The following is a 121,617-nucleotide window of genomic DNA, read 5'->3' as shown; positions in this document are numbered from 1 at the left end:
CCGATTCTTATCTTGTTTAGACAAGGTCATAGTCAAAGTGGAGGTTCTCTCCTCCCTTCAGAGAAAGGTACCTCCTTCTTTGAAGACCTGTTCTTTCCACTGGGATCTCACTCACAGAGATCTTTTTGCCAGAGTGTCTTGGCTTTCCATGCCTGAAATACTCTCATGGGCTTTTCGGCCAGATCAGAATGCCTTTAGGGCTGATTCTGAGGCCAGAGTGCTATTTAGGACATCTGCCATTCTATGAGTCTGCTGAGTATCTCGCTTCCCATGTTGGATCACTCTCCCCTTTATTTATTCTATCGGTTAGTGTTAGCAGGTACTAGACTTGTTTATGTGCTCCCTTTGACTCTTAGTCCTTTCATTATGATCAGTTGTGAACTGAAATTGATCACTTGGACTAGTGAGATGGCATTGGTACATGCCACCTTGATGGGATTGAATTGGAATCCCCTGGTATGTTTCTAACTCTACCATTTGGGGCAAGTCAGCTTGAGCATGTCCCAAATTGTAAATCTCTTCTCTCTCTTATTCCCACTCTTATGTTTAACAGGGATCACATTTCAGTTAATTTTCAACACTTAAGAATAACTGTGTGATAATTACAGAATTAAACCAGTCATATTAAGTAGAACAGACAAAAAAACTACTAAGAGGGATAATGTATTAAGTTGTTCATTAACAGTCAGGGCTATGCTGATCAAGTCACCATTTCTCATAGTGTCCATTTCACTTCATGAGGTTTCCTTTTTGGTGTTCAGTTCTCCTAGCTCTTTTATTCGAAGTATGAATTGGACTGATTGTTAAAAAATTTATAGAAAATGCATGCTATGAAAAATATACACATGGATTATAAAAATTTTTAAAGACTTATTTATTGCTTTGAAAATCAAAATTATAGAGAAAGCAGGAGAGACAGAGAGAGATCTTCCTTCTGCCAGTTCACTTACTAACTGTCTATAATGGCCATGTTTGGCCCACTCTGAAGCCAGGAGCCAGGAGCCTTCTCAGGGTCTCCAAATGGGTGGAGGGACCCTCATACTTGGGCCTTTTCTGATGCTTCCCCAGGCCATTAGCAGGGAGCAGCATTGGAATCAAACTGGCCCCCATGTGGGATGCTGATGTCCCAGGGGGAAGTCTTTCCCAGGACAACACAATCCCAGACCCTCAAACTTTCATGAACCAAAACAAATTTATCTCTTAATTGCATTCTTTTCCCATGATTTTGAAGCACTCTTGTATTGCAGGTGATAGCAATGGCCACATCAGCACAGAGGCCATAAAGATCTGCTGTGACCAGGCTGGGAAAGACTTGCAGATGCCCTGTGCTGTGCAGGTGGTGTGCTTATCAGTCAGCTGGAAGGAGATCTCCCGACCAAGGGCAAGGAGCCAACTCTGCTCACCCCAGGGCTTGTCTCTCGGGATGAGGTCAGTGCACGATGTCACCATGGAGTCACCAATTCCTCTGGAAACTACAGCAGGTGTCCTTCATCAGTCTGGGAAGGAAGTAAAACTAATCAGCAGGATCGTAACAGTTATATAGGAAAACTTGTTCAAGTTTTGGATGGTTTAAGTTCTGAGTCTAAGATTAATTAGTCATTGAATTCTTCAGATGATTGAGTTAATATATTTGAGAATTTTAACTGACACTTGAGAATTGTACTTATATTGGGTAAGCTGAGTAGTTTGACATAGATATAATATGCAGTTGTAAAACCAGGGTATTAGCAAAAGCAACACTTCAAAAATATTTTCTTTTTGGGGGAGCATTCAAATCCTCTCTTCCAATATTTAGAAATAGACAATAAATTATTGTCCACAGCAGTCCCCCCACTGTGCTGCAGGGCATTAGAGCTGAGCCCTCAAGTGTGCTGCCATTTTGTGCTCACTCCTCACCTCTTTCCCACCCCTTCCTCTCTCTGTCTTCTCAGTCCCTGGGGACCACTGTTACTCTCCACTTCTCTTTCAGATCAACTTTTTCAGCTTCCACTGTTAGGGGAGAAAGTGTGGTATTAATCTTTCTGTGTCTGTCTTGTTTCTCTTAATATACTGTCCTTTAATTCCACCCACATTCCACCAATGACAGTTTCTCATTATTTATGTTTGTCCTGGTCATGCTTCCCTGTATGTCTTGTCTATGTCCCTGTGAACACATCAGATTTCCTCTCCCCGTTCATCCACTGCAGGACACCTGGTCTATGCTGACCAGCAAGTGCTGCACTCACAACTCTTCCCCAGCTCACGTTCTGTCCTGTGCACACACACCCAGGGGTGGGGTTGCTGGATCTGGGGTAGATCTGTCTTCAGGGTCTGAACAGCCCTCACACTGCTCTCCATAGTGGCCATGCTAGTTTACATTTCCACCAGCAGTGTGTGAAGTCCTCCTTCCACTGCGACCCTGCCACAGCTGTGACTCTGTGTCTTTGTGATAATCATTATTCTGACTGGGGTGGGATGAGAACTGACTGGGGCTTTGACTCACATTTCCCTTATGATGGTGATGGTGAGCTATTCCTTATATACTTGGAGGTCATGTCCATGCCTTCTTTTGAGAAATGTGCCACACATCGGTCAGATGATTGCTTCAGAGAGAACCTGAAAGACGTTTTAGTCCCTGTGAAGGTAAAGAGGGGGGCCTGCTTCCCAGCAAAGCTGAGCCCTGTTGGCTGGAGTCAGATCCTCCGTTCCTCCCAGTGTCACACCCAGAGACCAGCATGAACTGTCAATGTCAGTGCTGGGCTCTGCCAGGTCCTCAACCTGCTGGGTCCACCCTGTGCCCTCTTCCTGTTCCTCAGTGGAATTCCTGTGCCTTTGTCATTTTCACTGTCAGCATTGTTTTCTCAAAAATTTCTAATCAGTGCTCCCAAAGGACCCCAGAGCTGAGAAAGGGCAGTTGTGGGAGAATGTGCAGGGCTTAGGAGTAGAAGGAGGAGTGCTAGTAGGGATTTTAAAGCCATTCAATTAGCAACATGTGTGTTGAATACATGTGACGTTCATTTCAGGTAACAGTGGATAATGTTCCACACAGCACTTTACCTAAAGGACCTGGCTGCCTGGGAAGGAGAAGGGACATGGCCTGGGGGCAGTGTGAGCTCAGCTCCTCAGGTATGTGAGCTGTAACCCCTGTGGGCTTGGGCTCCTGTACAAATAGCAGACCCTGCCCTGCACCACCCCTGAGACAGCTGCAACCTGCAACTCGCCTGGCTTCGGGGATTGCGCTGGATCTGCAGACGCAGGACTGGTAAGAGCCTCGCTCTCTCTCTCTCTCCAGAGCTTCATTTCCTGCACCACTTCCCAGGCTCTGAGGGGCCCCAGTGTGGTAGGAGGAGGCCGTGGGACATGAGTGAGCCATCAGCTGGTGTATTAGTTTTTCTGTCCCACCCTCCGTGGCTCTGGTCCACTCCCAATCCCTGGAGTTGCTGCAACACCTAGGTGGGATTGTGGACAGGGCCATTTTCATGGCCTGCCCCATTTTCAAACAAACTACTTTCTTTCTGGGTAAGTTCACAGCCATTGTGAATCATCTTATCCTCAGTGCTAATTCCAACCTGCTTCGATGTTGTTATCTTTTTGCCAGTATTTTCTGGTGGTGCAGAACAGGGGTGATCTAGAAGAGGTGGCAGAAAGAGACAAGGCACTGGGGTCTTTCCCAGCAGGGCTCTGTTCCTCCACACAACAGGACCAGCACACTTACTTACCTGGCGGGGCGTCACGATCGGGCTCTTCTTTGGGGCTGTTCCTGTAATCAGTCTGGTTGTAGGGTTCTTGTGTGGTTTACACAAGGTGAGACTGGAACGCTGGACCAGTGCTCAGCGTGTAGTCAGTGTTCCATAGAATTGGACTTTTCTTCTGCCCAGTGTGGCTTGATAGTTCACCTGGTGAACTTGGTGCATTAACTGCTGTGCCCGTATGGAGTCAGGCCCCCTGCTCCACACTGTACAGTGACTAGGGCAGAGAGGAGACTGAGCAGTGAGATAAGGTGTTTACACAGTGGGCCGGGGGAAGCAGGTGCCTTGGTCCAGAATGAAATGTACCCCCTGTGCAAGCCTGCAGGATGATTTTTAAGGGAGAAAGGGCAGTTGTGGGAGGACGGGGGGACAATGGGTCCTGAAGTTCTTAGGAGAACAGTTAAAGTCCAGGACTAGTAAGGGAGGAGGCACCAGCCTGGTAGTTGGTTCTGGTTAGTTACGATGTGAAGAGGGAAGGGAAATGCATTTGCACATCGTTTCTGTTGGCACTGACAGCCTTGATATTCATTCAGTAATTTTTGTCAAGGGTCAGTAACAACATTTGTATGCTCAGCACTCAGGTCCAGAACTCAATCAGGTCCATTTCTAGTCACCTGCACTCTAAACACTGTCTGAAAATCGCCGCTCCCCTTCCTGTTTCTCTTCCCCACTGTGGTTAGAAGATCTCCCCCCTTCATGCCTTTCCTGAGCTCTCACTCCTCCCAAACAGCTCTAACGTGACCCCCACCCCACCCAGCCCCTGAGTCAGGCTCCAAGGAGTTCAATGTCTGGGACACCTCCTGGCACCTTCAGGACTGTCCCTGCCCTCTTTCCATCTTGGGTCCTGGGTGTCTGTGAAACAATCAGATACAGACCATGCACAGGGCAGCAGGAGGAGTTGGTGATGAATTCATGCACACCTTGAGTGCCAGGTGCAGGAACTGGGGCACAGAGGAGGAAATGACATTTCCTAGAAGAGATTAGGACACAGATGGGATAGAATCCCTGGTCAGTGCTATTTACAGTTCCCAGGGATCAGTCTCATATTCTTAAAGACCCAAGGCTCTCTCATTCACCTCAGTGTGTGGAAATCCTCACTAGTGCATGGCATGCAGTAGGTGCTCAGTAGGTGCTTGCTGAGTGAGTGCTGCAGGAATGAGTGGGTGGGAGGAGCAGGATTGGGTGAGTGAGGGGACAAGGGACTGAGAGCTAACAAGGCTCAGTGAGTGCAGAGGGCAGGTGAGGACTGGCAGCCTTGGTCACTGCAGTCTCTGGTCAGGTGCACGTGGGAGAGGTTGGGCTGCTTTCCCTGGCATCCCAGAGCCAGAGGATGTTTGGTCTCCTCCTAAATCAGGCAAGACTAAGGCAGGGAGGAGGGAGGCCACCCTGTATCTCTTCACTTCCACTTGTTATTTCCCTGCTTAATGGAAACCTGCATCTTTGACCCTGCACCACACAACCTACACCCTGACCCTGCACTACTGACCCAGTACTATTGACCCTGGAACCTGACCCTATACCTCGACATTGTACCATTGACCCTTCACCCTGAACCTGCACACTGACCCTGCAAACTTAACCTGCACCCTGACCACTGCACCACTGACCCTGCACACTGACCCTTCACCCTGACCCTGCACACTTAACCTGCACCCTGACCCCTGCACAGCTGACCCTTCACCCTGACCCTGCACACTTAACCTGCAACCTGACCCCTGCACAACTGACCCTGCCTTTTGTCCATAGGTCCCCGCCCAGCTGAGCCATGTGGACCCGCACTCTCACCCTGCTCTCCGTCCTCTTGCTGGCTGCTCAGGGACTCCTGACAGAGGCCCAAAGTGGAGAACAGGATGAAGTGAATTTGGAGGCGGAGCAGGATGGGTGGGTTCCTCTGGAGAAGCCCGTGATAGTGTCCACAAGCCCGCCAACCCAGGTCATTGTCACTGGCAGCTTTGTCAGCAGAGACCAGGCCAAATGCAATGTGACCGTGACCAGGCAGGAGGAAGGAGTCCATCTGCAGGTCCATTGTGTTCGACTGCACCACGAGTTCTCCTGTGTCTTTGCGGGCAACCCCACGGCGTGCCTGCACTGCTTGAACAACGACAAGGTCTACTGGAGACAAATTGGCTGGCGCCTGCGCCATTTGAACCGCATCTGTGAGGACTCCAAGGCCATCTTGAATACCAGGGTGTGTGGTACCAAGTATCCAGAATCCAGTCTCACACTGGTGAGCTCCACTCTGGCTTCCAAGACGTCTGTGCAGGGACTTAAGCCCACCCCCACGGTGTCAGTCAAGGGGAAGCAGCCATCCCAGACAGAGCCATCCAAAGACACACATTAAGAGTTCTCCAAGGAGGCAATGCAGAGCAAAAGGCCCACCCCCACCACAAGTCAAAACAAGATGAGCCACGCCCACCAATCCAAGACTGCATCCCAGAAGACAAGTCAGCACGAGGGCCAGCAGGAACAGCAGCACCAGACACAGCCAGCCCAGCAGGAGGACGAGCACAGGTTCCAGCAGAAGTTCCAGTAGATGACCCGGGAGTGACGGGGCTTCCCGCAGCTTGTTCTGCAGCGTCGCCCTCGGCCCCAGTCTTCCTCCTGGGTGAGAAGAGCAGGTGCTTCAGGCAGGTGGTGTCTTAGGCTCCTCTGTGTGTGTGCAGCTCCCAGGTTCCCATCAGGCAGGGACGTCTGTGCTAGGAGAGTGCAGGGCGGTGTTGGGACAGAGTCTGTGTCCTGCCCTTTGCTAATGCTCACTTCCTGAGGTGTGGTTGGCAGAGGCTGTGACCTGGGCGCCTGCCCCTGGGCCCCCAGTGCTGTCTCTGAGCTGAAGGAGTCAGCCTGGTGATTTCAGGGAGACACCTGCACTTCCTGCTGAATTCACAAGCATAATAAACTCAGGTGCTGTTTCAAAATACATTCAACCAGTGTTTGTGTGTCTGTGTCTGGTCCCACATGATCTCATCAACCTAAACCAGAATATCAGTGGGTGGAACAGCCAGGGTGGGACCTCCCCACCCATCCTCAGTGGTCCCCTGATGTGACCTGGTCTTGTGCCCCTGTCTTCATAGAGTCGTCCACTGGACTGTGGTGTTTGAATGGTATGCAGTGTGGTGATTTCAGGAGGGGAACCCAGTGTACTGTGGGGTTTGGATATGGTCAAGGTTGCATCGTTTGTATGGGAGAAATAAGACTGACCCAGGAGATCTGGCAGTCGAGACCACAAGCTAGAGGAACCCGCTGTCCTCACTCAAGTTAGAGCAGCCACCCCCTACCATGAGCAGGTCCCCCGACTTGCAGAGCTCCTTCCTGGGAAGTGGGAAGAGGCCTGGGTACACACAGCAGCCTGAGAGGAGGCTGTAATGGAAGGAGGAGGGAGCTGCAGGCATTTGTCCTAGAGGCCAAGATGCCCAGGGCTCAGTCACAGTGCCTGGGTCCAACACTGGCAGTGCTCCTTCTCAGTTCCTGCCTACACAAGCCCTGGTGTGCAGTGGTGGTGACTAAAGTAACTGGGTTCCCCCAACCCACGTGGGAGAACTTGGTTGAGTTTCAGCTCCATGTTTGAACCCCATTTGAGGCACGGCAGGTATTTGGAGTTAACCTGCTGAAACAGGCTCAATCTCTCTCTCCCAATCAATAATTAAAAAAAATACCTCAGCAAACACATGGGCAGTGCAGGCAGAAAGTGCTGGGAAATTAGGGCTGAGATGAACAGAAACAGACTGGAGCCGCCCTCCTGAGCATCTCAGGAATGGAATGGGGTAACGGGAACCAAGCTGGCACAGGGCAGCCAAGGGATGTGAGAGTGGCAGAAGCTGGGCGAGGTCAAGAGGGAGGGGTGCAGGGGAGACTGTAGTCATTCACACACTAGTATAATAGATCTGACGTGTTTTAACTGAAGAGTTGGGAGGAGCAGAAGAACTGTTGTCAGACCCTTGTCACCACACCACCAAGAAGGAAACGTGAGGAAGCAGGGTAGCAACACTGTTGATTTTGGTGCCTCTGATAGGAGCCAGGAGGATGGGCAGGTGGGGGACAGGACAACACTGTGCACACACCAGCCCACCCTGAGGTTTATAGGGATCAGTGAGCAGGGTGACAACCTCACAGGGACATTTGGGTATCACACCAACTCCACTGAAACCAACATCTGTCTCTCACTTGCTGTGTACCAGGTACTGTGCTGAGTTCTTCCCAGGGACCAGGCATTCACTCCCTCTCTCCCTCCCTCTAAGGAAATAGAATTCAAACTCTCATTGAGAGACAACCGCAAAACCATTTAATGGAACCTCTGCAGAAACACTGTGTTGTTGAGACTGTGGACACTTTGATTAATTCACCATGAACTACAAATTTGTGTTGGGATTCTGCTAGTGATGTACACCCCACAAGACAGAGGGCACAGTCCCTACTAGGTATTAGCACTTCACACGCCCAGCAGTGTGTTCTCAGGAGCTGTAACTCAGAGAAGCACCCTGGTGTGCACTGGTGGTGAAAGGACAGGTAACACATGGTACAGAAATTCTAGAGTATTATTCAGGTCTTCTGAAAAGGAGATTCTGACATCCATGGCACAGATGACAACTATGAGGATGTTACACACAGTGAAAGAAGCCATCACAGAGAGTAATATTGTACCATGCCACCTATGTGAGACCTAGAGGAAACTGTTAGAGACAGGAAGTTGAGTGCTGGTTGCCAGGGATTTGGGTGAAGTGAAATTTAACATTAGCATTTATACAGTTATATGTTATCATTGTATGAGATTAGAAATTATGCAGGATGATGGGAGTGATATTTATACAATAATATGCAAAAAGTTGATAGGACTAATCTATCTAAAAAGGCTATGATGATAAAAATTACGTGCCTTTTACTACTATTTCAAAGAAAGTTTAAAAAATCTTTTCCTCAAATGATGGCAGCATAACTGAATATCCAAAAGAAAACAAGACAACCAACCATTACTTCATTCTGTACAAAAAGTAACCTGAAATTGGACTATATATCTAAACACAACTCTGTAGGTTTTGGGAATCTGACTTTCCTTGCATGGTAACCTAGCCTGTTTGTTCAAATGCCCTATCACTGAACCTCCCTTTGCCACTCAACTACCCACCCACAGCCAAACCTCCCTTATAGAGAGGTCAGTATTCATGGACAGATGTAATGGGAGAACTTGCCAAGTTCAATGCTGTCCCCTCTTACTTCCTAGTGGAACCGCTGTGGGAGTCCACAAGACTTGAAGATTCTATCAAATCATCATGATCTCATGCTCTGAAACCTTTCATATCCAATAACCAAAACCAGGTACTGGTAGAAGAAACCCATTTGAGTCTATGTCTCCTTGGATCACCCAGTATGTCCCTTCATATGTTACCAATAGGATCAAGAAACACAACAGAACACAACAGAACAGAGCAATGGTTGAGGGATTCTGGGCTGAGAGGGATACAGAGAGCAGGTCTTTCTGAAGTGCAACCTTTTCTGTTCCAGTTTCAACAATGGGAGTCCTCTCTCAGAGTCCAGCTGCATTAATGCTCATGAGCTCTGACTGAGACCCAAGCCACAGTGCTAACAACACCGTAGGTCAGCTTATTTTTCAGTCAATCTTTTCTTTAGTAATCCAGAGGTCTTTTTTAATCTTCCAGATATCACACCATGAATCTCAGGGAACAGGTCTCGGCAGCTTGGGTCCTTTCCACTGCTCCTGACAAAGTGGCTTCTCTGACTGGAGCAGGCTGGGGATCATAGAACCCAGCGACACCTAGTCATTCACAGGAGAAGGTGAAAGGGCAGCCTGTCCCTCAGGAGAGTGACCTGAGGCAGGAGCACTGGCTGGCTGTCTGGCTCATGGACTGCAAGCTTTTACTCAGTCTCTTCACACAGACTTCTCATGGGCTAGATGACTGCTGCCACCTAGTGGAAGCATCAGTATTATTGAGCTGAGTTTTCAGTCAACCAAGCCCAGGCATCCTCAGGGAGGAGTGTTCTAAGGCCTTGGGAAGGGGAAATCTGCTTGATGTCCAAGTCTGTCCTTAGGTCTGAGGGGTCCCAGGCAGATGGGGACACCTGGGTGCAGTGGGGGTCTGGCACTCCTTTCTAAGACCCCAAGTCTCCATTAAGTGCCCGTACCTTCGTCCCTAACAGAGTGTAGCAGGAGCCCTGTTCCAATGGGGGCTCGGGGCCCACATGCCACACTTCATCACACACACCACTCTACATGCTTTCGGCAGAACAGGTCATTGGGTTTACAGACCCTGGAGGTACAGCTGCCAAAACACCTGTTTGACAGCCTCTGATGCACCTGTTGTGAAGTTGTCCAGACCTGCACATTTTGCACAGAATCTGTCTCAGCTCTATCCAGGCACTGAGCCAATAGTTATCATATTAACTAGTGGCATCGACCCACAGAATCCCTGCTACATATTCCTGTTTTTACATGCAGAGTTCAAATTTCATTTGATTACTGAGCCAAAAGGATATTGGGCAAATGACTGAACAATAAAAAAATCACGATACTTACTGCAAGAAATACTTGAAAAATTCTAGGGAGATGCATACAGTGTAAGTATAATTTATTAGGTTTTAGGAGATCTATGATATCCTTTGGGTAGCATGAAATATATATATTGTTAGAGGATCAGCAACTGGAGTGCCCAGCCTCCTACAGGTTGGCAATAGACTTGAGTTAGAGAAAAATGTGTCCTTCAAAGGGGTCTTTGATGCTGAATTGCTGCCATTGTTCTGGCGTCCCCAGATATGCAATGTAGCAAAGGGACACTCAGCAAGGGATGTTCCAGGCTCACCTATCTCCTAACTCTTTTATTCAAAGGATGAATTTGACTGTAAAAAATTCATAGAAAATGCATGCTGTGAAAAAATTTACACATGGATTCACAACTTTTTAATGACTTATTTATTGATTTGAAAGTCAGAATTATAGAGAGAGCAGGAGAGACACAGAGAGATCTTCCTTCTGCCAGTTCACTAACTAAATATCCACAATGGCCATGTCTGTCCCAGGCTGAAGCCAGGATCCAAGAGACTTCTCAGGGTCTCCAAATGGTGGAGGGACCCTCGTACTTGGGCCATTTTTGCTGCTTTCCCAGGCCATTAGCAGGGAGCAGCATTGGAAGTGGAACAGCTGGGACTCAAACTGACCCCCATGTGGGATGCTGAGATCCCAGGGAATGTCTTTACAAGAATGTTACAACGCCTGACTCTCAAACTTTCGAGAACCAAAATATATTGATCTCTTAATTGCATTCTTTTCCCATGACTTCTGAAGCACTCTTGCATTGCAGGGGATAGCAATGGCCACACCAGCACAGAGGCCATAAAGATCTGCTGTGACCAGGCTGGGAAAGACTTGCAGATGCCCTGTGCTGTGCAGGTGGTGTGCTTATCAGTCAGCTGGAAGGAGATCTTCCGACCAAGGGCAAGGAGCCAACTCTGCTCACCCCAGGGCTTGTCTCTGGGGATGAGGTCAGTGCACGATGTCACCATGGAGTCACCAATTCCTCTGGAAACTACAGCAGGTGTCCTTCATCAGTCTGGGAAGGAAGTAAAACTAATCAGCAGGATCATAACAGTTATATAGGAAAACTTGTTCAAATTTTGGATGGTTTAAGTTCTGATTCTAAGATTAATTATCTCATTGAATTCTGTCAGATGATTGAGTTAATACATTTTAAAAATTTAGCTCACCATTGAGAATTGTACTCATATAGGGATAAAATGAGTAGTTTAGCACATAAATATGCAGTTGCAAAACCAGGGTATTAGCCAATGCATCACTTCAAAAATATTTTTTGGAGCATTCAAATCCTCTCTTCCAATATTTAGAAATAGACAATAAATCATTGCCCACAGCAGTCCCCCCACTGTGCTATACAGCGTTAGAGCTGAGCCCTCAAGTGCGCTGTCATTTTGTGCTCCCTCCTCACCCCTTCCCCACCCCTTCCTCTCTCTATCTTCTCAGTCCCTGGGGACCACTGTTTACTCTCCACTTCTCTTTCAGATAAAAATTTTCAACTTCCACTGTTAGTGGAGAATGTGTAGTATTTGTCTTTCTCTGTCTGTCTTGTTTCTCTTAATATACTGTCCTTTAATTCCACCCACATTCCACCAATGACAGTTTCTCATTATTTATTTTTGCCCTGATCATGCTTCACTCTATGTCTATGTCTATGTCTATGTCTATGTCTATGTCTATGTCTATGTCCCTGTGAACACATGAGATTTCCTCTCCCCATTTATCCACTGCAGGACACCTGGTCTATGCTGAGCAGTGAGTGCTGCACCACATCTCTTCCCCAGTTCATGTCCTGTCCTGTGCACACACACCCAGGGGTGGGGTTGCTGGATCTGGGGTAGATCAGTCTTCAGGGTCTGAACAGCCCTCACACTGCTCTCCATAGTGGCCATGCTAGTTTATACTTCCACCAGCAGAGTGTGAACTCCTCCTTCCACTGCAACCCTGCCACAGCTGTGACTCTGTGTCTTTGTGATAATCATTATTCTGACTGGGTGGGATGAGAACTGACTGTGGCTTTGATTACTCTTCCCTGGAGGTGGTGATGGTAAGCATTTTCCAATGTGCTTGGTGGCCATGTCTATGCCTTCTTTTGAGAAATCAGACAAATGATTTCTTCAGAGAGAAACTGAAAGAGGTTTTAGTCCCTATGAAGGTGAAAGAAGGGGGCCTGCTTCCCAGCAAAGCTGAGCCCTGTTGGCTGGAGTCAGATCCTCCGTTCCTCCCAGAGTCACACCCAGAGACCTGCGTGAACTGTCAATGTCAGTGCTGGGCTCTGCCATGTCCTCAAACTTGGGTCCTACCTGTGCCCACTTCCCGTCCCTCAATGGAATTCCTGTGCCTTTGTCATTTACAGTGGCAGTGTTGTTATCTCAAAATTTTCTAATCAGTATCCACCAAGGACCCCAGAGCTGAGAAAGTGCAACGGTGGGAAAATGTGCAGAGTTTAGAGGTAGAAGGAGGCATGCATGTAGGGATTCAACCCGTGTTTGTGTCTCTTTGTGTCTGGTTCAACAGGATCTCATCAACCTAAACCAGAATATCAGTGGGTAGAACCACCAGGGTGGGACTTCCCCACCCATCCTCAGTGGTCCCCTGTTGTGATCCAATCCAGGGTCCTTGCTTCATAAAGTCGTGCACTGGACTGTGGTGTTTGATTGGTATGCAGTGTGGTGATTTCAGGAGGGGAACCCAGTGTACTGTGTATTTGGTCACGGTCAGGGTTGCATAGCTTGTAAGGGAGAAGCAAGACTGGAACCCAGGAGTTCTGGCAGCTGAGACACAAGCTAGAGGAACCCCCTCTCCTCACGCAAGTCAGAGCTGCTCAGCCCCTACCATGTGCAGGTCCCCCGACTTGCAGAGCTCCTTCCTGGGCAGTGGGAGAGAGGCCTGGGTACACACAGCAGCCTGCGAGGAGGCTGTAAGGGGAGCAGCAAGAAGCTGCAGGCATTTGTCCTAGAGGCCAAGATGCCCAGGGCTCAGTCACAGTGCCTGGGTCCAACACTGGCTCTGCTCCTTCTCAGTTCCTGCCCATCCAGGCCCTGGTGTGCAATGGTGGTGAGTAAAGTAACTGGGTTCCCCCCACCCACGTGGGAGAACTTGGTTGAGTTTCCAGCTCCATAATAGACTCCAGTTTGAGGCATGGCCAGATTAGGAGTTAACCTGTTGAAACAGAGCTCAATCTCTTTCTCTTTCCCAGTGAAAAAATTTAAGAAATAAACAAATAAACTGAGCAAACACATGGGCAGTGCAGGCAGAAAGTGCTGGGAGACTTGGGGCTGAGATGAACAGAAACAAACTGGAGCCGCCCTCCTGAGCATCTCAGGAATGGAATGGGGTAACGGGAACCAAGCTGGCACAGGGCAGCCAAGGGATGTGAGAGTGGCAGAAGCTGGGCGAGGTCAAGAGGGAGGGGTGAAGGGGTGACTGTAGTCATTCACACACTAGTATAATAGATCTGACGTGTTTTAACTGAAGAGTTGGGAGGAGCAGAAGAACTGTTGTCAGTCCCTTGTCACCACACCACCAAGAAGGAAATGTGAGGAAGCAGGGTAGTAACTGCTACTTTTGGTGCCTCTTACAGGAGTCGGGAGGATGGGCAGGTGGGGACAGGACAGCATTGTGCACTCACCAGAACACCAGGACACACTGAGGTTTGAGGGGTCAATGCACATGGTGACAGCCTCACAGGGACATTTGGGTATCACACCACCTCCACTGAAACAAACATCTGTCTCTCACTTGCTGTGTACCAGGTACTGTGCTGAGTTCTTCCCAGGGACCATGCATTCACTCCCTCTCTCCTCCCTCTGAGGAAATAGAATTCAAAATCTCCTTGAGAGACAACCTCAAAACCATTTGTATGGAAGCTCTGAAAAAACACAGTGTTGTTGAGGCTGTGGGAAATTTGAGCAATTCAAAATGAACTAGGATTTGGTGTGGGGATTCTGCTGGTGGTGTACACCCCACAAGACAGAAGGCACAGTCTCTACTAGGTATTAGCACTTCACATGCACAGCAGTGTGTTCTCAGGAGCTGTAACTCAGAGAAGCACCCTCGTGTGCACTGGTGGTGAAAGGACAGGTAACACATGGTACAGAAATTCTAGAGTATTATTCAGGTCTTTAGAGAATGTAGATTCTGACATTCATGGCACACATAGCTGTATGACGATGTTACACACAGTGAAAGAAGCCATCACATAGATTAATGTTGTACCATTCCACCTACATGAGAGACCTAGAGGAAACTGTTAGAGACAGCAAGGTGAATGCTGGTGCCAGGGACTTGGGTGAGGTGAAATTGAACGTTAGCATTTATACATTTATACGTTCATCATTGTGTGAGGTTAGAAGTTATGCAGGTTGAGTGTAGTGATATTTATTCAACTATATGCAAAATTTTGATAGGTCTAATCTATCTACAAATGGCTATGGTGATAAAAATTATATGTCTTTTACTGTAATCTCAAAGACAGTTTAAAAAATCTTTTCCTCAAATGAGACCAGCATAACTAATCTCTATAAGAAAACAAGACAACCAACCATTACTTCCTTCTGTATTGAGAGGAACCTGAAAGTTGACTATATATCTAAACACAGCAGGTGTTTACTCTGTAGGTTTTGGGAATCTGACTTTCCTTGCATGGTAACCTAGCCTCTTTGTTCAAATCCAGTAGTCACTGAATCTCCCTTTGCCACTCAACTATTCACCCACAGCAACACATCACTTACAGAATTTCAGTATCATGGATGTATGTAATGGGAGAACTTGCCAAGTTCAATGCTGTCCCCTCTTGCTTCCAGGTGGAACGCTGTGGGAGTCCACCAGAGTTGACAGATAAAATCAACTCATCTTGATTCTCATGCTCTGGAATCTTCCATATCCAATAAACATAACCAAGTACTGGTAGAAGAAACCCATTTGAGTCTACGACTCCTTGGGGTCACCGAGGATGTCCCCTCATATGTCACCAATAAGATCAAGAAACACAACACAACAAAACAGAACAGAGCAATGGTTGAGGGATTCTGGGCTGAGAGGGATACAGAGAGCAGGTCTTTCTGAAGTGCAACCTTTTCTGCTCCAGTTTCAACAATGGGAGTCCTCTCTCAGAGTCCAGCTGCAGTAATGCTCATGAGCTCTGACTGAGACCCAAGCCACAGTGCTAACAACACCGTAGGTCAGCTTATTTTTCAGTCAAGCTTTTCTTTAGTAATCCAGAGGTCTTTTTTAATCTTACAGATATCACACCATGAATCTCAGGGAACAGGTCTCGGCAGCTTGGGTCCTTTCCACTGCTCCTGACAAAGTGGCTTCTCTGAATGGAGCAGGCTGGGGCTCATAGAACCCAGCGACACCTAGTCATTCACAGGAGAAGGTGAAAGGGCAGCCTGTCCCTCAGGAGAGTGACCCGAGGCAGGAGCACTGGCTGGCTGTCTAGCTCATGGACTGCAAGCTTTTACTCAGTCTCTTCACACAGACTTCTCATGGGCTAGGTCACTTCTGCCGCCTAGCGGATGCATCAGTATTTATTGGGCTGAGTTTTCAGTCAACCAAGCCCAGGCATCCTCAGGGAGGAGTGTTCTAAGGCCTTGGGAAGGGGAAATCTGCTTGATGTCCAAGTCTGTCCTTAGGTCTGAGGGGTCCCAGGCAGGATGGGGAGTCCTGGGTGCAGTGAGGTCTGGCACTCCTTCCTAAGACCCAGGTCTGCACAAGTGCCAGGAGCTTCCTCCCTAACAGTGTAGCAGGGAGCCCTGCTGCAATGGGGATTTGGGGCCCCCCTATCATACTTCATCACACACTCCACTCAACATGCTTTTCAGCAGAACATGTCCTGGGGTTTATAGATCCTAGAGTTACAGCTGCTGAAATGCCTGGTTGACAGCCTCTGATGCACCTGTTGTGAAGTTGTCCAGACCTGCACAGTTTGCACAGAACCTGTCTCAGCTCTACCCAGGCACTGAGTCAATAGTTATCATATTAACTAGTGGCATTGACCCACAAGATCTCTGGTACATATTCCTGTCTTCACATGCAATATTCAAATGTCATTGGATCACTGAGTCAAGAGGATATTTGGTCAATTATTGAACATTTAACAATCAAATTACTTTCTGCAGAAAGGATATGGCAAAGTCTAGAGAGAAGTATAGACTGCAAGCATAATTTATTAGGTTTCAGTTGGTTTATAACATGAAAGATACATTGAAATAAGATCAGCAACAGGAGTGCCCAGCCTCCTGCTGGATGGCAGTAGACTTGAGTTAGAGAAAAATGTGTCCTTCAAAGGGGTCTTTAATGCTGATAACTGCAACTGTTCTGGGGCAACCAGATCTGCAATATTAGCAAAGGGACACTCAGCAAGGGGTGTGTCAGGCTCATCTCTCTCTCAGGAATTTTATTCAAAGTAGGAATTCGGCTGATTATCAAAAAATTCATGGAAAATGCATGCTGTGAAAAATCTACACATGGACTATAAAAATTTTTTTAGAGATTAATTTATTGCATTGAAAAATCAGAATTACAGGGAGAGCAGAGACAGGGAAAGAGATCTTCCACCTGCCAGTTCACTATCTAAATATCTACAATGGCCATGTCTGGCCCAGGCTAAAGCCAGGAGCCAGTAGCCTAATAAAGGGTCTCCAAATGGGAGGAGGGACCCTCGTACTTGGGCCATTACTGCTGCTTTCCCAGGCCATTAGCAGGGAGCAACATTGGAAGTGGAACAGCTGGGACTCAAACTGGCCCCCACGTGGGATGCTGAGGTCCTACTGGGAAGTCTTTCCCAGGACAACACAATCCCAGACTCTCAAACATTGTTGAACCAAAATCAATTGATCTCTTAATTGCATTCTTTTCCCATGACTTCTGAAGCACTCTTGCATTGCAGGTGATAGCAATGGCCACACCAGCACAGAGGCCATAAAGATCTGCTGTGACCAGGCTGGGAAAGACTTGCAGATGCCCTGTGCTGTGCAGGTGGTGTGCTTATCAGTCAGCTGGAAGGAGATCTCCCGACCAAGGGCAAGGAGCCAACTCTGCTCACCCCAGGGCTTGTCTCTGGGGATGAGGTCAGTGCACGATGTCACCATGGAGTCACCAATTCCTCTGGAAACTACAGCAGGTGTCCTTCATCAGTCTGGGAAGGAAGTAAAACCAACTGAGCTGGATCCTAACTGCTGGATAGTAAAACTCGTTCAGACTTGGGTTGTTTAAGTTCTGAGTCTAAGATTAATTAGTCATTGAATTCTTCAGATGATTGAGTTAATATATTTGAGAATTTTAACTGACACTTGAGAATTTTACTTACATTGGGTAAGATGAGTAGTTTGACACATAGATACAATATGCAGTTGTAAACCAGAGTATTATCAAATGGGTCACTTCAAAAATATTTTCTTTTTTTTTTTTGAGAGCATTCAAACCCTCTCTTCCAATATTTAGATATAAACAATAAATTATTGTCCACAGCAGTCCCCCCACTGTGCTGCAGGGCGTTAGAGCTGAGCCCTCAAGTGTGCTGCTGTCATTTTGTGCTCACTCCTCACCCCTTCCACACCCCTTCCTCTCTCTATCTTCTCAGTCCCTGCGGACCACTGTTTACTCTCCACTTCTCTTTCAGGTCAAAAATTTCAGCTTCCACTGTTAGAGGAGAACATGTGATATCTTTCTTTCTGTGTCTGTCTTGTTTCTCTTAATATACTGTCCTTTAATTCTACCCACATTCCATCAATGACAGTTTCTCATTATTTATTTTTGCCCTGATCATGCTTCACTCTATGTCTAGGTCTATGGCCCTGTGAACACATAGATTTGCTCTCCCCGTTCGTCCACTGGAGGACACCTGGTCTATGGTGAGCACTGAGTGCTGCACTCACATCTCTTCCCCAGCTCACGTCCTGTGCTGTGCACACACACCCAGGGGTGGGGTTGCTGGATCTGGGGTAGATCAGTCTTCAGGGTCTGAACAGCCCTCACACTGCTCTCCATAGTGGCCATGCTAGTTTACATTTCCACCAGCAGTGTGTGAAGTCCTCCTTCCACTGCGACCCTGCCACAGCTGTGACTCTGTGTCTTTGTGATAATCATTATTCTGACTGGGGTGGGATGAGAACTGACTGTGGCTTTCATTGCTCTTCCCTGGAGATGGTGATGGTGAGCATTTTCCAATGTGCCTGGAGGCCATGTCTATGCCTTCTTTTGAGAAATCGGACAAATGATTTCTTAGAGAGAACCTGAAAGAGGTTTCTTTCCCTGTGAAGGTAAAGAGGGGGGTCTGCTTCCCAGCAAAGCTGAGCCCTGTTGGCTGGAGTCAGATCCTCCGTTCCTCCCAGTGTCACACCCAGAGACCCACGTGAACTGTCATTGTCAGTGCTGGGCTCTGCCATGTCCTCAACCTTGGGTCCTACCTGTGCCCACTTCCCGTCCCTCAGTGGAATTACTGTGCCTTTGTCATTTACAGTGGCAGTGTTGTTATCTCAAGATTTTCTAATCAGGGCCCCCAAAGGACCTCAGATCTGAGAAATGGCAGTGGTGGGAGAATGTGCAGGGCATAGGAGCAGAAGCAGATGTGCTCTTTGGGATACAAAAAGCCATTCAATTAGCAACATGTGTGTTAGATCAATGTGAAGCTCATTTCAGGTAACACTGGATAGTATGCCCCTAAGCACTTTCCTGCAGGACCTGCCTGGTTCCTAAGGAGAAAGGACATGGCCCGGGGGCAGTGTGAGCTCAGCTCCTCAGGTATGTGAGCTGTAACCCCTGTGGGCTTGGGCTCCTGTACAAATAGCAGACCCTGCCCTGCACCACCCCTGAGACAGCTGCAACCTGCACCTCGCCTGGCATCGGGGATTGCACTGGATCTGCAGACGCAGGACTGGTAGGAGCCTCGCTCTCTCTCTCTCTCTCTCTCTCTCTCTCTCCAGAGCTTCATTTCCTGCCCCACTTCCCAGGCTCTGAGGGCCCCAGTGTGGTAGGAGGAGGCTGTGGGACATGAGTGAGCCGTCAGCTGTCCTATTAGTCTTTCTGTCCCACCCACCGTGGCTCTGGCACACTCCCAATCCCTGGACGCGGCCCAAACTAAGGAGCAAATGTGGACAATGCCATTTTCTTGGCCTGCCCCCTTTATAAACAAATTTCCATCTTTTTTTAAGATTTTATTTATTTATCTGACAGGTAGAGTTACAGATAGTGAGAGGCAGAGACAGAGAGAAAAGTCTTCCTTCCGTTGGTTCGCTCCCCCAATGGTTCAAGTGCTAGAACTGCGCTGATCTGAAGCCAGGAGCCAGGTTCTCCTTCCTGTTCTCACACCTGGGTACAGGGGCGCAAGTACTTGGGCCATCTTAAACTGCTTTCCCAGGCCACAGCAGAGAGCTGGATTGGAAAAGGAGCAGCCGGGACTAGAATCGGTGCCATATGGGATGCTGGCGCCACAAGAGGAGGATTAACCCATTGCGCAACTGCACGAGCCCCACAATTCTTTCATTTTGGGAAAAGATCTCAGCTTACGTGAATCAACTTATCAGTGCTAACTCCTGCTTGGTTCACAGTTGTCTTCCTTTTGCCAGCATTGTCTCAAAGTTAGGTGAGCAGTGCAGAGCAGGGGTGACTACAAGAGGTGGCAGGAAGGGGTGGGGAGATGGGTTCGCTCCCTGTGGGGCTCTGTTCCTGCACACACGGGACAAGCACAGTAACTTACCTGGCCGGGCCTCACTGACGGACTCTTTCTTGGGGCTGTTCCTGTAATCAGCCTGGTTGCGGGGTTTTCTGTGGATTAAACAAGGTGACACTGGAACGCTGGACCAGTGCTCAGCGTGCAGTAGGTGTCTGATAGAATTGGACTTCTCTTCTTCCTCCCAGTGTGGATTGAATCTAGTAATCTCTGCAGTAACTGATGTTCCTGGGAAGGAAGTAGACCACTTGCTCCACACTGGGCAGAGAAGAGATGGGCAAGGAGACGAGGTGTTTACAGAGTGGCCCGGGATGAAGCAGGTGCCTTAGTCCAGATAAGCTGTTCCCCTGTGCAAGCCTGCAGGATGATTGTAAGGGAGACAGGGCAGCTGTGGAGGACAGGGGGGACAGTGGGTCCTTAAGTCTTGGAGAACAGTTTAAGTCCAGGAGTAGTAAGGGAGGAGTCACCAGCCTGGTAGTTGGTTCTTGTTAGTTACGATGTGAAGTAGGGAAGGGACATGCATTTACGCATGGTTTCTATTTAGATGAGAGCCTTGCTATGAATTCAGCAATTTTTTCAAGGATTGGATAAGGGCGTTTCTATGCTCAGCACTCAGGTCACAGAACCCAATCAGGTAGGATTCTTGCTTTCCACCTGCACTCCAAACGCTGTCTGAAACTCGCTGCTCCCCTCCCTTTTCTCTTTCCCTGCTGGGATCAGATGAGCTCACACATCCATGCACTTCCTGAGCTCTTACTTCCCCCCAGACAGCTTCCCCACCCACAGCCCCTGAGTCAGGCTCCATGGGGTTCAGCCTCTGGGTCACCTCCTGGCACCTTCAGCACTCTCCCTGCCCCCTTTGCATCTTGGGTCCTGGATGTCTGTGGAACAATGAGATAGAGACCAAGTGTGGGGCAGCAGGAAGAGTTGGTGATGAATTCATGCAGACCTTGAGTGCCAGGTGCAGGAACTGAGGCACAGAAGAGGAAATGACATTTCCAAGAAGAGATTAGGACACAGATGGGACAGAATCCCTGGTCAGTGCTATTTACAGTTCCCAGGGATCAGCCTCCTATTCTTAAAGACCCAAGGCGTTCTCATTCACCTCAGTGTGTAGACAACCTAACTAGTGCATGGCATGCAGTAGGTGCTCAGTAAGTGCTTGCTGAGTGAATGCTGCAGTACAGAGTGGGTGAGAGGAGCAGGAGTGGGTGAGTGAGGGGACGAGGGACTGAGCACTCACAAGGCTCAGTGAGTGCAGAGGGCAGGTGAGGACTGGCAGCCTCGGTCACTGCAGTCTCAGGGCAGGTGCACGTGGGAGAGGTTGGGCTGCTTGCCCAGGCATCCCAGAGCCAGAGGATGCTTGTCTCCTCCTTAAGTAGGCAGGACTGTGGTACCGAGGAGGGAGTGCACACTGAAACTCTTCACTACCATTTGTTCTGACCCTACATAACGGAATCCAGCACCCCTGACCCTGAACCATGGACCCTGCACACTGACCTGCACCACTGACCCTGCTATACTGAACTTACACCACTGACCCCTGCACCACTGACCCCTGCACCCCTGACCCTGCCCCACTTACCCTGCCTTTTGTCCAACAGGTGCCCGCCCAGCTGAGCCATGTGGACCCGCACTCTCACCCTGCTCTCCGTCCTCCTGCTGGCTGCTCAGGGACTCCTGACAGAGGCCCAAAGTGGAGAACAGGATGACGTGAATTTGGAGGCGGAGCAGGATGGGTGGGTTCCTCTGGAGAAGCCTGTGATAGTGTCCACAAGCCAGCCAACCCAGGTCATTGTCACTGGCAGCTTTGTCAGCAGAGACCAGGCCAAATGCAATGTGACCGTGACCAGGCAGGAGGAAGGAGTCCATCTGCAGGCCCATTGTGTTCGACTGCACCACGAGTTCTCCTGTGTCTTTGCAGGCAACCCCACAGCGTGCCTGTACTGCCTGAACAACGACAAGGTCTACTGGAGACAAATTGGCTGGCGCCTGCGCCATTTGAACCACATCTGTGAGGACTCCAAGGCCATCTTGAATACCAGGGTGTGTGGTACCAAGTATCCAGAGTCCAGTCTCACGCTGCTGAGCTCCACTCTGGCTTCCAAGACGTCTGTGCAGGGACTTAAGCCCACCCCCACGGTGTCAGTCAAGGAGAAGAAGCCATCCCAGACAGAGCCATCCAAAGACACACATTAAGAGTTCTCCATGGAGGCAATGCAGAGCAAAAGGCCCGCCCCCACCACAAGTCAAAACAAGATGAGCCACGCCCACCAATCCAAGTAAGCATCCCAGAAGACAAGTCAGCACGAAGGCCAGCAGGAACAGCAGCACCAGACACAGCCACCCCAACAGGAGGATGAGCACTGGTTCCAGCAGAAGTTCCAGTAGATGACCCGGGAGTGACGGGCCTCCCGCAGCTTGTGCTGCAGCGTCACCCTCGGCCCCAGTCTTCCTCCTGGGGGAGAAGAGCAGGTGCTTCTGGCAGGTGGTGTCTTAGGCTCCTCTGTGTGTGTGCAGCTCCCAGGTTCCCATCAGGCAGGGACGTCAGTGCTAGGAGAGTGCAGGGCAGTGTTGGGACAGAGTCTGTGTCCTGCCCTTTGCTGATGCTCACTTCCTGAGGTGTGGTTGGCAGAGGCTGTGACCTGGGCCCTGGTCCCTGGGCCCCCCGTGCAGTCTCTGAGCTGAAGGAGTCAGCCTGGTGATTTCAGGGAGACACCTGCACTTCCTGCTGAATTCACAAGCATAATAAACTCAGGTGCTGTTTCAAAATACGTTCACCCAGTGTTTGTGTCTCTGTGTCTGGTCCCACATGATCTCATCAACCTAAACCAGAATATCAGTGGGTGGAACAGCCAGGGTGGGACCTCCCCACCCATCCTCAGTGGTCCCCTGATATGACCGGTTTGTGCCCCTGTCTTCATAGATTGGTCCACTGGACTGTGGTGTTTGAATGGTATGCAGTGTGGTGATTCCAGGAGGAGAACCTAGTGTACTGCGGGGTTTGGATATGGTTAAGGTTGCATCGTTTGTATGGGAGAAGCAAGAGTGACCCAGGAAATCTGGCAGCCGAGACCACCAGCTAGAGGACCCCCTGTCCTCACTCAAGTTAGTCCAGCCAAGCCCTGCCATAGGCAGGGCCCCCGACTTGCAGAGCTCCTTCCTGGGCAGTAGGAGAGATGCCTGGGTACACACAGCAGCCTGAGAGGAGGCTGTAATGGAAGGAGGAGGGAGCTGCAGGCATTTGTCCTAGAGGCCAAGATGCCCAGGGCTCAGTCACAGTGCCTGGGTCCAACACTGGCTCTGTTCCTTCTCAGTTCCTGCCCATCCAGGCCCTGGTGTGCAGTGGTGGTGACTAAAGGAACTGGGTTCCCCACCCCCATGTGGGAGAAGTTGGTTGAGTTTCCAGCTCCATGTTTGACCCCCATTTGCTGTACGGCAGGTATTTGGAGTTAACCTGTGGAAGCAGAGCTCAATCTATTTCTCTCTCCCAATCAATAATTAAAAAAAAAAAAACCCGAGCAAACACATGGGCAGTGCAGGCAGAAAGTGCTGGGAGACTTGGGGCTGAGATGAACAGAAACAGACTGGAGCCGCCCTCCTGAGCATCTCAGGAATGGAATGGGGTAACGGGAACCAAGCTGGCACAGGGCAGCCAAGGGATGTGAGAGTGGCAGAAGCTGGGCGAGGTCAAGAGGGAGGGGTGCAGGGGAGACTGTAGTCATTCACACACTAGTATAAAATACCTGATGTGTTTTAACTTGGGAGTTGGGAGGAGCAGAAGAACTGTTGTCAGTCCCTTGTCACCACACCACCAAGAAGGAAACGTGAGGAAGCAGGGTAGTAACTGCTGCTTTTGGTGCCTCTGATAGGAGCCAGGAGGATGGGCAGGTGGGGGACAGGACAACACTGTGCACTCACCAGCCCACCCTGAGGTTTGCTGAGGTCAATGCACAGGGTGACAACCTCACAGGGACATTTGGAATTTAACACCAACTCCACTAACACCAACATCTGTCTCTCACTTGCTATGTACCAGGTACTGTGCTGAGTTCTTCCCAGGGACCAGGCATTCACTCCCTCTCTCCTTCCCTCTAGAGAAATAGAATTCAAAATCTCATTGAGAGACAACCTCAAAACCATTTGTATGGAACCTCTGCAAAAACACTGTATTGTTGAGACACTGGGTACTTGATTAATTCAACATGCACTACAATTTTGTGTTGGGATTCTGCTAGTGATGTACACCCCACAAGACAGAAGACACAGTCCCTACTAGGTATTAGCACTTCACACGCACAGCAGTGTGTTATCAGGTGCTGTAACTCAGAGAAGCACCCTGGTGTGCACTGGTGGTGAAAGGACAGGTAACACATGGTACAGAAATTCTAGAGTAGTATTCAGGTCTTTAGAGAATGTAGATTCTGACATCCATGGCACAGAGAGCAACTAAGAGGATGTTACACACAGTGAAAGAGGCCTTCACAGAGAGTAATATTGTACCATGCCATCTACATGTGAGACCTAGAGGAAACTGTTTGAGACAGGAAGTTGAATGCTGGTTGCCAGGGACTTGGGTGAAGTGAAATTTAACATTAGCATTTATACAGTTATACGTTCATCATTGTATGAGATTAGAAGTTATGCAGGATGATGGGAGTGATATTTATACTATAATATGCAAAAGTTGATAGGACTAATCTATCTAAAAAAGGCGATGATGATAAAAATTACATGCCTTTTACTACAATTTCAAAGAAAGTTTAAAAAATCTTTTCCTCAAATGATGGCAGCATAACTGAATATCCAAAAGAAAACAAGACAACCAACCATTACTTCATTCTGTTCCAAAAGTAACCTGAAATTGGACTATATATCTAAACACAACTCTGTAGGTTTTGGGAATCTGACTTTCCTTGCATGGTAACCTAACCTGTTCGTTCAAATGCCCTATCACTGAACCTCCCTTTGCCACTCAACTACCCACCCACAGCCAAACCTCCCTTATAGAGAGGTCAGTATTCATGGACAGATGTAATGGGAGAACGTGCCAAGTTCAATGTTGTCCCCTCTAACTTCCTAGTGGAACCGCTGTGGGAGTCCCCCAGAGTTGACAGATTCTATCAACTCATCTTGATCTCATGCTCTGAAATCTTTCATATCCAATAACCAAAACCAGGTACTGGTAGAAGAAACCCATTTGAGTCTATGTCTCCTTGGAGTCACCCAGTATGTCCCTTCATATGTTACCAATAGGATCAAGAAACACAACAAAACAGAACAGAGCAATGGTTGAGGGATTCTGGGCTGAGAGGGATACAGAGAGCAGGTCTTTCTGAAGTGCAACCTTTTCTGTTCCAGTTTCAACAATGGGAGTCCTCTCTCAGAGTCCAGCTGCAGTAATGCTCATGAGCTCTGACTGAGACCCAAGCCACAGTGCTAACAACACCGTAGGTCAGCTTATTTTTCCGTCAAGTTTTTCTTTAATAGTTCAGAGGTCATTTTTAATCTTCCAGATATCACACCATGAATCTCAGGGAACAGGTCTCGGCAGCTTGGGTCCTTTCCACTGCTCCTGACAAAGTGGCTTCTCTGAGTGGAGCAGGCTGGGGCTTATAGAAGCTGGTACCTTGCTCTCTGCCTCCTTCTCTTTCTGATCGTTTTCCTTCAACATTTCAGGAAGCTAGCTCAGTTCTTGGAGTGCTCAATATGCCCAAAAGCCACATTAATTCTCTTGTTCAGAATCTTGTCCTTGACTGTTTCTTTACAATATGCCTGCTGCAAGCTGGGAATCACTGTAGACTCTTCAGGTTCACCACTGCATTCACCATGGGAACATGTACATGGCATTGCAGTGCACAGGGTTCCTGCTCCCCAGGTATCTGGAATATCACGTTCCTTGTAGATCATGTGTATGTGGCCTGGGACACAGCACCATATTCTCTAAAAGGCCGGGAGAACGTGGATCTGGTGTCCCTCCTGCTTCCCTTGGTGTTGGTCATCTTGGTGAATTACTGTGAGATGGCAGTCACAGCCAATAGGGCAGTCAAGTCATTAAAAGTCCACTCCATGGCCTGGGGATGCCACCTACCTGGGAATGACAAGGGGCTTGAAGTGGCCCCTGAGTGTCCTGGCTGTGAGCCACTATAGGGGCCCTTTTTAAGTGCACAGTATACCATCATCTAACTCTGAGTGAACCAGGTAGTCAAAACAATGGTGGAGCAGTACTCAATGCACCTGTAATATGGCCAGATTCTGCCACATCACAGAGAGCAATTCCATCATGAACTGTGTCAAGTACCCTACAGGACTCAGTGCCACCAGATGGCAACCCAAGAACAACATGTATTTGGCAGGGAGGGTGAGGCCTACCCCTTCAGCCAACCACAGACCTATCAGCTGAAAAGAGGGGCACAGTCATGTTAGGCCGTTACAATCGCCACAACACACAGCTGGATGCCCTATTAGGCATCCATATGTTATTGGCAGAAATTCTCTCACCCAGTCCCACAATGGACTGAAGGAAAAATGATAATCTCCAGGACTATGCAGGCCCAATCATCTTCATTGTCCCATTCAATCTTATGGTGGTATCACTATTCCCATGGGCATCCACATAAGGTACAAAGAAAGGCTTGACAGGCTGCAGTAGTGATGGACAGCCATGGCTTGCAGCCCCACTGTAGAGTGTCCCCAACACAGCAGTCATCTCCCAGTGACACCTAGTCATTCACAAGAGAAGGTGAAAGGGGCAGCCTATCCCTCAGGAGTGTGACCCAAGGCAGGAGCACTGGCTGTCTGTCTAGCTCATGGACTGTAAGCTGTAAGATTTTTTTTTTTTTTTGACAGGCAGAGTGGGCAGTGAGAGAGAGAGAGAGAGAGAGGTTTTCCTTTGCCGTTGGTTCATTCTCCAATGGCCGTCTTGGCCAGCGTGCTGTGGCCTGCGCACCGCACTGATCCGAAGGTAGGAGCCAAGTACTTATCCTGGTCTCCCATGGGGTGCAGGGCACAAGCACTTGGACCATCCTCCACTGCACTCCCTGGCCACAGCAGAGAGCTGGCCTGGAAGAGGGGCAACCTGGACAGAATCTGGCGCCCCGACTGGGACTAGAACCCGCTGTGCCGGCGCCTCAAGGCAGAGGATTAGCCTAGTGAGCCGCAGTGCCGGCCAACTGTAAGCTTTTATTCAGTCACTTCACACAAATTTCTCATGGGCTAGGTCACTGCTGCCACCTAGTGGATGCATCAGTATTTATTGGGCTGAGTTTTCAGTCAGCCAAGCCCAAGCACCCTCAGGGAGGAGTGTTCTAAGGCCATGGCAATGGGAAATCTGCTTGATGTCCAAGTCTGTCCTTAGGTCTGAGGGGTCCTAGCCAGAATGGGGAGTCCTGGGTGCAGTGGGGTCTGGCACTCCTTTCTAAGACCCAGGTCTGCACAATTGCCAGGAGCTTCATCCCTGACAGAGTGTAGCAGGGAGCCCTATTCCAATGGGGGCTGCCATACTGCACCACACACTCCACTCGACATGCTTTTCGGCAGCACATGTCCTTGGGTTTACAGACCCTAGAGGAACGGCTGCCAAAACACCTGTTTGACAGCCTCTGATGCACCTGTTGTGAAGTTGTCCAGACCTGCACACTTTGCACAGACCCTGTCTCAGCTCTCCCCAGGCACTGAGTCAATAGTTATCATATTAGCTAGTGTCATTGACCCACATGATCCCTGCAACACATTTCTTTTCTTTTATGGAGAGTTCAAATTTCATTTGATTACTGAGCCAGAAGTACATAAGGCCAATGACTGAACATTTAACAATCATGATACTTACTGCAAGAAATACTGGACAAATTCTAGGGAGATGCATACATTGTAAGTATAATTTATTAGGTTTTAGAGATACATGATAAGCTTTGGGTAGCATGAAATATATATATTGTTAGAGGATCAGCAACAGGAGTGCCCAGCCTCCTGCAGGATCACAATAGACTTGAGTTAGAGAAAATGCGTCCTTCAAAGGGGTCTTTGATGCCTAATAACTGCCATCCTTTTGGGGCACCCAGATCTGCAATATTAGCAAAGGGACACTCAGCAAGGGATGTTCCAGGCTCACCTATCTCCTAGCTCTTTTTTTTTTTTTTTTTACAAGGCCAGGTGGTGTCAAGTTTTTATTGGTTACATCAAAAAAAGATATTGCACAATTTCAAACCTTTACTTGGATTGAACATTGGAGAAACTCATTTTATAATGTTTCAAAGAATTGAAGAATCTTAGATTTTTTTTAACTTTTATTTAATGAATATAAATTTCCAAAGTAGGGCTTATGGATTACAGTGGCTTCCCCCCCCCATAACGTCCCTCCCACCCACCACCCTCCCCTTTCCCACTCCCTCTCCCCTTCCATTCACATCAAGATTCATTTTCGATTATCTTAATATACAGAAGATCAGCTTAGTATACATTAAGTAAGGATTTCAACAGTTTGCTCCCACACAGAAACATAAAGTGAAAAATAATAGATGATTTTTTAAATGATGATGAAATCAGATCAGACCTATTGTCATGTTTAATCCCAATGAGAGTCAAGCTGGGAATTGATAATTTCTTTTTTTTTTTTTACAGAAGATCAGTTTAGTATGCATTAAGTAAAGATTTCAACAGTTTGCACCCCCATAGAAACACAAAGTGAAATATACTGTTTGAGTACTCGTTATAGCATTAAATCTCAATACACAGCACATTAAGGACAGAGATCCTACATGAGGAGTAAGTGCACAGTGACTCCTATTGTTGACTTTACAAATTGACACTCCTGTCTATGGCATCAGTAATCTCCCTATGCTCCAGTCATGACTTTCCAAGGCTATGGAAGCCCTCTGAGTTCTCCGATTCTTATCTTGTTTAGACAAGCTCATAGTCAAAGTGGAGGTTCTCTCCTCCCTTCAGAGAAAGGTACCTCCTTCTTTGAAGACCTGTTCTTTCCACTGGGATCTCACTCACAGAGATCTTTTTGCCAGAGTGTCTTGGCTTTCCATGCCTGAAATACTCTCATGGGCTTTTCAGCCAGATTGGAATGCCTTTAGGGCTGATTCTGAGGCCAGAGTGCTGTTTAGGACATCTGCCATTCTATGAGTCTGCTGAGTATCTCGCTTCCCATGTTGGATCACTCTCCCCTTTATTTATTCTATCGGTTAGTGTTAGCAGGTACTAGACTTGTTTATGTGCTCCCTTTGACTCTTAGTCCTTTCATTATGATCAATTGTGAACTGAAATTGATCACTTGGACTAGTGAGATGGCATTGGTACATGCCACCTTGATGGGATTGAATTGGAATCCCCTGGTATGTTTCTAACTCTACCATTTGGGGCAAGTCAGCTTGAGCATGTCCCAAATTATACATCTCTTCCCTCTCTTATTCCCACTCTTATGTTTAACAGGGATCACATTTCAGTTAATTTTCAACACTTAAGAATAACTGTGTGATAATTACAGAATTAAACCAGTCATATTACGTAGAACAGACAAAAAAACTACTAAGAGGGATAATGTATTAAGTTGTTCATTAACAGTCAGGGCTATGCTGATCAAGTCACCATTTCTCATAGTGTCCATTTCACTTCAGGAGGTTTCCTTTTTGGTGTTCAGTTCTCCTAGCTCTTTTATTCGAAGTATGAATTGGACTGATTGTTAAAAAATTCATAGAAAATGCATGCTATGAAAAATATACACATGGATTATAAAAATTTTTAAAGACTTATTTATTGCTTTGAAAATCAAAATTATAGAGAGAGCAGGAGAGACAGAGAGAGATCTTCCTTCTGCCAGTTCACTTACTAACTGTCTATAATGGCCATGTTTGGCCCACTCTGAAGCCAGGAGCCAGGAGCCTTCTCAGGGTCTCCAAATGGGTGGAGGGACCCTCATACTTGGGCCTTTTCTGATGCTTCCCCAGGCCATTAGGAGGGAGCAGCATTGGAATCAAACTGGCCCCCATGTGGGATACTGATGTCCCAGGGGGAAGTCTTTCCCAGGACAACACAATCCCAGACCCTTAAACTTTCATGAACCAAAACAAATTTATCTCTTAATTGCGTTCTTTTCCCATGATTTTGAAGCACTCTTGTATTGCAGGTGATAGCAATGGCCACATCAGCACAGAGGCCATAAAGATCTGCTGTGACCAGGCTGGGAAAGACTTGCAGATGCCCTGTGCTGTGCAGGTGGTGTGCTTATCAGTCAGCTGGAAGGAGATCTCCCGACCAAGGGCAAGGAGCCAACTCTGCTCACCCCAGGGCTTGTCTCTGGGGATGAGGTCAGTGCACGATGTCACCATGGAGTCACCAATTCCTCTGGAAACTACAGCAGGTGTCCTTCATCAGTCTGGGAAGGAAGTGAAACCAACTCATCTGGCTCCTAACTGCTGGATAGGAACACTTGTTCAAGTTTAGGATGGTTTAAGTTCTGAGTCTAAGATTAATTATTCATTGAATTCTTCAGATGATTGAGTTAATATATTTGAGAATTTTAACTGACACTTGAGAATTGTACTTATATTGGGTAAGCTGAGTAGTTTGACATAGATATAATATTCAGTTGTAAAACCAGGGTATTAGCAAATGCAACACTTCAAAAATATTTTCTTTTTGGGGGAGCATTCAAATCCTCTCTTCCAATATTTAGAAATAGACAATAAATTATTGTCCACAGCAGTCCCCCCACTGTGCTGCAGGGCATTAGAGCTGAGCCCTCAAGTGTGCTGCCATTTTGTGCTCACTCCTCACCTCTTTCCCACCCCTTCCTCTCTCTGTCTTCTCAGTCCCTGGGGACCACTGTTACTCTCCACTTCTCTTTCAGATCAACTTTTTCAGCTTCCACTGTTAGGGGAGAATGTGTGGTATTAATCTTTCTGTGTCTGTCTTGTTTCTCTTAATATACTGTCCTTTAATTTCACCCACATTCCACCAATGATAGTTTCTCATTATTTATGTTTGTCCTGGTCATGCTTCCCTGTATGTCTTGTCTATGTCCCTGTGAACACATCAGATTTCCTCTCCCCGTTCATCCACTGCAGGACACCTGGTCTGTGCTGACCAGCAAGTGCTGCACTCACAACTCTTCCCCAGCTCACGTCCTGTCCTGTGCACACACACCCAGGGGTGGGGTTGCTGGATCTGGGGTAGATCTGTCTTCAGGGTCTGAACAGCCCCCATGCTGCTCTCCATAGTGGCCATGCTAGTTTACATTTCCACCAGCAGTGTGTGAAGTCCTCCTTCCACTGCGACCCTGCCACAGCTGTGGCTCTGGGTCTTTCTGATAATCATTATTCTGACTGGGGTGGGATGAGAACTGACTGGGGCTTTGACTCACATTTCCCTTATGATGGTGATGGTGAGCTATTCCTTATATACTTGGAGGTCATGTCCATGCCTTCTTTTGAGAAATGTGCCAGACATCGGTCAGATGATTGCTTCAGAGAGAACCTGAAAGACGTTTTAGTCCCTGTGAAGGTAAAGAGGGGGGCCTGCTTCCCAGCAAAGCTGAACCCTGTTGGCTGGAGTCAGATCCTCCGTTCCTCCCAGTGTCACACCCAGAGACCCGCGTGAACTGTCAATGTCAGTGCTGGGCTCTGCCAGGTCCTCAACCTGCTGGGTCCACCCTGTGCCCTCTTCCAGTCCCTCAGTGGAATTCCTGTGCCTTTGTCATTTTCACTGTCAGCATTGTTTTCTCAAAATTTTCTAATCAGTGCTCCCAAAGGACCCCAGAGCTGAGAAAGGGCAGTTGTGGGAGAATGTGCAGGGCTTAGGAGCAGAAGGAGGAGTGCTAGTAGGGATTTTAAAGCCATTCAATTAGCAACATGTGTGTTGAATCCATGTGACGTTCATTTCAGGTAACAGTGGATAATGTTCCACACAGCACTTTACCTAAAGGACCTGGCTGCCTGGGAAGGGGAAGGGACATGGCCTGGGGGCAGTGTGAGCTCAGCTCCTCAGGTATGTGAGCTGTAACCCCTGTGGGCTTGGGCTCCTGTACAAATAGCAGACCATGCCCTGCACCACCCCTGAGACAGCTGCAACCTGCACCTCGCCTGGCTTCGGGGATTGCGCTCGATCTGCAGACGCAGAACTGGTAAGAGCCTCTCTCTCTCTCTCTCTCTCCAGAGCTTCATTTCCTGCCCCACTTCCCAGCCTCTGAGGGGCCCAGGTGTGGTAGGAGGAGGCTGTGGGACATGAGTGAGCCATCAGCTGGTGTATTAGTTTTTCTGTCCCACCCTCCGTGGCTCTGGTCCACTCCCAATCCCTGGAGTTGCTGCAACACCTAGGTGGGATTGTGGACAGGGCCATTTTCATGGCCTGCCCCATTTTCAAACAAACTACTTTCTTTCTGGGTAAGTTCACAGCCATTGTGAATCATCTTATCCTCAGTGCTAATTCCAACCTGCTTCGATGTTGTTATCTTTTTGCCAGTATTTTCTGGTGGTGCAGAGCAGGGGTGATCTAGAAGAGGTGGCAGAAAGAGACAAGGCACTGGGGTCTTTCCCAGCAGGGCTCTGTTCCTCCATACAACAGGACCAGCACATTTACTTACCTGGCGGGGCGTCACGATCGGGCTCTTCTTTGGGGCTGTTCCTGTAATCAGCCTGGTTGTAGGGTTCTTGTGTGGTTTACACAAGGTGAGACTGGAACGCTGGACCAGTGCTCAGCGTGTAGTCAGTGTTCCATAGAATTGGACTTTTCTTCTGCCCAGTGTGGCTTGATAGTTCACCTGGTGAACTTGGTGCATTAACTGCTGTGCCCGTATGGAGTCAGGCCCCCTGCTCCACACTGTACAGTGACTAGGGCAGAGAGGAGACTGAGCAGTGAGATAAGGTGTTTACACAGTGGGCCGGGGGAAGCAGGTGCCTTGGTCCAGAATGAAATGTACCCCCTGTGCAAGCCTGCAGGATGATTTTTAAGGGAGAAAGGGCAGTTGTGGGAGGACGGGGGGACAATGGGTCCTGAAGTTCTTAGGAGAACAGTTGAAGTCCAGGACTAGTAAGGGAGGAGGCACCAGCCTGGTAGTTGGTTCTGGTTAGTTACGATGTGAAGAGGGAAGGGAAATGCATTTGCACATCGTTTCTGTTGGCACTGACAGCCTTGATATTCATTCAGTAATTTTTGTCAAGGGTCAGTAACAACATTTGTATGCTCAGCACTCAGGTCCAGAACTCAATCAGGTCCGTTTCTAGTCACCTGCACTCTAAACACTGTCTGAAAATCGCCGCTCCCCTTCCTGTTTCTCTTCCCCACTGTGGTTAGAAGATCTCCCCCCTTCATGCCTTTCCTGAGCTCTCACTCCTCCCAAACAGCTCTAACGTGACCCCCACCCCACCCAGCCCCTGAGTCAGGCTCCAAGGAGTTCAATGTCTGGGACACCTCCTGGCACCTTCAGGACACTTCCCTGCCCGCTTTGCATCTTGGGTCCTGGGTGTCTGTGAAACAATCAGATACAGACCATGCACAGGGCAGGGGGAGGAGTTGGTGATGAATTCATGCAGACCTTGAGTGCCAGGTGCAGGAACTGGGGCACAGAGGAGGAAATGACATTTCCTAGAAGAGATTAGGACACAGATGGGACAGAAACCCTGGTCAGTGCTATTTACAGTTCCCAGGGGACAGCCTCAAATTCTTAAAGACCCGAGGCTCTCTCATTCACCTCAGTGTGTGGACAACCTAACTAGTGCATGGCATGCAGTAGGTGCTCAGTAAGTGCTTGCTGTGTGAGTCCTGCAGGACCGAGTGGTGGGAGGAATAGGAGTGGGTGAGTGAGGGGACAAGGGACTGAGAGCTAACAAGGCTCAGTGAGTGCAGAGGGCAGGTGAGGCCTGGCAGCCTGGGTCACTGCAGTCTCAGGTCAGGTGCACGTGGGAGAGGTTGGGCTGCTTGCCCTGGCATCCCAGAGCCAGAGGATGCTTGTCTCCTCCTAAATCAGGCAAGACTAAGACAGGGAGGAGGGAGGCCACCCTGTATCTCTTCACTTCCACTTGTTATTTCCCTGCTTAATGGAAACCTGCATCTTTGACCCTGCACCACACAACCTACACCCTGACCCTGCACTACTGACCCAGTACTATTGACCCTGGAACCTGACCCTATACCTCGACATTGTACCATTGACCCTTCACCCTGAGCCTGCACACTGACCCTGCAAACTTAACCTGCACCCTGACCACTGCACCACTGACCCTGCACACTGACCCTTCACCCTGACCCTGCACACTTAACCTGCACCCTCTCCCCTGCACAGCTGACCCTGCACACTGACCCTTCACCCTGACCCTGCACACTTAACCTGCACCCTGACCCCTGCACAACTGAGCCTGCCTTTTGTCCAACAGGTGCCCGCCCAGCTGAGCCATGTGGACCCGCACTCTCACCCTGCTCTCCGTCCTCTTGCTGGCTGCTCAGGGGCTCCTGACAGAGGCCCAAAGTGGAGAACAGGATGACGTGAATTTGGAGGCGGAGCAGGATGGGTGGGTTCCTCTGGAGAAGCCCGTGATAGTGTCCACAAGCCCGCCAACCCAGGTCATTGTCACTGGCAGCTTTGTGAGCAGAGACCAGGCCAAATGCAATGTGACCGTGACCAGGCAGGAGGAAGGAGTCCATCTGCAGGTCCATTGTGTTCGACTGCACCACGAGTTCTCCTGTGTCTTTGCGGGCAACCCCACGGCGTGCCTGCACTGCTTGAACAACGACAAGGTCTACTGGAGACAAATTGGCTGGCGCCTGCGCCATTTGAACCGCATCTGTGAGGACTCCAAGGCCATCTTGAATACCAGGGTGTGTGGTACCAAGTATCCAGAATCCAGTCTCACACTGGTGAGCTCCACTCTGGCTTCCAAGACGTCTGTGCAGGGACTGAAGCCCACCCCCACGGTGTCAGTCAAGGGGAAGCAGCCATCCCAGACAGAGCCATCCAAAGACACACATTAAGAGTTCTCCATGGAGGCAATGCAGAGCAAAAGGCCTGCCCCCACCACAAGTCAAAACAACATAAGCCACGCCCACCAATCCAAGAATGCATCCCAGAAGACAGGTCAGCATGAGGGCCAGCAGGAACAGCAGCAGCAGACACAGCCACCCCAGCAGGAGGACGAGCACTGGTTCCAGCAGAAGTTCCAGTAGATGACCCGGGAGTGACGGGGCCTCCCGCAGCTTGTTCTGCAGCGTCGCCCTCGGCCCCAGTCTTCCTCCTGGGGGAGAAGAGCAGGTGCTTCAGGCAGGTGGTGTCTTAGGCTCCTCTGTGTGTGTGCAGCTCCCAGGTTCCCATCAGGCAGGGACGTCTGACCTAGGAGAGAGCAGGGTGGTGTTGGGACAGAGTCTGTGTCCTGCACTTTGCTAATGCTCACTTCCTGAGGTGTGGTTGGCAGAGGCTGTGTCCTGGGCGCCTGCCCCTGGGCCCCCAGTGCTGTCTCTGAGCTGAAGGAGTCAGCCTGGTGATTTCAGGGAGACACCTGCACTTCCTGCTGAATTCACAAGCATAATAAACTCAGGTGCTGTTTCAAAATGCGTTCACTCTGTGTGTGTCTGTGTCTGGTCCCACACGATCTCATCAACCTAAACCAGAATATCAGTGGGTGGAACAGCCAGGGTGGGACCTCCCCACCCATCCTCAGTGGTCCCCTGATATGACCCGGTCTTGTGCCCCTGTCTTCATAGAGTCGTCCACTGGACTGTGGTGTTTGAATGGTATGCAGTGTGGTGATTTCAGGAGGGGAACCCAGTGTACTGTGGGGTTTGGATATGGTCAGGGTTGCATAGTTTGTATGGCAGAAATAAGACTTACCCAGGAGATCTGGCAGTCGAGACCACAAGCTAGAGGATCCCGCTGTCCTCACTCAAGTTAGAGCAGCCACCCCCTACCATGTGCAGGTCCCCCGACTTGCAGAGCTCCTTCCTGGGAAGTGGGAAGAGGCCTGGGTACACACAGCAGCCTGAGAGGAGGCTGTAAGGGGAGCAGGAAAAGCTGCAGGCATTTGCCCTAGAGGCCAAGATGCCCAGGGCTCAGTCACAGTGCCTGGGTCCAACACTGGCTCTGCTCCTTCTCAGTTCCTGCCCACACAAGCCCTGGTGTGCAGTGGTGGTGACTAAAGTAACTGGGTTCCCCCAACCCACGTGGGAGAACTTGGTTGAGTTTCAGCTCCATGTTTGAACCCCATTTGAGGCACGGCAGGTATTTGGAGTTAACCTGCTGAAACAGGCTCAATCTCTCTCTCCCAATCAATAATTAAAAAAAATACCTCAGCAAACACATGGGCAATGCAGGCAGAAAGTGCTGGGAGACTGGGGCTGAGATGAACAGAAACAGACTGGAGCCGCCCTCCTGAGCATCTCAGGAATGGAATGGGGTAACGGGAACCAAGCTGGCACAGGGCAGCCAAGGGATGTGAGAGTGGCAGAAGCTGGGCGAGGTCAAGAGGGTGGATGGGGGAATGACTGTAGTCATTCACGCACTAGTATAAAATACCTGATGTGTTTTAACTGAAGAGTTGGGAGGAGCAGAAGAACTGTTGTCAGTCCCTTGTCACCACACCACCAAGAAGGAAACGTGAGGAAGCAGGGTAGTAACACTGTTGATTTTGGTGCCTCTGATAGGAGCCAGGAGGATGGGCAGGTGGGGGACAGGACAACACTGTGCACTCACCAGCCCACCCTGAGGTTTATAGGGATCAGTGAGCAGGGTGACAGCCTCACAGGGACATTTGGGTATCACACCAACTCCACTGACACCAACATCTGTCTCTCACTTGCTATGTACCAGGTACTGTGCTGAGTTCTTCCCAGGGACCAGGCATTCACTCCCTCTCTCCCTCCCTCTAAAGAAATAGAATTCAAACTCTCATTGAGAGACAACCTCAAAACCATTTAATGGAACCTCTGCAGAAACACAGTGTTGTTGAGACTGTGGACACTTTGATTAATTCACCATGAACTACAATTTTGTGTTGGGATTCTGCTAGTGATGTGCACCCCACATGACAGAGGGCACAGTCCCTACTAGGTATTAGCACTTCACACGCACAGCAGTGTTTTCTCAGGAGCTGTAACTCAGAGAAGCACACTCGTGTGCACTGGTGGTGAAAGGACAGGTGACACATGGTACAGAAATTCTAGAGTATTATTCAGGTCTTCAGAGAATGTGGATTCTGACATCCATGGCACAGAGAACAGCTATGAGGATGTTACATACAGTGAAAGAAGCCATCACAGAGAGTAATATTGTACCATGCCACCTACCTGAGAGACCTAGAGGAAAATGTTTGAGACAGGAAGTTGAGTGCTGGTTACCAGGGATTTGGGTGAAGTGAAATTTAACATTAGCATTTATACAGTTATACGTTCATCATTGTATGAGATTAGAAGTTATGCAGGATGATGGGAGTGATATTTATACAATAATATGCAAAAAGTTGATAGGACTAATCTATCTAAAAAGGCTATGATGATAAAAATTACATGCCTTTTACTACAATTTCAAAGAAAGTTTAAAAAATCTTTTCCTCAAATGATGGCAGCATAACTGAATACCCAAAAGAAAACAAGACAACCAACCATTACTTCATTCTGTACAAAAAGTAACCTGAAATTGGACTATATATCTAAACACAACTCTGTAGGTTTTGGGAATCTGACTTTCCTTGCATGGTAACCTAACCTGTTCGTTCAAATGCCCTATCACTGAACCTCCCTTTGCCACTCAACTACCCACCCACAGCCAAACCTCCCTTATAGAGAGGTCAGTATTCATGGACAGATGTAATGGGAGAACGTGCCAAGTTCAATGTTGTCCCCTCTTACTTCCTAGTGGAACCGCTGTGGGAGTCCACAAGACTTGACAGATTCTATCAAATCATCATGATCTCATGCTCTGAAATCTTTCATATCCAATAACCAAAACCAGGTACTGGTAGAAGAAACCCATTTGAGTCTATGTCTCCTTGGATCACCCAGTATGTCCCTTCATATGTTACCAATAGGATCAAGAAACACAACAAAACAGAACAGAGCAATGGTTGAGGGATTCTGGGCTGAGAGGGATACAGAGAGCAGGTCTTTCTGAAGTGCAACCTTTTCTGTTCCAGTTTCAACAATGGGAGTCCTCTCTCAGAGTCCAGCTGCATTAATGCTCATGCACTCTGACTGAGACCCAAGCCACAGTGCTAATAACACCGTAGGTCAGCTTATTTTTCAGTCAAGCTTTTCTTTAGTAATCCAGAGGTCATTTTTAATCTTCCAGATATCACACCATGAATCTCAGGGAACAGGTCTCGGCAGCTTGGGTCCTTTCCACTGCTCCTGACAAAGTGGCTTCTCTGAGTGGAGCAGGCTGGGGCTCATAGAACCCAGAGACACCTAGTCATTCACAGGAGAAGGTGAAAGGGCAGCCTGTGCCTCAGGAGAGTGACCCGAGGCAGGAGCACTGGCTGGCTGTCTGGCTCATGGATTGCAAGCTTTTACTCAGTCTCTTCTCACAGACTTCTCATGGGCTAGATGACTGCTGCCACCTAGTGGAAGCATCAGTATTATTGAGCTCAGTTTTCAGGCAAACAAGCCCAGGCATCCTCAGGGAGGAGTGTTCTAAGGCCTTGGGAAGGGGAAATCTGCTTGATGTCCAAGTCTGTCCTTAGGTCTGAGGGGTCCCAGGCAGATGGGGACACCTGGGTGCAGTGGGGGTCTGGCACTCCTTTCTAAGTCCCCAAGTCTCCATTAAGTGCCCGTACCTTCGTCCCTAACAGAGTGTAGCAGGAGCCCTGTTCCAATGGGGGCTCGGGGCCCACCTGCCACACTTCATCACACACACCACTCTACATGCTTTCGGCAGAACATGTCATTGGGTTTACAGACCCTGGAGGTACAGCTGCCAAAACACCTGTTTGACAGCCTCTGATGCACCTGTTGTGAAGTTGTCCAGACGTGCACAGTTTGCACAGAATCTGTCTCAGCTCTATCCAGGCACTGAGCCAATAGTTATCATATTAACTAGTGGCATCGACCCACAGAATCCCTGCTACATATTCCTGTTTTTACACGCAGAGTTCAAATTTCATTTGATTACTGAGCCAAAAGGATATTGGGCAAATGACTGAACATTAAAAAAATCACGATACTTACTGCAAGAAATACTTGACAAATTCTAGGGAGATGCATACAGTGTAAGTATAATTTATTAGGTTTTAGGAGATATATGATATCCTTTGGGTAGCATGAAATATATATATTGTTAGAGGATCAGCAACTGGAGTGCCCAGCCTCCTACAGGTTGGCAATAGACTTGAGTTAGAGAAAAATGTGTCCTTCAAAGGGGTCTTTGATGCTGAATTGCTGCCATTGTTCTGGGGTCCCCAGATATGCAATGTAGCAAAGGGACACTCAGCAAGGGATGTTCCAGGCTCACCTATCTACTACATCTTTTATTCAAAGATGTATTTGACTGTAAAAAAAATTCACAGAAAATGCATGCTGTGAAAAAATTTACACATGGATTCACAACTTTTTAATGACTTATTTATTGATTTGAAAGTCAGAATTATAGAGAGCACAGGAGATACAGAGAGAGATCTTCCTTCTGCCAGTTCACTAACTAAATATCCACAATGGCCATGTCTGTCCCAGGCTGAAGCCAGGATCCAAGAGACTTCTCAGGGTCTCCATATGGTGGATGGACCCTCGTACTTGGGCCGTTACTGCTGCTTTCCCAGGCCATTAGCATGAAGCAGCATTGGAAGTGGAACAGCTGGGACTCAAACTGACCCCCATGTGGGATGCTGAGATCCCAGGGAATGTCTTTACAAGAATGTTGCAACACCTGACTCTCAAACTTTGGAGAACCAAAATATATTTATCTCTTAATTGCATTCTTTTCCCATGATTTTGAAGCACTCTTGCATTGCAGGTGATAGCAATGGCCACACCAGCACAGAGGCCATAAAGATCTGCTGTGACCAGGCTGGGAAAGACTTGCAGATGCCCTGTGCTGTGCAGGTGGTGTGCTTATCAGTCAGCTGGAAGGAGATCTCTTGACCAAGGGCAAGGAGCCAACTCTGCTCACCCCAGGGCTTGTCTCTGGGGATGAGGTCAGTGCACGATGTCACCATGGAGTCACCAATTCCTCTGGAAACTACAGCAGGTGTCCTTCATCAGTCTGGGAAGGAAGTAAAACTAATCAGCAGGATCGTAACAGTTATATAGGAAAACTTGCTCAAATTTTGGATGGTTTAAGTTCTGATTCTAAGATTAATTATCTCATTGAATTCTGTCAGATGATTGAGTTAATATATTTTAAAAATTTAGCTGCCCCTTGTGAATTGTACTCATATAGGGATAAAATGAGTAGTTTAGCACATAAATATGCAGTTGTAAAACCAGGGTATTAGCCAATGCATCACTTCAAAAATATTTTTTGGAGCATTCAAATCCTCTCTTCCAATATTTAGAAATAGACAATAAATCATTGCCCGCAGCAGTTCCCCCACTGTGCTATACAGCGTTAGAGCTGAGCCCTCAAGTGCGCTGTCATTTTGTGCTCCCTCCTCACCCCTTCCCCACCCCTTCCTCTCTCTATCTTCTCAGTCCCTGGGGACCACTCTTTACTCTCCACTTCTCTTTCAGATAAAAATTTTCAACTTCCACTGTTAGTGGAGAACGTGTAGTATTTGTCTTTCTCTGTCTGTCTTGTTTTTCTTAATATACTGTCCTTTAATTCCACCCACATTCCACCAATGACAGTTTCTCATTATTTATTTTTGCCCTGATCATGCTTCACTCTATGTCTATGTCTATGTCCCTGTGAACACATCAGATTTCCTCTCCCCATTTATCCACTGCAGGACACCTGGTCTATGCTGAGCAGTGAGTGCTGCACTCACATCTCTTCCCCAGCTCACGTCCTGTCCTGTGCACACACACCCAGGGGTGGGGTTGCTAGATCTGGGGTAGATCAGTCTTCAGGGTCTGAACAGCCCTCACACTGCTCTCCATAGTGGCCATGCTAGTTTACACTTCCACCAGCAGTGTGTGAAGTCCTCCTTCCACTGCGACCCTGCCACAGCTGTGACTCTGTGTCTTTGTGATAATCATTATTCTGACTGGGTGGGATGAGAACTGACTGTGGCTTTGATTGCTCTTCCCTGGAGATGGTGATGGTAAGCATTTTCCAATGTGCCTGGTGGCCATGTCTATGCCTTCTTTTGAGAAATCAGACAAATGATTGCTTCAGAGAGAAACTGAAAGAGGTTTTAGTCCCTCTGAAGGTGAAAGAGCGGGGCCTGCTTCCCAGCAAAGCTGAGCCCTGTTGGCTGGAGTCAGATCCTCCGTTCCTCCCAGAGTCACACCCAGAGACCCGCGTGAACTGTCATTGTCAGTGCTGGGCTCTGCCATGTCCTCAACCTTGGGTCCTACCTGTGCCCACTTCCAGGCCCTCAGTGGAATTCTTGTGCCTTTGTCATTTACAGTGGCAGTGTTGTTATCTCAAAATTTTCTAATCAGTGTCCACCAAGGACCCCAGAGCTGAGAAAGTGCAACGGTGGGAGAATGTGCAGAGTTTAGAGGTAGAAGGAGGCATGCTCATAGGGATTCAGCCCGTGTTTGTGTCTCTTTGTTTCTGGTTCAACAGGATCTCATCAACCTAAACCAGAATATCAGTGGGTAGAACAGCCAGGGTGGGACTTCCCCACCCATCGTCAGTGGTCCCCTGTTATGATCCAATCCAGGGTCCTTGCTTCATAAAGTTGTGCACTGGACTGTGGTGTTTGATTGGTATGCACGGTGGTGATTTCAGGAGGGGAACCCAGTATACTGTGTTTTTGGTCACGGTCAGGGTTGCATAGCTTGTATGGGAGAAACAAGACTGGAACCCAGGAGTTCTGGCAGCTGAGACACAAGCTAGAGGAACCCCCTCTCCTCACGCAAGTCAGAGCTGCTCAGCCCCTACCATGTGCAGGTCCCCCGACTTGCAGAGCTCCTTCCTGGGCAGTAGGAGAGAGGCCTGGGTACGCACAGAAGCCTGCGAGGAGGCTGTAAGGGGAGCAGGAAGAAGCTGCAGGCATTTGTCCTAGAGGCCAAGATGCCCAGGGCTCAGTCACAGCGCCTGGGTCCAACACTGGCTCTGCTCCTTCTCAGTTCCTGCCCATACAGGCGCTGGTGTGCAGTGGTGGTGGGTTCCCCCCACCCACGTGGGAGAACTTGGTTGAGTTTCCAGCTCCATAATAGACTCCAGTTTGAGGCATGGCCAGATTAGGAGTTAACCTGTTGAAACAGAGCTCAATCTCTTTCTCTCTCACAGTAAAAAATTTAAGAAATAAACAAATAAACTGAGCAAACACATGGGCAGTGCAGGCAGAAAGTGCTGGGAAACTAGGGCTGAGATGAACAGAAACAGACTGGAGCCGCCCTCCTGAGCATCTCAGGAATGGAATGGGGTAACGGGAACCAAGCTGGCACAGGGCAGCCAAGGGATGTGAGAGTGGCAGAAGCTGGGCGAGGTCAAGAGGGAGGGGTGCAGGGGTGACTGTAGTCATTCACACACTAGTATAATAGATCTGACATGTTTTAACTGAAGAGTTGGGAGGAGCAGAAGAACTGTTGTCAGTCCCTTGTCACCACACCACCAAGAAGGAAACGTGAGGAAGCAGGGTAGTAACTGCTACTTTTGGTGCCTCTTACAGGAGTCGGGAGGATGGGCAGGTGGGGACAGGACAGCACTGTGCACTCACCAGAACACCAGGACACACTGAGGTTTGAGGGGTCAATGCACATGGTGACAGCCTCACAGAGACATTTGGGTATCACACCACCTCCACTGAAACCAACATCTGTCTCTCACTTGCTGTGTACCAGGTACTGTGCTGAGTTCTTCTGTAGGGACCATGCATTCACTCCCTCTCTCCTCCCTCTGAGGAAATAGAATTCAAAGTCTCCTTGAGAGACAACTCAAAACCAGTTGTATGGAAGCTCTGAAAAAACACAGTGTTGTTGAGGCTGTGGGAACTTTGAGCAATTCAAAATGAACTAGGATTTGGTGTGGGGATTCTGCTGGTGGTGTACACCCCACAAGACAGAAGGCACAGTCTCTACTAGGTATTAGCACTTCACATGCACAGCAGTGTGTTCTCAGGAGCTGTAACTCAGAGAAGCACCCTCGTGTGCACTGGTGGTGAAAGGACAGGTAACACATGGTACAGAAATTCTAGAGTATTATTCAGGTCTTTAGAGAATGTAGATTCTGACATCCATGGCACAGAGAACAGCTATGAGGATGTTACACACAGTGAAAGAAGCCATCACATAGATTACTGTTGTACCATGCCACCTACATGAGAGACCTAGAGGGAACTGTTAGAGACAGCAAGGTGAATGCTGGTGCCAGGGACTTGGGTGAGGTGAAATTGAACATTAGCATTTATACATTTATACATTCCTCATTGTGTGCGGTTAGAAGTTATGCAGGTTGAGTGTAGTGATATTTTTCAACTATATGCAAAATATTGATAGGTCTAATCTATCTACAAATGGCTATGGTGATAAAAATTATATGTCTTTTACTGTAATCTCAAAGACAGTTTAAAAAATCTTTTCCTCAAATGAGACCAGCATAACTAATCTCCATAAGAAAACAAGACAACCAACCATTACTTCCTTCTGTACTGAGAGGAACCTGAAAGTTGACTATATATCTAAACACAGCAGGTGTTTACTCTGTAGGTTTTGGGAATCTGACTTTCCTTGCATGGTAACCTAGCCTCTTTGTTCAAATCCAGTAGTCACTGAATCTCCCTTTGCCACTCAACTATTCACCCACAGCAACACCTCACTTATAGAATTTCAGTATCATGGATGTATGTAATGGGAGAACTTGCCAAGTTCAATGCTGTCCCCTCTTGCTTCCAGGTGGAACGCTGTGGGAGTCCACCAGAGTTGACAGATAATATCAACTCATCTTGATTCTCATGCTCTGGAATCTTCCATATCCAATAAACATAACCAAGTACTGGTAGAAGAAACCCATTTGAGTCTACGACTCCTTGGGGTCACCGAGGATGTCCCCTCATATGTCACCAATAAGATCAAGAAACACAACACAACAAAACAAAACAGAGCAATGGTTGAGGGATTCTGGGCTGAGAGGGATACAGAGAGCAGGTCTTTCTGAAATGCAACCTTTTCTGCTCCAGTTTCAACAATGGGAGTCCTCTCTCAGAGTCCAGCTGCATTAATGCTCATGCACTCTGACTGAGACCCAAGCCACAGTGCTAACAACACCGTAGGTCAGCTTATTTTTCAGTCAAGCTTTTCTTTAGTAATCCAGAGGTCTTTTTTAATCTTCCAGATATCACACCATGAATCTCAGGGAACAGGTCTCGGCAGCTTGGGTCCTTTCCACTGCTCCTGACAAAGTGGCTTCTCTGAGTGGAGCAGGCTGGGGCTCATAGAACCCAGCGACACCTAGTCATTCACAGGAGAAGGTGAAAGGGCAGCCTGTCCCTCAGGAGAGTGACCCGAGGCAGGAGCACTGGCTGGCTCTCTAGCTCATGGACTGCAAGCTTTTTTACTCACTTCACACAGACTTCTCATGGGCTAGGTCACTTCTGCCGCCTAGTGGATGTATCAGTATTATTGAGCTGAGTTTTCAGTCAACCAAGCCAAAGCATCCTCAGGGAGGAGTGTTCTAAGGCCTTGGCAATGGGAAATCTGCTTGATGTCCAAGTCTGTCCTTAGGTCTGAGGGGTCCCAGGCAGGATGGGGAGTCCTGGGTGCAGTGGGGTCTGGCACTCCTTTCTAAGACCCCAGGTCTCCACAATTGCCAGGAGCTTCCTCCCTAACAGTGTAGCAGGGAGCCCTGCTGCAATGGGGATTTGGGGCCCACCTATCACACTTCATCACACACTCCACTCAACATGCTTTTCAGCAGAACATGTCCTGGGGTTAATAGATCCTAGAGTTACGGCTGCTGAAATGCCTGTTTGACCACCTCTGATGCACCTGTTGTGAAGTTGTCCAGACCTGCACAGTTTGCACAGAACCTGTCTCAGCTCTCCCCAGGCACTGAGTCAATAGTTATCATATTAACTAGTGGCATTGACCCACAAGATCTCTGGTACATATGCCTGTCTTCACATGCAATATTCAAATGTCATTGGATCACTGAGTCAAGAGGATATTTGGTCAATTATTGACCATTTAACAATCAAATTACTTTCTGCAGAAAGGATATGGCAAAGTCTAGAGAGAAGTATAGACTGCAAGCATAATTTATTAGGTTTCAGTTGGTATATAACATAAAAGATACATTGAAATAAGATCAGCAACAAGAGTGCCCAGCCTCCTGCTGGATGGCAGTAGACTTGAGTTAGAGAAAAATGTGTCCTTCAAAGGGGTCTTTAATGCTGATAACTGCAACTGTTCTGGGGCAACCAGATCCGCAATATCAGCAAAGGGACAATCAGCAAGGGATGTTTCAGGCTCATCTTTCTCTTAGGAATTTTATTCAAAGTAGGAATTCGGCTGATTATCAAAAAATTAATGGAAAATGCATGCTGTGAAAAATCTACACATGGACTATAAAAATTTTTTTAGAGATTAATTTATTGCATTGAAAAATCAGAATTACAGGGAGAGCAGAGACAGGGAAAGAGATCTTCCACCTGCCAGTTCACTATCTAAATATCTACAATGGCCATGTCTGGCCCAGGCTAAAGCCAGGAGCCAGTAGCCTAATAAAGGGTCTCCAAATGGGAGGAGGGACCCTCGTACTTGGGCCATTACTGCTGGTTTCCAAGGCCATTAGCAGGGAGCAGCATTGGAAGTGGAACAGCTGGGACTCAGACTGGCCCCCATGTGGGATGCTGAGGTCCCAGGGGAAAGTCTTTCCCAGGACAACACAATCCCAGACTCTCAAACATTGTTGAACCAAAATCAATTTATCTCTTAATTGCATTCTTTTCCCATGACTTCTGAAGCACTCTTGCATTGCAAGGGATAGCAATGGCCACACCAGCACAGAGGCCATAAAGATCTGCTGTGACCAGGCTGGGAAAGACTTGCAGACGCCCTGTGCTGTGCAGGTGGTGTGCTTATCAGTCAGCTGGAAGGAGATCTCCCGACCAAGGGCAAGGAGCCAACTCTGCTCACCCCAGGGCTTGTCTCTGGGGATGAGGTCAGTGCACGATGTCACCATGGAGTCAGCAATTCCTCTGGAAACTTCAGCAGGTGTCCTTCATCAGTCTGGGAAGGAAGTAAAACTAATCAGCAGGATTGTAACAGTTATATAGGAAAACTTGTTCAAGTTTTGGATGGTTTAAGTTCTGAGTCTAAGATTAATTAGTCATTGAATTCTTCAGATGATTGAGTTAATATATTTGAGAATTTTAACTGACACTTGAGAATTGTACTAATATTGGGTAAGATGAGTAGTTTGACACATAGATATAATATGCAGTTGTAAAACCAGGGTATTGTCAAATGGGTCACATCAAAAATACTTTCTTTTTTTGGGAGCATTCAAATCCTCTCTTCCAATATTTAGATATAAACAATAAATTATTGTCCCCAGCAGTCCCCCCACTGTGCTGCAGGGCGTTAGAGCTGAGCCCTCAAGTACACTGCCATTTTGTGTTCGCTCCTCACCCCTTCCCCACCCCTTCCTCTCTCTATCTTCTCAGTCCCTGGGGACCACTATTTGTTCTCCACTTCTCTTTCTGATAAAAATTTTCAGCTTCCGCTGTTAGGGGAGAACATGTGGTATCTTTCTTTCTGTGTCTGTCTTTTTTCTCTTAATATACTGTCCTTTAATTCCACCCACATTCCACCAATGACAGTTTCTCATTATTTATTTTGTCCTGATCATGCTTCACTCTATGTCTATGTCTAGGTCTATGTCCCTGTGAACACATCAGATTTCCTCTCCCCGTTCATCCACTGCAGGACAACTGGTCTATGCTGAGCAGTGAGTGCTGCACTCACATCTCTTCCCCAGCTCACGTCCTGTCCTATGCACACACACCCAGGGGTGGGGTTGCTGGATCTGGGGTAGATCTGTCTTCAGGGTCTGAACAGCCCCCATGCTGCTCTCCATAGTGGCCATGCTAGTTTACATTTCCACCAGCAGTGTGTGAAGTCCTCCTTCCACTGCGACCCTGCCACAGCTGTGACTCTGGTCTTTCTGATAATCGTTATTCTGACTGGGGTGGGAAGAGAACTGAATGTGGCTTTGACTGATCTTTCCCTGTGAATGGTGATGGTGAGCATTTCCCTATGTACCTGGAGGCCATGTCCATGCCTTCTTTTGAGAAATGTGCCAGACATCGGTCAGATGATTGCTTCAGAGAGAACCTGAAAGACGTTTTATTCCCTGTGAAGGTAAAGAGGGGGGCCTGCTTCCCAGGAAAGCTGAGCCCTGTTGGCTGGAGTCAGATTCTCCGTTCCTCCCAGTGTCACACCCAGAGACCCACGTGAACTGTTAATGTGAGTGCTGGGCTCTGCCAGGTCCTCAACCGGCTGTGTCTACCCTGTACCGTCTTCTGGTCCCTCAGTGGAATTCCTGTGCCTTTGTCATTTACAGTGGCAGTGTTGTTATCTCAAGATTTTCTAATCAGTGGCCCCAAAGGACCCCAGAGCTGACAAAGGCAGTGGTGGGACACTGTGCAGGGCATAGGAGTAGAAGGAGATGTGCTCTTAGGGATACAAAAGACATTCAATTAGCAACATGTGTGTTAAATCAATGTGAAGCTCATTTCAGGTAACAGTGGATAGTATGCCCCCAGCACTAACCCTACAGATCCTGCCTGGTTCCTAAGGAGAAGGGACATGGCCGGGGGTAGTGTGAGCTCAGCTCCTCAGGTATGTGAGCTGTAACCCCTGTGGGCTTGGGCTCCTGTACAAATAGCAGACCCTGCCCTGCACCTCCCCTGAGACAGCTGCAACTGCACCTCGCCTGGCTTCGGGGATTGCGCTGGATCTGCAGACGCAGGACTGGTAAGAGCCTCGCTCTCTATCTCTCTCTCTCTCTCCAGAGCTTCATTTCCTGCCCCACTTCCCAGGCTCTGAGGGGCCCCAGTGTGATAGGAGGAGGCCGTGGGACATGAGTGAGCCATCAGCTGGAGTATTAGTCTTTCTGTCCCACCCACCGTGGCTCTGGCACACTCCCAATCCCTGGACGGGGCCCAAACCAAGGAGGAAATGTGGACAGTGCCATTTTCTGTGCCTGCCCCCTTTATAAACAAATTTCCTTCTTTTTTTTTAAAGATTTTATTTATTTATTTGACAGGTAGAGTTACAGATAGTGAGAGGCAGAGACAGAGAGAAAAGTCTTCCTTCCGTTGGTTTGCTCCCCCAATGATTCAAGAGCTAGAACTGCGCTGATCCGAAGCCAGGAGCAGGTTCTCCTTCCTGGTCTCCCATGTGGGTACAGGGGCGCAAGAACTTGGGCCATCTTCTACTGCTTTCCCAGGCCACAGCAGAGAGCTGGATTGGAAAAGGAGCAGCCGGGACTAGAACCGGTGCCATATGGGATGCTGGTGCCACAAGAGGAGGATTAACCCATTGCGCCACTGCACGAGCCCCACAATTCTTTCATTTTGGGAAAAGATCTCAGCTTACGTGAATCAACTTATCAGTGCTAACTCCTGCTTGGTTCACAGTTGTCTTCCTTTTGCCAGCATTGTCTCAAAGTTAGGTGAGCGGTGCAGAGCAGGGGTGACTACAAGAGGTGGCAGGAAGGGGTGGGGAGATGGGTTTGCTCCCTGGGGGGCTCTGTTCCTGCACACACGCGACAAGCACAGTTACTTACCTGGCCGGACCTCACTGCCAGGACTCCTTCTTGGGGCTGTTCCTGTAATCAGCCTGGTTGCAGGGTTTTCTGTGGATTAAACAGGTGAGGCTGGAACGCTGGACCAGTGCTCAGCGTGCAGTAGGTGTCTGATAGAATTGGACTTCTCTTCTTCCTCCCAGTGTGGATTGATTCAAGTAATCTGTGCAGTAACTGATGTTCCTGGGAAGGAAGTAGACCACTTGCTCCACACTGGGCAGAGAGGAGATGGGTAAGGAGACGAGGTGTTTACAGAGTGGCCCGGGATGAAGCAGGTACCTTAGTCCAGAACAAGCTGTTCCCCTGTGCAAGCCTGCAGGATGATTGTAAGGGAGACAGGGCAGCTGTGGAGGACAGGGGGGACAGTGGGTCCTGAAGTCTTGGAGAACAGTTGAAGTCCAGGACTAGTAAGGGAGGAGTCACCAGCCTGGTAGTTGGTTCTGGTTAGTTACAATGTGAAGTAGGGAAGGGAAATACATTTACGCATGGTTTCTATTGAGCTGAAAGCCTTGCTATGAATTCTGCAATTTTTTCAAGGATTGGTTAAGGGCGTTTATACGCTCAGCACTCAGGTCGCAAACCTAACCAGGTAGGATTCTTGTTTTGCACCTGCACTCCAAACGCTGTCTGAAACTGGCTGCTCCCCTCCCTTTTCTCTTTCCCTGCTGGGATCAGATGAGCTCACACATTCATGCACTTCCTGAGCTCTTACTTCCCCCCAGGCACCTTCCCCACCCACAGCCCCTGTGTGAGCCTCCATGGGGTTCAGCCTCTGGGTTACCTCCTGGCACCTTCAGGACTCTCCCTGCCCCCTTTCCATCTTGGGTCCTGGGTGTCTGTGGAACAATGAGATAGAGACCAAGAATGGGCAGCAGGAGGAGTTGGTGATGAATTCATGCAGACCTTGAGTGCCAGGTGCAGGAACTGAGGCACAGAGAAGGAAATGACATTTCCAAGAAGAGATTAGGACACAGATGGGACAGAATCCCTGGTCAGTGCTATTTACATATCCCAGGGAACAGCCTCAAATTCTTAAAACCCGAGGCTCTCTCATTCACCTCAGCGTGTAGACAACCTAACTAGTGCATGGCATGCAGTAGGTGCTCAGTAAGTGCTTGCTGAGTGAGTGCTGCAGGACGGAGTTGGTGAGAGGAGCAGGAGTGGGTGAGTGAGGGGACAAGGGACTGAGAGCTAACAAGGCTCAGTGAGTGCCGAGGGCAGGTGAGGACTGGCAGCCTGGGTCACTGCAGTCTCAGGTCAGGTGCACGTGGGAGAGGTTGGGCTGCTTGCCCTGGCATCCCAGAGCCAGAGGATGCTTGTCTCATCCTTAAGTAGGCAGGACTGTGGTACCGAGGAGGGAGTGCACACTGACTCTTCACCACCATTTGTTCTGACCCTAAATAACGGAATCCAGCAACACTGACCCTGAACCATGGACCCTGCACCCTGACCTGCACTACTGACCCTGAACCATGGACCGTGCACCCTGACCTGAATCACTGACCCTGCAATACTGAACGTGCACCCTGACCCTGCATGCTGACTCTGCACCACTGACCCTGCCTTTTGTCCACAGGTGCCCGCCCAGCTGAACCATGTGGACCCGCACTCTCACCCTGCTCTCCGTCCTCCTGCTGGCTGCTCAGGGGCTCCTGACAGAGGCCCAAAGTGGAGAACAGGATGAAGTGAATTTGGAGGCGGAGCAGGATGGGTGGGTTCCTCTGGAGAAGCCCGTGATAGTGTCCACAAGCCCGCCAACCCAGGTCATTGTCACTGGCAGCTTTGTCAGCAGAGACCAGGCCAAATGCAATGTGACCGTGACCAGGCAGGAGGAAGGAGTCCATCTGCAGGTCCATTGTGTTCGACTGCACCACGAGTTCTCCTGTGTCTTTGCGGGCAACCCCACGGCGTGCCTGCACTGCCTGAACAATGACAAGGTCTACTGGAGACAAATTGGCTGGCGCCTGCGCCGCTTAAACCGCATCTGTGAGGACTCCAAGGCCATCTTGAATACCAGGGTGTGTGGTACCAAGTATCCAGAATCCAGTCTCATGCTGGTGAGCTCCACTCTGGCTTCCAAGACGTCTGTGCAGGGACTGAAGCCCACCCCCACGGTGTGAGTCAAGGGGAAGCAGCCATCCCAGACAGAGCCATCCAAAGACATACATTTAGAGTTCTCCAAGGAGGCAATGCAGAGCAAAAGGCCCACCCCCATCACAAGTCAAAACAAGATGAGCCACGCCCACCAATCCAAGACTGCATCCCAGAAGACAAGTCAGCATGAGGGCCAGCAGGAACAGCAGCAGCAGACACAGCCACCCCAGCAGGAGGACGAGCACTGGTCCCAGCAAAAGTTCCAGTAGATGACCCGGGAGTGACGGGCCTCCCGCAGCTTGTGCTGCAGCGTCGCCCTCGGCCCAGTCTTCCTCCTGGGGGAGAAGAGCAGGTGCTTCAGGCAGGTGGTGTCTTAGGCTCCTCTGTGTGTGTGCAGCTCCCAGGTTCCCATCAGGCAGGGACGTCTGTGCTAGGAGAGTGTAGGGCAGTGTTGGGACAGAGTCTGTGTCCTGCCCTCTGCTGATGCTCACTTCCTGAGGTGTGGTTGGCAGAGGCTGTGACCTGGGCGCCTGCCCCTGGGCCCCCAGTGCTGTCTCTGAGCTGAAGGAGTCAGCCTGGTGATTTCTTCAAGATACTTACATTTCCTATTGAATTAAAAGCAAATTAAACTCAGGTGCTGTTTCAAAATATGTTCTCTCGGTGTTTGTGTCTCTGTATCTGGTCCCACATGATCTCATCAACCTAAACCAGAGTGTCAGTGGATGGAACAGCCAGGTGGGCCTTCCCCAGCCATCCTCAGTGGTCCCCTGATGGGACCCATTCCATTTTCCCTGTCTTCATAGAGTCGTCCACTAGACTGTGGTGTTTGACCTGTATAGAGTGTGGTGATTTCAGGAAGGGAACCCAGAATACTGTGGGGTTTGGTCATGGTCAGGGTTGCATAGCTCGTAAGGGAGAAGCACGACTGGACCCCAGGAGTTCTGGTAGCTGTGTCTACAAACTAGAGGAACTCCCTGTCCTCACTCAAGTCAGAGCAGCCCACCCCTGCCATAGGCATGTCTCCCACTTTGCAGAGCTCCTTCCTGGGCAGTGGGAGAGAGGCCTGGGTACACACAGCGGCCTGAGAGGAGGCTGTTAGCGAAGGAGGAGGAAGCTGCAGGCATTTTCCTAGGGGCCAAGATGCCCAGGGCTCAGTCACAGCACCTGGGTTCAATACCTGGCTCTTCTCCTTAGTCAGCTTCCTGCCCATGCAAGCCCTGGTGTGCAGTGGTCGTGAGTAAAGAAATTGGATTTCCACCACCCATGTGGGAGACCTTGGTTCAGTTTCCAGCTTCATGATTGACTCTCGTTTGAGGCATGGCAGGTATTGTAGTTAAGCAGTAAAATGAGCTCAATCTTTTTCTCTCCCAATGAATAATTCAAAAAAATTAAACACATGGGCAGTGCAGGCAAAAAGTGCTGGGAGACTTGGGGCTGAGATGAACAGAAACAAACTGGAGCCGCCCTCCTGAGCATCTCAGGAATGGAATGGGGTAACGGGAACCAAGCTGGCACAGGGCAGCCAAGGGATGTGAGAGTGGCAGAAGCTGGGCGAGGTCAAGAGGGAGGGGTGCAGGGGAGACTGTAGTCATTCACACACTATTATAAAATACCTGATGTGTTTTAACTGAAGAATTGGGAGGAGCAGAAGAACTGTTGTCAGGCCCTTGTCACCACACCACCAAGAAGGAAACGTGAGGAAGCAGGGTAGCAACACTGCTGCTTTTGGTGCCTCTGACAGGAGCCAGGAGGATGGGCAGGTGGGGGACAGGACAGCACTGTGCACTCACCAAAACACCAGGACACACTGAGGTTTGTAGGGGTCAATGCACATGGTGACAGCCTCACAGGGACATTTGGGTATCACACCAACTCCACAGAAACCAGCATCTGTCTCTCACATGCTGTGTACCAGGTACTGTGCTGAGTTCTTCCCAGGACCAGGCATTCACTCCCTCTCTCCTCCCTCTGAGGAATTAGAATTCAAAGTCTCCTTGAGAGACAACCTCAAAACCATTTGTATGGAAGCTCTGAAAAAACACAGTGTTGTTGAGGCTGTGGGAACTTTGAGCAATTCAAAATGAACTAGATTTGGTGTGGGGATTCTGCTGGTGGTGTACACCCCACAAGACAGAAGGCACAGTCCCTACTAGGTATTAGCACTTCACACGCACAGCAGTGTGTTCTCAGGAGCTGTAACTCAGAGAAGCACCCTCGTGTGCACTGGTGGGGAAAGGACAGGTAGCACATGGTACAGAAATTCTAGAGTAGGATTCAGGTCTTCTGAAAAGGAGATTCTGACATTCATGGCACAGAGAACAGCTATGAGGATGTTACACACAGTGAAAGAAGCCATCACATAGATTACTGTTGTACCATTCCACCTACATGAGAGACCTAGAGGGAACTGTTAGAGACAGCAAGGTGAATGCTGGTGCCAGGGACTTGGGTGAGGTGAAATTGAACGTTAGCATTTATACATTTATATGTTCATCATTGTGTGAGACTATGAGTTATGAGGTGGATGGTAGTAATATTTATGAAACTATATGGAAAATTTTGATAGGACTAATCTATCTAAAAATGGCTATGATGATATGTGTTTTACTGTAATTTCAATGAAAGTTATAAATCTTTTCCTCAAATGAGACTAGCATAACTGAATATCCAAAAGAAAACATGAGAACAAAGCATTACTTCATTCTGTACAAAAAGTAAACTGAAAGTGGATTATATATCTAAACACACAGGGGTTTATTCTGTAGGTTTTGGGGGTGTGACTTCCCTCCCATGGTGGTCCAGACTGTTTGTTCAAATCCAGTAGTCACTGAATCTCCTTTTGCCACTCAACCACCCACCCACAGGCAGACCTCACTTATAGAGAGGCCAGTATTCATGGATGGATGTAATGGAGAACTTCCCAAGTTCAATGTTGTCCCCTCTGTTCCCAGTAGAACTGCAGTGAAAGTCCTCCAGAGTGTGGAAATTCTAATAACTCATCCTGAGTTCATGATCTGCAACCTTTTTCCAATAAGTAGAAGCTCATAGAGCTAGAAGAAACCAATTTGAGTCCACGACTCCTTCTTGTCCCCAGGATGTCCCCTAACATGTCACCAATAGGATCAAGAAACAAAACACAACAGAACAGAGCAGTGGTTGAGGGATTCTGGGCTGAGAGGGATACAGAGAGCAGGTCTTTCTGAAGTGCAACCTTTTCTGTTCCAGTTTCAACAATGGGAGTCCTCTCTCAGAGTCCAGCTGCATTAATGCTCATGCACTCTGACTGAGACCCAAGCCACAGTGCTGGCAACACCGTAGGTCAGCTTATTTTTCAGTCAAGTTTTGTTAATAGTCCAGAGGTCATTTTTAATCTTCCAGATATCACACCATGAATCTCAGGGAACAGGTCTCGGCAGCTTGGGTCCTTTCCACTGCTCCTGACAAAGTGGCTTCTCTGAGTGGAGCAGGCTGGGGCTCATAGAACCCAGCGACACCTAGTCATTCACAGGAGAAGGTGAAAGGGCAGCCTGTCCCTCAGGAGAGTGACCCGAGGCAGGAGCACTGGCTGGCTGTCTAGCTCATGGATTGCAAGCTTTTACTCAGTCTCTTCACACAGACTTCTCATGGGCTAGGTCACTGCTGCCACCTAGTGGATGCATCAGTATTTATTGGGATGAGTTTTCAGTCAACCAAGCCCAGGCATCCTCAGGGAGGAGTGTTCTAAGGCCATGGCAATGAGAAATCTGTTTGATGTCCAAGTCTGTCCTTAGGTCTGAGGGATCCCAGGCAGATGGGGACACCTGGGTGCAGTGGGTCTGGCACTCCTTTCTAAGACCCCAAGTCTCCATTAAATGCCCGTACCTTCGTCCCCAACAGAGAGTGGTAGGAGCCCTGTTCCAATGGGGGCTTGGGGATCCCATGCCACACTTCATCACACACACCACTCTACATGCTTTCAGCAGAACATGTCATTGGGTTTACAGACCCTGGAGGTACAGCTGCCAAAACACCTGTTTGACAGCCTCTGATGCACCTGTTGTGAAGTTGTGCACACCTGCACAGTTTGCACAGAACCTATCTCAGCTCTATCCAGGCACTGAGCCAATAGTTATCATATGAACTAGTGGCATCGACCCACAGAATCCCTGCTACGTATTCCTGTTTTTACCTGCAGAGTTCAAATTTCATTTGATTACTGAGCCAAAAGTACATTGGGCAAATGACTGAACATTAAAAAATCACGATACTTACTGCAAGAAATACTTGACAAATTCTAGGGAAATGCATACATTGTAAGTATAATTTATTAGGTTTTAGGAGATATATGATATCCTTTGTGTAGCATGAAATATATATATTGTTAGAGAATCAGCAACTGGAGTGCCCAGCCTCCTACAGGTTGGCAACAGACTTGAGTTAGAGAAAAACGTGTCCTTCAAAGGGGTCTTTGATGCTGAATGACTGCCATTGTTCTGGGGTCCCCAGATATGCAATGTAGCAAAGGGACACTCAGCAAGGGATGTTCCAGGCTCACCTATCTCCTAACTCTTATTCAAAGTATGAATTGGACTGTAAAAAAAATGCATAGAAAATGCATGCTGTGAAAAAATTTACACATGGATTCACAAAATTTTAATGACTTATTTATTGATTTGAAAGTCAGAATTATAGAGAGAGCAGGAGAGACAGAGCGAGATCTTCCTTCTGCCAGTTCACTAACTAAGTATCCACAATGGCCATGTCTGTCCCAGGCTGAAGCCAGGATCCAAGAGCCTTCTCAGGGTCTCCAAATGGTGGAGGGACCCTCGTACTTGGGCCATTTTTGCTGCTTTCCCAGGCCATTAGCATGAAGCAGCATTGGAAGTGGAACAGCTGGGACTCAAACTGACCCCCATTTGGGATGCTGAGGTCCCACGGGAAAGTCTTTCCCAGAATGTTGCAATGCCTGACTCTCAAACTTTCAAGAACCAAAACAAATTGATCTCTTAATTGCATTCTTTTCCCATGACTTCTGAAGCACTCTTGCATTGCAGGTGATAGCAATGTCCACACCAGCACAGAGGCCATAAAGATCTGCTGTGACCAGGCTGGGAAAGACTTGCAGATGCCCTGTGCTGTGCAGGTGGTGTGCTTATCAGTCAGCTGGAAGGAGATCTCCCGACCAAGGGCAAGGAGCCAACTCTGCTCACCCCAGGGCTTGTCTCTGGGGATGAGGTCAGTGCACGATGTCACCATGGAGTCACCAATTCCTCTGGAAGCTACAGCAGGTGTCCTTCATCAGTCTGGGAAGGAAGTAAAACTAATCAGCAGGATCGTAACAGTTATATAGGAAAACTTGTTCAAATTTTGGATGGTTTAAGTTCTGAGTCTAAGATTAATTATCTCATTGAATTGTGTCAGATGATTGACTTAATATATTTTAAAAATTTAGCTGACATTTGAGAATGGTACTCATATAGGACAAGATGAGTAGTTTAGCACATAAATATGCAGTTTAAAAACCAGGGTATGAGCCAATGCATCACTTCAAAAATATTTGTTTTGGGAGCATTCAAATCCTCTCTTCCAATATTTAGAAATAGACAATAAATTATTGTCCACAGCAGTCCCCCCACTGTGCTGCAGGGCGTTAGAGCTGAGCCCTCAAGTGCACTGCCATTTTGTGCTCGCTCCTCACCCCTTCCCCACCCCTTCCTCTCTCTATCTTCTCAGTCCCTGGGGACCACTGTTTACTCTCCACTTCTCTTTCAGATCAACTTTTTCAGCTTCCACTGTTAGCGGAGAACATGTGGTATTAATCTTTCTGTGTCTGTCTTGTTTCTTTTAATATACCTCCGTTATTTCTATCTACATTGCCACAAATGATAGAATTTGTTATTTATTTTGCCCTGGTCATGCTTCCCTGTATGTCTATGTCTATGTCTATGTCCATGTGAACACATAGATTTCCTCTCCCCATTTATCCACTGCAGGAGACCTGGTCTATGGTGAGCAGCACCCAACACTTTCTCATTCACCTCAGTGTGTAGACAACCTAACTAGTGCATGGCATGCAGTAGGTGCTCAGTAAGTGCTTGCTGAGTGAGTGCTGCAGGACGAGTGGGTGAGAGGAGCAGGAGTGGTTGAGTGAGGGGACGAGGGACTGAGAGATCACAAGGCTCAGTGAGTGCCGAGGGCAGGTGAGGACTGGCAGCCTGGGTCACTGCAGTCTCAGGTCAGGTGCACGTGGGAGAGGTTGGGCTGCTTGACCTGGCATCCCAGAGCCAGAGGATGCTTGTCTTCTTTATGTAGGCAGGACTGTGGCAGGGAGGAGGGAGGCCACCCTATAACTCTTCACCTCCATTGTTCTGACCCTGCACAATGGAAACCTGCACCTTGACCGTGCACTACTGACCCCCATCCAAACCCTGCACACTCACTCTGCAGGACTGACCCAGTACTATTGACCCTGAACCCTGACCCTGTACCTGGACCCTGCACCACTGACACTGCACCCCTGACCCTGCACCACTGACCATGTACCCTGACCCTGACCCTGACCCAGACCCCTGTAACCCTGATATGTACATGACCCTGAGCCACTAACGTCTGCACCACTGACCCTGAACCCTGACCCCTGCACCACTGACCTGACACTGACCCTGCCTTTTGTCCACAGGTGCCCGCCCAGCTGAGCCATGTGGACCCGCACTCTCACCCTGCTCTCCGTCCTCCTGCTGGCTGCTCAGGGGCTCCTGACAGAGGCCCAAAGTGGAGAACAGGATGAAGTGAATTTGGAGGTGGAGCAGGATGGGTGGGTTCCTCTGGAGAAGCCCGTGATAGTGTCCACAAGCCCGCCAACCCAGGTCATTGTCACTGGCAGCTTTGTCAACAGAGACCAAGCCAAATGCAATGTGACCGTGACCAGGCAGGAGGAAGGAGTCCATCTGCAGGTCCATTGTGTTCGACTGCACCACGAGTTCTCCTGTGTCTTTGTGGGCAACCCCTCGGCGTGCCTGCACTGCCTGAACAACGACAAGGTCTACTGGAGACAAATTGGCTGGCGCCTGCGCCGCTTGAACCACATCTGTGAGGACTCCAAGGCCATCTTGAATACCAGGGTGTGTGGTACCAAGTATCCAGAATCCAGTCTCACGCTGGTGAGCTCCACTCTGGCTTCCAAGACGTCTGTGCAGGGACTGAAGCCCATCCCCACGGTGTGAGTCAAGGGGAAGCAGTCATCCCAGACAGAGCCATCCAAAGACACACATTAAGAGTTCTCCATGGAGCCGGCGCCGCGGCTCACTAGGCTAATCCTCCACCTTGCAGCGCCGGCACACTGGGTTCTAGTCCCGGTCGGGGGGCCGGATTCTGTCCCGGTTGCCCCTCTTCCAGGCCAGCTCTCTGCTATGGCCAGGGAGTCCAGTGGAGGATGGCCCAGGTGCTTGGGCCCTGCACCCCATGGGAGACCAGGAAAAGCACCTGGCTCCTGGCTCCTGCCATCGGATCAGCGCGGTGCGCCGGCTGCAGCGGCGGCCATTGGAGGGTGAACCAACGGCAAAAGGAAGACCTTTCTCTCTGTCTCTCTCTCTCACTGTCCACTCTGCCTGTCAAAAAAAATAAAATAAAATAAAATAAAAAGAGTTCTCCATGGAGGCAATGCAGAGCAAAAGGCCCACCCCCACCACAAGTCAAAACAACATAAGCCACGCCCACCAATCCAAGACTGCATCCCAGAAGACAAGTCAGCACCAGGGCCAGCAGGAACAGCAGCACCAGACACAGCCAGCCCAGCAGGAGGACGAGCACTGGTTCCAGCAGAAGTCCCAGTAGATGACCCGGGAGTGACGGGCCTCCCGCAGCTTGTTCTGCAGCGTCGCCCTGGGCCCCAGTCTTCCTCCTGGGGGAGAAGAGCAGGTGCTTCAGGCAGGTGGTGTCTTAGGCTCCTCTGTGTGTGTGCAGCTCCCAGGTTCCCATCAGGCAGGGACGTCTGTGCTAGGAGAGTGCAGGGCGGTGTTGGGACAGAGTCTGTGTCCTGCCCTTTGCTGATGCTCACTTCCTGAGGTGTGGTTGGCAGAGGCTGTGACCTGGGCGCCTGCCCCTGGGCCCCCAGTGCTGTCTCTGAGCTGAAGGAGTCAGCCTGGTGATGTCAGGGAGACACCTGCACTTCCTGCTGAATTCACAAGCATAATAATAAATAAACTCATAATAAACTCAGGAGCTGTTTCAAAATTCGTTCACCCAGTATTTGTGTCTCTGTGTCTGTTCCTCCCTTATCTCATCAAAAAACCGGAGTATCAGTGGATGGTACATTCCCGCTGAATTCACAAGCATAATAAACTCAAGTGCTGTTTCAAAATGTGTTCACTCTGTGTGTGTCTGTGTCTGGTCCCACATGATCTCATCAACCTAAAACAGAGTGTCAGTGGATGGAACAGCCAGGGTGGGACCTCCCCACCCATCCTCAGTGGTCCCCTGATGTGACCCAGTCTTGTGCCCCTGTCTTCATAGAGTCGTCCACTGGACTGTGGTGTTTGAATGGTATGCAGTGTGCAGATTCCAGGAGGAGAACCTAGTGTACTGCGGGGTTTGGATATGGTCAAGGTTGCATCGTTTGTATGGGAGAAGCAAGAGTGACCCAGGAAATCTGGCAGCCGAGACCACCAGCTAGAGGACCCCCTGTCCTCACTCAAGTTAGTCCAGCCAAGCCCTGCCATAGGCAGGGCCCCCGACTTGCAGAGCTCCTTCCTGGGAAGTGGGAAGAGGCCTGGGTACACACAGCAGCCTGAGAGGAGGCTGTAATGGAAGGAGGAGGGAGCTGCAGGCATTTGTCCTAGAGGCCAAGATGCCCAGGGCTCAGTCACAGTGCCTGGGTCCAACACTGGCTCTGTTCCTTCTCAGTTCCTGCCCATCCAGGCCCTGGTGTGCAGTGGTGGTGACTAAAGGAACTGGGTTCCCCAACCCATGGGAGAAGTTGGTTGAGTTTCCAGCTCCATGTTTGACCCCCATTTGAGGTATGGCAGGTATTTGGGGAGCTAACCAGTGGAAGCGGAGCTCAATCTATTTCTCTCTCCCAATCAATAATTAAAAAAAAAAAAACCTGAGCAAACACATGGGCAGTGCAGGCAGAAAGTGCTGGGAGACTTGGGGCTGAGATGAACAGAAACAGACTGGAGCCGCCCTCCTGAGCATCTCAGGAATGGAATGGGGTAACGGGAACCAAGCTGGCACAGGGCAGCCAAGGGATGTGAGAGTGGCAGGGCTGGGCGAGGTCAAGAGGGAGGGGTGCAGGGGTGACTGTAGTCATTCACGCACTAGTATAAAATACCTGATGTGTTTTAACTTGGGAGTTGGGAGGAGCAGAAGAACTGTTGTCAGTCCCTTGTCACCACACCACCAAGAAGGAAACGTGAGGAAGCAGGGTAGCAACACTGCTGCTTTTGGTGCCTCTGACAGGAGCCAGGAGGATGGGCAGGTGGGGGACAGGGCTACACTGTGCACTCTCCAGCCCACCCTGAGGTTTATAGGGGTCAATGAGCAGGGTGACAGCCTCACAGGGACATTTGGGTATCACACCAACTCCATTGACACCAACATCTGTCTCTCACTTGCTATGTACCAGGTACTGTGCTGAGTTCTTCCCAGGACCAGGCATTCACTCCCTCTCTCCCTCCCTCTAAATAAATAGAATTCAAAGTCTCATTGAGAGACAACCTCAAAACCATTTGTATGGAACCTCTGCAGAAACACTGTGTTGTTGAGACTGTGGAAATTTGATTAATTCACCATGAAATACAATTTTGTGTTGGGATTCTGCTAGTGATGTACACCCCACAAGACAGAAGGCACAGTCCCTACTAGGTATTAGCACTTCACACATGCAGCAGTGTTGTTCTCAGGAGCTGTAACTCAGAGAAGCACCCTCGTGTGCACTGGTGGTGAAAGGACAGGTAACACATGGTACAGAAATTCTAGAGTAGTATTCAGGTCTTCTGAAAAGGAGATTCTGACATCCATGGCACAGAGAACAGCTATGCGGATGTTACACACAGTGAAAGAAGCCATCACAGAGACTAATATTGTACCATGCCATCTACATCTGAGACCTAGAGGAAACTGTCAGAGACAGGAAGTTGAATGCTGGTTGCCAAGGACTTGGGTGAAGTGAAATTTAACATTAGCATTTATACAGTTATACGTTCATCATTGTATGAGATTAGAAGTTATGCAGGATGATGGGAGTGATATTTATTCAATAATATGCAAAAAGTTGATAGGACTAATCTATCTAAAAAAGGCTATAATGATAAAAATTACGTGCCTTTTACTACAATTTCAAAGAAAGTTTAAAAAATCTTTTCCTCAAATGATGGCAGCATAACTGAATACCCAAAAGAAAACAAGACAACCAACCATTACTTCATTCTGTACAAAAAGTAACCTGAAATTGGACTATATATCTAAACACAACTCTGTAGGTTTTGGGAATCTGACTTTCCTTGCATGGTAACTTAGCCTGTTTGTTCAAATGCCCTATCACTGAACCTCCCTTTGCCACTCAACTACCCACCCACAGCCAAACCTCCCTTATAGAGAGGTCAGTATTCATGGACAGATGTAATGGGAGAACGTGCCAAGTTCAATGTTGTCCCCTCTTACTTCCTAGTGGAACCGCTATGGGAGTCCACCAGAGTTGACAGATTCTATCAAATCATCATGATCTCATGCTCTGAAATCTTTCATATCCAATAACCAAAACCAGGTACTGGTAGAAGAAACCCATTTGAGTCTATGTCTCCTTGGATCACCCAGTATGTCCCTTCATATGTTACCAATAGGATCAAGAAACACAACACAACAGAACAAAACAGAGCAATGGTTGAGGGATTCTGGGCTGAGAGGGATACAGAGAGCAGGTCTTTCTGAAGTGCAACCTTTTCTGTTCCAGTTTCAACAATGGGAGTCCTCTCTCAGAGTCCAGCTGCATTAATGCTCATGCACTCTGACTGAGACCCAAGCCACAGTGTTAACAACACCGTAGGTCAGCTTATTTTTCAGTCAAGCTTTTCTTTAGTAATCCAGAGGTCATTTTTAATCTTCCAGATATCACACCATGAATCTCAGGGAACAGGTCTCGGCAGCTTGGGTCCTTTCCACTGCTCCTGACAAAGTGGCTTCTCTGAGTGGAGCAGGCTGGGGCTCATAGAACCCAGCGACACCTAGTCATTCACAGGAGAAGGTGAAAGGGCAGCCTGTCCCTCAGGAGAGTGACCCGAGGCAGGAGCACTGGCTGGCTGTCTAGCTCATGGACTGCAAGCTTTTATTCAGTCTCTTCACACAGACTTCTCATGGGCTAGGTCACTGCTGCCACCTAGTGGATGCATCAGTATTTATTGGGATGAATTTTCAGTCAACCAAGCCCAGGCATCCTCAGGGAGGAGTGTTCTAAGGCCTTGGGAAGGGGAAATCTGCTTGATGTCCAAGTCTGTCCTTAGGTCTGAGGGGTCCCAGGCAGATGGGGACACCTGGGTGCAGTGGGGGTCTGGCACTCCTTTCTAAGACCCCAAGTCTCCATTAAGTGCCCGTACCTTTGTCCCTAACAGAGTGTAGCAGGAGCCCTGTTCCAATGGGGGCTCGGGGCCCACCTGCCACACTTCATCACACACTCCACTCTACATGTTTTCAGCAGAACATGTCATTGGGTTTACAGACCCTGGAGGTACAGCTGCCAAAACACCTGTTTGACAGCCTCTGATGCACCTGTTGTGAAGTTGTCCAGACCTGCACACTTTGCACAGAACCTGTCTCAGCTCTACCCAGGCACTGAGCCAATAGTTATCATATTAACTAGTGGCATCGACCCACATAATCCCTGCTACATATTCCTGTTTTTACATGCAGAGTTCAAATTTCATTTGATTACTGAGCCAAAAGGATATTGGGCAAATGACTGAACATTAAAAAAATCGCGATACTTACTGCAAGAAATACTTGACAAATTCTAGGGAGATGCATACAGTGTAAGTATAATTTATTAGGTTTTAGGAGATATATGATAAGCTTTCGGTAGCATGAAATATATATATTGTTAGAGGATCAGCAACTGGAGTGCCCAGCCTCCTACAGGTTGGCAATAGACTTGAGTTAGAGAAAAATGTGTCCTTCAAAGGGGTCTTTGATGCTGAATGACTGCCATTGTTCTGGGGTCCCCAGATATGCAATGTAGCAAAGGGACACTCAGCAAGGGATGTTCCAGGCTCACCTATCTCCTAACTCTTTTATTCAAAGGATGAATTTGACTGTAAAAAATTCATAGAAAATGATGCTGTGAAAAAATTTACACATGGATTCACAACTTTTTAATGACTTATTTATTGATTTGAAAGTCAGAATTATAGAGAGAGCAGGAGAGACAGAGCGAGATCTTCCTTCTGCCAGTTCACTAACTAAATATCCACAATGGCCATGTCTGTCCCAGGCTGAAGCCAGGATCCAAGAGACTTCTCAGGGTCTCCATATGGTGGATGGACCCTCGTACTTGGGCCATTTTTGCTGCTTTCCCAGGCCATTAGCATGAAGCAGCATTGGAAGTGGAACAGCTGGGACTCAAACTGACCCCCATGTGGGATGCTGAGATCCCAGGGAATGTCTTTACAAGAATGTTACAACGCCTGACTCTCAAACTTTCGAGAACCAAAATATATTTATCTCTTAATTGCATTCTTTTCCCATGACTTCTGAAGCACTCTTGCATTGCAGGTGATAGCAATGGCCACACCAGCACAGAGGCCATAAAGATCTGCTGTGACCAGGCTGGGAAAGACTTGCAGATGCCCTGTGCTGTGCAGGTGGTGTGCTTATCAGTCAGCTGGAAGGAGATCTCCCGACCAAGGGCAAGGAGCCAACTCTGCTCACCCCAGAGCTTGTCTCTGGGGATGAGGTCAGTGCACGATGTCACCATGGAGTCACCAATTCCTCTGGAAGCTTCAGCAGGTGTCCTTCATCAGTCTGGGAGGAAGTAAAACTAATCAGCAGGATCGTAACAGTTATATAGGAAAACTTGTTCAAATTTTGGATGGTTTAAGTTCTGATCCTAAGATTAATTATCTCATTGAATTGTGTCAGATGATTGACTTAATATATTTTAAAAATTTAGCTGCCCCTTGAGAATTGTACTCATATAGGACAAGATGAGTAGTTTAGCACATAAATATGCAGTTGTAAAACCAGGGTATTAGCCAATGCATCACTTCAAAAATATTTTTTGGAGCATTCAAATCCTCTCTTCCAATATTTAGAAATAGACAATAAATCATTGCCCACAGCAGTCCCCCCACTGTGCTGTAGGGCATTAGAGCTGAGACCTCAAGTGCGCTGTCATTTTGTGCTCCCTCCTCACCCCTTCCCCACCCCTTCCTCTCTCTATCTTCTCAGTCCCTGGGGACCACTGTTTACTCTCCACTTCTCTTTCTGATAAAAATTTTCAGCTTCCACTGTTAAGGGAGAATGTGTAGTATTTGTCTTTCTCTGTCTGTCTTGTTTCTCTTAATATACTGTCCTTTAATTCCACCCACATTCCACCAATGACAGTTTCTCATTATTTATTTTAGCCCTGATCATGCTTCACTCTATGTCTATGTCTATGTCGATGTATATGTCTATGTCTATGGCCCTGTGAACACATAGATTTCCTCTCCCCATTTATCCACTGCAGGACACCTGGTCTATGGTGAGCAGTGAGTGCTGCACTCACATCTCTTCCCAGGCTCACGTCCTGTCCTGTGCACACACACCCAGGGGTGGGGTTGCTGGATCTGGGGTAGATCTGTCTTCAGGTTCTGAACAGCCCTCACACTGCTCTCCATAGTGGCCATGCTAGTTTACACTTCCACCAGCAGTGTGTGAAGTCCTCCTTCCACTGCGACCCTGCCACAGCGGTGACTCTGGGTCTTTCTGATAATCATTATTCTGACTGGGGTGGGATGAGAACTGACTGTGGCTTTGATTGCTCTTCCCTGGAGATGGGGATGGTGAGCATTTTCCAATGTGCCTGGTGGTCATGTCCATGCCTTCTTTTGAGAAATCAGCAAATGATTTCTTCAGAGAGAAACTGAAAGAGGATTTAGTCCCTCTGAAGGTGAAAGAGGGGGGCCTGCTTCCCAGCAAAGCTGAGCCCTGTTGGCTGGAGTCAGATCCTCCGTTCCTCCCAGAGTCACACCCAGAGACCCGTGTGAACTGGCAGTGTCAGTGCTGGGCTCTGCCATGTCTTCAACCTGCAGTGTCAACCCTGTGCCCTCTTCCCATCCTTCAGTGGAATTCCTATGGCATTGTCATTTACAGTGGCAGTGTTGTTATCTCAAAATTTTCTAATCAGTGTCCACCAAGGACCCCAGAGCTGAGAAAGTGCAACGGTGGGAAAATGTGCAGAGTTTAGAGGTAGAAGGAGGCGTGCATGTAGGGATTCAACCCGTGTTTGTGTCTCTTTGTGTCTGGTTCAACACGCTCTCATCAACCTAAACCAGAATATCAGTGGGTAGAACAGCCAGGGTGGGACTTCCCCACCCATCCTCAGTGGTCCCCTGTTGTGATCCAATCCAGGGTCCTTGCTTCATAAAGTCGTGCACTGGACTGTGGTGTTTGATTGGTATGCAGTGTGGAGATTTCAGGAGGGGAACCCAGTGTACTGTGTATTTGGTCACGGTCAGGGTTGCATAGCTTTAAGGGAGAAGCAAGACTGGGGGATCCCAGGAGTTCTGGCAGCTGAGACACAAGCTAGAGGAACCCCCTCTCCTCACGCAAGTCAGAGCTGCTCAGCCCCTACCATGTGCAGGTCCCCCGACTTGCAGAGCTCCTTCCTGGGCAGAGGCAGAGAGGCCTGGGTACACACAGCAGCCTGCGAAGAGGCTGTAAGCAGAGTAGGAAGAAGCTGCAGGCATTTGTCCTAGAGGCCAAGATGCCCAGGGCTCAGTCACAGCGCCTGGGTCCAACACTGGCTCTGCTCCTTTCTCAGTTCCTGCCCATCCAGGCCCTGGTGTGCAGTGGTGGTGACTAAAGGAACTGGGTTCCTCCAACCCACGTGGGAGAAGTTGGTTGAGTTTCCAGCTCCATAATAGACTCCAGTTTGAGGCATGGCCAGATTGGGAGTTAACCTGTTGAAACAGAGCTCAATCTCTTTCTCTCTCCCAATGAAAAAATTTAAGAAATAAACAAATAAACTGAGCAAACACATGGGCAGTGCAGGCAGAAAGTGCTGGGAGACTTGGGGCTGAGATGAACAGAAACAGCCCTCCTGAGCATCTCAGGAATGGAATGGGGTAACGGGAACCAAGCTGGCACAGGGCAGCCAAGGGATGTGAGAGTGGCAGAAGCTGGGCGAGGTCAAGAGGGAAGGGGTGCAGGGGTGACTGTAGTCATTCACACACTAGTATATTAGATCTGATGTGTTTTAACTGAAGAGTTGGGAGGAGCAGAAGAACTGTTGTCAGGCCCTTGTCACCACAGAACCAAGAAGGAAACGCGAGGAAGCAGGGTAGTAACTGCTACTTTTGGTGCCTCTTACAGGAGTCGGGAGGATGGGCAGGTGGGGGACAGGACAGCATTGTGCACTCACCAGAACACCAGGACACAGTGAGGTTTGTAGGGGCCAATGCATAGGGTGACAACCACACAGGGATATTTGGGTATCACACCAACTCCACTGAAACCAGCATCTGTCTCTCACTTGCTGTGTATCAGGTACTGTGCTGAGTTCTTTCCAGGGACCATGCATTCACTCCCTCTCTCCCTCCCTCTAAGGAAATAGAATTCAAAGTCTCATTGAGAGACAACCTCAAAACCATTTGTATGGAAGCTCTGCAAAAACACAGTGTTGTTGAGGCTGTGGGAACGTTGAGCAATTCAAAATGAACTAGGATTTGGTGTGGGGATTCTGCTGGTGGTGTACACCCCACAAGACAGAAGGCACAGTCCCTACTAGGTATTAGCACTTCACACGCACAGCAGTGTATTCTCAGGAGCTGTAACTCAGAGAAGCACCCTCGTGTGCACTGGTGGTGAAAGGACAGGTAACACATGGTACAGTAATTCTAGAGTAGTATTCAGGTCTTTAGAGAATGTAGATTCTGATATTCATGGCACAGAGAACAGCTATGAGGATGTTACACACAGTGAAAGAAGCCATCACATAGATTACTGTTGTACCATGCCACCTACATGAGAGACCTAGAGGGAACTGTTAGAGACAGCAAGGTGAATGCTGGTGCCAGGGACTTGGGTGAGGTGAAATTGAACATTAGCATTTATACATTTATACATTCCTCATTGTGTGCGGTTAGAAGTTATGCAGGTTGAGTGTAGTGATATTTATTCAAATATATGCAAAATTTTGATAGGTCTAATCTATCTACAAATGGCTATGGTGATAAAAATTATATGTCTTTTACTGTAATCTCAAAGACAGTTTAAAAAATCTTTTCCTCAAATGAGACCAGCATAACTAATCTCCATAAGAAAACAAGACAACCAACCATTACTTCCTTCTGTATTGAGAGGAACCTGAAAGTTGACTATATATCTAAACACAGCAGGTGTTTACTCTGTAGGTTTTGGGAATCTGACTTTCCTTGCATGGTAACCTAGCCTCTTTGTTCAAATCCAGTAGTCACTGAATCTCCCTTTGCCACTCAACTATTCACCCACAGCAACACCTCACTTATAGAATTTCAGTATCATGGATGTATGTAATGGGAGAACTTGCCAAGTTCAATGCTGTCCCCTCTTGCTTCCAGGTGGAACGCTGTGGGAGTCCACCAGAGTTGACAGATAATATCAACTCATCTTGATTCTCATGCTCTGGAATCTTCCATATCCAATAAACATAACCAAGTACTGGTAGAAGAAACCCATTTGAGTCTACGACTCCTTGGGGTCACCGAGGATGTCCCCTCATATGTCACCAATAAGATCAAGAAACACAACACAACAAAACAAAACAGAGCAATGGTTGAGGGATTCTGGGCTGAGAGGGATACAGAGAGCAGGTCTTTCTGAAATGCAACCTTTTCTGCTCCAGTTTCAACAATGGGAGTCCTCTCTCAGAGTCCAGCTGCATTAATGCTCATGCACTCTGACTGAGACCCAAGCCACAGTGCTAACAACACCGTAGGTCAGCTTATTTTTCAGTCAAGCTTTTCTTTAGTAATCCAGAGGTCTTTTTTAATCTTCCAGATATCACACCATGAATCTCAGGGAACAGGTCTCGGCAGCTTGGGTCCTTTCCACTGCTCCTGACAAAGTGGCTTCTCTGAGTGGAGCAGGCTGGGGCTCATAGAACCCAGCGACACCTAGTCATTCACAGGAGAAGGTGAAAGGGCAGCCTGTCCCTCAGGAGAGTGACCCGAGGCAGGAGCACTGGTTGGCTGTCTAGCTCATGGACTGCAAGCTTTTTTACTCACTTCACACAGACTTCTCATGGGCTAGGTCACTTCTGCCACCTAGTGGATGCATCAGTATTATTGAGCTGAGTTTTCAGTCAACCAAGCCCAAGCATCCTCAGGGAGGAGTGTTCTAAGGCCTTGGGAAGGGGAAATCTGCTTGATGTCCAAGTCTGTCCTTAGGTCTGAGGGGTCCCAGGCAGGATGGGGAGTCCTGGGTGCAGTGGGGTCTGGCACTCCTTTCTAAGACCCAGGTCTGCACAAGTGCCAGTAGCTTCCTCCCTAACAGTGTAGCAGGGAGCCCTGCTGCAATGGAGATTTGGGGCCCACCTATCACACTTCATCACACACTCCACTCAACATGCTTTCAGCAGAACATGTCCTGGGGTTAATAGATTCTAGAGTTACAGCTGCTGAAATGCCTGGTTGACCGCCTCTAATGCACCTGTTGTGAAGTTGTCCAGACCTGCACAGTTTGCACAGAATCTGTCTCAGCTCTCCCCAGGCACTGAGTCAATAGTTATCATATTAACTAGTGGCATTGACCCACAAGATCTCTGGTACATATTCCTGTCTTCACATGCAATATTCAAATGTCATTGGATCACTGAGTCAAGAGGATATTTGGTCAATTATTGAACATTTAACAATCAAATTACTTTCTGCAGAAAGGATATGGCAAAGTCTAGAGAGAAGTATAGACTGCAAGCATAATTTATTAGGTTTCAGTTGGTATATAACATAAAAGATACATTGAAATAAGATCAGCAACAAGAGTGCCCAGCCTCCTGCTGGATGGCAGTAGACTTGAGTTAGAGAAAAATGTGTCCTTCAAAGGGGTCTTTAATGCTGATAACTGCAACTGTTCTGGGGCAACCAGATCTGCATATTAGCAAAGGGACACTCAGCAAGGGGTGTGTCAGGCTCATCTCTCTCTTAGGAATTTTATTCAAAGTAGGAATTCGGCTGATTATCAAAAAATTCATGGAAAATGCATGCTGTGAAAAATCTACACATGGACTATAAAAATTTTTTTAGAGATTAATTTATTGCATTGAAAAATCAGAATTACAGGGAGAGCAGAGACAGGGAAAGAGATCTTTCACCTGCCAGTTCACTATCTAAATATCTACAATGGCCATGTCTGGCCCAGGCTAAAGCCAGGAGCCAGTAGCCTAATAAAGGGTCTCCAAATGGAAGGAGGGACCCTCGTACTTGGGCCCTCGTACTTGCTGCTTTCCAAGGCCATTAGCAGGGAGCAACATTGGAAGTGGAACAGCTGGGACTCAAACTGGCCCCCACGTGGGATGCTGAGGTCCTACTGGGAAGTCTTTCCCAGGACAACACAATCCCAGACTCTCAAACATTGTTGAACCAAAATCAATTTATCTCTTAATTGCATTCTTTTCCCATGACTTCTGAAGCACTCTTGCATTGCAGGTGATAGCAATGGCCACACCAGCACAGAGGCCATAAAGATCTGCTGTGACCAGGCTGGGAAAGACTTGCAGATGCCCTGTGCTGTGCAGGTGGTGTGCTTATCAGTCAGCTGGAAGGAGATCTCCCCACTCAAGGGCAAGGAGCCAACTCTGCTCACCCCAGGGCTTGTCTCTCGGGATGAGGTCAGTGCACGATGTCACCATGGAGTCACCAATTCCTCTGGAAACTACAGCAGGTGTCCTTCATCAGTCTGGGAAAGAAGTGAAACCAACTCAGCTGGATCCTAACTGCTGGATAGGAACACTTGTTCAAGTTTTGGATGGCTTATGTTATGAGTCTAGGATTAATTAGCTCATTGAATTCTGTCAAATGATTGAGTTTAGAAATATATTGTAAAATCTAGCCAGCGCCGTGGCTCACTAGGCTAATCCCTGCCTTACGGCGCCGGCATACTGGGTTCCAGTCCCGGTCGGGGCACCAGATTCTCTCCCGGTTGCCCCTCTTCCAGGCCAGCTCTCTGCTGTGGCCAGGGAGTGCAGTGGAGGATGGCCCAAGTCTTGGGCCCTGCACCTCATGGGAGACCAGGATAAATACCTGGCTCCTGCTATCGGATCAGCGCGGTGCGCTGGCTGCAGCACGCCGGCTTCGGCGGCCATTGGAGGTGAACCAACGGCAAGTGAAGACCTTTCATTCTGTCTCTCTCTTTCACTGTCCACTCTGCCTGTCAAAAAAAAAAGAAAGAAATATATTGTAAAATCTTAGACTACACATGCGAATTGTATGTATTTATAGATTAAAACTGGTATTTTGACACACAGATGTAATATGAAGTGGTAATACATGGTTATTAGCAAATGCATCACCTGATAGAGTTTCCTTTGGTTGGGTACATTCAAATCCTCTCTTCCAAATTTAGAAATGGACAATAAATTATTGTCCACAGCAGTCCCCCCACTGTGCTGCAGGGTGTTAGAGCTGAGCCCTCAAGTGCGCTGTCATTTTGTGCTCGCTCCTCACCCCTGCCCCACCCCTTCCTCTCTCTATCTTCTCAGTCCCTGGGGACCACTGTTTACTCTCCAATTCTCTTTCAGATCAAAATTTTTAACTTCCACTGTTAGGGGAGAATGTGTAGTATTTGTCTTTCTGTTTCTGTCTTGTTTCTCTTAATATACTGTCCTTTAATTCCACCCACATTCCACCAATGACAGTTTCTCATTATTTATTTTTGCCCTGATCATGCTTCACTCTATGTCTATGTCTATGTCCTTGTGAACACATAGATTTCCTCTCCCTGTTCATCCACTGCAGGACACCTGGTCTATGCTGAGCAGTGAGTGCTGCACCACATCTCTTCCCCAGCTCATGTCCTGTCCTGTGCACACACCCAGGGGTGGGGTTGCTGGATCTGGGGTAGATCTGTCTTCAGGGTCTGAACAGCCCCCACACTGCTCTCCATAGTGGCCATGCTATTTTACATTTCCACCAGCAGTGTGTGAAGTCCTCCTTCCACTGCGACCCTGCCACAGCTGTGATTCTCTGTCTTTCTGATAATCGTTATTCTGACTGGGGTGGGATGAGAACTGACTGTAGCTTTGATTGCTCTTCCATGGAGATGGTGATGGTGAGCATTTTCCAATGTCCCTGGAGGTCATGTCCATGCCTTCTTTTGAGAAATCGGACAAATGATTGCTTCAGAGAGAAACTGAAAGGGGTTTCAGTCCCAGTGAAGGTGAAAGAGGGGGGCCTGCTTCCCAGCAAAGCTGAGCCCTGTTGGCTGGAGTCAGATCCTCCGTTCCTCCCAGAGTCACACCCAGAGACCCGCGTGAACTGTCAGTGTCAGTGCTGGGCTCTGCCAGGTCCTCAACCTGCAGTGTCAACCCTGTGCCCACTTCCCGTCCCTCAGTGGAATTCCTGTGCCTTTGTCATTTACAGTGGCAGTGTTGTTATCTCAAAATTTTCTAATCAGCGTCCACCAAGGACCCCAGAGCTGAGAAAGTGCAATGGTGGGAAAATGTGCAGAGTTTAGAGGTAGAAGGAGGCATGCTCATAGGGATTCAACCCGTGTTTGTGTCTTTGTGCCTGGTTCAACAGGATCCCATCAACCTAAACCAGAATATCAGTGGGTAGAACAGCCAGGGTGGGACTTCCCCACCCATCCTCAGTGGTCCCCTGTTATGATCCAATCCAGGGACCTTGCTTCATAAAGTCGTCCACTGGACTGTGGTGTTTGATTGGTATGCAGTGTGGAGATTTCAGGAGGGGAACCCAGTGTACTGTGTATTTGGTCACGGTCAGGGTTGCATAGCTTTAAGGGAGAAGCAAGACTGGCGGATCCCAGGAGTTCTGGCAGCTGAGACACAAGCTAGAGGAACCCCCTCTCCTCACACAAGTCAGAGCTGCTCAGCCCCTACCATGTGCAGGTCCCCCGACTTGCAGAGCTCCTTCCTGGGCAGTGGGAGAGAGGCCTGGCTACACACACAAGCCTGCGAGGAGGCTGTTAGCGAAGGAGGAGGGATCTGCAGGCATTTGCCCTAGAGGCCAAGATGCCCAGGGCTCAGTCACAGCGCCTGGGTCCAACACTGGCTCTGCTGCTTTCTCAGTTCCTGCCCATCCAGGCCCTGGTGTGCAGTGGTGGTGACTAAAGGAACTGGGTTCCCCAAACCTCGTGGGAGAAGTTGGTTGAGTTTCCAGCTCCATAATAGACTCCAGTTTGAGGCATGGCCAGATTAGGAGTTAACCTGTTGAAACAGAGCTCAATCTCTTTCTCTCTCCCAATGAAAAAATTTAAGAAATAAACAAATAAACTGAGCAAACACATGGGCAGTGCAGGCAGAAAGTGCTGGGAGCCTTGGGGCTGAGATGAACAGAAACAGACTGGAGCCGCCCTCCTGAGCATCTCAGGAATGGAATGGGGTAACGGGAACCAAGCTGGCACAGGGCAGCCAAGGGATGTGAGAGTGGCAGAAGCTGGGCGAGGTCAAGAGGGAGGGGTGCAGGAGTGACTGTAGTCATTTACAAACTAGTATAAAACATCTGATTTTTTTTTTTTTTTGACAGGCAAAGTGGACAGTGATAGAGAGACAGAGAGAAAGGTCTTCCTTTTGCCGTATGTTCACCCTCCAATGGCCGCCACGGCTGGCGGGCAGAGGCCGGCGCACCGTGCTGATCTGAAGCCAGGAGCCAGTGCTTTTCCAGGTCTCCCATGGGGTGTAGGGCCCAAGGACTTGGGCCATCCTCCACTGCACTCCCTGGCCATAGCAGAGAGCTGGCCTGGAAGAGGGGCAACCGGGAGGTTATCCGGCGCCCCGACCAGGACTAGAACCCAGTGTGCCAGCGCCGCAAGGTGGAGGATTAGCCTGTTGAGCCGCGGCGCCGGCCCTGATGTGTTTTAACTGAACAGTTGGGAGGAGCAGAAGAACTGTTGTCAGGCCCTTGTCACCACACCACCAAGAAGGAAACGTGAGGAAGCAGGGTAGTAACACTGCTGCTTTTGGTGCCTCTGACGGGAGCCAGGAGGATGGGCAGGTGGGGGACAGGCCAGCATTGTGCACTTGCCAGAACACCACATACACTGAGATTTGTAGGGGCCAATGACAAGGTGACAACCTCACAGGGATATTTGGGTATCATACCAACACCACTGAAACCAACATCTGTCTCTCACTTGCTATGTACCAGGTACTGTGCTGAGTTCTTCCCTAGCGACCATGCATTCACTCCCTCTCTCCCTCCCTCTAAGGAAATAGAATTCAAAATCTCATTGAGAGACAACCTCTCTCCTTGAGAGAAAACCATTTCTATGGAAAATCTGTAAAAACACAGTGTTGTTTAGACTGCAGGAAAATTGGGGACTTTGAGCAATTCAAACTGAACTAGGATTTGGTGTGGGAATTCTGCTGGTGGCATACACCCCACAAGACAGAGGGCACAGTCTCTACTAGGTATTAGCACTTCACACGCACAGCAGTGTGTTCTCAGGAGCTGTAACTCAGAGAAGCACCCTGGTGTGCACTGGAGGTGAAAGGACAGGTGACACATGGTACAGAAATTCTAGAGTAGTATTCAGGTCTTCAGAAGGAGGAGATTCTGACATCCATGGCACAGAGAACAGCTATGAGGATGTTACACACAGTGAAAGAAGCCATCACATAGATTAGTGTTGTACCAGCCATCTACATGAGAGACCTAGAGGAAACTGTTAGAGACAGCAAGGTGAATTATGGCTGCCAGCGACGTGGGTGAGGTGAAATTGAACGTTAGCGTTTATACATTTATATGTTCATCATTGTGTGAGATTAGAAGTTACGCAGGTTGGCCGGCCCCGCGGCTCCATAGGCATATCCTCCGCCTGTGGCACCGGCACACCAGGTTTTAGTCCTGGTCGGGGTGCTGGATTCTGTGCTGGTTGCCCCTCTTCCAGACCAGCTCTCTTCTGGGGCCCGGGAGTGCAGTGGAGGATGGCTCAAGTCCTTGGGCCCTGCTCCCATATGGGAGACCAGGAGAAGCACCTGGCTCCTGGACTCAGATCAGCATGGTGCGCCAGCCGCTGCGCACCGGCTGCGGCGGCCACTGGAGAGTGAACCAACAGCAAAAGGAAGACCTTTCTCTCTGTCTCTCTCTCTCACTGTCCACTCTACCTGTCAAAAAAACAAAAAAAGCACACACTATAGGTATAATTTATTAGGTTTTAGGAGATCTATGATAACCTTTGGGTAGCACGAAAGATTTATTGTTAGAGGATCAGCAACAGGAGTGCCCAGCCTCCTACAGGTTGGCAATAGACTTGAGTTAGAGAAAATATGTCCTTCAAAAAGGGCTTTGATGCTGCAAAACTGCCATCGTTTTGGGGCACCCAGATCTGCAATATCGGCAAAGGGACACTCAGCAAGGGATGCTCCAGGCTCACCTTTCTCCTAGCTCTTTTATTCAAAGTATGAATTGGACTGATAGTTTAAAAATTCATAGAAAATGCATGCTGTGAAAAATGTTCACATGGATTATAAATTTTTTTAAATACTTATTTATTGCTTTGAAAATCAGAATTATAGAGAGAGCAGGAGAGACAGAGAGAAATCTTCCTTCTGCCAGTTCACTATCTAAATGTCAACAATGGCCATGTATGGCCCACTCTGAAGCCACGAGCCAGGAGCCTTCTCAGGGTCTCCAAATGGGTGGAGGGACCCTCGCACCTGGGCTATTTCTGCTGCTTTCCCAGGCCATTAGCAGGGAGCAGCATTGCAAGTGGAACAGCTGGGACTCAAACTGGCCCCCACGTGGGATGCTGAGGTCCCACTGGGAAGTCTTTCCCAGGACAACACAATCCCAGACCCTCAAACATTGTTGAACCAAAATCAATTTATCTCTTAATTGCATTCTTTTCCCATGACTTCTGAAGCACTCTTGCATTGCAGGTGATAGCAATGGCCACACCAGCACAGAGGCCATAAAGATCTGCTGTGACCAGGCTGAGAAAGACTTGCAGATGCCCTGTGCTGTGCAGGTGGTGTGCTTATCAGTCAGCTGGAAGGAGATCTCTTGACCAAGGGCATGGAGCCAACTCTGCTCTCCACAGGGCTTGTCTCTCTGGATGAGGTCAGTGCACGATGTCACCATGGAGTCACCAATTCCTCTGGAAACTACAGCAGGTGTCCTTCATCTGTCTGGGAGGAAGTAAAACCAACTGAGCTGGAATCTAACTGCTGGATAGGAAAACTTGTTCAAGTTTTGGATTGCTTATGTTATGAGTCTATGATTAATTAGTCATTGAATTCTGTCAGATGATTGAGTTAATATATTTGAGAATTTTAACTGACACTTGAGAATTTTACTTATATTGGGTAAGAAGAGTAGTTTGACACATAGATATAATATGCAGTTGTGAACCAGGGCATTGTCAAATGGGTCACTTCAAAAATATTTTCTTTTTTGGGGAGCATTCAAATCCACTTTTCCAATATTTAGATACAAACAATAAATTATTGTCCACAGCAGTTCCCCCACTGTGCTGCAGGGCGTTAGAGCTGAGCCCTCAAGTGCTCTCATTTTGTGTTCGCTCCTCACCCCTTCCCCACCCCTTCATCTCTATATCTTCTCAGTCCCTGGGGACCACTGTTTACTCTCCACTTCTCTTTCAGATAAAAAATTTCAGCTTCCACTATTAGGGGAGAACATGTGGTATCTTTCTGTGTCTGTCTTGTTTCTCCTAATATACTGTCCTTTAATTCCACCCACATTCCACCAGTGACAGCATTTCATTGTTTATTTTTGCCCTGATCATGCTTCACTCTATGTCTATGTCTATGTCCCTGTGAACACATCAGATTTCCTCTCCCTGTTCATCCACTGCAGGACACCTGGTCTATGCTGAGCAGTGAGTGCTGCACTCACATCTCTTCCCCAGCTCACGTCCTGTCCTGTGCACACACCCAGGGGTGGGGTTGCTGGATCTGGGGTAGATCTGTCTTCAGGGTCTGAACAGCCCCCATGCTGCTCTCCATAGTGGCCATGCTAGTTTACATTTCCACCAGCAGTGTGTGAAGTCCTCCTTCCACTGCGACCCTGCCACAGCTGTGACTCTGGTCTTTCTGATAATCGTTATTCTGACTGGGGTGGGATGAGAACTGACTGGGGCTTTGACTGACCTTTCCCTGAGGATGGTGATGGTGAGCATTTCCCTATGTACCTGGAGGCCATGTCCATGCCTTCTTTTGAGAAATCTGCCAGGCATCAGTCAGATGATTGCTTCAGAGAGAACCTGAAAAGCGTTTTAGTCCCTGTGAAGGTAAAGAGGGGAGCCTGCTTCCCAGCAAAGCTGAGCCCTGTTGGCTGGAGTCAGATCCTCCGTTCCTCCCAGTGTCACACCCAGAGACCCGGGTGAGCTGTCAATGTCAGTGCTGGGCTCTGCCAGGTCCTCAACCTGCTGGTAAACCTGTGCCCTAATCCAGTCCTCTAGTGGAATTCCTGTCCTTGTCATTTATAGTATAGTGTTGTTATCCCAAGATTTTCTAATCAGTGTCCCCAAGGACCTCAGATCTGAGAAATGGCAGTGGTGGGAGAATGTGCAGGGCATAGGAGCAGAAGCAGATGTGCTCTTTGGGATACAAAAAGCCATTCAATTAGCAACATGTGTATTAGATCAATGTGAAGCTCATTTCAGGTAACAGTGGATAGTATGCCCCCAGGCACTTTCCTGCAGGACCTGCCTGGTTCCTAAGGAGAAGGGACATGGCCCAGGGCAGTGTGAGCTCAGCTCCTCAGGTATGGGAGCTGTAACCCCTGTGGGCTTGGGCTCCTGTACAAATAGCAGACCCTGCCCTGCACCACCCCTGAGACAGCTGCAACCTGCAACTCGCCTGGCTTGGGGGATTGCGCTGGATCTGCAGACACAGGACTGGTAAGAGCCTCTCTCTCTCTCCAGAGCTTCATTTCCTGCCCCACTTCCCAGGCTCTGAGGGGCCCCAGTGTGGTAGGAGGACGTGGGACATGAGTGAGCCATCAGCTGGCGTATTAGTCTTTCTGTCCCACCCACCGTGGCTCTGGCACACTCCCAATCCCTGGACAGGGCCCAAACCAAGGAGGAAATGTGGACAGTGCCATTTTCTGGGCCTGACCCCTTTATAAACAAATTTCCATCATTTTTAAAGATTTTATTTATTTATTTGACAGTTAGAGTTACAGATAGTGAGAGGCAGAGACAGAGAGGAAGGTCTTCCTTCCTTTGGTTCGCTCCCCCAATGGTTCAAGGGCTGGAACTGTGCTGATCCGAAGCCAGGAGCCAGGTTCTCCTTCCTCTTCTCCCACCTGGGTACAGGGGCACAAGCACTTTGGCCATCTTCTACTGCTTTCCCAGGCCACAGCAGAGAGCTGGATTGGAAGAGGAGCAGCCGGGACTAGAACCAGTGCCATATGGGATGCTGGCGCCACTAGAGGAGGATTAACCCATTGCGCCACTGCATGAGCCCCACAATTCTTTCATTTTGGGAAAAGATCTCAGCTTACGTGAATCAACTTATCAGTTCTAACTCCTGCTTGGTTCACAGTTGTCTTCCTTTTGCCAGCATTGTCTCAAAGTTAGGTGAGCAGTGCAGAGCAGGGGTGACTACAAGAGGTGGAAGGAAGGGGTGGGGAGATGGGTTTGCTCCCTGGGGGGCTCTGTTCCTGCACACACGGGACAAGCACAGTACTTACCTGGCCGGGCCTCACTGCCAGGACTCCTTCTTGGGGCTGTTCCTGTAATCAGCCTGGTTGCAGGGTTTCCTGTGGATTAAACAAGGTGAGGCTGGAACGCTGGACCAGTGCTCAGCGTGCAGTCAGTGTCTGATAGAATTGGACTTCTCTTCTTCCTCCCAGTGTGGATGGATTCAAGTAATCTGTGCAGTAACTGATGTTCCTGGGAAGGAACTAGACCGCTTGCTCCACACTGGGCAGAGAGGAGATGGGCAAGGAGACGAGGTGTTTACAGAGTGGCCCGGGATGAAGCAGGTGCCTTAGTCCAGAACAAGCTGTTCCCCTGTGCAAGCCTGCAGGATGATTGTAAGGGAGACAGGGCAGCTGTGGAGGACAGGGGAGACAGTGGGTCCTTAAGTCTTGGAGAACAGTTGAAGTCCAGGAGTAGTAAGGGAGGAGTCACCAGCCTGGTAGTTGGTTCTCGTTAGTTACGATGTGAAGTAGGGAAGGGACATGCATTTACGCATGGTTTCTATTGAGCTGAAAGCCTTTCTATGAATTCTGCAATTTTTTCAAGGATTGGTTAAGGGTGTTTGTATGCTCAGCACTCAGGTCACAGAACCCAATCAGGTAGGATTCTTGCTTTCCACCTGCACTCCAAACGCTGTCTGAAACTCGCTGCTCCCCTCCCTTTTCTCTTTCCCTGCTGGGATCAGATGAGCTCACACATTCATACACTTCCTGAGCTCTTACTTCCCCCAGACAGCTTCCCCACCCACAGCCCCTGTGTCAGCCTCCATGGGGTTCAGCCTCTGGGTCACCTCCTGGCACCCTCAGGACTCTCCCTGCCCCCTTTCCATCTTGGGTCCTGGGTGTCTGTGGAACAATGAGATAGAGACCAAACACGGGGCAGCGGGAGGAGTTGGTGATGAATTTGTGCACACCTCCAGTGCCAGGTGCAGGAACTGAGGCACAGAGGAGGAAATGATATTTCCAGGAAGAGATTAGGACACAGATGGGACAGACTCCCTGGTCAGTGCTATTTATAGTTCCCAGGGATCAGCCTAAAGGTTTTCAAGACCCAAGGCGTTCTCATTAACCTCAGTGTGTGGAAAACCTAACTAGTGCATGGCATGCAGTAGGTGCTCAGTAAGTGCTTGCTGTGTGAGTCCTGCAGGACCGAGTGGTGGGAGGAACAGGAGTGGATTAGTGAAGGGACAAGGGACTGAGAGCTAACAAGGCTCAGTGAGTGCAGAGGGCAGGTGAGGACTGGCAGCCTGGGTCACTGCAGTCTCAGGTCAGGTGCACGTGGGAGAGGTTGGGCTGCTTGCCCAGGCATCCCAGAGCCAGAGGATGCTTGTCTCCTCCTTAAGTAGGCAGGACTGTGGTACCGAGGAGGGAGTGCACACTGAAACTCTTCACCACAATTTGTTCTGACCCTACATAACGGAATCCAGCACCCCTGACCCTGAACCATGGACCCTGCACCCTGACTTGCACCACTGACCCTGCACACTTAACCTGCACCCTGACCCCTGCACCCCTGACCCTGCCTTTTGTCCAACAGGTGCCCGCCCAGCTGAGCCATGTGGACCCGCACTCTCACCCTGCTCTCCGTCCTCCTGCTGGCGGCTCAGGGGCTCCTGACAGAGGCCCAAAGCGGAGAACAGGATGACGTGAATTTGGAGGCGGATGAGGATGGGTGGGTTCCTCTGGAGAAGCCTGTGATAGTGTCCACAAGCCCGCCAACCCAGGTCATTGTCACTGGCAGCTTTGTCAGCAGAGACCAGGCCAAATGCAATGTGACCGTGACCAGGCAGGAGGAAGGAGTCCATCTGCAGGTCCATTGTGTTCGACTGGACCACGAGTTTTCCTGTGTCTTTAGCGGTGACCCTACTGAGTGCCTACTCTATTTGAGCAGTGACAAGGTCTACTGGAGACAAATTGGCTGGCGCCTGCGCCATTTGAACCGCATCTGTGAGGACTCCAAGGCCATCCTGGAGACCAGGGTGTGTGGTACCAAGTATCCAGAATCCAGACTCACGCTGGTGAGCTCCACTCTGGCTTCCAAGATGTCTGTGCTGGGAGCCTACCCCCACGGTGTCAGTCAAGGGGAAGCAGCCATCCCAGACAGAGCCATCCAAAGGCAAACAGCACGTCTTCTCCTAAGAGGCAACCAAGAGTAAAAGGCCCACCATCACCAGTCAAGTTAAAACAACACAACCACTCCCACAGAGCAGGTCAAGATTGAAACCACTAGACAACACCACAGCTGGCCCAGGAGACCACCATACTCAAACAAAAGGGCCATCAGTGACTACCACCAGCCAAGCCCAGACACAAGCTTCCAGCACCACTAAACTCACCTTTGTGAGTACAACAGTCATCAAATCCAAGACTGCATCCCAGAAGACAAGTCAGCACGAGGGCCAGCAGGAACAGCAGCACCAGACACAGCCACCCCAGCAGGAGGATGAGCACTGGTTCCAGCAGAAGTTCCAGTAGATGACCCGGGAGGGACGGGCCTCCCACAACTTGTTCTGCAGCGTCGCCCCCGGCCCCAGTCTTCCTCCTGGGTGAGAAGAGCAGGTGCTTCAGGCAGGTGGTGTCTTAGGCTCCTCTGTGTGTGTGCAGCTCCCAGGTTCCCATCAGGCAGGGACGTCTGTGCTAGGAGAGCACAGGGTGGTGTTGGGACAGAGTTTGTGTCCTGCCCTTTGCTGATGCTCACTTCCTGAGGTGTGGTTGGCAGAGGCTGTGACCTGGGCGCCTGCCCCTGGGCCCCCAGTGCTGTCTCTGAGATGAAGGAGTCAGCCTGGTGATTTCGTCGAGATACTTACATTTCCTATTGAATTAAAAGCAAATTAAACTCAGGTGCTGTTTCAAAATATGTTCTCTCGGTGTTTGTGTCTCTGTATCTGGTCCCACATGATCTCATCAACTTAAACCGGAGTGTCAGTGGATGGAACAGCCAGGGTGGGCCTGCCCCACCCATCCTCAGTGGTCCCCTGATGGGACCCATTCCATTTTCCCTGTCTTCATAGAGTCGTCCACTGGACTGTGGTGTTTGACCTGTATAGAGTGTGGTGATTTCAGGAAGGGAACCCAGAATACTGTGGGGTTTGGTCATGGTCAGGGTTGCATAGCTCGTAAGGGAGAAGCACGACTGGAACCCAGGAGTTCTGGTAGCTGTGTCTACAAACTAGAGGAACTCCCTGTCCTCACTCAAGTCAGAGCAGCCCACCCCTGCCATAGGCATGTCTCCCACTTTGCAGAGCTCCTTCATGGGCAGGGGGAGAGAGGCCTGGGCACACACGGGGGCCTGAGAGGAGGCTGTTAGCGAAGGAGGAGGAAGCTGCAGGCATTTTCCTAGGGGCCAAGATGCCCAGGGCTCAGTCACAGCACCTGGGTTCAATACCTGGCCCTTCTCCTTAATCAGCTTCCTGCCCATGCAAGCCCTGGTGTGCAGTGGTCGTGAGTAAAGAAATTGGATTTCCACCACCCATGTGGGAGAACTTGGTTCAGTTTCCAGCTCCATGATTGACTCTCGTTTGAGGCATGGCAGGTATTGTAGTTAAGCAGTAGAATGAGCTCAATCTTTTTCTCTCCCAATGAATAATTCAAAAATTAAACACATGTGCAGTGCAGGCAGAAAGTGCTGGGAGACTTGGGGCTGAGATGAACAGAAACAGACTGGAGCCGCCCTCCTGAGCATCTCAGGAATAGAATGGGGTAACGGGAACCAAGCTGGCACAGGGCAGCCAAGGGATGTGAGAGTGGCAGAAGCTGGGCGAGGTCAAGAGGGAGGGGTGTAGGGGTGACTGTAGTCATTCACACACTAGTATAATAGATCTGCTGTGTTTTAACTGAAGAGTTGGGAGGAGCAGAAGAACTGTTGTCAGTCCCTTGTCACCACACCACCAAGAAGGAAACCTGAGGAAGCAGGGTAGTAACACTGCTGCTTTTGGAGCCTCATACAGGAGCCAGGAGGATGGGCAGGTGGGGGACAGGACAGCATTGTGCACTCAACAGAACACCAGGACACACTGAGGTTTGTAGGGGTCAATGCACATGGTGACAGCCTCACAGGGACATTTGGATATCACACCAACTCCACAGAAACCAGCATCTGTCTCTCACTTGCTGTGTACCAGGTACTGTGCTGAGTTCTTCCCAGGACCAGGCATTCACTCCCTCTCTCCCTCCCTCTAAGGAAATAGAATTCACAATCTCATTGAGAGACAACCTCAAAACCATTTGTATGGAACCTCTGCAAAACACAATGTTGTTGAGGCTGTGGGGACTTTGAGCAATTTGAAATGAACTAGGATTTGGTGTGGGAATTCTGCTGGTGGTGTACACCCCACAAGACAGAAGGCACAGTCTCTACTAGGTATTAGCACTTCACACGCACAGCAGTGTGTTCTCAGGAGCTGTAACTCAGAGAAGCACCCTGGTGTGCACTGGTGGTGAAAGGACAGGTAACACATGGTACAGAAATTCTAGAGTAGTATTCAGGTCTTCAGAAAGAGGAGATTCTGACATCCATGGCACAGATGACAACTATGAGGATGTTACACACAGTGAAAGAAGCCATCACATAGATTCATGTTGTACCATGCCAACTACCTGAGAGACCTAGAGGAAACTGTTAGAGACAGCAAGGTGAATACTGGCTGCCAGGGACTTGGGTGAGGTGAAATTGAACATTAGCATTTATACATTTATATGTTCATCATTGTGTGAGACTATGAGTTACGAGGTGGATGGTAGTAATATTTATGAAACTATATGGAAAATTTTGATAGGACTAATCTATCTAAAAATGGCTATGATGATATGTGTTTTACTGTAATTTCAATGAAAGTTATAAATCTTTTCCTCAAATGAGACTAGCATAACTGAATATCCAAAAGAAAACATGAGAACAAAGCATTACTTCATTCTGTACAAAAAGTAAACTGAAAGTGGATTATATATCTAAACACACAGGGGTTTATTCTGTAGGTTTTGGGGGTGTGACTTTCCTCCCATGGTGGTCTAGACTGTTTGTTCAAATCCAGTAGTCACTGAATCTCCTTTTGCCACTCAACCACCCACCCACAGGCAGACCTCACTTATAGAGAGGCCAGTATTCATGGATGGATGTAATGGGAGAACTTCCCAAGTTCAATGTTGTCCCCTCTCACTTCCCAGTAGAACTGCAGTGAAAGTCCTCCAGAGTGTGGAAATTCTAATAACTCATCCTGAGTTCATGATCTGCAACCTTTTTCCAATAAGTAGACTCATAGAGCTAGAAGAAACCAATTTGAGTCCACGACTCCTTCTTGTCCCCAGGATGTCCCCTTGCATGTCACCAATAGGATCAAGAAACACAACAACAACAAAAAAAAAAACAGAGCAATGGTTGAGGGATTCTGGGCTGAGAGGGATACAGAGAGCAGGTCTTTCTGAAGTGCAACCTTTTCTGTTCCAGTTTCAACAATGGGAGTCCTCTCTCTGAGTCCAGATGCATTAATGCTCATGAGCTCTGACTGAGACCCAAGCCACAGTGCTAACAACACCGTAGGTCAGCTTATTTTTCAGTCAAGCTTTTCTTTAGTAATCCAGAGGTCTTTTTTTAATCTTCCAGATATCACACCATGAATCTCAGGGAACAGGTCTCGGCAGCTTGGGTCCTTTCCACTGCTCCTGACAAAGTGGCTTCTCTGAGTGGAGCAGGCTGGGGCTCATAGAACCCAGAGACACCTAGTCATTCACAGGAGAAGGTGAAAGGGCAGCCTGTCCCTCAGGAGAGTGACCCGAGGCAGGAGCACTGGCTGGCTGTCTGGCTCATGGACTGCAAGCTTTTACTCAATCTCTTCACACAGACTTCTCATGGGCTAGGTCACTGCTGCCACCTAGTGGAAGCATCAGTATTATTGGGCTGAGTTTTCAGTCAACCAAGCCCAGGCATCCTCAGGGAGGAGTGTTCTAAGGCCATGGCAATGAGAAATCTGTTTGATGTCCAAGTCTCTCCTTAGGTCTGAGGGATCCCAGGCAGATGGGGACACCTGGGTGCAGTGGGTCTGGCACTCCTTTCTAAGACCCCAAGTCTCCATTAAGTGCCCGTACCTTCGTCCCCAACAGAGAGTGGCAGGAGCCCTGTTCCAATGGGGGCTTGGGGATCCCCTGCCACACTTCATCACACACACCACTCTACATGCTTTCAGCAGAAGATGTCATTGGGTTTACAGACCCTGGAGGTACAGCTGCCAAAACACCTGTTTGACAGCCTCTGATGCACCTGTTGTGAAGTTGTCCAGACCTGCACATTTTGCACAGAATCTGTCTCAGCTCTACCCAGGCACTGAGCCAATAGTTATCATATTAGCTAGTGGCATCAACCCACATAATCCCTGCTACGTATTCCTGTTTTTACATGCAGAGTTCAAATTTCATTTGATTACTGAGCCAAAAGGACATTGGGCAAATGACTGAACATTAAAAAATCACGATACTTACTGCAAGAAATACTTGACAAATTCTAGGGAGATGCATACATTGTAAGTATAATTTATTAGGTTTTAGGAGATATATGATATCCTTTGTGTAGCATGAAATATATATATTGTTAGAGAATCAGCAACTGGAGTGCCCAGCCTCCTACAGGTTGGCAATAGACTTGAGTTAGAGAAAAATGTGTCCTTCAAAGGGGTCTTTGATGCTGAATTGCTGCCATTGTTCTGGGGTCCCCAGATATGCAATGTAGCAAAGGGACACTCAGCAAGGGATGTTCCAGGCTCACCTATCTCCTAACTCTTTTATTCAAAGGATGAATTTGAATGTAAAAAATTCATAGAAAATGCATGCTGTGAAAAAATTTACACATGGATTCACAACTTTTAATGACTTATTTATTGATTTGAAAGTCAGAATTATAGAGAGAGCAGGAGAGACAGAGAGAGATCTTCCTTCTGCCAGTTCACTAACTAAATATCCACGATGGCCATGTCTGTCCCAGGCTGAAGCCAGGATCCAAGAGACTTCTCAGGGTCTCCAAATGGTGGAGGGACCCTCGTACTTGGGCCATTTTTGCTGCTTTCCCAGGCCATTAGCAGGGAGCAGCATTGGAAGTGGAACAGCTGGGACTCAAACTGGCCCCCACGTGGGATGCTGAGATCCCAGGGAATGTCTTTACAAGAATGTTACAACGCCTGACTCTCAAACTTTCGAGAACCAAAATATATTTATCTCTTAATTGCATTCTTTTCCCATGGCTTCTGAAGCACTCTTGCATTGCAGGGGATAGCAATGGCCACACCAGCACAGAGGCCATAAAGATCTGCTGTGACCAGGCTGGGAAAGACTTGCAGATGCCCTGTGCTGTGCAGGTGGTGTGCTTATCAGTCAGCTGGAAGGAGATCTCCCGACCAAGGGCAAGGAGCCAACTCTGCTCACCCCAGGGCTTGTCTCTGGGGATGAGGTCAGTGCACGATGTCACCATGGAGTCACCAATTCCTCTGGAAGCTTCAGCAGGTGTCCTTCATCAGTCTGGGAGGAAGTAAAACTAATCAGCAGGATCGTAACAGTTATATAGGAAAACTTGTTCAAATTTTGGATGGTTTAAGTTCTGATCCTAAGATTAATTATCTCATTGAATTGTGTCAGATGATTGACTTAATATATTTTAAAAATTTAGCTGCCCCTTGAGAATTGTACTCATATAGGACAAGATGAGTAGTTTAGCACATAAATATGCAGTTGTAAAACCAGGGTATTAGCCAATGCATCACTTCAAAAATATTTGCTTTGGAGCATTAAAATCCTCTCTTCCAATATTTAGAAATGGACAATAAATTATTGTCCACAGCAGTCCCCCCACTGTGCTGCAGGGTGTTAGAGCTGAGACCTCAAGTGCGCTGTCATTTTGTGCTCGCTCCTCTCCCCTTCCCCACCCCTTCCTCTCTCCATCTTCTCAGTCCCTGCGGACCACTGTTTACTCTCCAATTCTCTTTCAGATCAACTTTTTCAGCTTCCAGTGTTAGGGGAGAACATGTGGTATCTTTCTTTCTGTGTCTGTCTTGTTTCTCTTAATATACCTCCATTATTTCGATCTACATTGCCACAAATGACAGAATTTGTTATTTATTTTGCCCTGGTCATGCTTCACTCTGTGTCTAGGTCTATGGCCCTGTGAACACATCAGATTTCCTCTCCCCGTTCATCCACTGCAGGACACCTGGTCTATGCTGAGCAGTGAGTGCTGCACTCACATCTCTTCCCCAGCTCACGTCCTGTCCTGTGCACACACCCAGGGGTGGGGTTGCTGGATCTGGGGTAGATCTGTCTTCAGGGTCTGAACAGCCCTCACACTGCTCTCCATAGTGGCCATGCTAGTTTACATTTCCACCAGCAGTGTGTGAAGTCCTCCTTCCACTGCGACCTGCCACAGCTGTGACTCTGGTCTTTCTGATAATCGTTATTCTGACTGGGGTGGGATGAGAACTGACTGGGGCTTTGACTGACCTTTCCCTGAGGATGGTGATGGTGAGCATTTCCCTATGTACCTGGAGGCCATGTCCATGCCTTCTTTTGAGAAATATGCCAGACATCGGTCAGATGAATGCTTCAGAGAGAACCTGAAAGAGGTTTTAGTCCCTGTGAAGGTAAAGAGGGGGGCCTGTTTCCCAGCAAAGCTGAGCCCTGTTGGCTGGAGTCAGATCCTCCATTCCTCCCAGTGTCACACCCAGAGACCCGCGTGAACTGTCAATGTCAGTGCTGGGCTCTGCCAGGTCCTCAACCTGCTGGGTCCACCCTGTGCCCTCTTCCAGTCCCTCAGTGGAATTCCTGTGCCTTTGTCATTTACAGTGGCAGTGTTGTTATCTCAAGATTTTCTAAACAGTGGCCCCAAAGTACCTCAGATCTGAGAAAGGGCAAAGGTGGGAGAATGTGCAGGGCATAGGAGTAGAAGGAGATGTGCTCATAGGGAATCAAAAGCCATTCACTTGTCCATATTTGTGCTAAATGGAGTAAAGCTCATTTCAGGGGACAGTGGATAGTATGCCCCTAAGCACTTTCCTGCAGGACCTGCCTGGTTCCTAAGGAGAAGGGATATGGCCCAGGGCAGTGTGAGCTCAGCTCCTCAGGTATGGGAGCTGTAACCCCTGTGGGCTTGGGCTCCTGTACAAATAGCAGACCCTGCCCTGCACCTCCCCTGAGACAGCTGCAACCTGCACCTCGCCTGGCTTCGGGGACTGCGCTGGATCTGCAGATGCAGGAGTGGTAGGAGCCTCGCTCTCTCTCTCTCTCTCTCCAGAGCTTCATTTCCTGCCCCACTTCCCAGGCTCTGAGGGGCCCCAGAGTGGTAGGAGGAGGCTGTGGGACAAGCCTGAGACATCAGCTGGTGTATTAGGTCTCCCGTCCCACACTGCATGGCTCTGGTCCACCCCCAACCCTGGAAGTGGCCCAAACTCAGGTGGAAATGCAGACAGGGCCATTTCCTGGGCCTATCCCCAGGAATTTTCATGGTTTATGGGAATAGTTCACAGTTAAGTGGATCATCTTGTCATCAGTGCTAAATCCTGCTTGGTTCACAGTTGTCTTCCTTTTGCCCTCATTGTCTCATGGTTAGCTGAGCAGTGCAGAGCAGGAGTGATCTACAAGCCGTGGCAGGAAGGGACAGGGTGCTGGGGTCATACCCTGCGGGGCTCTATCCTCCACACCATGAGACCGGCACAGTTACTTACTGGCAGGGCCTCACTGTCGGGCTCTTCCTTGGGGCTGTTCCTGTAATCAGCCTGGTTGTAGGGTTCTTGTGTGGATTAAACAAGGTGAGACTGGAACGCTGGACCAGTGCTCAGCGTGTAGTCAGTGTTCCATAGCATTGGACTTTTCTTCTACCCAGTGTGGTTTGGTGGTTCACCTGGTGAACTTGGTGCATTAACTGCTGTGCCCGGATGGAGTTAGGCCCCCTGCTCCACACTGTACAGTGACTATGGCAGAGAGGAGACTGAGCACGGGGACAAGGTGTGACAGAGTGGCCTGGGAGGAAGCAAGTGCCTTGGTCCAGAATATGCTGTCCCCCTGTGCAAGCCTGCAGGATGATTGTTAACAGAGAAAAGGGCAGTTGTGGAGGACAGGGGGGACAAAGGTCCTGAAGTTCTTAGGAGAACAGTTGAAGTCCAGGTCTAGTAAGGGGAGGAGGCACCAGCCTGGTAGTTGGTTCTCGTTAGTTACGATGTGAAGTAGGGAAGGGAATACATTTGTGTGTGGTTTCTATTGACACTGAAGGCCTTGCTATGAATTCAGTAATTTTTGTCCAGGGTCAGCAAAGAACATTTGTATGCTCAGCACCAGGTCTAGAACCCAGTCAGGAGCGATTCTTATCACCTGCACTCAAACGCTGTCTGAAACTTGCAGCTCCCCTCCCGGCTTCTCTTTCCCACAGGGGTCAGACGAGCTCCCCCCTTCATGCCTTTCCTCAGCTCTTACTCCTCCCAGACAGCTCCACCCCACTCCCACCCCACCCAGCCCCTGTGTCAGCCTCCATGGGGTTCAGCCTCTGGGTCACCTCCTGGCACCTTCAGCACTCTCCCTGCCCCCTTTGCATCTTGGGTCCTGGGTGTCTGTGGAACAACGAGATAGAGACCAAGCACAGGGCAGCAGGAGGAGTTGGTGATGAATTTGTGCACACCTTGAGTGCCAGGTGCAGGAACTGAGGCACAGAGGAGGAAATGACACTTCCTAGAAGAGATTAGGACACAGATGGGACAGAATCCCTGGTCAGTGCTATTTACAGTTCCCAGGGATCAGCCTCGTATTCTTACAGACCCAAGGCGTTCTCATTCACCTCAGTGTGTAGACAACCTAACTAGTGCATGGCATGCAGTAGGTGCTCAGTAAGTGCTTGCTGAGTGAGTGCTGCAGGACGGAGTTGGTGAGAGGAGCAGGAGTGGGTGAGTGAGGGGAGGAGGGACTGAGAGCTCACAAGGCTCAGTGAGTGCCGAGGGCAGGTGAGGACTGGCAGCCTGGGTCACTGCAGTCTCAGGTCAGGTGCACGTGGGAGAGGTTGGGCTGCTTGCCCTGGCATCCCAGAGCCAGAGGATGCTTGTCTCCTCCTAAATCAGGCAGGACTGTGGCAGGGAGGAGGGAGGCCACCCTGTAACTCTTCACCTCCATTGTTCTGACCCTGCACAATGGAAACCTGCATCACTGACCCTGCACCTTGACCGTGCACTACTGACCTCCATCCTGACCCTATATCCAAACACTGCACACTCACTCTGCACGACTGACCCAGTACTATTGACCCTGAACCCTGACCCTGTACCTCGACCCTGCACCACTGACACTGCACCCATGACCCTGCACCACTGACCATGTACAAACCCTGCACCATGACCCCTGTAACCCTGACATGTCCATGACCCTGCGCCACTAACTTCTGCACACCTGACCTGACCCTGACCCCTGTACCCCTGACCTGACCCTGACCCTGCCTTTTGTCCAACAGGTGCCCGCCCAGCTGAACCATGTGGACCCGCACTCTCACCCTGCTCTCCGTCCTCCTGCTGGTGGCTCAGGGGCTCCTGACAGAGGCCCAAAGCAGAGAACAGGATGAAGTGAATTTGGAGGCGGAGCAGGATGGGTGGGTTCCTCTGGAGAAGCCTGTGATAGTGTCCACAAGCCCGCCAACCCAGGTCATTGTCACTGGCAGCTTTGTCAGCAGAGACCAGGCCAAATGCAATGTGACCGTGACCAGGAAGGAGGAAGGAGTCCATCTGCAGGCCCATTGTGTTCGACTGCACCACGAGTTCTCCTGTGTCTTTGCGGGCAACCCCACGGCATGCCTGCACTGCCTGAACAATGACAAGGTCTACTGGAGACAAATTGGCTGGCGCCTGCGCCGATTGAACCGCATCTGTGAGGACTCCAAGGCCATCTTGAATACCAGGGTGTGTGGTACCAAGTATCCAGAATCCAGTCTCACCATGCTGAGCTCCACTCTGGCTTCCAAGACGTCTGTGCAGGGACTGAAGCCCACCCCCACGGTGTGAGTCAAGGGGAAGCAGCCATCCCAGACGGAGCCATCCAAAGACACACATTAAGAGTTCTCCATGGAGGCAATGCAGAGCAAAAGGCCCGCCCTCACCACAAGTCAAAACAAGATGAGCCACGCCCACCAATCCAAGACTGCATCCCAGAAGACAGGTCAGCACGAGGGCCAGCAGGAACAGCAGCACCAGACACAGCCAGCCCAGCAGGAGGATGAGCACTGGTTCCAGCAGAAGTCCCAGTAGATGACCCGGGAGTGACGGGGCCTCCCGCAGCTTGTTCTGCAGCGTCGCCCTCGGCCCCAGTCTTCCTCCTGGGGGAGAAGAGCAGGTGCTTCAGGCAGGTGGTGTCTTAGGCTCCTCTGTGTGTGTGCAGCTCCCAGGTTCCCATCAGGCAGGGACGTCTGTGCTAGGAGAGTGCAGGGCAGTGTTGGGACAGAGTCTGTGTTCTGCCCTCTGCTGATGTTCACTTCCTGAGGTGTGGTTGGCAGAGGCTGTGACCTGGGCGCCTGCCCCTGGGCCCCCAGTGCTGTCTCTGAGCTGAAGGAGTCAGCCTGGTGATTTCAGGGAGACACCTGCACTTCCTGCTGAATTCACAAGCACAATAAACTCAGGTGCTGTTTCAAAATATGTTCACTCTGTGTGTGTCTGTGTCTGGTCCCTCCTAGTCTCATCAAATACCAGGAGTGTCGGTGGATGGAACAGCCAAGGTGGGACTTCCCCACCCATCCTCAGTGATGCCCTGATGGTGCCCAGTCCAGTGTCCCTGACTTCATAGAGTCGTCCACTGGACTGTGGTGTTTGATTGGTATGCACTGTGGTGATTTCAGGAGGGGAACCCAGAGTGCTGTGGGGTTTGGTCATGGTCAGGGTTGCATAGTTTGTAAGAGAGAAGGAAGACTGGAATCCAGGAGTTCTGGCAGCCAAGACCACAAGCAGGAGGAACTCCCTGTCCTTACTCAAGTCAGAGCAGCCAACCCCTGCCATATGCATGGCCCACACCTTGCAGAGCTCCTTCCTGGGCAGTGGGAGAGAGGCCTGGGTACACACAGCGGCTTGAGAGGAGGCTATATTGGAAGGAGAAGGAAGCTGCAGGCATTTGTCCTAGAGGCCAAGATGCCCAGGGCTCAGTCACAGTGCCTGGGTCCAACACTGGCTCTGCTCCTTCTCAGTTCCTGCCCATCCAGGCCCTGGTGTGCAGTGGTGGTGACTAAAGGAACTGGGTTCCCACCACCCATGTGGGAGAACTTGGTTCAGTTTCCAGCTCCATAATAGACTCCAGTTCGAGGCACAGCAGGTATTGGAGTTAAGCAGTAGAATGAGCTCAATCTCTTTCTCTTTCCATGAATGAATTAAAAAAAAAAAAAACTGAGCAAACACATGGGCAGTGCAGGCAGAAAGTGCTGGGAGACTTGGGGCTGAGATGAACAGAAACAGACTGGAGCCGCCCTCCTGAGCATCTCAGGAATGGAATGGGGTAACGGGAACCAAGCTGGCACAGGGCAGCCAAGGGATGTGAGAGTGGCAGAAGCTGGGCGAGGTCAAGAGGGAGGGGTGCAGGGGTGACTGTAGTCATTCACACACTAGTATAATAGATCTGCTGTGTTTTAACTGAAGAGTTGGGAGGAGCAGAAGAACTGTTGTCAGTCCCTTGTCACCACACCACCAAGAAGGAAACGTGAGGAAGCAGGGTAGTAACTGCTGCTTTTGGTGCCTCTTACAGGAGCCAGGAGGATGGGCAGGTGGGGGACAGGACAGCAATGTGCACTCACCAGAACACCAGGACACACTGAGGTTTGTAGAGGTCAATACACAGGGCGACAACCTCACAGTGACATTTGCATACCACACCAAGTCACCTGAAACCAAATCTGTCTCTCACTTGCTGTGTACTAGGTACTGTGCTGAGTTCTTCCCAGGAACCATGCATTCACTCCCTCTCTCCCTCCCTCTAAGGAAATAGAATTCAAAATCTCCTTGAGAGACAACCTCAAAACCATTTGTATGGAAGCTCTGCAAAAACACAGTGTTGTTGAGACTGTGGGAAAATTGAAACTCTGAGCAATTCAACATCAACTACAATTTGGTGTGGGAATTGTGCTAGTGATGTACACCCCACATGACAGAGGGCACAGTCCCTACTAGGTATTAGCACCTCACACACACAGCAGTGTGTTCTCAGGAGCTGTAACAGAGAGGAGCACCCTCGTGTGCACTGGTGGGTAAAGGACAGGTGACATGTGAGGAGACATACTGAGTGACACAAAGGATTCTTGGACTCATGTTGGTTTCTTCTAGGAGCACCTGGTTTTGGTTATTGGATATGGAAGATTCCAGAGCATGAGAATCAGGATGAGTTGGTAGAATCTGTCAACTCTGGCGGACTCCCACAGCGGTTCCACTGGGAAGCAAGAGGGGACAGCATTGAACTTGGCAAGTTCTATGGAGTATGATTAATTCTATAGAGTAGTGTTCAGGTCTGCGGTAAAAGGAGATTCTGACATAGATGCCACAAAGAACAACTATGAGGATGTTACACACAGTGTAGCTAGATTGTGACTGCTTGGCAGGAAATCTTGTTCAACTTTTGGATGGTTTAAGTTCTGTGTCTAAGATTAATTAGCTCATTGAATTCTGTCAGATGATGGCATTTTAGAAATATATTGTAGGCTGGCACCGTGGCTCACTAGGCTAATCCTCCGCCTGCAGCACTGGCACCCCGGGGTTCTAGTCCTGGTCGGGGCGCCGGATTCTGTCCCTGTCACTCCTCTTCCAGTCCAGCTCTCTGCTGTGGTCTGGGACTGCAGTGGAGGATGGCCCAAGTGCTTCCTGCACCTGCATGGGAGACCAGGAGAAGCACCTGGCTCCTGGCTTCAGATCAGCGTGGTGTGCTGGTCACAGCGCGCTGGCTGCAGCGCGCCGGCCACAGCGACCACTGTGGGGTGAACCAACAGAAAAGGAAGACCTTTCTCTGTCTCTCTCTCTCACTGTCCACTCTACCTGTCAAAAAAAAAAAGAAAGAAAGAAAGAAATATATTGTAAAATTTTAGCTGACAGCCAGCGCCACGGCTCACTTGGCTAATCCTCCGCCTGTGGCACTGGCACACCGGGTTCTAGTCCCTGTTGGGGCACCAGACTCTGTCCAGGTTGCTCCTCTTCCAGTCCAGCTTTCTGCTGTGACCAGGGAGTGCAGTGGAGGATGGCCCAAGTGCTTGGGCCCTGCACCCACATGGGAGACCAGGAGAAGCACCTGGCTTCTGGCTTTGGATTGGCGCATCACGCTGGCTGCAGCACATTGGCCGTAGCGGTCATTTGGGGTTGAACCAACGGAAAAGGAAAACGTTTCTCTCTGTCTCTCTCTCTCTCACTGTCTAACTCTGCTTGTCCAAAAAAAAAAAAAAAGTTTTAGCTGACACGTGAGAATTGTATGTATTTATAGATTAAGAGTGGTATTTTGACACATAGATGTATTATGAAGTGGTAAAACCAGGGTAATTAGCAAATGCATCACCTCAGAGAATTTTCTTTGGTTGGGAGCATTCAAATCCTCTCTTCCAATATTTAGAAATAGACAATAAATTATTGTCCACAGCAGTCCCCCCACCGTGCTGCAGGGCGTTAGAGCTGAGCCCTCAAGTGCACTGCCATTTTGTGCTCACTCCTCAACCCTTCCCCACTCCTTCCTCTCTCTATCTTCTCAGTCCCTGGGGACCACTATTTGTTCTCCACTTCTCTTTCAGATCAAATTTTTCAGCTTCCACTGTTAGGGGAGAACATGTGGTATTAATCTTTCTGTGTCTGTCTTGTTTCTGTTAATATACCTCCGTTATTTCGATCTTCATTGCCACAAATGACAGAATTTCGTTATTTATTTTGCCCTGATCATGCTTCCCTGTATGTCTATGTCTATGGCCCTGTGAACACACAGATTTCCTCTCCCCGTTCATCCACTGCAGGACACCTGGTCTATGCTGAGCAGTGAGTGCTGCACTCACATCTCTTCCCCAGCTCACGTCCTGTCCTGTGCACACACACCCAGGGGTGGGGTTGCTGGATCTGGGGTAGATCAGTCTTCAGGGTCTGAACAGCCCCCATGCTGCTCTCCATGGTGGCCATGCTAGTTTACACTTCCACCAGCAGTGTGTGAACTCCTCCTTCCACTGCTTCCCTGCCACAGCGGTGACTCTGGGTCTTTCTTTCCTTTTATTTATTTATTTATTTATTTATGTTTTGACAGGCAGAGTGGATAGTGAGAGAGAGAGTCAGAGAGAAAGGTCTTCCTTTTCCGTTGATTCACCCCCCCAATGGCCGCTGCGGCCGGCTCACTGCGCTGATCCAAAGCCAGGAGCCAGGTGCTTCTCCTGGGCTCCCATGTGGGTGCAGGGCCCAAGCATTTGTGCCATCCTCCTCAGCACTCCTGGGCCACAGCAGAGAGCTGGACTGGAAGAGGAGCAACTGGGACAGAATCCGGAGCCCCAATTGGGACTAGAACCCGGTGTGCTGGCGCCGCACACAGAGGATTAGCCTAGTGAGCCGCGGCGCCGGCAGGGTCTTTCTGATAATCATTATTCTAACCTGGGTGGGATGAGATCTTACTGTGGCTTTGACTCACATTTTCCTGATGATGCGATGGTGAGCATTTCCCTATGTACCTGGTGGCCATTTCTCTCTTCTTTTGAGAAATCTACCAGACATTTTTCATATTTGCTTCAGAGAGAAACTGAAAGCCGTGGCTGCTCTGGTTCTGGTTTTAGACCCTGTGAAGTGAAAGAAGAGAGGAGCCTATTTCTCAATCAAAGCTGGCTCCTGTTGGCTGGAAACAGATCCTCCCTCCCTCCCCTGGGTCACACTCAGGTGACACTGTCCCATGTTAGGACCTGACTCTGCTGTATTTGACACGGGGTTTATGTTTATAAACCAGACACGGCGTCTACCTGTACCCACATCCAGAACCCCAGTGGAATCTCCATACCCTTGTCATTATAAGTGGCAGCCTTATTGCCTCTGAATTTTCTCATCACTGGCCTAAAGGACCCCAGAGCAGGGGCTGGACAGTGGTGGCCAGAATGTCAAGGGTATAGGAGCAGATGGAGGAATTGTAGAGATTCATAAGCCATGATGAGACATATCCCTTAAATGAATGTGAAATTCCTTTCAGATTATAGTGGATAGTATTATTGTAAATAAGACGCCAGCATGTTTAAGGATGTAACTACATTCCTATTTGTTGTGTGGCCTTTTTTAAATCAGGCTAGACTTTGTGAATGGATTCTATGAACTTGTGTCTAAGTTGTCTGTTTTAGTGCCCTGGTTTTCCATGTAGCTAGCAGTCTGGTCTTAGATCATCTTCGTTTTCCTCCTTTCTACACTGTACACAATGAGAGTTCCTCTCTCCTAAGCAGGGTGCATGGACTGAGGTTATCCAGAGGAACTGAAGCGATTACCATAGCTCCAGTGGGGTTGATGTTACTCTCGTCATCAGTGCTGGTGAACCACTGCTAACTAAATATGTGAGTGCTGTGATGGGTGAGTCTGTGTCCGTGTTGCAAAATGCTCCTCATCTTTGGGAAGATTGGGATGAATTTGTTTTTTAAGATTTTATTAGTTTACTTGAGAGGTAGAGTTGCAGACAGAGAAGAGGAGAGACAGAGAGACAGGTCTTACATCTGCTTGTTCACTCCCCAGATGGCTTCAACGGCTGGAGCTGGGCCGATCCGAAGCCAGGAGCCAGGATCCAGGAGCTTCCACTGAGTCTCCCACGTGGATGCAGGGGCCTAAGCACTTGGGCCATCTTCCACTGCTTTTCCAGACACATTAGCAGAGAGCTGGATCGGAAGAGGAGCAGCCAGGACAGGAACCAGCGCCAGTGTGGGATGCCGGTGCTGCTGGCAGTAGCTTAGCCCACCATGCCACAGCACGGCCCCTGGCTGAACTCTAGACTGCACTCCTCCTCACCAACCTTAGCCATAACCTCCTTCCACTGCAGGATGAAAACCTGCAGAGTCTCTCCTTCTGGGAGCAGCTCACTGCCTGTTGGAAAGCGGCTGCTCCTACCGTGAGTCCTGTCTCAGGTTTCAGGGCTCTGTGTCGTTCGCCACAAAGTATTGCTCTTTGGCCGTGGCTACAAGTGCGACACCAGGACGGGGCTCAAGCCTTCCTGTAAACACTTTCCCTGCGATGGTTCTCGCTGCAGCTCAGATCAGCCTCACCGATAGCCCTGTTGTCTCCAGGGACGAGAGGAGATTAGGCTGAGAAAACAAAGCAGAGCTGCAAAGACACACCGGGCTTAAACAGCCGTCACGTGCTTTGTGCTTGAGTATCTGTGACGTTTTAATATCTTTGGCGGCCTTGCAGAGCTGAGGAGAGACCGTCTCATCTGGGATTAGCTAATTCGTAAAAGTGTAATCCCTGTATCTAACTCTTGTCCCCAGGCCAGTATTTGCTCTGCCAGAAATCACCCCAGGGTCAGGCCCGGAGAGTCAGGCCTCACGCCCCAGCATGTGCTGCAATTATTCAAGCTGGCCCACCCTCCAGCGGCTCTCTGCCCAGCCCTGACTTTCCCTGGACAGCTTCAGTAAAGGCTCTGCTCTCGGCCTTTGCATTCATCCTGCTTCGTGCGTCCCTGGGCCAAAACCCACTGCTCCTACTGATGCGGCCACGCCTGGTGTGACATGGCCTGCTTGTCTTTGGAAGTGTAAGTAACAAATGCCTTTTTCTCAGTGGCATTATTCTCTCTGTGTCATCGCTGTCACCTGCATGAATTAAAACCCCACAGCTACATTGGCGACACCTGGAGGACTGCTTGCAGCTCCTTCACTGACTACCAGGCATCAGGTAGGCCTGGGGAGGCTGCTGAAACCCAAGACCCGGCCGGGCAATACCAGCGAGCACCACCAGGGGTCAGTACAGTGCGCCCAGGAGCTGGGTATTGCGCTCTGGGCAGGGTTCTTAGTGAGGATCTTGCCTTGTTCTGGTGGACAAACAAGTGCCCCTTCACAGTCCACTGGGGTTGTCGTGGGTCATCAATCCCCTGGATGTTGTGACTATTTTTAGTGACTCCAAATATTGACAGGCTCATTTGTTACAGGTCAGTGCACAGGAATAAGGCACCCTCCCCAAGGGAAATCATGACTCTCCCAAACCTTAAAGATTGGTCAAGGGCAACTCTGTGTGGTTGCTTGCTCATGATTTGCCCCTTATCCAGGTGAGTTACAAAGCACCAGTCACATCCTTGGAGGTCGTTGATTCAAAGCCTGATGAATTAGGAAAGAGGGAAGAACATTTTATCCTGAGACGTCTGAAGAGGGACCTCAGCCTGTAGGGAGTTGTCAATCTCTTGGCCAATGTGCTTGGGCCCTGCTGAGTCCAAGGTCAACACACCGAGAGTCTCCTCCTAAATCAAAACCGTCCCAACGCCAGGACGCTGCCACCACTGCCCTCTTGGACAGAGAGCCCAGCATCATGAGGACCACTGGACGCCGGAGAAAAGAAGCACAGGTCTGGGGCCGTGAGGAGTGGTCGGGTGAATGCTCCCAGGCAAAGAAAGGGGGGAGTAAAAAAGAAAATACTTAAATACTTAATCCTCTGGAAGGTATGCGCCATTGGAGAACATTTTGTTGGAAAAACAGGGGAGAGGAAGGAACTGATGATGCTTTGAACGGTGGGCAGTGACTGCCCGGGGCACTGGACACTGCCTCCCTTTTCCTCAGAATTACTGTCCAGTCAACAACTCTCAAGTATTTTGCTCTTGAACACTTGGCTAACATGTTCTGTCCAATGTCTCTTTTTTAAAAGAGTTATCTATTTATTTGAAAGGCAGAGTTGCAGAGAGAGAGGGATAGACAGAGGGAGGGAAAGAGATCTTCCATCCACTGGTTCACTCCCCAAATAGCCACAACTGCCAAGGCCGTGCCAGACCGAAACCAGGAGCTAAGTACTTTATCCACATCTCCCACGTATGGGCAGGGGCACAAGCACTTGGGCCACCTTGTGCTGGTTTCCCAGGGGGCATTAACCAGGGGGATTGGAAGTGGAGCAGCCAGGACTTGAACCATTGCCCATATGGAATGCTAGCATCACGGGGCAGCTTAACCCCTATGCTACAATGCTGGCCCCTTCTAATGCCTCTTCACAGTAACCCCTCAGGTGCAGTTTGCCTTTTCTTCCACAGGCATTTGCAGCCTATTCACGGGGCACTGCGATGGCTGAGGTATCAGGCATGACGTTTGCAGACAGGATCTTAGCTGTTGCCACTGCTCTCCCGAGCACAGGGATGGCGTCACCTTGGCAACACCCTCCTTTAAAGATTCTCTGATAGTCTTTTTATGGACGGTCAAGTCTTTCTGTGCTTTTTGGGTTCTTAGAAATTTTAATTCCAAGCCGGCGCCACGGCTCACTAGGCTAATCCTCCGCCTGCGGTGCCGGCACACCGGGTTCTAGTCCCGGTCGGGGCGCCGGATTCTGTCCCGGTTGCCCCTCTTCCAGTCCAGCTCTCTGCTGTGGCCCAGGAGTGCAGTGGAGGATGGCTCAAGTGCTTGGGCCCTGCACCCCATGGGAGACCAGGATAAGTACCTGGCTCCTGCCATCGGATGGGCGCAGTGCGCGGGCCGTGGTGGCCATTGGGGGGTGAACCAACGGCAAAGGAAGACCTTTCTCTCTGTCTCTCTCTCTCACTGGCCACTCTGCCTGTCAAAAAAAATTTTTTTTAATTCCAGGGGCTGGTGCTGTGGCACAGCAGGTTAATGCCCTGGCCTGAAGCGCCAGCATCCCATATGGATGCCAGTTCGAGTCCCAGCAGCTCCTCTTCCTATCCAGCTCTCTGCTATGGCCTGGGAAAGCAGTGAACCATGGCCCAAGTCCTTGGGCCCCTGCACCCGCGTGGGAGACCTGGAAGAAGCTCTTGGCTACTGGATTCGGATTGGTGCAGCTCCAGCCATTGAGGCCAATTGGGGATTGAACCATCGGATGGACGACCTCTCTCTCTCTCTCTCTCTCTCTCTCTCTGGCTCTCCTCTCTCTGTGTAACTCTTTCAAATAAATAAGTAAATCTTAAAAAAAAAAATAAATTTTACTTCCAAAATAAAATCAGCTGGCACTCCGGTTAGTGCCCTCAGAGACTCCTGCACTGTAGCAGCTTTGCCAATCTCTTCTATGTCTCTTGGAGTCTCTGCATTACTTATGGTGGCCGTAAATTGGCCAAGGGATTCTGATACAAAAAAATTATTTCTTTCTACATTGGGCTGTGCACCATCCAAACAGCATAAAATAGAAGCTCTCCCTGACCCGAGCCTGGATTTTCCCTAGCCAGCTTCCCATTGTGCTTTGGGTGTCCTGGGAACAGCACCCTGGAAGCTTGACACCACTGCTGAGGGCCTGTTAAGAAGGGATGGAGCCAAAGGTGATCCTGTGGGATTTCCGTCTGTAGGAGGCTGTGGCTCCCCGTCTTCAGTCCCTTGTCGGATGCCCAGGTGCTGGAGAAGATCATCCCTTTCCAAGGTCCTGAGAAATCCCTTACGCTGATCTCAGTGAATAGCAGTGGGATTCGATAGACCATGCAAATGGCCCTGCCAGTCCTTATGCACGAGGGATCTCCATGGTGCAATACTGCGTTCCAGTCCTCAGCCGGGTGTTCCTGTTGAAGGAAATACTCAAAAAAACAGCACACTCAGCTGAGTTTCAAGAATTCATTCTTGGCCAGCAATGCCCCTACCTTGATTTTTAAAAATCAGATGTTGGGACACTACCTAAATTTGTCCTCTTCAGGGTAAGAAAACCCTCTGGGAATCTCTTGTCCCACAGATTCTCAAGGTCTAAATCAAAATCACACACGTCTCCACATATGCTGAGACCACAATGCAAAGCCTCACCACGAGACTTGTTATTCCTTTCAGAGTTACATGCATTGCTGATGGGAACCAAGATGCATGTTTTGCTACTCAGTACAGTGCTCAGTGTCTGGAGGAAGAGGCATTCGCTAGAACTGTCACGTCCCACATAGGTCCAGGTGCATTGGCAGGGTGCTGGATTGGCAGTGGAGCAGCCAGGACTAGAACCTGCGCCCATATGGGATGCCGGCATTGGAAGTGACAGCATTACCCACTACACCACAATGCTGCCCCACACCGCTTGTTTTTTTTTTTTTTATTTGAAAAAGATTTATTTTATTTTATTTTTATTTTAAAAGGAGAAAGAGAGAGAAAGAAAGAATCACAAAGAGAAAATAAATGTCTCTTTTCAAAGAATACAACTTCACGGCATTATGAACTCAAACTCTTCTGGTTAGTTTGCAGCCCTAAATGAGGTCCAGTTATCTCTCTCACTCTGCAGATGAGCAACTAGAGGTTGAGAGAGGTTACGTGGTCTGGGCAGCGTCACACAGCTTAACCAACACCGTAGCCAGGGTCCCACCCCTAGGCCATCAGGATGTGAGCTCTGCCTGTCTCAGGCTGGGCGGGGCGAGCTCCCCAGATGAGACCTGAACGTGACTGCTTCCGGCAGGAACCCCCGGAACAGGAATCCCCTCTTCCCCTGCCTCTGGGCCCACGACTCCTGCCACAGGAGCTTCAGAGCCCCGGAGGTAGCAGTGCAGACTAAGACGGCCTCCGCCACCTCCGTCTCCCACTCACCCAATACCGAGGGCGGCAGTGGGAAAGGCCCGGACCAGGAATGCTGAGGGTCCTCGGGTTCATCCTGGGATCCCTCCTCCCAGCATGTGAACGTGGGCAAACTGTGGCACATCCAAGGGCCGGTTTCTCCCTCTGTAAAGTGGGCAGCACGTTGGAGTGGATGAGAAGAGGATTAGGGAGCACCCCTGGGTGCAGTGGGTGCCCTGGGGGGCAGTGGTCATTGCTGCAATTGTTGTATTTCACTGCCCCCACAGAGAGCCCTGCTGGGGCCTCCCACCTCGAGGAGAGTCTATGCAGGCAGGGCTAAGCCGCGCCCCGCCTGGCTGCTGGTGCAGACGGAAGGGCGGACAGGAAGCAGGTTTAAGGGCACACGTGCAACCCTATTCTCATAGGATTCCACCCAGCACTTTCCCTGCAGGAACTGGCTGGCTGCGAAGGGGCGTGGCCCGAGCTGTGTGAGCTCAGCTCCCCAGGTATGTGTGCTATAAAAACCCGGCCAGCTTGGCCTCCTGTACAGAAAGCCGACCCTGCCTCGCACAGCCACTGAGACCGCCGCCAGCCTGCAGCTGCCCCTGGCATCGGATTGTGCTGGATCTGCAGACTCAGAAGCCGGTAAGAGCTTCCCTCTTAAGAACTTAATTTCCCTTCCACCTGAAGGTGTGGGGTTCTGTGGGTCATGATCCCAGTGTGGACGAGTCGGGGCTGAGCCCCAGTGTGTGAGAGATGACTGGAACTGGCATATTTAGCCTCCTGTCCCACCCTTTCTATCTGTCGCCGCTTTCAAACTAAAGTCTGCACTTTCTCTTAAATGGACAAGATGAACTATGACAAACAAAGCCGGCTTGGTTCACACAGGTGCTTCTTGGCTTTGAAGTATTCTCAGAAGGGCACAGGAAAGGTGGGGAGAGACAGGTGGTGAACAAGGGGAGGCAGAAGGGACAGGAGTCGGGGTCCGGCTGCCGGGCAGCTCTGCCCCTGCCCAGCCCGGATCTGGAGCAGGTTCTACCTAGCGGGGCCGTCACTGTCTCTGCTGCTACTTGGAGTGTTCCATTCTACCTGAGAGCCTTCTTGTGTGCATTAAACAAGGTGAGAATCAAACCTTGGACCAGCATCCAGCGCGTGGGAGGTGTCAAGTAGAAATGGACTTCTCGTGTCCCTCTGGTCTGGTTCGTTGCACTGAATGAAGGTCTTGCCATGGATTCAGTGGTTTTTTTGTTTGGTTGTTTTTTTTTTTTTTTCCTAAAAAGCATTGAGTAAGGGCTTCCTGCATACCTAGCCATGAGCCACCACAGAAACCAATCAGGCACAGTTCTTGTGCACCTGCACTCTAAACGCTGTCTGAAACTCATTGCTCCTCTCCCTGTTCGAGCTCTCCCCTTCAGGCCTTTCCCCAGACAGCTCCCCCACCCCACCTCCACCCCACCCAGCCCCGTGTCAGGCTCCCCGAGACATGAGTCCAGCCTCTGGGTCAATGTCATGTTCCTGACATGTTCACGATCTTCCCTCGTGCTTTTGTGTTTTGTGGCCCTCTGTGCGCTGTGTCTGTGGAACAATGAGATAGAACCTGAGCGTGGGGCAGTGGGAAGAGGTTGGTGATGAATTCACCTACACCTTGAGTGCCAGGGGAAGGATTCGAGGAACAGAGGGGGAAAGTGACTTTTCCAAGACAGAGTTGAGGACAGGGATGGGACGGACTCCCTGGTCAGTGCTATTTAAATTCCCCAGAGTCTGGCCTCCACAGTCTTTAAGACCCAAGGCTTTCTTGTAAACCTTGGTAGGTTGAACACCTAGACTAGTGCACGGTATGCAGTAGGTGCTCAGTAAGTGCTTGCTGAGTGAGTGCTGCAGGACCGAGTGGGTGGGAGGAGCAGGAGTGGGTGAGTGAGGAGATGAGGGAATGAGAGCTAACGAGGCTCAGTGAGTGCCGAGGGCAGGTGAGGACTGGCAGCCTCGGGTCAGGTGCACATGGGAGCAGTTGGGCTGCTTGCCCTGGCATCCCAGGAGCCAGAGGATGCTTAGTCTCCTAAAGCAGGCAGGGCTGTGGCGGGGTGGAGGAAGGCCAGCCTGTAGCCCTGCACCTCTGACCTGCTGCCCAGCTCTGACCCCTCCTTTCCTGCCTTTGTCTGACAGGTGCGTGGTCAGCTGAACCATGAGGATCCAAAGTCTCACCCTGCTCTCCATCCTCCTCCTGACCGCTAAGGCACTCTCAGAAAAGGTAAAAAATGGAGTAAGGCACGGACAGAGTGATATACAAGACAGGAACTCATCAGTTCCTTTGAGCAAGCCCCAGATTAAGCAGAGGAGCCGGACATCCAAGTCCACAACCGGTGGCAAATTTGACACCCAAGACCAAGCCTCCTGCACATGGACTGTGGCCGAGCAGGTGCCGGGCGTCACCCTAAAGGTTGAGTGCACTCAGCTGGACCACAGGTTTTCTTGTGTCTTTGCCGGCAATCCCACTGCGTGCCTGCAGCTCCACGGCCATGTCTACTGGAAGCAAATGGCCCGGGCACTGCGCAAACAGAAGAACCTCTGTGGAGACTTCAGGGGTGCCCTGAAGACCAAGGTGTGCAGAAAGCAGTTTCCAGAGTCTAACCTCCAGCTGGTGAACTCTACTCTGATAGGGGACGTGAAGCCCAGGAAGGAGTCCAGGGAGCACCCCCAGAGGGAGCGGGTCAAGATCAAAGGGACTCCTTCCATGGAGACAGGCAAGGCCCAAGAGGATGCCCACACCAGCCCAGCAGTGAGCCAGGCCACACCCACCAAAGGCCCCGAGTGCGTGGAGGACCGGGATATGGTCAATCAGAAGAAGATCGCCCTGGAGTTCTGTGGGGAGACCTGGCACTCCCTCTGCACATTCTTCCTCACCATGATACAGGACAGGTCATGCTGATGACGTCCGAAGCTGACAGGTGCCATTCAGAGACGCCAGGTCATGAAGCTCCCCGAGTTCCCCCTGAAAGAACTGCTGTGCTCCGAGAGCGCCAAGGAGTATTGAAGTGGATTTTGTAATTCTTAGTTTTATGTTCTGCAAAGTGCTTTTTTTCCCACTTTTTGGGATTGAATTTCAGAAGCTGTTTTCCCCAGGACACGTGTCCAAGGTTCACAAAGCTACATGTGCATGAGCCGTGAGCAAGCCAGAGTGATGATTCCAGTACAAGGCTTTTTTTGCTGGATTAACAAAGACGATCAAACTCTGGGTGTTTCTCAGAAAGATGCTCGGCCTTTGTCCACTTTCTCTACCTCTTGTTCCAAATAAACTTGTGGCTCATTATAAACAGGAATCCCTATGCCAGTCAATAAAATATCAAATGAGCAGCTTCCTGCTTCACCCATCCCATGCTGGCCCCCTGTGTGGTTCCCCACCAGAGTTGCTCTTTCTGGTTTTATTCATTGGTCTGTGCTGTTTGGTGCTACTGAATTAAAACAAACTCAGGCAACATGTGTTATGCGTGGCGTGACTGAGTCACGGTCAGGGTCTCCTGGGTGGGAAGGGAGAAGCAAGACTGGAACCCAGGAGTTCTGGCAGGCGAGTCCGCGGGGTTAGAGGAACCCCTCTCCCACCCCCTGCCACCTGCAGGCCCCCCGCCTTGCAGAGCTCATGTCTGGGCTGAGCGAGAGGCCTGGGTACACACAGTGCCCTGTGAGGAGGGTTGTGAGGGGAGGAGGGGTAAGCTGCATGGAAAGCCAGGGACAGGAAGTGGAACCTGCTGGCAGCTCTGGGATTGAGCTTCCCAGAGGAAGTCACCCTGGAGCAATGAAATGGGCCAGAGTGGACTCAGGTTGGCACACGCCTGCACGGATGACAGCAAAGGGATGTGGAAGCAGCAGCGGCTGGGAGAGATCAGAGGGACGGGATGCAGGGCTGAGGTGGCTGTTAGTCATTCGAATGTCGGTATAAATGTTTTCACTCACGGTGCTGTTTCCAGCACCTTGCAAAGAATCCACAGAGAGAGAAGAGAAGATCCAGAGTAGAAAACGTGCTTTTCTATTGCCTCTGATGGTGGCAGGGCGGAAGGGCAGGGGGGACAGGACAACACTGTGCACTCGCCAGCCCACCAGGACACACACTGAGGTTTGCCGGGGCCAGTGCACAGGGTGACAGCCTCATGGGGACATTTGGATACCACAGCAATGCCACTGAAACCGACAACCATCTCTCACTTCCCATGTGCCAGGTACTGTGCTCAGTTCTTCCCAGGGCCCACACATTCGCTCACTCGCTCACATACAAACTGTGAGCATGAATGTCTTCTGGTACTGCTGACACAGCGGTGCCCAGAGGTGGGTGCTCTGACTGCACGGGGCGTGGCTGCAGGGAACAGGGTGAGAAAGTCACAGTGACACCGGAGTTAGAGAGGAAAGCAACGCAAGGGAAGCGGATAAAAGGGAGCGGGGTTGGTTCTGGATGGGCTGGTCAAGACAGTCCCTTCTGTGGCGAGGACTCAGACCAAGGTGGAGGAGCTGAACCAGGTGACTTCAGGGAAGAGAGCTCTGAACAGCAGCAAGGCTCCAGGCAAGTGCCTTGAAACCATAGTGAATTTATTCTCTGGCATAAGTTCTCACCGCGTGCTTCACACTCGGGGGGAAATAGCAACAAAGGAAACAGAAAGAAAAAAAATCCTTGTCTTTATAACATTTAACTGGGATTGTGATTGACATGTTGGAGAAATGTCAAAGATGATGATGCTAATGTAGGATGGGGCTCACTGTAGCAAGTGGATTTTATCAACAGCCCCCAGAGAACTGACCAGTATCCCAGACCCTCCCAAGCTTCTCAGAGCCAGAGCAAGGGAAAGATATTGCCCCTTGTGGTGCACACAGACTCAGTCCTTTGGCCCTTCTCACACAACTCATCACGGTCCTGGGATAGGAAAAAACTATGGATCCTTCTAGGGGTCACTACATAGCCTGATCTAGGTTGGGGAAGCTGTTGGACACTGGCCTGATGTTTCCTAAAGATTCCTCCTGGCAGTTGAGGTTTCTGGTTCTTCTGCTTCACTCATGGCCTTTGGCTACTGGCTGAGCTTGGGGAAGTTTTGCCTTCCAACATGGTGCAGTGAACTGTACCAGTGCTAGAGGCTGGCCTCTGCAGGTGGCCAGCCAATCTTTCATCCAGTTACTGAACCCTCTGACCACCAAGCAGCTCCTCCCTGCAAGGAGACAAGGAAATCCACCTTTAAGGCTTGCTAGAAGATTGACATTGGTTAGTACTAAAGCCCCTCTTACTGCCCCACCAAGTAGGCAGCAGGTGTTCAGTACAAGTCTCCATATAGAGTCGATGCCTTAAGACTGGATTGTGGAGGGGGCTCAAACATTTCCTAATGGCAGCTCCTTAACTTTTAGTTTTCCTATTTGTTTGTGTTGTTCGTGAGACAGGAACCACCATTTTTTTTATTTATTTATTTATCTTTTTTGACAGGCGGAGTTAGACAGTGAGAGAGAGAGAGACAGAGAGAAAGGTCTTCCTTTTTCCATTGGTTCACCCCCAAAATGGCCACCACGGCCAGCATGCTGTGTCTATCCGAAGCCAGGAGCCAGGCGCCTCCTCCTGGTTTCCCACACAGGTGCAGGGCCCAAGCACTTGGGCCATCCTCCACTGCCTTCCCAGGCCACAGCAGAGAGCTGGACTGAAAGAGGAACAACTAGGACAGAACTGGTGCCCCAACCAGAACTAGAACCTGGAGTGCCGGCGCCGCAGGCGGAGGATTAGTCTAGTGAGCTGCGGCGCCGGCCAGGAACCACCATTATTGACACTGTCCCCATTCTCTCATTTCCCTCCTCCCATACCCCAAGCCATGGGTGAACCCTCATCCTCGTCTTGTAGATTGTAGACCTGCAGTTCAGGGCAACTGAGGAACTTACCAGGGTCAGAAAGCCATGAGGCAGCAGAGGCTTTAACCAGAATCCCTGGCCTGGAGGCCTCCAAGCTTTTGCTGCCTCTGAAACTTAGTAGTCCGCTTCACTTAATGAGAAAAGAATCATGCTTATGGTCTTAAAACGTGAGCTAAGCCTGAATGTGAACAGGACACAACCATCCCTCTACATGTGCATCTTCTTCCACATCCTTCAAACAGGAAGTTCTAGAAGCTCACGCTTCTGTTTGTGTTCAACCTGCCATCGTAGTCACACCCTGAGGGGGCATTTTAAGAACACAGCAAAGATAAATCAAGAAAGACATCGCAGACTTGACATTATATTCTATCCAAGTCGGTGCTACATATTTTCTCTATGAGAACTTTCTGGAAAAAAAAATAGTAGAACCAAGGGCAGTTATAATCAAAACAGCCTGGTACTGGTACAAAAACAGATAGATAGACCAATGGAACAGAATAGAAACACCGGAAATCAATCAAAAACCTATAACCTACTCATATTCGACCAAGGAGCTAAAGCCAACCCCTGGAACAGGGACAGCCTCTTCAACAAATGGTGCTGGGAAAACTGGATGTCCACATGTGGAAGTATGAAACAAGACCCCTACCTTACACCACATAAAAAAATCCACTCAACAAGGATCAAAGATCTAAATCTATGCCACGACACCATCAAGTTAATTGAGAGCATAGGGGAAACATTTCAAGACATTGGAACAGGCAAAGAATTCCTGGAGAAGACCCCAGAGGCACAGGTAGTCAACGCGAAAATGAACAATTGGGATTACCTCAAATTGAGAAGATTCTTTACTGCAAAAGAGACAGTCAGGAAAGTGAAGAGGCAAATGACAAAATGGGAGAAAGTATTTGCAAACTACACAACTGATAAAGGATTAACAAGTAGAATCTATAAAATGATCAAGAAACTCCATAGCAACAAAACAAGCAACCCAATAAAAAGATGGGCCAAGGACCTTAACAGACATTTTTCAAAAGAGGACATCCAAATGGCCAACAGACACATGAAAAAATGCTCAGGATCTCTAGCCATCAGGGAAATGCAAATCAAAATCACAATGAGGTTTCACCTCACCCCAGTTAGAATGGCTTACATACAGAAATCAGCTAACAACAGATGCTCGTGAGGATGTGGGGAAAAAAGGACACTAATCCACTGTTGGTGGGAATGCAAACTGGTAAAGCCACTATGGAAGACAGTTTGGAGATTCCTCAGAAACCTGAATATAACCCTACCATACAACCCAGCCATCCCACTCCTTGGAATTTACCCAAAGGGAATTAAACTGGGGAAAAAAGAGCTGTCTGTACCTTAATGTTTATTGCAGCTCAATTCACAATAGCTAAGACATGGAATCAACCTAAATGCCCATCAACAGATGACTGGATAAAGAAATTATGGGATATGTACTGTACACTATAGAATACTATACAGCAGTAAAAAATGAAATCTGGTCATTTGCAACAAAATGGAGGAATCTGGAAAACATACTGAGTGAAATAAGCCACAAATAAGGGACAAATATCATATGTTCTCTCTGATTGGTGACAACTAACTGAGCACAGAAAAGAAAACCTGTTGAAGTGAAATGGACACTTTGAGAAACAATGACTTGATCAGCCCTTGGCTTGACTGTTGAGGAACAACTTACTATTTTATTCTTTTCAGTATTATTTTTGTTCTACTTAATACTATTGGTTGAACTCTTTAATTAATACACAATTATTCTTAGGCATTTAAAATTAACTGAAAAATGATCTCTGTTAAATATAAGAGTGGGAATAAGAGAGGGAGGAGATACACAGTTCAGCACATGCTCACTCAGACTTGCCTCCAATGGTAGAGCTAGAAATGTGCCAGGGGATTCCAATTCAATCCCATCAAGGTGCCACGTACCAATGTCATCTTACTTGTTAAAGTGATCAGTTTAAGTACATAATTGATCAAAAAGATAGGTTAAGTGTCAAAGAGATTACACAAATAATACCAGTGTCTGCAAATAATGAATGATAGAATTAAAAGGGAGAGAATGATCCTGCAGGGGAAGCAGGATACACAGCAGACTCATAGAATGGCAAATGTCCTAAACAGCACTCCAGCCTCAGAATCAGCCCTTGAGGCATTTGGATCTGGCTAAAAGGCCCATGAGAGTTTTGCAGGCATGGAAAGCCAAGACACTGTGGCAAAAAAAAAAAAAAAAAAAAAAAAAAAACTGAATGAAAGATCTCAGTGAATGAGATCCCAGCGGAAAGAACAGGCCATCAAAGAAGGAGGTACCTTTCTCTGAAGGGAGAAGGGAACTTCCACTTTGACCATGGCCTTGTCTAAATAAGGTCAGTGTTGGTGAACTCAAGAGGCTTCCACAGCCTTGGCAGCTCATGACAAGAGCCTCGGGTGATTACTGACATCATAAATAAGAGTGTCAATTCTTAAATCAACAACAGGAGTCACTGTGCATCTGCTCCCCATGTAGGATCTCTGTCCTTAATGTGTTGTACTATGAGAATTAGCGGTAAAACTACTACTCAAACACCACTCTATATTTTGTGTGTCTGTGTGGGTGCAGTCTGTTGAAATCTTTACTTAGTATATACTAAGCTGATCTTCTGTATATAAAGAGAATTGAAAACGAATCTTGAGGAAGAATGGGATGGGAGAGGGAGTGGGAGATGGGATGGTTGTGGGTGGGAGGGAGGTTATGGGGAAAAAGCTGCTACAATTCAAAAGTTGTACTTTGTAAACTTATATTTATTAAATAAAAATAATAAAGTAGTAGAACCACATTGTGTGTTTGTTTGGAGGGAATATCTTTAAGACACAATTCCTATTGCTCACAAGGGATGGGAAGATAATGGGTAGGTAATAAGTGCTGAAGGGTAGCATGGCTACATCCCATAAAGCTGCTCCCAAGTGGTAACATCTGTCTTCCCTCTTGAAACCAAAGCCCAGCAAAACGAGGGCCTCTTCCCTCCGGCACGTCTAGCTCTGTGTGGCAACTCACAATCACACCAGTGCTGACTTGAACCGCTGGACTCCTTCCCAAGCCTCCCTCCTAAATTGTTTTTGGCAGAACAAGCAAAGGATACTGACATGTTTAGGGCTGCAAGCTCCCATGCAAACACTGAGGCCAGCCATCCTCTGATGTGCTGTTGGTTTTCATAATGACCCAGGTTCCATGCATGCTCACTTTGAAATCTCACTCAAAATGAGCTCACGCAACAGTGTGCAGGAAAGTGCTTATTACCTTCTGTCTAGGAGAGAGGTTGGAACGGAGGCGGGGAGGACCGTCCACGGGAAGGGACTGGTGTATGGAGCCTGAGGCATCGCTGCTGTGTCACTACCCACATTTCCAACCAACACAGGAAAGCTCCCCCTGGGAAGTTGGCCTCAGGATCTCTATAAACCAGCCCCTTCCTCTGGCAGGAGGAGCCATGGGAAAAGAAGGGGAAGGCAGGAAGAGCAGCCTTATCCACTCCTCTATGACATGGAAAGTGCCTCTGTTTAGAGCATGAGTGTGGGCTCTTGCAGCCCATCAGGGGAAGGGACTGGGGACAGCCAGGTCCCGTTTCACAGGCGTGACCCAGCCTCAGCATTGAGTAACTCCTGGAAAATCACCTCCTCGACTAATAGCTGCATTCCTGCATTCACTTAAAACAAACTCTGATGAGAACCAGGAGTTAAGCATCATGTTTTTGACTTTGTGTGTAATGTGAGATGAAGCAAATTGTCAAAGGACACACAACACATGCAACTAGAAACTCCAATCCAGAATATTTTTTTTTGACAGGCAGAGTTAGACAGTGAGAGAGAGAGAGACAGAGAGAAAGGTCTTCCTTCTGTTGGTTCACCTCCCAAATGACTGCTACAGCCAGCGCACTGCGCCGATCCGAAGCCAGGAGCCAGGTGCTTCTCCTGGTCTCCCATGCGGGTGCAGGGCCCAAGCACTTGGGCCATCCTCCACTGCCTTCCCGGGCCACAGCGGAGAGCTGGACTGGAAGAGGAGCAACCGGGACAGAATTCGGCGCCCCAGTGGGGACTAGAATCCAGGGTGCCGGCGCCACAGGCAGAGGATTAGCCTATTGAGCCACGGCACCGGCCCCAATCCAGATTTTTTTTTTAAATGGAGGCCCATGATCTTCACACGTGCCATGAAGTTTCTTCTCTTTATTCAACCCGTGAGTGGAGGGTCTACCATGTGTCAGGCAGCACAGTCCACGGTGGGGCTGTGGTGATGGACAAGGCATCTCCACCTTCAAAACGTATTCCAAGACACAACTCTGCCAATCCAGCATCACCAATCTGCTCCCAGCCCCAGCCCCTCCTATCTGGCTTATCACAACAGTGTCCTGTTGGGTCGCACAGCTTCTGGCCTTTCCTCTTACACTCTATTCCAGCACAGTGGTCAGAAAAAGCCCTCCTACTCTGACCACTTCACTGAAATTCACTCTAAAACACCTGCCGTAGCTCATCTCCAAGCAAACGCCAGGAATTCTTGCAATGCCTTACAAAGCGACATGACTCAGGTCCCCCCACTTCTGACCTCACCTCTGTGACATAATGTTTGGTAACTTTGGCCTCCTTGCTGTTCCTCAAGTTCATCTAGTACTCTCCTGTTGCAGACTCTGCATGAGCTCTTGTCCCTTACCTGAACAGCTCCCTTACGTCAGTCAGATCTCTGCTCCAGTGTATTTTAGTCCCCAGCCCGGCTTCCTTTCCCCCATACCACTTGTCACCACTTGACACACTCTAGATTTACCCATTGCACTTGCTTACTTAGCTAGCTCTCAGAGCCCAAGAGCAGAGGTTTTGTTTTGGTCACTGCAGCTTTTATTATGTATTTTAGCTATGTGTTTTATCAATGCTCTGTCTCCATCTGTCTTCTTTTGCTAATAACACAATACAGCACACTCGATAAGTTATAGGGAAAAGAGGTTGAGGCTGGCGTGTGGTACAGCAGGTTTGAGGCCTGAACCTCAATACTGGATTGTTCCAGAATAACACAGCTCTCGTCCCCAATTCCTCTTCTCACAATGCAATTGAGGTTACATTGCTTCCACTTAATAAGCATCAATTTTCTTATCTGGGAAATAGCCCTCAAACAACTCTGTTATAAACTAAACAAGCCAAAGAATATGAAAGTCCTGAGCTGTCTACTGGAACATAGTGGCTCAAAGACATGCTCGTTGTTGATGTCATTACTGCTCTTGAACAGCATAGTCCACGAGGCATGATGCAGCCTGTTCTCCAGGCCCATGCCAAAGGCAGCAGGGTCTAGATCTCCCTCACCTTGCATGTATTGCATTCTATGGGCCTTGACTTCACAAGTTACATTCCAGCAGCCTTGTTAGAAGGAAAGCTTTGATTTTGGAAAGAGTTTCGAAAAGGTAATTGAAGGAATCTGATGGCCAAGAACATGAAAGAGACCTCGTGGCAAAGGGGCCACCTTTCCGAGCTGTGACAAAGATGTGTCCAAAAGTTGCTACATGTCCCCTGGCACATGGTTTACTTCAACAGTAGGTGTTCCTCTGGGAACAGGGAGAGAGAGAAGTAGTGAGAGGAACACTGCCTGGCCATTGGATACTGGGCCAGTGTGCCCACGATAATCAATAGACGGAAGACATTAGTGACTGTTCTCCAGTCTGTCCCTGGTCTCGTTGCTTACAACTATGTGCTTATCCATGATCCATCTTCGTCTGTTTTCTTTTACTAATAACACAATAAACAGACTAGATTAGTGATAGAGAAAAGAAGTTGGGGCTGGCATTGTGGTACAGCAGGTTTGAGGCATGGCTGCTCTGCTTCCAATCCAGCTCCCTGCAAATGAGCCTGGGAAGGCAGTAGAAAATGGCCCAAGTGCTTGGGGCCCTGCTTGCTATCCATGTGGGAGACCCAGATGGAATTCCAGGCTCCTGGTTTTGGCCTGGCCCAGCCCTGGCTGCTGTAACCATTTGGGGAGTGAACAGATGGAAGATTGATGTCTCCCTACACCCCCTGCTTCACACTGTAACTCTGCTCTTCAAATAAATAAATCTAAAAAAGGAGAAGGAGGAGGAGGAGAAAGGGGGGAAAGAGAGAGAGAAGAGAATAAGTTTAGTTTGGCTCACAGATCTGGTGCAAGGTTGAGGGCCCACATCTGGTTCTGACCATGCTGGCAGAGTCCCAAGGACATGCAGCGCACCACAGGGCAAGGAGCAGGGGATGGTGCAAGAGGGGCCAGGCCGTACCGGCTTCGACCGTGGAACGGCTGTGCCCATGACTCCCTTAATCCATGAATGGATGAATGCATCCATAAACGCAGAGCCCGCTAGGGAATCATCTCTGAGTAGTCCAATCACATAAAGAGGATTGTCCCCCCCGACGTGTGCTAGGGACAAATCACATTCAAACCACAGCAGGCCCCAGGGGCACCCAACAACCATACCTGACAGCCAACCAAAGAAAAGCACAGAGGTGATCATGATGTCGGCTTTTGCACACACAGGCACTGCCTCTAGGTCCTGACCGCCATGTGCCATGACTCAGTGGTGGCACTGCCCTGGCTGGGCTGTCACAACGAGCTTCCCACATGCAGCCACAGCCCCCCATTGTAATCAGCCCAGGCGAGGGATCCTCTACCCACAAGAGAATCCCAAGAGCATCCGGGCCCTCGTTATCATTATTCACATACTGATTGTTGTGGAAGCACTGCCACAAAGATCCTCCCTGGATCCTAACGCAGTATCCTATCAACTTTTAAAGCAGCTTAGCACCGGGGTGTGTTGGGAGGAGAGCTGTGGGTGCTCCTCTACCAGCTTCCATGGCTGCCAGAAGCACAAAACCCAAGTAGGAAGCCAACGGTCCCCCTGGGGCCCTTTGGGGGTGCAGCGTGGGTATCTGTTTGCAAAGCTGAGTGCAATTTTCTTCATTCTGAGAGATGAAAAGAAACCAAACCAATCTGGACAGCGTCTGATGAAAAACTCCCAAGGCCCCACACATTCCAGAGGCTGCCAGGGCTCTGGGGCCCCCGACATGAATGGTTGGACTTGGACTTGTTCCCATCAGCAGGAGCAGCCCACAGAGCGGGCGGGCGCTGTGTGCAGCTGGGCCCAGGAGCAAGTAACAGCAACAGCAGTCGGGGCAGAGCGCACTGGGGGTCGTGAAGCTCCTCCACAGGTTACCTCGTCCTCACTGCAACAGGATGGTACCTTCTGCCCATTTCACAGGTGAGAAACATGAGGAAATGAGGTGGAGTGAGCTGGCCAAGGCCACTCAGAACCTAGCTCTGCCTTGCTCCAAAACTCCCTGGTCACCTTGTGTGTGATAAATGTTGAAGATGACAGCTGGTGACAAGTGGTGCCAGCTCAGAAAGGCTCACTGCAGAGCAGGTACCGTGTGTGTGGGCACAGACTGCTTAGGGATGGGGTGAGGTGGTGGGCAGCACGCCTGGGTAGGCCCCTCCCTGCTCCCATCGCCCACAGGATATGTCCCAAATTTGGGACACGGGACCAGGCGGGGCATTGGGCCTGACTGCCTGGCCAGGAGCCCCTCTGGCCATCATCTCCACGCCTCCCCTAGATGCCATCACCCCACAGAGCCTATCACCCTGCCTTTCCAGCACCCCTACTGCATATGCTTGTTTCCTGGCCAGACGCCCTCCACCTCACTGTCCACATGGTTGACTGTAGAACAACTTCCCCACACTCCGCTCCTTCGCCATCCCTGGCTAAGCAGCAACTCCTTGACTTCTGCAGCCCTGCGCTTCCCTCTAACACAACATCCTCCCTCCCTCCCTGCTCTCTGCCTCTCTCCCTCCCTCCCTCCCTCCCTGCCCCCTCCCTACCTCCCTCCCTCCCTTCCTCTGTCTCCTTACTCTCTTCCTTGTCTTCCTTCCATCCTTTCTTCCTCTTTCAACACATTTTCATGGAGCACCTACTATATGCCAGGTGCCCAACTACATTCAGTGAACAAAAGTTGGACCCTTTAGGTCTGTCACTAAATCTGTCCTCCAAAGTGCTAAGATAAATGAGAAATTTAATAAGAATGCAGCAATGAAACCACACAGAACGCTCAACCTAGTTTGAGGGAAATGGACGCCTTTCAAGAAGAGGTGATGCTCTTAGTATAAACAGCAGTGGGAAGGGCACTGTGGGCAGAGGGCTAGGGTGGGGAAGGCAGGGATGGGAAGAGAAGCTTGGCTCTTGGAGAGAACGCTGGCAAAGCAGTGGGGGTATTGCTGGGATGCAACGCCGAGCGTGGAGTCAGGGAGATGAGATGTGGCCAGGCTATGGACAATCTCACCTGTCAGAATCTGAGCGGCAGCCACGGCAGGGAGCAGGTGCAGCACACAGGGCGACTGAGGAGTGTTTAGCACAGGGACTGTTAACAAGAATGTGAGCAGAGGGCCGGCGCCGCAGCTCACTAGGCTAATCCTCTGCCTTGCGGCGCCAGCACACCGGGTTCTAGTCCCAGTCAGGGCGCCGGATTCTGTCCTGGTTGCCCCTCTTCCAGGCCAGCTCTCTGCTGTGGCCAGGGAGTGCAGTGGTGGATGGCCCAAGTACTTGGAGCCTGCACCCCATGGGAGACCAGGAGAAGTACCTGGCTCCTGCCTTCGGATCAGCGCGGTGCACCAGCCGCTGCCCACCAGCCGCGGCGGCCATTGGAGGGTGAACCAACGGTAAAGGAAGACCTTTCTCTCTGTCTCTCTCTCTCTCACTGTCCACTCTGCCTGGTTAAAAAAAATGTAAGCAGAGTTAAGGGAAACTAACAAGGAGAGGTGAGATCCACCAGGACAGCAACCAGGATCCAAGAGGCCACCTCCTCTCTGCTGAAAGAGGCAAAGGCGGAAGATGAGATCTTAAGGGAGAAAGGTGGCCCCTGGCTTCACACTGGTGACCCCACCACCCCCACCCACATCACCAGGGCAGAATACCCTGGTGCAAGAACACGCAGCTGGGCTGCGATGGAGAATAAATGTTTCCATTGCTGTCATCTCTCGCCCTCTCAAATCTTTCTGGTGCCTCCTAATGGTCAAACCCAGCTGGGAGGCACAGGGTTCAGCTGATCTGGTGCACGGAGGTCGAGGAAGGCAGAAAGGCAGCAGTGAATTCAGAAATGCAGGTGGAGTACACCCAGCGTCTCTAGGTCAAAGGATATCTCATCCTGTCAGTGACCAGCTCCACTGCAGGGCTCTAGGTACGGAGGCAACAGGAGCAGATGTGGGTCTCGGCAAATCCTTCTCTGGCAATGACTGAGTAGACAGAGCCGCAGGCAGTGAGTAATGAGCCAGGGAGACCAAAGGAGCTGAAGGGATGGGGTTGGGAGATAAGAAGGAGCAGATGGAAGGGGAGGTGGAAGGAAACCAAACCTGCCTAGGTGAGAGATGAGGAGTACAATGGTATACATAGAAAGGGGAAAAAAGGAGAAAAAGCTTTGGTTTTTTTAAGAGAAGTCAATAGGTCTTAGAGAAGTCAATAGCCAGGATTTGATGATCAACTGAATATCTTGTGCCAACAACTGAAATTTTAAAAAATAAATTAAAAAAAAAACAGGTTTTACAGAAAAGTGACTGATGAGCTTTGCTTGGGGCAAGTTGAGTTCAAACTGTCTATGGAATATCTGATGTAGATGTCTAGCAGGCACTCACATTGAGTCCAAACACTGGGCATTGTCTACCTGGGTATTTAGATACTAAAGCCATCAGCGGGCAGATTACAGGTAAAACCACGAGGGTGGGCCAGCGCCACGGCTCACTAGGCTAATCCTCGGCCTGCGATGCCAGCACACTGGGTTCTAGTCCTGGTTGGGGCACCGAATTCTGTCCCGGTTACCCCTCTTCCAGGCCAGCTCTCTGCTGTGGCCAGGGAGTGCAGTGGAGGATGGCCCAAGTGCTTGGGCCCTGCACCCCATGGGAGCCCAGGAGAACACCTGGCTCCTGGCTTTGGATTGGCCGCAGCACACCGGCCATAGTGGCCACTTGGGGGGTGAACCAACGGAAAAAGGAAGACCTTTCTCTCTGTCTCTCTCTTTCTCTCACTGTCTCCTTTCTCTCTGTCTCTGTCTCTCTCTCTCTCTCTCTCACTAACTCTGTCAAAAAAAAAAAAAAAAAAAAAAAGGCAAAACACGAGGGTGGAGGAGATGTCCCGGGAGAGGGAACATGCAGAGAAGTAGAGAAGTGGGCCGGGTTGTCTGGGAAGCACCAGCAGTGAGAGGCGGGAGGACCAGAGAGAATCCACAAAGACCTCAGACAAGGAATGAGAGGCCAGAATAGACTAGGAGAATGAGGTTTCCTGGAAGTGCAGACTGGAGAGATCCACAGCACTGAAAAACGCGGTAGTAAGAAAGGGACAAAGGCTGTCTACTGCTTGGAGCCCAGGAGATCTTCGGGAACTTTAGAAGGAGCATTTATGAGCCAGATTGGTGGTTGGATTGCCATGGGTTGAGGCACGAAGGGAGAGTAAGCGGGCATTGGAAGAAAGACCAGTCTGGGGGCCGGCTCCGTGGCGCAGTGGTTAATCCTCCACCTGCAGTGCTGGCATCCCATGTGGGTGTCAGTTCTGGTCCTGGCTGCTCCTCTTCCCATCCAGCTCTCTTCTATGGCCTGGGAAAGCAGTGGAAGATGCCCCAAGTCCTTGGGCCCCTGCACCCTCGTTGGAGACCCAGAATAAGCTCTTGGCTCCTGGCTTCGGATCGGCACAGCTCCGGTCATTGCGGCCGATTGGGGAGTGAACCAACGGACAGAGGACCTTTCTCTATTTCCTTCTCACTGTCTGTAACTCTACCTCTCAAATAAATAAATAAAACCTTAAAAAGAAAGGCCGTTCTGCTCACAAGTCTAGATGAGGAAGGTGGAAGTGGGCGTGATGGCTAGGAGGGACCACCACCTCCATGGAGGAGCTTTAGGATATGAAAGAGGCTTTGAGGAAGAGCAGGTGGACAAAGAGGGAGAAGTTGATGATATCTCACAAGAGGGCAGCTCAGTGATGGCGCCCAGCCCTGCACAGACTGGGAAAGGACAGATCCAAGCCCTCTCTGTGCTCTAACTGCCTGATTACTCTCCATCCCCCTCCCCCGCCAACCCACCCTTCTGCTAGGCTGGGGGCTCCGCATCTGCCATGCCACACACATTGCCTGGCACCTGGGCGCAGTCAGGCAGCGCTGGCTGGGCGAATGCACGAGTGAGGGATGACCAGGTAGGAACTCAGCGCTATCCAAGCAGACACCCAGGGATCATGTCACGCAAATGCCCTCAACTGCCAGGAGATGGCCAAGGCTGAAAACAACCTCTTCCAGTAGGGCCCCGGCTATCCCCAGCAAGATGACGGTCTGCAGCGAGGAAATCTTCAAGATTTACTTTCCAACACACACCCAAAGCCAAGTCTCCAAGCACTGCAGGCTGGATTAAGGCAGCTATGGTGCAAGTTGCTGGATTAGAATCAGAGAGGTTGAAGGCCAACAGTCTTTGTGTTTGGATTAACTGGACATTTTACTAATGTTGATTTTGGCTTAAGGACTTACTGTGGCTGTTCCGGCTCATTCTCATCTTGGGGCAGGGGTGAGGCAGGGTCTTAGGTTTATCCATTTTAAGTTTATCCATTAAATTCCTCTTGCAGAGCGACTAAGGGTTGAGCCATTTGCAAACAGAACTGCAGATGTCATTTTCATTCCACTGCTCAAGGATGCTGGGAACTGTGGTCTCTACTACTCATCCCTCCTGTCGGACACTTAGAACCCCTTGGCCTGCTCCTGGCTGGCTGAACAGAGCAGTCAATCATTGTGACTGACTCAGGAGCTGTTGAAAACCAACGTTAGGAAGATGTCCCATTGCTCTGGGCACACCTCCGTGAATCTCATCTGTGAAATGGGAATCTACTCAATTAAAATTTAATTATGCCCTGCAGGGCACTACACACTGCTCCAGCCCCGTGGAGAGTATCAACAAACAATTATAATTTCCCTGCTTCAAAATGTTTTAAGGAATAAAAGAGATGGCGTGGAGAGGATGACCTGGTGATGATCCATAAAAAGTGCTGAATTAAGGGTAACGCAGTGATGATGGTGGGTCTCACACGCTGAAAACAAGGATACAAGAATGTGCCCTCGGCAGGAGCGGGACTGCTGTCTGTGACTGCAGGGCTGTGAGTTCTCTGGAGCAAGCTGGGGACCGTGTCTGCCTTCCTGTCCTCTCCGATTCCCCAGCACATGCCTGGCACATACTATTTGGTTGTCAATAACAAATTATTTCAACTTAGCCCTCCAAAGTCTTCATAACCACCCAGTGACCTACAGTCCTTCTGACAGCAAGAGAAAATGTAAGGCACTGTGCACAGAGTCTGTTCCACCAAGGTGGTCAGGGAACCCAGCCCGGCCCCATGGGTCACTTCCTCTGTGTGTTAAGTGGGAGGATCCGGGGCTCCTCCAGTGATCCCACAGGTGAATAGGGGGTGAATGGACACAGTGATGTGAAGGGACAAATGACCACAGCCACTCTGTCCACAAAAGACCCAGAACCAGACTGGGCCAAGGTCAGGGAGGGATGCAAGAGGTCTGTGGCTTAGGAATTAAGCCAGCCACTGTGCAAACTCACTGAGGCTGCTTCAGTGTCAGGTGCTGGAGGGGGCCCAGGGCAGGAATGTGGAAGAAGCTGCACGAAAGATCAGGATTTCAGCTGGGCTTTGTGTGGGGTAAGAGAAGGTGACAAAGGGATTCATAGTTAGGGGGAACAGTCTGAGCAAAACCTCAGAGGTCAGGGAGGGTGTGGCTGATCGCCAGGACAAAGAGGTAGTGGGGTTATCCGACCACTCCCTGCGGCTTGATTGCCAGAGCTGTCCATCCCAGTTCACCTCACCCTTCCCATAAACTTGTGAGATGGCTTTTGCTGCTTTTATTGCCACTTTTATAGATGGGCTCCTGGGAGTACGGCCAAGCTGGCATCTGGGCCAGGCCTAACGACGCAATTCTTATGCTTTTCACGCTGCCTGTGTGTCTTCCTGGAGGCACAGAGAAGGGGTTCTCGGTGACGGGATCTCCCCCGTGGGCCCTGGGAGATCCTGCCCCAAACCCTGACCAGCTGAGCCGCCTGGGCCAGCGTGTTAGCCTCTCTCCTCCCCGCTCCTCTGGAATCTGGGGTGGCAATGGTTCCTATCTGCAATGGGAATAGCGATTGGCACTACATGCCACTCTCATGCCAGCCCAGGGTGTGTGCTGGGGCGGAAGGGTTCTCACTCCAGGACACGGCTGGCAAACTGCCGCTGTCACCTCACCTGCGGAAAAGGAGCCTGCGAAGCGTGGCCTTTGAAGCTTCCATGAGAGGCGCATGGGTTCCACTTCCTCTGCCAGTGCAAACCCCATGGCTCCACCCATCTCCCAGGGGGTTGAGAAGCCCACGCAACCACGCATCTGCATGGACAAACTGGAAATGCCAGTGCCCACCAGAAATAACTAACCGTAGCATGCGAGAGTCTTGCAAGCAGTCTTAATGCGCCTGAGTTCTCTTCATCGTAAGACCTCAGGATGATGGAAGTAGGTGATGAGGGTCCCTTAACAACTCCTGAGGAGGGAATGACAGGAGCGCCAATGAAAGCTATAATTGTAGTGGGGCTGGAGACCTGTGGCGATGGCGAAGGCCTGTAGGGTGCATTCACAAAGGGAGAGCCTAGAAAAGTGGGTTGTCATGAAAAAGATGCCCAAACAATCCAGGTGCAACCTGGACTTAGAATTATGGTGATGGAATAAAAAAAAAGGCCAGTCCTGCAGAGACATACGTACCTGCTAATCAGGCACCCAGTCCATGCCAAGCACTGTGCTAGGTCCCCGAGACAGAGACAGACAGGAGCGACCTTACTGCTGAGGCCTCTGTGGTCCTTGTGGACGTGACAGATGGAAGCTAAGCTGTCCCTGGGCAGCCTCTGTGCTCACCCTGTGCCCACCTTGGAATGCTTCGAGCTGTATTCCCAAAAAGGGAGACTGAATTATTCCGTGACGGGCTGGTCAGCATCGCAAACGTGTTCCAGTCCCTGTCCAGGGCCACTCACCTTCTCCTAGCCTGTTCTTTTGGTTATATACACACTGAGAGAGAGAGAGAGACAGAGAGAGAGAGAGACAGAGAGAGAGAGAGAGAGAGAGAGAATCTTGCTACGGCTCTCCCTTTTCTTTCACCAAGCAATAGAGTTCTCTCTTAGCTTTTCAGGTCCACTGTCTGCTGGTGTCCTAGGCCCAGGCAGACAGAGTCATCATGAGGGTTCTGCCTCTGCAGACATGGAAGCCACGTGTCATCAACTTTCCCTGACCCAGCAGCCCTCCCTCCCGCCACTGTGCACGGAACGGATCACTGCGCTGCAGCCAGTCCGTTACCCAGCTTCCTCTTTCGAGCTGGGAGAAGACAAAGCCGGGCGTCTGCTTCTTCCTCCCTGCCAGCGCACTCCTCTCTTCCCCTTGGTTCCACCCTGGCATTTGGAGAAGGGACAAGTTCTCTGCTCCCTTAGCTGGGCCAAGCAGGCTCCACCCACACACCTGAGTCCGTGGGAGTCTCTAGTGAACCTGTGAGCCCTGGCAACTTGCTTCTACACATGCATGCTCCTGGGGTTCCCAAGGGCTGAGGGTGGGCCCAGGGGCCCCTCGGGGTCTCCTGCTCCAGGCTCTCCCACAGATGCTCTGTGAAAACTCAGCTCCCAATGCCCCAACAATAGAGGCAGAATAAACGTTCTAAGTAAAAATTCAATTATGAATATTTATAAATGTTCTTTCCACCGGTGTGAAGGCAACTACTAAATATTATTGATATCTTAAAATCGCTAAATACACAGCGCTGCTGAGTGAGTGCCTTGCCACCCTAGTGAATCGCAACCATTGATGTGCTATCACGCATGTGTATCCAAATGATGTGTGGATACGATTCACACCCTCTGTTCAGGTGCAGACCTGCCGGCTGGACTCCGCCTCGTCCCAGCACCTCCTGGGGAGGAAGGTCCAAGCGTTGACATCCTTACCTCTGCCAAGCCGGTTACAGTTGTCCCACACCCTGCTGAAGAGAATAATGGAGTCCTTCTCATGGGAAAGAGGCGCAGGTGGGCAAGGCCAGTCTGCCCTTCCCAGCCCCGGCAGGGTCAGAGTTCGCACTCCACTGTGAAGACTGGGGCTCCGTGTGTGGCAGGGTGTGCAGAACACGACCTGCTGACAGCTCCCCCACCTAGGAAACAAGCAGGAC

The 121,617-nt window shown here is 49.5% G+C and overlaps 2 protein-coding genes, 2 long non-coding RNA genes and 1 other non-coding gene across 5 annotated transcripts; all 5 read left to right on the top strand.

Moving 5' to 3' along the window:
• The first annotated feature begins 2,991 nt into the window (after nt 1-2,991).
• Nucleotides 2,992-51,518, top strand: LOC149127684 (uncharacterized). The gene is made up of 2 exons (XR_016229771.1): nt 2,992-3,241; nt 50,350-51,518. It is a non-coding gene; the product is annotated as an uncharacterized LOC149127684 (long non-coding RNA).
• Nucleotides 31,787-35,480, top strand: LOC138848778 (uncharacterized). Its single transcript, XR_011386843.2, has 2 exons — nt 31,787-32,063; nt 34,312-35,480. It is a non-coding gene; the product is annotated as an uncharacterized LOC138848778 (long non-coding RNA).
• Nucleotides 51,519-57,544: 6,026 nt separating the features above from the next.
• LOC138848688 (fibroblast growth factor-binding protein 1-like) lies at nt 57,545-58,069 on the top strand. The gene has a single exon (XM_070069496.2). It carries the CDS (start codon nt 57,545-57,547, stop codon nt 58,067-58,069), a length of 525 nt encoding a protein of 174 aa, XP_069925597.2.
• Nucleotides 58,070-77,017: 18,948 nt separating this feature from the next.
• On the top strand, nt 77,018-90,544 carry LOC100352569 (uncharacterized). The gene is made up of 2 exons (XR_016229770.1): nt 77,018-77,111; nt 89,376-90,544. It is a non-coding gene; the product is annotated as an uncharacterized LOC100352569 (transcript).
• A 10,475-nt stretch (nt 90,545-101,019) lies between these two features.
• On the top strand, nt 101,020-103,983 carry LOC100352317 (fibroblast growth factor-binding protein 1). The gene is made up of 2 exons (XM_002709523.6): nt 101,020-101,153; nt 102,672-103,983. Exon 2 carries the CDS (start codon nt 102,691-102,693, stop codon nt 103,432-103,434), a length of 744 nt encoding a protein of 247 aa, XP_002709569.2. The 5' UTR covers nt 101,020-101,153; nt 102,672-102,690; the 3' UTR covers nt 103,435-103,983.
• The last annotated feature ends 17,634 nt before the right edge of the window (nt 103,984-121,617 follow it).

The sequence above is a fragment of the Oryctolagus cuniculus genome, chromosome 2 (genome assembly GCF_051225735.1).
Source record: "Oryctolagus cuniculus isolate XC-2025 breed Fujian yellow rabbit chromosome 2, ASM5122573v1, whole genome shotgun sequence".
Lineage (NCBI taxonomy): Eukaryota > Metazoa > Chordata > Mammalia > Lagomorpha > Leporidae > Oryctolagus > Oryctolagus cuniculus.
This window is presented reverse-complemented; position numbering and strand designations above follow the sequence as displayed.

What these genes read in the sequence shown, in the direction of transcription:
- LOC138848688 (XM_070069496.2), top strand. Translation starts at nt 57,545, where the DNA reads ATGTGGACCCGCACTCTCACCCTGCTCTCCGTCCTCCTGCTGGCTGCT.
- LOC100352317 (XM_002709523.6), top strand. Translation starts at nt 102,691, where the DNA reads ATGAGGATCCAAAGTCTCACCCTGCTCTCCATCCTCCTCCTGACCGCT.